Source organism: Salmo trutta, chromosome 8 (genome assembly GCF_901001165.1).
Source record: "Salmo trutta chromosome 8, fSalTru1.1, whole genome shotgun sequence".
Taxonomy (NCBI): Eukaryota; Metazoa; Chordata; class Actinopteri; order Salmoniformes; family Salmonidae; genus Salmo; species Salmo trutta.
The window spans coordinates 38,924,509-39,031,254 of NC_042964.1; the positions used below are offsets into that span (position 1 = coordinate 38,924,509).

General features: G+C 44.1%; 3 protein-coding genes across 32 annotated transcripts in view; 2 read left to right on the forward strand and 1 right to left on the reverse strand.

Moving 5' to 3' along the window:
* Positions 1 to 11,192, forward strand: part of celf2 (cugbp, Elav-like family member 2) — a 61,275-nt gene extending 50,083 nt beyond the window's left edge. For 4 of the 26 annotated variants that reach the window (XM_029761231.1, XM_029761232.1, XM_029761218.1 and 1 more), the window contains 6 exons: positions 568 to 699; positions 5,219 to 5,338; positions 8,415 to 8,612; positions 8,984 to 9,127; positions 9,289 to 9,460; positions 11,127 to 11,192. In XM_029761231.1, coding sequence (XP_029617091.1) covers positions 568 to 699; positions 5,219 to 5,338; positions 8,415 to 8,612; positions 8,984 to 9,127; positions 9,289 to 9,416 — 722 coding nt within the window. In that variant the 3' untranslated portion in view covers positions 9,417 to 9,460; positions 11,127 to 11,192. The remainder of the gene's footprint in view (positions 1 to 567; positions 700 to 5,218; positions 5,339 to 8,414; positions 8,613 to 8,983; positions 9,128 to 9,288; positions 9,461 to 11,126) is intronic. The other 22 variants (XM_029761233.1, XM_029761212.1, XM_029761219.1 and 19 more) reach the window with 12 other exon arrangements.
* Positions 11,193 to 34,870: 23,678 nt separating this feature from the next.
* Positions 34,871 to 100,812, forward strand: usp6nl (USP6 N-terminal like). Of its 4 annotated transcripts, XM_029761241.1 has the most exons (15): positions 34,871 to 35,080; positions 44,451 to 44,551; positions 78,977 to 79,050; positions 83,392 to 83,474; positions 85,094 to 85,133; positions 85,556 to 85,636; positions 90,335 to 90,442; positions 90,866 to 90,975; positions 92,055 to 92,103; positions 92,371 to 92,491; positions 93,018 to 93,112; positions 93,527 to 93,592; positions 94,945 to 95,044; positions 95,238 to 95,390; positions 97,786 to 100,812. In XM_029761241.1, exons 2-15 carry the CDS (start codon positions 44,548 to 44,550, stop codon positions 99,438 to 99,440), a joined length of 2,739 nt encoding a protein of 912 aa, XP_029617101.1. In that variant the 5' UTR covers positions 34,871 to 35,080; positions 44,451 to 44,547; the 3' UTR covers positions 99,441 to 100,812. The 4 variants fall into 4 exon arrangements, with proteins under 4 accessions (XP_029617101.1, XP_029617099.1, XP_029617100.1 ...); XM_029761239.1 differs by lacking the exons at positions 34,871 to 35,080; positions 44,451 to 44,551 and adding an exon at positions 61,371 to 63,106; XM_029761240.1 differs by lacking the exons at positions 34,871 to 35,080; positions 44,451 to 44,551 and adding an exon at positions 71,570 to 71,907.
* A 2,130-nt stretch (positions 100,813 to 102,942) lies between these two features.
* Positions 102,943 to 106,423, reverse strand: LOC115198862 (enoyl-CoA hydratase domain-containing protein 3, mitochondrial-like). 2 transcript variants are annotated; one of them, XM_029761245.1, is made up of 6 exons: positions 106,228 to 106,423; positions 105,743 to 105,864; positions 105,551 to 105,648; positions 105,217 to 105,417; positions 104,977 to 105,155; positions 102,943 to 103,735 (listed from the first exon to the last, which is right to left on the reverse strand). In XM_029761245.1, the coding sequence occupies exons 1-6, from the start codon at positions 106,362 to 106,364 to the stop codon at positions 103,702 to 103,704; spliced, it is 771 nt and encodes a 256-aa protein (XP_029617105.1). In that variant the 5' UTR covers positions 106,365 to 106,423; the 3' UTR covers positions 102,943 to 103,701. The 2 variants fall into 2 exon arrangements, with proteins under 2 accessions (XP_029617105.1, XP_029617104.1); XM_029761244.1 differs by having other exon boundaries at positions 102,943 to 103,739.
* Positions 106,424 to 106,746: the final 323 nt, after the last annotated feature.

Sequence of the window (106,746 nt, forward strand, 5' to 3'; positions counted from 1 at the left end):
TACATGATTTACTGCCTCCAGAAACCTCACGGCACAGAGAGAACAAAGCTCTATGTTAATGTACAGTCCAAATGTCTTGTTATACTACTCGTTGTTATCTGTAAAAGACAACAATAGAATCAAACAGGAAGCTAGACAAAGTAGGGGAGATGATGTCTAGAGATGTTCCACAGGTCTTTATGGAAGAGCTTGGACAGGTCTCTCTTCCCCCTTGCAGGAGTTTAAGTCCAGCCTGTCCGTGTCTGTTTGTGGTCCACAGTTGTGAGGATCACCTCTGTCTTGGATTGGTCATATCTTGAAATGCACCCTAAACCCCCCCCCCCCCCCCCCCCCCCCTTCACAAAAAGTGAACTAAGATTATCATTGATAAGTACGATAGTATTGTATTGTATTGTATTTATATAGCACTTTCCACCTCAACCACCATCCATGAGTAACACTCAGCTTGTCAACCAGAGTAGACACCTCTCATCTCCTTCGGCGTCCACACGGTTAGCACCCGGTTCCGATGCGGTCCAGACGTGGTCCCCAGGTTTGACAACACCCTCTCTGGCTCCTCTCCTCCAGGTATGAGTGCTCTGCAGTTGCAGAACCTGGCCACTTTAGCAGCGGCAGCAGCGGCGGCCCAAAACTCAGCCAGCCCCAACGCAAACCCCATGTCCTCCAACGCGGCCTCCCTCGGAGCGCTGGCCAGCCCAGGTAACGCCGCTTCAGAGGGGGGTCAAACGCGGGGGACACCTGCCCTCCTGTCCTACCACCACCATCATTCTCACTGTTCGTCAGCAATACCATCCTCTTCGTCATCATTGCTGATGATCAAACCATCATCATCATCATCACCGTCATTATCTTCGTCGTAGTCATTGCCGTCGACACCCACAAGATATCGCTCCATGGTGTGTGTCCGCCATCTCTTGTTCATGCGTCGTGCTGTTGTTACCATGGAGACCCCACGCCGTGTCCGTCCCGGCGCCTGCCTGCGTGTCTGTGTCTGACAGCACTTCACCTCCTCACCGTGTCATGTGACGTGTACGCCTCTACGGCCATATCATTCCGTGTCCCACGCGTTGTGTGTAAACAGTACTATAGCTCAATGTCGTCTGATCGATTTCCGCACTGAGAGTTGTCTGTGGGTGGGCGTGTGTGGTTGTTTGTGTGAGTTTGTTGTGCCTTTAAAGTGACTCTCGTCTCTTCACTTCACAAGCCCTCTGAGACACGGGAACTTTAAGTGCACTGGAGTTGTTTCCGGGGGAGGGATGGTTGTTGGCACCTCTATGTGTCGTGTGTGATCTGCCTCTGGACATGGCCAGGGTCTGGCGACCAGACAGACAGACAGACAGACAGACAGACAGACAGACAGACAGACAGACAGACAGACAGACAGACAGACAGACAGACAGACAGACAGACAGACAGACAGACAGACAGACAGACAGACAGCAGTCAGGAGTTCTCTGGAGGAGATGGGTTCATCTAGGGCACATTGAGACACTCTTCTCTCCTTCTATTCCTCTTCTTCACTCTTATTCTGCTCTCTCTCTCTCTGCTTGTCTCTTATTCTGCTCTCTCTCTCTGCTTGTCTCTTATTCTGCTCTCTCTCTCTGCTTTTCTCTTATTCTGCTCTCTCTCTCTCTGCTTTTCTCTTATTCTGCTCTCTCTCTCTCTGCTTGTCTCTTATTCTGCTCTCTCTGCTTGTCTCTTATTCTGCTCTCTTTCTCTTATTCTGCTCTCTCTCTGCTTTTCTCTTATTCTGCTGTCTCTCTGCTTTTCTCTTATTCTGCTCTCTCTCTGCTTGTCTCTTATTCTGCTCTCTCTCTCTCTGCTTGTCTCTTATTCTGCTCTCTCTCTGCTTTTCTCTTATTCTGCTCTCTCTCTGCTTTTCTCTTATTCTGCTGTCTCTCTGCTTTTCTCTTATTCTGCTCTCTCTCTGCTTGTCTCTTATTCTGCTCTCTCTCTGCTTTTCTCTTATTCTGCTCTCTCTCTGCTTTTCTCTTATTCTGCTCTCTCTCTGCTTGTCTCTTATTCTGCTCTCCTCTCTGCTTTTCTCTTCTGTTCTCTCTCTCTGCTTTTATCTTATTCTGCTCTCTCTCTCTCTGCTTGTCTCTTATTCTGCTCTCTCTCTCTCTGCTTTTCTCTTATTCTGCTCTCTCTCTCTGCTTTTATCTTATTCTGCTCTCTCTCTCCGCTTTTATCTTATTCTGCTCTCTCTCTCTCTGCTTTTCTCTTATTCTGCTCTCTCTCTCTGCTTTTATCTTATTCTGCTCTCTCTCTCTCTGCTTTTCTCTTATTCTGCTCTCTCTCTGCTTGTCTCTTATTCTGCTCTCTCTCTCTGCTTGTCTCTTATTCTGCTCTCTCTCTCTGCTTTTCTCTTATTCTGTTCTCTCTCTCTGCTTTTCTCTTATTCTGTTCTCTCTCTCTCTGCTTTTCTCTTATTCTGTTCTCTCTCTCTCTGTTTTTCTCTTATTCTGCTCTCTCTCTCTGCTTTTCTCTTATTCTGCTCTCTCCCTCTCCTTTTCTCTTAGTCTGCTCTCTCTCTCTCTGCTTTTCTCTTATTCTGCTCTCTCTCTCTGCTTGTCTCTTATTCTGCTCTCTCCCTCTCCTTTTCTCTTAGTCTGCTCTCTCTCTCTCTGCTTTTCTCTTATTCTGCTCTCTATCTCGGCTTTTCTCTTATTCTGCTCTCTCCCTCTCCTTTTCTCTTAGTCTGCTCTCTCTCTCTCTGCTTTTCTCTTATTCTGTTCTCTCTCTCTGCTTTTCTCTTATTCTGTTCTCTCTCTCTGCTTTTCTCTTATTCTGTTCTCTCTCGCTGCTTTTCTCTTATTCTGTTCTCTCTCTGCTTTTCTCTTATTCTGCTCTCTCCCTCTCCTTTTCTCTTAGTCTGCTCTCTCTCTCTGATTTTCTCTTATTCTGCTCTCTCTCTCTGCTTGTCTCTTATTCTGCTCTCTCTCTGCTTTTATCTTATTCTGCTCTCTCTGCTTTTATCTTATTCTGCTCTCTCTCTCTGCTTGTCTCTTATTCTGCTCTCTCTCTCTGCTTTTCTCTTATTCTGCTTTCTCTCTGCTTTTATCTTATTCTGCTCTCTCTCTCTCTGCTTTTCTCTTATTCTGTTCTCTCTCTCTGCTTTTCTCTTATTCTGCTCTCTCCCTCTCCTTTTCTCTTATTCTGCTCTCTCTCTGCTTTTATCTTATTCTGTTCTCTCTCTCTCTGCTTTTCTCTTATTCTGCTCTCTCTCTCTGCTTTTCTCTTATTCTGTTCTCTCTCTCTCTGCTTTTCTCTTATTCTGCTCTCTCCCTCTGCTTTTCTCTTATTCTGCTCTCTCTCTCTGCTTGTCTCTTATTCTGCTCTCTCTCTGCTTTTATCTTATTCTGCTCTCTCTCTCTGCTTGTCTCTTATTCTGCTCTCTCTCTCTGCTTTTCTCTTATTCTGCTCTCTCTCTGCTTTTATCTTATTCTGCTCTCTCTCTCTCTGCTTTTCTCTCTCTCTGTTTTTCTCTTATTCTGCTCTCTCCCTCTCCTTTTATCTTATTCTGCTCTCTCGCTCTCTGCTTGTCTCTTATTCTGCTCTCTCTCTCTGCTTGTCTCTTATTCTGCTCTCTCTCTCTGCTTTTCTCTTATTCTGCTCTCTCTCTCTGCTTTTCTCTTATTCTGCTCTCTCTCTCTGCTTTTCTCTTATTCTGCTCTCTCTCTCTGCTTTTCTCTTAGTCTGCTCTCTCTCTCTGCTTGTCTCTTATTCTGCTCTCTCTCTCTGCTTGTCTCTTATTCTGCTCTCTCTCTCTGCTTTTCTCTTAGTCTGCTCTCTCTCTCTGCTTTTCTCTTATTCTGCTCTCTCTCTCTGCTTGTCTCTTATTCTGCTCTCTCTCTCTGCTTGTCTCTTATTCTGCTCTCTCTCTCTGCTTTTCTCTTAGTCTGCTCTCTCTCTCTCTGCTTTTCTCTTATTCTGTTCTCTCTCTCTCCCTCTTCACCATCTCTCTTGTCCTCTCTGCCTTGCTCCTCCAGTTCCCTGGTTGCTGTCTTTTCTGGAGTAGCCAAGTAACAGAGCGTGAATAGGAGCTTTGTTTAGTGTTACCCATCACCCTTTGCCTGTCCTGCTCCCTGCTTTCACCCAGCTGCTTAGCATAGGTTTAAATGTGAATTCTGCTCTCTCGCTCGCTCTCTCTCTCTCTCTCTCGTGTGTTCTGTGGATACTAGAGCTACATTATTAGTGCATGCTCAGACTCTGCTCAGTGCCAATGAAAGGCGACACTCTCTGTCAATGACATAGTTTCAATTTGATAAAGACAGCCAATTTACCATTGAGAGACTGTCTTGCTTTTCATTTGTACTAAGTCTATTTTAAGATATCTACTCTTTCTGATGCAGTGTAAGCGTGACTTAGAGGGGTGTATGGACATTATGTCTACTGGAATATGGACCGTGTCTGGACAATCAAATAAACGACTGTCTGTAAAGGACAATTGTTCTTCACCCACATTGTACTTAGGGACCATTCAGCACTTAGGCATGTTCTTGTCACTCATCTGTTCTTTTGTATTTGTGTGTGTCACAATCGTGTCTGTGTGTGTGTGTCACGATCGTGTCTGTGTGTGTGTCACAATCGTGTGTGTGTGTCACGTTCGTGTCACAATCGTGTCTGTGTGTGTGTGTCACGATCGCGTCTGTGTGTGTGTGTGTCTCCGTTCTAGGGCTAAATGAACCTTGTAAAAAAAACATGTAAAATGTTTGCTGAGCTATATCTCTGTCATACCTAGGGATCCTAAACAGGAGTCTAGCGAAGGGTCTAGTTGCTTGCGCTCTTGCCTGCCTGTCTGCCTGCTTTAGGTTTGGTCGTTACATGACCGCCTCACGAAGAAACAACCGAGCCCCCTCACCTTTTCATAGCTACACACGCATCCACAACTACTGTGTTCATCGTGCTCTGCATTCACATGTGTGAGGGATCTTTATATGTACACTGTTACCTGGGAGCTACTCTCATTTCTCTAGGACACTCAGTGTTGAATGAGGGCAGAGAGATGTACTTCCTGCCTGTCACTCGCTCAGCTCCAGTTTGTCTGAGCAGGGAGGATGTTGTTGCTTATGTCACTAAAACGTCCAATTGGATGCCTCCGCTTCTCTAACGCGCGTGCTTGTTGTCTTGCTCTTCCTTTCTCTTTCTCTCCCTCCCTCTCTTGCCCACTCCTTCCTCTCCTCCTCCTCCCCCTGGTATCCTCTCTTCCCGACAGCGGGCAACACAGCCAACTCCTCGGGCATGAACTCTCTGACCTCTCTGGGCACTCTGCAGGGCCTGGCTGGCGCCACCATGGGTCTGAACAACATTAATGCACTAGCAGGTAGCGTCAACAGTGAGTATTCACCATTGGCCGCTCACCACTCATCTCACCACCACCACCACCGCCACCACTCAGACACAGGGATATGCTGCTGTTGCAGAGGAACATCATATCTAGAAAGCACCTCCAGTATGTGTTACGAACATTCATAATAATACTGGTAATGATCTGAAGACGGTACTCTAAACACTATCAAAGTCCACTAAAGTCCCGGGCCCAAACATCTGTCACTGTGACCCTCAAACTATGCCCATGGTTGCCATGTGGCATCTCTCTGTGTCCACTCCCTGGGAAATCACCTGTTCAGCCTGGCTTTATGCTCCAGGCTGAATCACCCCTAACCCACCACATCCTCACAAAGACCACAGCTACCAATACATCCATCCATTTATTCATCAATCCATCCGCTTCCTGGTTGTGTCACACGGGGTGGTGCCTGTTGTAAGAGTGCTGCTGTTTGTGTTGTCGCTTCACGTCTGTGCGGGGCCGTGTACATGTCACTAGTGAATCTGCACACTCGTGTATGACTAGAGGTTCATTTGTTCAACAACAACAAAAAAGGAAAAACCTTTTAGTAGAGGTGGAGAAGAAAATATTCTGCGACAGAATACGGAAGTGGCCTTAATCAGGTTTTAGTGAGTCTACATTTATGAGATGAGCTGTGTCCCAGTAGTCGTAGCAGGCCATGGCAGTGAGTTTCTCTGGCCACACTGAGTCTCTGTCCTGTCATGTCCTGCTACACCTCTGGGGGAAAGTCAAAGTGTGTGGCCTTAATCAGTGTTGTTATGACAGCAGAGATCCTGTAAAACCAGCCCATTCTCCACATTCTCCCCTGACCTTTTCCTGTGTCTTCTACAGTTGCCATATCCGCTTTCTAAATCACCCCACCGCTCAAACACGATGAGAATGCCAGTTTCACATTAATCTTCTTCCCCCTTTCCCCTCCTTCTTTCATTGAAGCACATCTAGGCTTTAATTGAATCGTAAAGGTCAACGGTGCAATTATTCCTGAATAAATGAGTGACCTATAATTTCCAGCGCCGTGGTCATCATTTACCTCTCTGTCAGATGGTGGCGGGCGAAGGGACATTTTGGAATATCGATCCCCTCAGACTGTTGCCCTGCTAGGCAGTACAGCCACACTAACAAGTATAGCTGTCCTTCCTTACCTTGCTGCTCGTCGTTACCTTCTAAATGGCCAAATAAGGACGGGGGCATGCCAGGGACGTGCTGTTTGATTGGTGTTTGACACTGTTGGTCTGGGGTCTGATTGGTCGAACAGTAGTGAGGTGATTTTCTCCTCTGTGTGGGTGGTGAAAACAGCAAAGAGCGATAGATTGAGCGACGCTATTAAGGAGATTGAGTTATTGGATCTTGAGTACACTAGCGGGTTCTGAAGTGTGGATGTTAAACTCGTACATTAGGCCTTGAGTGTCTTGTGTGTGTCGTGCAGTGTGTGTGTGTGTGGTGGGGGGGTGGGGGGGGCTAGGGATGTTGTCATGGTGATATTTCAGCTGCTTATTTCTGCTGTGGTGTTCCAGTTTGCATGGGTCAGGCCAGGCTCTCCATTCACCTCTGTGTTAGGTGTTTTAATGTCTATTACATGTAGGACATGTGTATTATGCATGTGTGTGAGTGTGTGTGTGTGTGAGAGATGAAATAAGTACATATTTTGTGCATATAGTTATATATCCTGTACAAAATGTTTTGAAATGTGTTTTACGTTGTGTATGTATGTTGAGTGAATGAGTGTGTGTATGTAGTATGTATTGTACACTACCGTTCAAAAGTTTGGGGACACATAGAAATGTCCTTGTTTTTGAAAGAAAGCACATTTTTTTGTCCATTCAAAAGGTCAACGGTGCAGTCTCAAACACCAGTCTCAACGTCAACAGTGAAGAGGTGACTCCGGGATGCTGGCCTTCTAGGCAGAGTTCCTCTGTCCAGTGTCTGTGTTCTTTTGCCCATCTTAATCTTTTATTTTTATTGGCCAGTCTGAGATATGGCTATTTCTTTGCAACTCTGCCTAGAAGGCCAGCATCCCGGAGTCGCCTCTTCACTGTTGACGTTGAGCTGGTGTTTTGCGGGTACTATTTAATTAAGCTGCTAGTTGAGGACTTGTGAGGCGTCTGTTTCTCAAACTAGACACTCTAATGTACTTGTCCTCTTGCTCAGTTGTGCACCGGGGCCTCCCACTCCTCTTTATATTCTGGTTAGAGCCAGTTTGCACTGTTCTGTGAAGGGAGTAGTACAAAGTGTTGTACGAGATCTACAGTTTCTTGGCAATTTCTCACACGGAATAGCCTTCATTTCTCAGAACAAGAATAGACTGACGAGTTTCAGAAGAAAGTCTTTGTTTCTGGCAATTTTGAGCCTGTAATCGAACCCACAAATACTGATGCTCCAGATACTCAACTAGTCTAAAGAAGGCCAGTTTTATTGCTTTTTAAATCAGCACCACAGTTTTTAGCTGTGCTAACATATTTGCAAAAGGGTTTTCTAATGATCAATTAGCCTTTTAAAATGATAAACTTGGATTAGCTAACACAACGTGCCATTGGAACACAGGAGTGATGGTTGCTGATAATGGGCCTCTGTACACCTATGTAGCCGTTTCTAGCTACAATAGTCATTTACAACATTAACAATGTCTACACTGTATTGCTGACCAATTTTATGTTATTTGAATGGACAAAAAAATTTGCTTTCTTTCAAGAACAAGGACCTTTCTAAGTGACCCCAAACTTTTGAACGGTAGTGAGTGAGTGTGTATGTTGAGTTTTTATGTATGTTGAGTGAGTGAGTGTGTATGTTGAGTTTTTATGTAGAGTGAGTGTGTGTGCGTGTGTGTGTGTGTGTGTGTGTGTGTGTGTGTGTGTGTGTGTGTGTGTGTGTGTGTGTTGAGGGAATGAGTGTATGTTGAGTGATTGAGTGTGTACTGTATGTATAATGAGTGTGTGTGTGTATGTTGAGTGAATGAGTGTGTACTGTATGTATAATGAGTATGTGTGTGATTAAACACAACCTGCAGTGGAGCTCTAATGAGTAAGTGCATTCTTCTTTTTGTACTGTTGGGTTTTATGTAAAGTTGCACAAATGCTCTCAGGTATGGCGGCCCTGAACGGAGGCCTGGGCGGCGCGGGGCTGACCAACGGCACGGCGGGCACCATGGACGCGCTCACACAGGCCTACTCAGGGATCCAGCAGTATGCAGCCGCAGCCCTGCCCACCCTCTACAGCCAGTCCCTGCTGCAGCAGCAAGGTGCCGCCGGCAGCCAGAAAGAGGGTCAGTGGGCGTGGGGTGGAGCCAGGGGGCGGAGGGAAGGGACAGGGGGAGGGAAGAGACAGCAGGGTGGAGGGGGTTCTGGAGAGTTGAGGGGGAAGTGAAGGAATCAAGCGGTGGAGTGTTGGGAGAGAGGTATGCACTCCCAATACAGCCAGACCCGACTGCAATAGTCTAACTGGCACAAGTAGCTTTCTAGTGAGATTACTAATGCAACAACAATACTAACCAGGGGAAGCCAGAAACAGGTTGGGCACTGAGGGTAGAGCATAGTGGGATAAAGACGTATGCATTAACTCTCTATAATCTCTTTACTCTGTATGTCTCTGGGTTTAACCCTTACCCGGTACTGTCCCGTGTCTCTCTCTTGTTAGGGCCTGAAGGTGCCAACCTGTTCATCTACCACCTGCCCCAGGAGTTTGGGGACCAGGACATCCTGCAGATGTTCATGCCTTTTGGAAATGTGGTCTCTGCCAAAGTCTTCATTGACAAACAGACAAACCTGAGCAAGTGCTTCGGTACGTCCGCCAGCACAAACGCACTGAAAACACACAACACCTGTGTATGAATTACATGTTGTATTCCTGTTAGTGCACCCTCTCTCTCTCTAACTCTCTCTCTAACTCGCTCTCCCTCTCTCTTCTCTTGTACCCTGTCCATTTCCTTCTCTGCCTCCCAGGCTTCGTCAGCTATGACAATCCTGTGTCGGCGCAGGCAGCCATCCAGGCCATGAATGGCTTCCAGATCGGCATGAAGAGGCTGAAGGTGCAGCTCAAGCGCTCCAAGAACGACAGCAAACCATACTGATCTTAGCACTAGGGCCTATCTGCTCCCATGTTACCACTGCTAGGGTAAGTCCCCATACGAGCCACGACCTCTACACAGGGACTGGGGGAGGGAAGTGGAGGGAGGGGGGGAGACCATATTTGACCACCAGAGGGAGACACTACTTTCTCCTTGAGTTTTTTTTTTTAGCTTTTTTGTTTAGCAGTATTATTTATTATTACTATTATGATTTTTTTGTATTATCTTTCACATGAATGCTTCCATTACCACCTTTATTTTGTACCACTTTAAAAAAAGTAGCTATCATCGGTAGCTTTTTCAGTTGTAAAACATATTTAATTTTCTACGTGATTATTTATATACTGTTATGAGAAGAATTTCATTACTCGAAAAACAGAGTAAGAAAAAAAAACAGAAGCTATATGATTTTGTTTTTTCTCTTTGTGAACCTGAGGCCTGATAAAATGTTGAGATAAAGGGTTCATTTCTGACACACCACGCACCGATATGCACATGACCCTTGACCTCCTGGTGTTGGTTTCCGGGCCAACTACCGCTGCTTCTCTGACCCCTGATGCCTGCTGACACACCATGGAACAAAGGGTTAAAAAACGAAACTTAGTGGCCTCTCACCTGTTAGTCAGTCAACGACAGCATCCCATACACTCCTCTATTTCATTACTATCAGGACTCCAGTCATTTTCATTTCTTAATGTGGAGAATGTTTATTTCACACTAAAACAATGTTAGCAAACTATGATTTTTCTGGGTCAGATCACATTGGTCTTTGTTGAAAGGGATATTGTGTAGAACATTTTCAAAGTAACATCCAGAATCCGATGAAGGCTATAAGAAAAAAAAAATGTATGGGTGGGAAGATAACTGAAAATACTTGATGTTTCTTGAGAGATAAAGAAAGAAATTCAAAGTACCGAAAGCCACAGGCCTGTACATTTTATTTGTAAAAAAAGCAGTTCTATTTTTATACCAAATTTTTACTGCCTCAGAAAAAAATGATTTTATTTATTGCCTATCGTTAAGTTATTGGACTCCTATAAAGAACAGAATCCATTAGAATAGAACCTTGTTGAGTAGTCTTCTGAAATTCGGAACTGTAGAATTCTCTAGAACAGAGCCAGGTTCACACCTCGCTCTACCTCTGCTCCCTTCACTTTCACACACACCTCTCTCTGTCTGTGCATCACATCTGTCCATCTGTGATCAGCGCTCTCTCTCTCTCTCTCTCTCTCTCTCTCCATCAGTATCGGTACTTCACCTGTCAAATTTCAACCTTTCCTTGCGTTTCGTTTTTTTGTTCACGTGTTTGTTTCGTTATGTTTCGTTCGTTTGTACTGTACAAAAACTTTTAAACAGTTTCTCCCAAATGACAATCCATCCTCCTTGCTCTGTAGGAGCATGTGGTACTGATGGATATAACTTTGGGTGCTCTGTGTGTGAGTGTGTGATAGTGTGTTTGTACTGTAAATGTGTGTGTCTGTTAGTATTAATCCAAATTGTATATCATTTTTGTACAAAAAAATGAAATAACGAGAGATAAAAAATTGCCAATTGTGTAGTGAGTGGTGTTGCCATTATGACCTGGTGGTTTGCATTGTTGTTTTGTTGTTTGTTGTTGTTGTTGTTCCCCTGATTTTAATGCTGTAGTAATGTGGTGCCCTGGCTCTCTGTTCTGTGTGTAACTCTCTCCTCTCCCCTGTTTTCTTCCTATAGAACCCATCTCCATGCCTGTTAGCTCATCGTTTGCCTAGCATGTCTCTGTGGCGTGGCGTCCAAAAACAAAAAATACAAAAAAGTCTCATCGTCCCGTCATTGTTTTCTGATGTCTTTTCTGAGCTCACCTGATCATAACCTGGTCTCCGCCTACTGACCTTTTGAACTTAGCTTGACCTTTTTGGACTTTTTTTGCATGTGACCTCATGTTGTTCTATTTTGGGGAGGTGGGGTGGATGGGGTACATTGTGGATGAAGGAGGGCGGGAGGGAGGGAGGGAGAAAGGGGGGAGCGAATCAATGTGAAAAAGTATAGCATCATTCATACAAAAAGACGGAACTCTTACAGACAAAAACAAAACGTTTCTTTTTAAAAACAGAAAAACCCTGTGGCAAAATGATTTCCATTAGATTTATTTAGTTATGTTTAGTTTCCTTATTTTATGTTGGGTTTCGTTTTTTGTTCCTTTTTTTCAGTTAAAGTAAACTTGAAAGTTCAGCACAGGGATTGGCATGCTGTCTTGTTTCTGGCTCCACTAGCAATATGAGGCCAGAAGCGGACACTGTTGGTGTCCATGAAAAATAGACTACTTCCAAACAGTTCTGAATAAAAACTGTCTGATCAATATTAGACTCTCTCAGAGCTCTGTAATTGTTTTTACATTTTTCAGGCAGTGTAAAGTTTTTTGATAAGGCCATTTTAAGTGGCTCTGTTTCTCATTAAAGTATATATAGAACCACTTTTTTCTAGAGTAGTTTAAGGTATTACAAAAATGTCAACAAAAAAAGACTTGCCCTGTTTGGGGGGAGAAATGCTACCTACGTGTCACCTTTTGCTGAACTGACTCACAGATAGACAATCCGTGGTTTAAATGCACATGATGAACAAATGACCTATATTTTCTACTGTTTAAATTATAGAGCGAAAAAAAAAAGAAGAAAATACCTGTAACCCGCGTTAACGTTGGTGCTTCTTGTGAGTTTAGTTTTGGTTTCATTACAAGTCTAACGGTCTTAAGTGTCTCATGTTTTTAAAGAGAAGACAAAAAAAAAATCTGTTTACTTGAACAATAGACAAAGCCTTTCATATGAATACTATTATAATTGTTCCTTTTGTCTTTTTTTTTTAAGCAGTCCCAATTTGCTAAATTTCTTGTTGGGTAATTAGCTATATAAAATTCCTAAAAAATATATATATGAATATATAAATATATAACATGTCGGCTTGTGAAGCATCAATGTTAATATAATTTTATTTCTATCGTGGGAAACAATATTTAGATGTGTTTTGTTGTTCATTATAATGTGATTTTCTTTACTTATAAAGAAAAAAAGACAAGATCGGTGGAGTTTAGTGCCAAATCCTGAAGGTACATCCTGTCTATAGCGCGTCAGTGTATTTCTTGTAAAATGATTTGATAACATGGGTATTTTATTCAGTGTTTTGTATGGATCCCTCATATGTAAAAATATAGATTTAAAAAAGAGTTTGTTAACTTGCTATTCTGTGGTCTTGTTGCCTGAAACTGTTCGTTTTGCTTTTTTTTGTAAAGATGTAAAAAGTGCCCATGTGTCATATATATATATATACACACACTCGCACGTGTACACACACACACACACACACACTCATGCAGACCTCACAGTTGACTTTACTTTGTTGTTGTGTATGAGAGCCCCTGAGTGTGAGAGCCTTTACAGTCCAGTTTCCATGTTCCTGCCCACCAGCCTTTACATTACTGTTCACACGCTCTCTCTCACATACGTCACTCACATACGTCACTCACACACACAGTTCTCACATGAGCCATTATACAGAGAATTCTGCAAAGCCTTATCACAGGCCCTCACATGAACACTCACATGAACACGCTCACATTCTCGCCGAACACTCTCGCTTCATCCTTTCGCTTTGACAAATGTAAAGCCTTATTTTAAGCTTCATCTCTCTCATTATAACCTAAATCAAGGACAAGTTTTTAGTTGAAGTTGCTACAGACTGGGATGGGGGCATCGTTATTTGCTGGTCATGTTTGCGTCACCTCAAACAACATGAATGCGTTGCTTTCATGAGGTAAGTGAAGGGCAAGACTTTCCCACACAAGCCTCAAACCCTCCCCAGATCCAGACAAAACAACGTTGATAGTACAGAATTATTTTCAGCTGTTTGGTTTTGTTGTTTCTTCCGTTGACAGTTTCTTATGGACATGTACCAGTATTGGTAATTACACCATTATTACAAAAATATGTTTGCCCTGTTGTAAATGTTGTGTAATGTAGTGTAACTGGCCAAAACAGTGTTGAGATGCCAAAGTATTATGTCAAGATTCTCATAGTCAATCCGTTTACATGACACAATGCTGTCTGTCCGTCAGTCTCAGTATTCTGTAAAACTGCCCCGATTCCCTTCCCTGGAAACCTAGTTTACGGTCTGCAAAACGCAGCACTATTTTATACAAAAACTCACCAGTCGCCTTAACCAGGGAGTGTTGTATCGAAAGACTTGTCTAATAGGATCTAAAATCTGTATGTAAGTAGGTGGTGTTAGCCAAGTCTAAGTGTACTACTGTATTGTACTGTACCTCCAGCTTCTCCAACTCTGGGTAAGCATGTCACCATTTTGTCCCACAAAACAGAGTAGAGAAGCAAAATGGCCACCTTCTTCTTTAGTGTGGCTCTCAAACTGAAAACCAAGGGAAAAGAAATAAGTTATTGTTATCCGTTTCATCGTCTTTTTACAGAATAACAAGGTTTATTTGAAATACCGAGCCAAATGGAGGAGGGTTCGTAAAGTGCAGACAGGGGAAATAAAATGAGATGAAAGGGTAGCTATCTTCAGTTCTTAGACAGCTAAACAACAGTCTCAGCCAAGAGGCAGGGCCTTTTCCATGTCAAATGACCAAGTCAATGCCAAACTTCAGTTGAGTCCATAGCATACCAAATTGACATTTCCTAAAGCAGTAAGCATGAGTAATGCCATAAAACAGCTCTAACTACCTGCACAAAAGTAATCAGGATTGCCAATATGTCATACTACACATATATCAGTGTTAGTAGATCATTTTCTCATTAACGCGCGCTGATCGTAGTCTCCTTATAAGACGTATTAGTCCTAAGACCCTTCAGGAATCCTCTCTGAGGAACATCTTTGCACTCTAAATACATTAGGTAACATAAACAGACAACAGAGTTACATCAACTCACGGTGCAGCATAATGTGTTGCAGGCGTAGAGGATTTGGTTTTTATGTTTGTTTTCGGTTCATCCCTTAGCCAACTACTTATACTTTGGGAGATGGTAATGTGTGGACATGTGTGTGTTTTTACAGAACTTAAGCATCCCCCAATTCCCAAATCTCTCACTCACTCACACACACACAGCGTGGGTTGGCACAGTGTAGTCTGATTGAAGTTGCAGTCTGTTAGATGTTTCTGAAAAAGCACAAGAGTGTCCTCCGCAGACAGACCGTTATACAGGAGTGTCTGTTGAGTGCCTCACATCTCAGGGGCTGTCATCACCGATGCTTGTTGTAATCTTTCAATCTTGTCACTGTTCCGTTCTCTGTTCTCTTTCTTTCTTAATTATCTAAAGTGCTATTTATCAAACAATTACATTTTAAAGGAAAAAAACAACTTGTAGTTTCTTTGCATTTTGGCTTATTATGTCAAGTTTTGGGGGGAAATGTTTGTTTTCTCTCTCTTTCTGTGCCGTAAAGAGCTTGTTGTCTGTAGATTAATATCATTTTGTTTGATTCTAAAGGATTTCAATAGTTTTAAGTATTGTCTTGAGAGAAGCCAAAGTCAGTGCATTTCAGTGGATTCTGTAAGCGTGATGTATGTTTGTTTGACAACACTTCGAAATCTGTCATTGGATGGGATTGAAAAAGTACAAAAAATGCAGGCTTTCCTATTTCTACAAATGATTGTACTTATGCATTTTGTACCAGTGAAACTTTTTATACTGGAGATTAAAGGAAACAAAAAAAAATGATTAGAAAACAAACCTGTCTGGCCTCGTGATGTGGCCTGACCTTTGTTGACTGGTTCCCGAGTATGATTTATAGCTGGCATCAAGAAAGTTGTCTTTTGATATACGATTTTCTAGAAGAACTTTGGCTTGGTTTCTTTAATTAATTAACTTCTTATTTTTCCTTACTTCAGTGTTGTTATTTTTGCAAAGAGGGGTTAGGTGAGTGTTGGTTTCTTTTTGGCTTATAAATAGTTATAGCCATTTGTCTATACAAAAAAAACGGTAAGTTTCATTTAACTTCTGTATTGTGACGTCTACATGATAAGACAATTAGGAATATAAATATTTAGTCACCTTCAGTGGATTAATGTATTAGTTTAATAAAAAGATAAACTAATTAGAGGTTTTTGTTTTTAACTGTTTAGATTTTTCTGGTTTCTCTGTCCTCTGTGAACTAACTGTGTAGCTGAAGCAGTCAGAATTATTTTTGTAAACGTATGTTCTTGTGTGATGCAGTTATTTGCTTCTGTCTCCGATATTAAACCATTTTTCCTAATACTCGTCTCTCTGTGTGTGTGTTGTTGTCGTGTTCCAGTGGCTGTCTGATGTCGTAACGTTTCACACAACCCCACGTTTCACGTCTCTACCTCTCCTTTTCTCTCTCGATCGCTCTTCTCCTCTCTGGTGTTTTGTTCCTTGTTTTACACATAGTACAGTTGATTTCATCCCCAAGTGACAACTCACTATGGTGTCCTCACTAAACATGGTAAATATACATTAAGGTGTGTCTATGTATATTACTGTGTAGCCCAAGATGATGTGACAGTTCATCACCTTTTGGAAAAAAAATTCAATTGTCAATCAAATTTGTAAAACAAAATTCTACTTTAGGCTGTGGTGCTTGGGGGCCATGATAATGAAATATATTTCAACAAGAAATAACCTGACAGGATTTTGTGAGTTGTAGGAACACACAACTGTTATCTTACGTAATCAATCTCACAACAATTGAATGATCATAAATCGAGCTCTGTGCCTACCGGCCTTGCATCATCCTCTAATGTGTCTCTGCCTGACTACCTAATTGGCCCGAAGGTTTCAAAAGAGGGCAGGTCTTTCTGCTGTCCCTGATTAGGAAACGGCTGCTATTGGCCAATGTGAGGGTTCCCTCATCAGGGATTGGCCTGTGCTGTACACTGTTCTGGGCATGGTCTGTCTACTATGTCTGTGTCCAACTCCACTTCTGTACCGTGTCAGTACTGCATCCCCTAATATGTAGAGAAATAGGAAAGAGTCAAAGCTACACCCTTTAAACATAGATTCCCTATCAATTTGATCAATGACAATGTATCCAATTCCAGAATGATGTGTGTACTTTATAGAAGGATCTCACAAGGTCTGGCTGGTGCTAGAGGCAAACAACTGCAACCATTCTTTTCTTTTTTTTTGCGTCAAGGGATATTTTTTTCTTTCATCAGTGCAATACTCAACCAAGCCTATTATGAAATATAGTTTGTTTTTAGGGAGGACATACAATAAAACTCATATAGCGTGTGGATCATAACCGTAGGTAGATTACTATTATCATAATCTTACCTAGAATTTCAGAAAGAGGATCATGTTTGTTTTCTCTCATGTGGTTATCCATTTTCCGTTCAACAATCCAATGCCAAAGGAGGTGGGGAAAATGTTTAAAAAGCACATTTAATGCTTTATCTCTGACAGAAAAAAAGGACGCAAAGAAAATTCCTCCAATTCTGTCATGTCAGGTTGGCATTATCATGAACGGACACAATTGTGGGGTTGTTATTTCCCAATTTACACACGCTCAACCTGGTAAATATCCAAACCTACACTGAGTATACAAAACATTAAGAACACCTGCTCTTTCCATGACATAGACTGACCAGGTGAATCCAGTTTTTCACGCTCAACAGTTTCATGTGTGTATCAAGAAGCATTGGAGTCAACATTGGCAAGCATCCTTGTGGAACGCTTTCGACACTTTGCAGAGTCCATTCCCCGACAAATTGGGGGAGACGGGTGAAACTCAATATTAGGAAGGTGTTTTCACCGGATTTTAGTTTCGCAACCAGGACTGCGAAAGCAACTCTACCATCGCATCACCTGCTATCAAAAAGGGCCAGTCAGGTAGGTGCACACTCACTATGACCTCTGACCTCACCTGGAGACTACAGCCACATGTCAGGTAAGATCCTCCAACACATAACGTCTAAGTAACATGGAAAAGTACTACGTCTAACCAGGTAATCCACATCAATCAAACATCAGACTATGCTCATTTCTTCATGACACATGCCATCAGGGTCACTTATTTAAAAAAATGTGTATTCAGGCAAGGTACTGTCAAGATAGTAGTAGACACTAGCAAGACTGTTTCAAGGGGTTTTCATAGACTAATAGTAATGAAATAGTAGGGCACTGACAGTAACAAATGATATACAAGTAATACACTGCACTATGTTTATACAATAGAAAAGTCTGAGAGAAAACTGTCAGACACAGCGATGTTTACGTCACAGCTACACAGAACTGCTCCATAATTCAAATGTTTAGACACCCTACAGGGATACCGGCACAGCACACACTTTCAAAACTACACTGCCACACTCTCCCTCTACCAGACTCCCTATGGGGACAGTAAAAACACTTCCTTCTGTAACTGGGAAGTGTACTTTCCAGACACTTCTACAGAGGAAAGGAAGAGAGAGAGAGAGGGAGAGAAAGAGAACAGGAGATGGGAAAGTGAGAGGGGTTGAGAACACAGGGGTATACTACAAAGCAGGATCAATGAGTTAGCCCATGGCGCTGGAAGTTTTGGGTGGGGGTGCTGATGGTGAGGGGGGGCTAAATATACACTGAACAAAAATATAAACGCAACATGTAACAATTTCAAAGATTTTACTGAGTTACAGTTCATAGGAAATCAGCCAGATGGAATAAATTCATTATGCCTAATATATGGATTTCACATGACTGGAATACAAATATGGACCATAAAAAAAAGTAGGGGTGTGGATCAGAAAATCAGTCTGTATCTGGTGTGACCACCATTTGCCTCATTCAGTGCAACATCTTCTTTGCATAGAGTTGATCAAGCTGTTGATTGTAGAATGTTGTCCCACTCCTCTTCAATGGCTGTGCGAAGTTACTGGATATTGGTGGGAACTGAAACACGCTGTCGTACACATTGATCCAGAGCATCCCAAACAGGCTCAATGGGTGACATGTCTGGTGAATAAATTGTCTCCGATAAAATTTAATTGTGTTCATTGTCCGTAGCTTATGCCTGCCCATACCATTACCCCATCACCACCATGGGGCACTCTTCACAACGTTGACATCAGCAAACCGCTCGCCCACACGAAGCCATACACGCTGTCAGCCATCTGGATTCTGACAGGTTGTGCAGAAATTCTTTGGTTGTGCAAAGCCACAGTTTCATCAGCTCTCTGGGTGGCTGGTCTCAGATGATCCACTGGGTGAAGAAGCCGGATGTTGAGGTCCTGAGCTGGCGTGGTTACACGTGGTCTGCGGTTGTGAGGCCGGTTGGACGTACTGCCAAATTCTCTAAAACGACGTTGGAGGTGGCTTATGGTAGAGAAATTAACATTCAAATATCTGGCAACAGCTCTGGTGGACACTATTGCAGTCAGCATGGCAATTGCATGCTACCTCAAAACTTGAGACATCTGTGGCATTGTGTTGTTTGACAAAACTGCACATTTTAGAGTGGCCTTTTATTGTCGCCAGCACAAGGTGCACCTGTGTAATGATCATTACGTTTAATCAGCTTCTTAAAATGCCACACCTGTCAGGTGGATGGATTATCTTGGCAAAAGAGAAATTCTCATTAAAAGGGATGTAAACAAATTTGTGCACAAATTGAAAGAAATAAGCTTTTTGTGCTAATGGCAACTATCTGGTATCTTATATTTTAGCTCATGGAATATGGGACCAACATGTTGCGTTTATATTTTTGTTCAGTGTAGCTATGTTAAATCGAATCAAATCAAATTGTATTTGTCACATGCGCAGAATACAACAGGTGTAGACCTTACCATGAAATGCTTACTTACAAGCCTTTAATTAACCAACAATGCAGTTCAAGAAATAGAGTTCAGAAAAGTTCAAAAAGTAACAAGAAAATGACATGACAATAACAAGGCTATATACTGGCATGCATAGATATACATACTATGCATGTCAGTCTTTCTTGGCTAAGAGTTGAGGAGAGACTGACTGCATCACTTCTTCTTTTTATAAGAAACATTAATGTGTTGAAAATCCCAGATTGTTTGCATAGTCAACTTACACACAGCTCTGACACACACACTTATCCCACCAGACATGCTACCAGGGGTCTTTTCATAGTCCCCAAATCCAGAACAAATTCAAGAAAGCATACAGTATTATATGGAACTTCCTTCCATCACATATTGCTCAAATAAACGGCAAACCTGGTTTCAAAAAACAGATAAAGCAACACCTCGCGGCACAACGCCTCTCCCCTATTTGACCTAGATAGTTTGTGTGTATGCATTGATATGTAGGCCGTGTGCCTTTTTAAAAATGTACTGTATGTAGTTTTGTCCTTGAGCTATTCTTGTATAATGATGTTCTGTATTATGTTTCATGTTTTGTGTGGACCCCAGGAAGAGTAGCTGCTGCTTTGTAACAGCTAATGGGGATCCTAATAAAATACCAAAAATACCAAAATATACAGGGATTGGTTAGGAGTCCGTAAAATGGCAGCCATCCAAAATGGCAGCCCATTTCAAGCTTATCTATTCTAAAAACAAACAACAAGAGAAAATTCCAGCATGTTAGCTGTCTAACTCCTTGATCTTGCGTTGTAGCAGGTTCGCAACTTTCACTGGGGACACACATTCTGAAAATGCATTTTTGTACCCCCCAGTTTTATCACTGGAATGTGACACAAAACAACTTAAAGGTGTGGTTTGGGACCATGCAGATGCCTCTGGGCGGTTGGGTAGGCTGTTAGGAGTGTTTATTCGACTTGATTTAGGACCATGCGGACACCACAGAGTGGGCTGGCAGGCTGTGTGAAGGCAAAGCTTCTGGAAGGCAAAGCTTCTGGAAGGCTGGCTGGGCCAGCATGGGATAGTTGAGCATAGTTCAGCGTACGCGTTACGGTCTTTCACCGAGTTGTAAAAAAAACAGAAACTAGCTCCTCTTGAGGTGACTGCTATAGCTGGCAAGGTAACTGATGTTTAACTTCACAGAAGAAAAAAACTAAACTAGTGTTTATTCGCTGTGCTGATCTAGAATTGTAACTGACATGTAATGTTAGCTAATGTTTCCTCCCCTCTCAACTGAGGTGAATGAATAAGCTACACTAGTGAGTAGCTTCCACAGCCAGGTCAGCTCTAGCTTCTAGTTATCTGTTAGTAATAATAGCCACCTCATATCGCTATCTATCTAACAGCAGTTGTTTGTATGGACATGTTTTATAGCCTTTGTTTTGTCACGTTTCAGAAGTAAATTAACTTGGCAAGCTTTCGCCAGTTGATGTCCCGTTAGAGAAAGAGCTGGCCAAAAGTTGGCTTACATTACAGTGGCGACCCGTCATTCAGGGCAGGTGGGGCACCATTCTAGCAAAACACATTATATATATATATATATATATATATATATATATATATATATATATATATATATATATATATATATATATATATAGTACCAGTCAAAGTTTGGACACACCTACTCATTCAAGGGTTTTTCTTTATTTTTACTATTTTACAAGGCTAAGGGTGGCTACTTTGAAGAATCTCAAATATAAAATATATTTTGATTTGTTTAACACTTTTTTGATTACTACATGATTCCATATGTGTTATTTCATAGTTGTGATTTCTTCACTATTATTCTACAATGTAGAAGATAGTAAAAATAAAGATAACCCTTTGAATGAGTAGGTGTGTCTAAAACCAAAGTTGCGCCCCTGCGTTGTAGTATACCCCTTAGGAGATGGGAAAGTAAGAGAGAACAGGCAATAGGAAAGTGAGGGAGAGTAAGTGCAGGAGATATTAAAGTGAGGGAGAGTGAGTACAGGAGACGGGACAGTGAGGGAAAGTGAGTACAGGAGACGGGAAAGTGAGGGAGTGAGTACAGGAGATAGGAAAGCAGTGGTGTCAAGTACTTAAGTAAAAACACTTTAAAGTACTACTTAAGTAGTTTTTTGGGGTATTTATGTTTGACTACTTTTACTTTACTACATTCCTTAAGAAAATGTTGTACTTTTTACTCCATACATTTTCCTTGTCACCCATAAGTACTCGTTACATTTTGAACACTTAGCAGGACAGAAAAGTTGTCCAATTCACGCACTTATCAACCGAACATCCCTGGTCATCCCTACTGCCTCTGATCTGGCGGACTCACTAAACAGAGAACATCCCTGGTCATCCCTACTGCCTCTGATCTGGCAGACTCACTAAACAGAGAACATCCTTGGTCATCCCTACTGCCTCTGATCTGGCAGACTCACTAAACAGAGAACATCCTTGGTCATCCCTACTGCCTCTGATCTGGCAGACTCACTAAACAGAGAACATCCCTGGTCATCCCTACTGCCTCTGATCTGGCAGACTCACTAAACAGAGAACATCCCTGGTCATCCCTACTGCCTCTGATCTGGCAGACTCACTAAACAGAGAACATCCCTGGTCATCCCTACTGCCTCTGATCTGGCAGACTCACTAAACAGAGAACATCCCTGGTCATCCCTACTGCCTCTGATCTGGCAGACTCACTAAACAAAGAACATCCCTGGTCATCCATACTGCCTCTGATCTGGCAGACTCACTAAACAGAGAACATCCCTGGTCATCTATACTGCCTCTGATCTGGCAGACTCACTAAACACACTAATGCTTCCTTTGTAAATTGTGTCTGAATGTTGGAGTGTGCCCATTGCTTTCTGCAAATAAAATAAAAACAAGAAAATGGTGTCATCTGGTTTGCTTAATATATGGAATTTGAAATGATTTATACTTTTACTTTTGATACTGAAGTATATTTTAAACAAAATACTTTTATACTTTTATTCAAGTAGAATTTTACTGGGTGACTTTTACTTTTACTTGAGTCATTTTCTATTAAGGTATCTTTACTTTTACTCAAGTATGATAGTTGGGTACTTTTTCCACCATTGTGGGAAAGTGAGAACAGGAGATGGGAAAGTGTGGGAGAGTGGGTGAGAACAGGAGATGGGAAAGTGTGAGAGAGCGGGTGAGAACAGGAGATGGGAAAGTGTGAGAGAGTGGGTGAGAACAGGAGATGGGAAAGTGTGAGAGAGCGGGTGAGAACAGGAGATGGGAAAGTGTGAGAGAGCGGGTGAGAACAGGAGATGGGAAAGTGTGAGAGAGTGGGTGAGAACAGGAGATGGGAAAGTGTGAGAGAGCGGGTGAGAACAGGAGATGGGAAAGTGTGAGAGAGCGGGTGAGAACAGGAGATGGGAAAGTGTGAGAGAGCGGGTGAGAACAGGAGATGGGAAAGTGTGAGAGAGCGAGTGAGAACAGGAGATGGGAAAGTGTGAGAGAGCGGGTGAGAACAGGAGATGGGAAAGTGTGAGAGAGCGGGTGAGAACAGGAGATGGGAAAGTGTGAGAGAGCGGGTGAGTACAGGAGATGGGAAAGTGTGATAGAGAGAGTACAGGAGATGGGAAAATGTGAGAGAGTACAGGAGATGGGAAAGTGTGAGAGAGTACAGAAGATGGGAAAGTGTGAGAGAGTACAGGAGATGGGAAAGTGTGAGAGAGAACAGGAGATGGGAAAGTGTAATAGAGAGAGTACAGGAGATGGGAAAGTGTGAGAGAGAACAGGAGATTTGAAAGTGTGAGAGAGTACAGGAGATGGGAAAGTGTGAGAGAGAACAGGAGATGGGAAAGTGTGAGAGAGTACAGGAGATTTGAAAGTGTGAGAGAGTACAGGAGATGGGAAAGTGTGAGAGAGAACAGGAGATTTGAAAGTGTGAGAGAGTACAGGAGATGGGAAAGTGTGAGAGAGTACAGGAGATGGGAAAGTGTGAGAGAGTACAGAAGATGGGAAAATGTGAGAGAGTACAGGAGATGGGAAAGTGTGAGAGAGTACAGGAGATGGGAAAGTGTGAGAGAGTACAGGAGATGGGAAAATGTGAGAGAGTACAGGAGATGGGAAAGTGTGAGAGAGTACAGGAGATTTGAAAGTGTGAGAGAGTACAGGAGATGGGAAAGTGTGAGAGAGAACAGGAGATGGGAAAGTGTGAGAGAGAACAGGAGATGGGAAAGTGTGAGAGAGTACAGGAGATGGGAAAATGTGAGAGAGTACAGGAGATGGGAAAGTGTGAGAGAGTACAGGAGATGGGAAAGTGTGAGAGAGTACAGGAGATGGGAAAGTGTGAGAGAGAACAGGAGATGGGAAAGTGTGAGAGAACAGGAGATGGGAAAGTGTGAGAGAGAGAGTACAGGAGATGGGAAAGTGTGAGAGAGTACAGGAGATGGGAAAGTGTAATAGAGAGAGTACAGGAGATGGGAAAGTGTAAGTGTAATAGAGAGAGTACAGGAGATGGGAAAGTGTAATAGAGAGAGTACAGGAGATGGGAAAGTGTAATAGAGAGAGTACAGGAGATGGGAAAGTGTGAGAGAACAGGAGATGGGAAAGTGTGAGAGAGAACAGGAGATGGGAAAGTGTGAGAGAACAGGAGATGGGAAAGTGTGAGAGAACAGGAGATGGGAAAGTGTGAGAGAGTACAGGAGATGGGAAAGTGTGAGAGAGTACAGGAGATGGGAAAGTGTGAGAGAGTACAGGAGATGGGAAAGTGTAATAGAGAGAGTACAGGAGATGGGAAAGTGTAATAGAGAGAGTACAGGAGATGGGAAAGTGTAATAGAGAGAGTACAGGAGATGGGAAAGTGTAATAGAGAGAGTACAGGAGATGGGAAAGTGTGAGAGAGAACAGGAGATGGGAAAGTGTGAGAGAGTACAGGAGATGGGAAAGTGTGAGAGAACAGGAGATGGGAAAGTGTGAGAGAGTACAGGAGATGGGAAAGTGTGAGAGAGAACAGGAGATGGGAAAGTGTGAGAGAGAACAGGAGATGGGAAAGTGTGAGAGAGAGAGTACAGGAGATGGGAAAGTGTGAGAGAGTACAGGAGATGGGAAAGTGTGAGAGAGAACAGGAGATGGGAAAGTGTGAGAGAGAACAGGAGATGGGAAAGTGTGAGAGAACAGGAGATGGGAAAGTGTGAGAGAGTACAGGAGATGGGAAAGTGTGAGAGAGTACAGGAGATGGGAAAGTGTGAGAGAGAACAGGAGATGGGAAAGTGTGAGAGAGAGAGAACAGGAGATGGGAAAGTGTGAGAGAGTACAGGAGATGGGAAAGTGTGAGAGAGAACAGGAGATGGGAAAGTGTGAGAGAGAGAGTACAGGAGATGGGAAAGTGTGAGAGAGAACAGGAGATGGGAAAGTGTGAGAGAGAACAGGAGATGGGAAAGTGTAATAGAGAGAGTACAGGAGATGGGAAAGTGTGAGAGAGTACAGGAGATGGGAAAGTGTGAGAGAGAACAGGAGATGGGAAAGTGTGAGAGAGAACAGGAGATGGGAAAGTGTGAGAGAGAGAGTACAGGAGATGGGAAAGTGTGAGAGAACAGGAGATGGGAAAGTGTGAGAGAGTACAGGAGATGGGAAAGTGTGAGAGAGAACAGGAGATGGGAAAGTGTAATAGAGAGAGTACAGGAGATGGGAAAGTGTAATAGAGAGAGTACAGGAGATGGGGAGAGGATTGTTTGATGAGCCTAATGAAGATTAATCACCCAGAGAGGAAGCTGTTGCCCCCCACCTCCTAGCAGAGATACAGGAAACTCATCTAATCTATCAAAGTGCTCATATTACGGCTGAGGTTTGTCGACAGGCGGTACGCAGACACTCCAAACAGATTGAGGTTGGTGCTGCAAACAGACAGAGACATCCCAGTCCCACTGACTGTAAAGGGAGGTGACACTTTAAAAGTGGCCAATATGCTGCTCTAATTATCATTATATAAATGATTGACACTAATGTCTATGGACATTGCAACAGACACGAGTGCATCTACATCATGGGAGCCAAAGGCTGTCACTGGCAGAGCCCAGAAGACCACAGTAAGGTCTACAAGGGATCTACTACTGGTAGGTTCATCTCCCCAACTCACAATGTCAGTGGCTCTGGGGTTGAGTCCTTGTCTTGCAACCTAGGGGTCATAGGTTCAAATCTTATATCTGGCACTTCTGTCTAAAATTCTGCATCTCTCAATGTCAAATATACAAAGAGAAGCGGCAAAAGTGTGATGAGTCAGTGGCTCTGGGGATAAATATCTACTTTGAAGCTAAGGGTTTGGGGTTCAAGTCTCACCACCTGTGCTTTTGATTACATTTCTGCACCTATCAATGCCACAGAGTAAGGATCTTTCCCCCTAAGCACAGGGTTGTAGGTTTGAACCTAGGTGCCAGCTCCTGGGCATGGTTGCCTACTGAGGACTCTGCTGGTCAGTGAGTCAGAGCCACTTTGGGAGCTGCTGCCACACAAAGTGGTGTTGGCTGTAAAGGCATGATAAGCAGAGGGGGGAAATTCCTGGGGTTCCCCCCTGCGTTTCCAGACAATAGGTAACTTTTTTCTCCATAACCACTGCACTTCGCTGGAGAGGGGACCCCAGGTATTCATCCTCATGAATTATGACAGCCTTCCAACTATCCCAGAGCGTCAACACAACCAGGTGATGAGCCAGGGATCAAACCTGCAACCCTGCGCTTCAGAGGAGAGAACCTTAACACAGAGCCACTGACTCTTTCACACTCTGAATGTGAAGAAATACACACAAGCTAAGGATTGAACCCACAGCCACAGATTCCTCCACATATCTGTGTATTTCAGATGGAAAGGCACCGCTGCAGAATTACGTAACAGAAACCATATTCCAGGGCTGCATAGTACATACAACTTCAATATAAGACAGTTACACACTAGCTGCCACTGCCATTACAGGAGACAAGTTGAGAAAGTAGTGAACTCATGACCTCTGGTGGACAAGGTGGGAGTCATTCCAGAGAGCTCTCCCCCTCTTCACCTTCCACAACACCTAAAGCCACGGAACAATAACGTAGGCCTCGATTCAATCAGATCGAGCATTAACCTGCACTGGCTGACATCCACATAGAGGATGTTTGGCGGTGTAACTGCGGTAGGAGATGACAAATCGATGAGCGGGTGCTCTTGTGCATCACCAACCAGTCCCTTCCTTATTATCCCAACTGCATTAGCAGTTCAAAACGGTGCTAGAAAGTGTAGGCTCTATCGATGCTAGAAATAATTACACGAAGTCAAGTGTTTCCCCTATACGTGTCTATGGGAACACCTATACCAGACTAATCGAGGTGTAGACAATAGAACATCACGCATTGACATGTTTGAACTTGTAACGCGGCTGCATGAACTTCTAACGCGGCTGCATGGGATTTGTCGGATATAAAGTTGGGTGTGGTTTCATTGCATCCAATGGCAGTGTCCGCGATAAAGTAACACAAGGAGCCACTTGTGGATCTCTAACGCGGTTCCACCTCCGGCACCGTCAAAATTACCGCTATGTGGATGTCGGCTAGCGCAGATCTGATAGAATCTAGCCCAAGGTTTGAATCGAGCCACGGCAGAAGTTTCAAATAAAATTGTTCCCTGATCATTGACTTAACCATCGTATGGTTGATTGAAATCCTATGCCCAACTCTAAAGCCAAACTTCAGAAACTCTCCTTCATCATTATAAGGAAGAGGGCAGGATGGCCACACAGAGAGGCTTTGAAGGAGGGGTGGCCTGGACCTGACACAGACCAGAAACAGCTTTGCCACCCTGGATCCAGAGGTTCCGGTGCCCTCTCCCTTGGGGGCTTCCCATTCAAGATCGAATCCGGAGGTACATGTGTCTTCGCCCTCTGTTCTGTCTCGCTCTCTGGTGGCTTCTATCTCGGGTTCAGATCCTCGGAGCTCCCACCTTCACCAGACCGTGAGGCTGCCTGAGAGAACGGCCCATTCAACATCACAAGCTGTCATCATAGACAGCTCTATGGTGAGAAACATCTCGGTCCCCAAGGCAAAAACCTTGTGCTACCCAGGAGTACGAGTACAGGACTTCACAAGGCTGCTTCCGACTGTTCTACGACAGATGCCGGGAGCTAACACTGTCGCAGTCCATGTGGGATCAAACAACATCAGGAGGGTTAGCTCGGAACATCTGAAAATGGATTGTAAAGAACTGATTTTAGCATTAAAAGACTCCAAAAAACGGCCAATAATTTCAAGTCCAGTACCATTGTTTGGCCGTGGGTGTGAAAGATTCAGCAGGCTACTGGTATTACACATCTGGCTAAAAGACTACTGTAGCTCTGCTGGAGTCCCTTTTATTGATAACTTTGACACCTTCTGGAAACAGAAGATACTCTGCAGGAATGACGAAGTCCATCCAAATCATCTTGGCTCCTGGACTCTGTCCACGGATTTCAAGGCTGCGTTGAAACAATGACTTATCAATGACCCAAGACCGGCTCAGTTAATCCCTACCATTGTGACAATGAGTCGTCATAATGCTGCATCAAATGTACATTATCCCAGGGGCGTTGGCAGATACAATGTAAGTAACTTAATTTATGTCCCCCTAACTGCCCTGAATACCTCTGTTGATCCTACAGCTATTGTATGCAGTGATCATGAGCCTATGAACCAGAGTTACACTGTTAGCACTGAGGCGGTGTGCCCTAGTAGGAAGACCTTTGTGCAGCTCACCCTGCACTATCAGCTTCAATATTTATATTATTATTTATAAATAACATGAGCAAGTCTACTTCTGATAAGCTTTGCAGTAAAGCAATAAAAACAATCAAGCAACCCAGAAAAGTGCTAAAAATAGCCCATATTAACATATGCATCCTGAGAAACAAGGTCCATGAAGTCAATAACTTGCTTGTAACAGATATAATTCATATTCTGACTATCTCTGAAACTCACTTAGATAATACTTTTGATGATACAGTGGTAGCAATACATGGTTATAACATCTACCGAAAAGACAGAAATGCCAACGGGGACGGTGTTGTGGTCTATATTCAGAACCACATTCCTGTAAAGCTTAGAGACGATCTAATGTTAAATACTGTGGAAGTAATATGGCTACAGGTTCATCTGCCTCACCTAAAGTCCATTCTTGTGGGAAGCTGCTATACACTACCAACTGCTAACAGTCAGTATCTGGATAATATGTGTGACATGCTTGATAATGTATGTGATATCAACAGAGAAGTACATTTTCTGGGTGATTTAAATATTGACTGGCTCTCATCAAGCTGCCCACTCAAGAAAAAGCTTGAAACTGTAACCAGTGCCTGCAGCCTGGTTCAGGTTATCAGTCAACCTACCAGTGTATTTACAAACAGCACAGGAATGAAATCATCCACATGTATTGATCACATCTTTACTAATGCTGCAGAAATTTGCTTTAAAGCAGTATCCAAATCCATAGGATGTAGTGATCACAATATACTAGCCATATCTAGGAAAACCAAAGTTCCAAAGGCTGGACCTAATATAGTGTATAAGAGGTCAAACAATACGTTTTGTAGTGATTCATATGTTGAGGATGTGGTGTGTAATGAGGAGTAAACAGACGCTGCACTTGACACATTTATGAAATTGCTTATTCCAGTTACTAATAAACATGCACCCATTAAGAAAATGACTGTAAAAACTGTTAAATCTCCTTGGATTGATGAGGAATTGAAAAAATGTGTGGTTGAGACGAATGAGGCAAAAGGAATGGCAATTAAGTCTGTCAGCCCAACTGATTGGCAAACGTACTGCAAATTAAGAAATCATGTGACTAAACAAAATAAAAATAAAAACAAACTATACTATGAAACAAAGATAAATGATATAAAGAATGATAGTAAAAAGCTTTGGAGCACCTTAAATTATATTTTGGGGAAAAAAACCAACTCGGCTCCATCGTTCATTGAATCAGATGGCTCATTCATCACAAAACCTGCTGATATTGCCAACTACTTTAATGACTTTTTCATTAGCAAGATAAGCAAACACATCCAAGTATATCTGGCCAAATTATGAAAGACAAGAATTGTACTTTTGAATTCCATTAAGTCAGTGTGGAAGACGTGAAATGTTTTATTGTTGTCTATCAACAATGACAAGCCACCGGGGTCTGACAATATGGATGGAAAATCACTGAGGATAATAGTGGACGATATTGCCACATCTTCAATTTAAGCCTACTAGAGAGAGTGTGCCCTCAGGCCTGGAGGGAAGCTAAAGTCATTCTGCTATCTAAGAATAGTAAAGCCCCCTTCACTGGCTCAAATAGCCGACCAATCAGACTGTTACCAACCCTTGGTAAACTTCTGGAAAAAATTGTGTTTGATACAATGCTATTTGACAGTAAACAAATTGACAACATACTTTCAGCACGCTTATAGGGAAGGACACTCAACAAGCACAGTACTTACACAAATGACTGATTATTGGCTGAGAGAAATTTATGATAAAATGATTGTGGGTGTCACGCTGATCTGTTTGACCTGTTCCTGTGATTGTCTCCACCCCCTCCAGGTGTCGCTTATTTTCCCCAGTGTATTTATCCCTGTGTTTCCTGTCTCTCTGTGCCAGTTTGTCTTGTATGTTAGTCAAGTCAACCAGCGTGTTTTTCTTGTACTCCTTTTGATAGTCCTCCCGGTTTTGACCCATGCATGACTCTGGACTACTTTCCTGCCTGCCTGATCATTCTGCCTGCCCTTCGGTACCTTTTGGACTCTGAACTGGTTTTGACCCTTTTGCCTGTTCACGACCATTCTCTTGCCTTTTCCTATTGGATTAATAAATATTGTAAGACTCCAACCATCTGCTTCCTGTCTCTGCATCTGGGTCTCGCCTTGTGTCATGATAGTGGGGGCTGTCTTGTTAGACTTCAGTGCAGCTTTTGACATTATTGATCATAGTCTGCTGCTGGAAAAATGTATGTGTTATGGCTTTACACCCCCTGCTATAATGGGGATAAAGAGTTGTCTAACAGAACACAGAGGGTGTTCTTTAATGGAAGCATCTCAAACAATCCAGGTAGAATCAGGAATTCCCCAGGGTAACTTTTTAGGCCCTTTGTTTTTTTCAATCTTTACTAATGATATGGAACTGGCTTTGAGTAAGTCCAGTGTGCTTACGTATGCGGATGACTCAACACTATACACGTCAGCTACTACAGCGACTGAAATGACTGCAACACTTAACAAAGTGCTGCTCTGCCTTAACAAGGCAGGTCCTATAGACCCTAGTTTTATCGCACCTAGACTACTGTTCAATAGTGTAGTCAGGTGCCACAAAGAGGGACTTGAAAATTGCAGTTGGCTCAGAACAGGGCAGCACGGCTGGCCCTTAAAGGTACATGGAGAGCTAACATTAATGACATGCATGTCAATCTCTCGTGGCTCAAAGTGGAAGAGAGATTGACTTCATCATTACTTGTTTTTGTAAGAGGAGTTGACAAACAAGCTGAATGCACCAAGCTGTCTGTTTAAAATACTAGCAGACAGCTCGGACACTCATGCATACCCCACAAGACATGCCACCAGACAGACAGACAGTCCCCAAGTCCAGAACAGACTATGGGAGGCGCACAGTACTACATAGAGCCATGACTACATGGAACTCTATTCCACATCAGGTAACTGATGCAAGCAGTATAATCAGATTTAAAAAGCGTAAAAATACACCTTATGGAACAACGGGGACTGTGAAGAGACACACACAAAGGTACAGACACATGCATACGCACACATTGTGATGTTGTATGGTGGTATTGAACATTTTGTGTTGTGGATATGTGGTGATGTAGTGATGTTATATGATGTACTGTTTGATCTTTAGCTCATTCAGTACAAACATAGTTCACTGTTTTATCTGTTTTATATGTAATGTGGGTGCTTTGGTGTGTTTGGACCCCAGGAAGAGTAGCTCCTGCTTTGGCAGCAGCTAATGTGGATCCCTAATAAATACAAATTCAAAATACAAAGGAAGGCCTACTTTTGTTTTCTCATAGTACTTTAAACAAACTTTGTAATAACCAAATAGACACTGGATGTTTTTGGGCAAAATATTTATTAAATGTATGTAGAGTTAATATCCAAAACTTGCATTTTCATAAATGCTCCCAAAATGACTTACCCCCTATTGGATTAATACAGTACTCTGCTGCCATCTTGTGACTATGAAGGAACATACAGCTGGAATATGTTTTTATTTCCATTCGTCTGATCTGAACAGTCTCATAAAAACATACGATGCTGTTAAACTTTATGCACCATTAAAGAAGTATTTTCCTTCAAATACCAAAAGGCCACAGTAAGCGCTACCTATCACTTGTGCATGAAGTGTAAAAGGTAAACCATTAAGGTTATGAGGTGATTAGAGCCCATAAATGTGATCTACTATTACATGATTCCTATTGAAGCGTGGGTGTGTTGTTCGTTTACCTCTCCTGCTTGTTCCTATGCAGACTCGCCAGTGTGGGAAGCATCCTGTGCTCCTCGTGGGTGTTTGATTCCTGGTCCACACCCAGAGAACCCCTGTGTATCTGTGGGTCCACAGTCACCAACATGAAGGAGGATCATTAGGATGGAGACTGCCTCCACTTCTCCCCTGCTGGGATAGACAGACTATTCTTGTTTTCTGACGGCTGTACTTAAATGTCCTCCAGGACTGTAATAAAATGATGAAATAATTTCTGCAAACAAAAACTGTACACAAAGTGAAAATAATCTACTGGTATCCCTCTGTGTATCAGTCAGGCAGCATACTGTGCTCTTTATTTGAGTAGTTACTCTTGTTGGGGCAGACTTGGTTTGCAGACAGCGCTGCCACAATCACAGGCCTAATAGGCCATGAAATCAACACACGCAGCGGGTGAACTGTGGGAGTGTGACACTCTCCCCAATGCCTTAACCTCGTTAGGTGTGACATTAATAGAACTGATGGGACATAAAGTGTGACACTAACAAGGTGAGCGAGACAGAGTTTCTAACTGGGAGAGATAGATAACAAGAGATTGCACTGCTGTCAACAGATTACCACCTGTGACTCAGACACCTAGACTAGCTAACTGTTCTGTAAAAGGTTATTGACCCCTGACGCTGGTGAAATAGTTTCATTTGTTTGTTTGTGACTTCTCTACAGCACTCCTAGTTTGATTTCTAATTGAATGGAGCGGTTCATTAATGGTGCGGTTCATTAATGTCTGCCATACTGTGTGTTCAACAACAAGTGACAAACACATAAATGCATACATTGCTTGACTAAATTGTTGTGACTGTTTCGGAATAGAATCTAGATGTTTGAAATGCATAAAGACGTAATAAACATCAAACCTTGCTACAGTATACCTTGTGTATTGTGTCTAGTCTCATTATATAGTAACCTCAAAACAAACACGTCAATGTGTAGACATTGCTAGTGACTTGTAGTGAAATCTAAGAACGATTTATTCTAATTTGAAGTCAGCCAAGGAGGCACAGGCCCCAGTTAGCATAACCTTTAAGCAGTCTCTATGTTCTTCCAATAACACTCTCAAAGGTAAATACTCTACCGCACTGCGCTGCACACATTATACACCATCTTTGTTTCTCAAAGCCTCTGTTAGAAGAGGGCCACATCACTAGGAAGCACAAGTAACAGAGTTAAGAACGTACCGTAAACTCCCTCCACAGCTAGCTAGAAATGTCGCCGATGGAGCTATCAAATTAGATATTTTTGGATAGCAGAAATGGTTGGTATGTTTTCAAGGAGGGCGGTCATGTGTGTTCGCGAGTGGAGGATCACTGGTTTAAGCCCGGTATGGAGACAGAGACAGTGGAGAAAGCCATACCTTTAGCAGCACACTGACGACTGTTTCACTGGTGCCGTGACCCAGATACGCAGTTGGGCTCAGCTCAACGGCCGGGGTCACTAGCTGTGTAGCGAGTTTAGAAGGGGTGAGTGTAACGGAGTTAAGAACGTACCGTAAACTCACGCCACAGCTAGGTTGAAAGGTCGCCGATGAAGCTATCGAATTAGATATTTTTTGATAGCAGAAATGGTTGGTACGTTGTCAAAGAGGGCAGTCATGTGTGTTTGCAAGCAGAGAATCACTGGTTCAAGCCTGGTATGGGGACAGGGACAGTGGAGGAAAGCAAAAAATGTTAGCAGCGCACTGACGTCCATTTCATACACACACAACAGAGCCAAACAGAATTTTATACTAAGACTACGACCCATACTGGGGCTGGTATAATATTAGACAGCCAGTCCAGTATCTAGATGTGTCATAGAAAGAGAGTATCTGATATCATGCCTGTTTTAAAAAGTGGGTACTGTACATAATGTACCTGGAAACTGGCAGGCATAAAATGACTTTCAGGATTAACGGGTTCTGTAGAATACAATATGTGCCCATCCCCACTATCTGTGTACAAAAGCTTATCACTGTCCTGCAAACACAACTACTTTGTTTGTTCTCAAGGGCCTTAGTCATGGGCTATTGGTACTGTGCAGTTTTGCAAAACCTTCAGATCATATGGATAGGTTCAGGTCATGTTATAACATTGTTTTAACATTCTATTTGTACATTGTTATAAATTGTTATAAGTTGATAATGTATTGATCAGATAATAAGTGCCCAATCTGGCTGACTTGGTTGTGCATACAAGCAGTTTCCTCTCCCTCAGTGGGATCCCTGGTATGTAAACACTATACAGTATAGATAAGAGGATATCCTACCTCAGTGGACTGACTGAGTTTTGTGTGAAACAGTCCAGCCAAGCATAGTACAGTGGATACTTCACACTAAGAATAAATAGAGGTTGGTTTGTTTTGTTGATGGCCCGCTAAGATAAGAAGAGCAGTATCACTTTGCACAATATACACTGTAGTAGTGATCAGTAATCACAGTGATCTTCAGCATTCAATAACAAATACACTTTAAACAATGTCGGCCACTTTAAACAATGCCACTTCATATAATGTTTTCATACCCTGCATTGCTCATCTCACATGTATATACTGTACTCTATACCATCTTGCCTATGCCGTTCGGCCATCACTCATTTATATATTTTTATGTACATATTCGTATTCATTCCTTTACACTTGTGTGTATAAGGTAGTTGTTGTGAAATTGTTAGGTTATATTACTTGTTAGATATTACTGCATGGTCAGAACTAGAAGCACAAGCATTTCGCTACACTTGCATTAACACCTGCTAACCATGTGTATGTGACAAATACATTTGATTTGATTTGAAGAGTTAAGGCTATGAGTTGCTGGTTACAAATAATAACAGAATAGCAGAATTCATTTTGTGTAATTTTTTATATTTTTAAGTAGCCTATTCTAAATAACCTATAAAATACTTTCAGGCCACCTGATGTTTTCACTTGAAATGTATGATATGAGAACGCGGAGCAATAGTTTTTTCCTTTAATATCAATATCATGAATTTATAGGCTACCGGGTTTACTAACAGGCTATTAGCAAGACTTGTGCGCAGTACTTTTCATTATGCATACGAAGACTATGAGACTACTTTTCCTTTGTTGGTAAGTGTTTTTCTATCAATTAAAAAGGTGCTTATGACAACTAGTGATAATTTAGTATTCGCCACCTATGTGCCGCAACCTCGTTTCGGATCCAACATGGCGGGTGAGATAAGCCTGTCGTGCGGCGCATTGCTACCTGGAGTGGGATTGATTACACAGCGCCCTGCAGGGGTTCCATAGTGAGTTTGAGAAGTGTTCTGTTCTGGGAGAGCGCTGACTTCCTGGTACGGGACAATGGACATGTTTTACTCTAGTTTGGCTGGGAAAACACACGCAGCGATGTGATCAAGACGGACACGTCGAGTTAGAACAAGGTAAACCTGTCCTTTCGATTTTCAAAATGTTCTGGGAAATATAACTTATCAACTTCCCCGATATGGATGTCAGTGTACTACTGTTGGCTAAACGCTAGCAAGCGGACTGCGGCTTTGAAAGTGGCATACGTGATGGGAACCAGGGGCACGCGTTTGTGTAGTGTTGTCCGCATTGAACGACTCGGTATGCGGGATTATTCCAGTGTTTTGTTTACAATCGGGAATATGGTTTAATAGCTCCAAACTTTGTTCTTATTTATATTCATCGAGGCCTACCTAGCCAAACCCCCGGACGGCCTCCTGCAGCAGAGTCGATGTTGGTAGACTGCAGAAACACTAATCAAGCTCTCCCATTGGTCACAGACCTGCATTCCGCGGCTCTGGTTGGCTTGGTTTTCCTTTCACTCATTTGACGTTTGTGGCGCTTTCATCGTTTCTCCTGTAGCCTAATTGATTTAAGGGGATCAATTGTAGAATTAAACGATTTGAATACGAGTTATTGAATGGTATTTTGCACGTGTGGCTGTGTTCTGAGTAAATAAGGCGATCCATGTTTCTTTACCAGGTCTGGGACTATTGGCTACTGTAGTAGCGCTGAGCTACATGGGAGAATGGGTATAGTAACGTAGTTGGTTACCTTTTGTAGCAGTGCCTCAATCCTATCCCGTTTCGGGATAATGCGGCTTAACACATTCTTGGCTTTTCGGCTCGACCGAAAAAAAACTGCGTTGGAGATAGTTTGTAGTTATGCCACAAAGAGCGAAATTGCGAACATGGAACTCGCAAACCGATACATTGTATTACAAATGCCACTCACGAATGAAAGTTTCCTGCCTGGCTTCCACCCAGAAGCATGAGAGCAGATCACACAAACAAATCATGTTTACAGTATCATACAGCAAGCCAATAAGCTATAGCCTACTGGCCTGTTTATGACAGGTAGTGGACGTTATGATACCAGGGAGAGAATATATTCGCGTTATCAGCTATTGTGTTCCATTGTATCACTGTGCGGTACTGTCAGCGTTGTTGCTGAGTATCGCATTTCTCGTGCAGTGGCTCACGAGCCCTCCCCATCGTGTCTCTTGCCGCCGAATGGCCTGAGCGATGAGGAATGGATGTTTACCCGTCACAGCCTCCTGCATCAAAGAAAGATACGCCATTTGCTGACAGATGCATCGTTTAAAGCCTATTCATTTTTTTTATTAGCAATGAGTTATGTCGTGGTGCGGTTTCACATGCCATCCATAGGTAGGCTATGCCAACCACCCTAGTGAGGATACAAATTCTACGCGTTGGAATTAGCCTGGAATTATCTGCATTAACAAACGCAACCTGGACTCGGGGGTAGACGTAACATAGTTAATGTGAATCTCCCTCCATTTAGTATATGTTATGTTTCGTTTGGTATTAGATGTGACAAATGGGAAAACAATTAATGTTTAAACTGCTGTTTTCTTTCTCGGTTTTCCATTCAAACAATACGAAATTCATTAAAGTCCACGTGAATTCACATTGCAGATGGTCTACATCGGGCTTCCTGCGGTGAGAGAAAATTGTATCATTTATGCTGCTGGTGCCCTTGCTTTTTTCATGATTGCCGCATGTAGCTTGTCGTCATCCAATCACAAGTCATCAAACTGGTACTAGGCTACAGTCACAGAGCTAGACCCTCCCTACGGCAAGTTATTAGGAGATACTTTTAGCCATGTAGTGTATGTGGACACCTGCTTGTTGAACATCTCATTCCAAAATCATGGGCATTAATATGGAGTTCCAATTCATCCCAAAGGTGTTCGATGGGGTTGAGGTCAGGGCTCTGTGCAGGCCAGTCAAGTTCTTCCACACCGATCTCGATGAACCACTTCTGTATGGACCTTGCTTTGTGCACGGGGGCATTGCCATGCTGAAAGAGGAAAGGGCCTTACCCAAACTGTTGCCACAAAGTTGAAAGCACAGAATTGTCTAGAATGTCATAGTATGCTTTAGCGTTAAGATTTCCCTTCACTGGAACTAAGGGGCCTAGTCCAAACCATGAAAAACAGCCCCAGACCATTATTCCTCCTCCACCAAACTTGACAGTTTGCACTATGCATTGGGGCAGGTAGCGTTCTCCTGGCATCCCCCAAACCCAGATTAGTCCGTCTGTCTGCCAGAATGTGAAGTGTCATTCATCACTCTAGAGAATGCGTTTCCACTGCTCCGGAGTCCTATGGTGGCAAGCTTTACACCACTCCAGCCAACGCTTGGCATTGCGCATGGTGATCTTAGGCTTGTGTGCGGCTGCTCAGCCATGGAAACCCATTTCAGGAAGCTCCCGATGAACAGTTATTGTGCTGACGTTGCTTCGAGAGGCAGTTTGGAACTCTGTAGTGAGTGTTGCAACCGAGGAAAGACGATTTTTACGTGTTTCAGCACTCGGCTGTCCCGTTCTAAGCTTGTGTGGCCTACCACTTACAGTTGACTGGGGCAGCTCTAGTAGGGCAGAAATCTAATGAACTGACTTGTTGGAAAGGTGCCAATGTTTGGCTATGGAGATTGCATGGATTTGTGCTCGATCTTATACACCTGTCGGCAACAGGTGTGACTGAAATAGCCGAATCCACTAAGTTGAAGGGTGTCCACATACTTTTGCCCACGTAGTGGATCTATAGGCTCATCAATGGAAGATGGAATTAGTTAAATGATAAGGCCCAGCTACACCAAGAGCCAACAGGTAAACTATAATGAATCATCTGAATGGAGTTGTTATTTACTGTCGGTTTTACAAATCTCAATTCGTTGTGGCTAACGTTGTCTAGATTTGCTAACGCTATCTCTAGCTAGGTTACTAACGGTAGCTAGGCTAGGGTTAGGGAAACTGTTAGCCAACCTGTTAAGTAGTTGTAAAATAACAAAAATAGTAAGTATTTCCTAAAATGCTGAATTTGTCGATGAGATTCAAACACCAAAACTTTTGATTGCTTGACGTTCACATTATATGCCCACCCACCCAACCACACTCCTTTCATTTTAGCCTTAAGTAATCTTCTGTCATATGTAACCATACCAAATGTAAAATATCATACTCATTTGAGTTTCCCGGATGTACTTTTTATTTATTATGTTACGTCTCGTCTGAGACCAGGCCGCTGCTTACCTTTTACTGCCCTTCATAAAGTTAAGACCCAAGTGTCCACACAGATAGTTGTGCTAGGCATGCTGATGAAGTGCATTAAATGTTAAACAGTGGGAGTTGGAGCAATGGTAAGTATTGTTTGTTGACACAGACAATTCCAGGCATTGATGAGGACGTTGTGGCTCAGGGTGAGTTGTTTATTATCGATACAACTCTGTGCTGGAGTCCATTTAATATTGATGGGCAAAGCATCCAGATGTAGCCATTTAGCGAGCTTAATTATCCTAGCTACCTGTAAAGCAAATGCACATTTTTAGTCCCAATTTATTTCCCCCTATTTATAGCAACATTTCTCAACTTCCAAATGAATCTAGGTAGTAGCCACTTCACACACAGTTAGACCTATAGACAGAATATGAAGTATTCTGCACCACCTGTAGAGCTCGGTGATTTGGACTGGATAGGAAAGCAGGCCTATACGGCTACAACTTTTCTATCTCAACCGCTTTAATTGGTTGAATTATCAAGAGTTATGTTGCCAAAACACAATGTTATAGCTGTACATTCACGTTTGCACAATGAATGTGGTAAGTTTATGTTGAATCGACAAAGAGAAGTCACCCCCCCCCTTTCCAATATTAGAATCGTCCTGATAAAAAAAAAAGTCAGTGAATGAATCATCACCAGTGTTGTATCCTATTTATGTCCATTCATTCATTTGGTACTACTAAGCCTATTACCTACTACTACATAGAATACCATGGCTTACAGAATAAAAAACTCTTCATTATTTATATTTTTTATCAAGTTCAATTTAAAATACCCCTAGTGCCATTTCAAACATGTTTCCTTATTTCATAGTTCTTGGACAATGCTAAGGATCTGTCTTTCTGCCCTGATACCCTGACAGTGAGGAAACAGAGCAGCCTGCAGTAGTCAGGCAAGGGTCAGCAGCCACAAATAATCTCATCTGCCCCTCTCTGTTTCACACACACACACACACACACACACACACACACACACACACACACACACACACACACACACACACACACTTTTCCACATGGGCTCTGTACACAGTTGGCACAAAGAGCAGTCGTGCCTCTTGTAATGCCTCTCCACAGAGAGAGAACTAGTGTTTAGATGTGTGTTTGTAATGAAAGAGCAGTCTGTTTGTCCGTCTGGGCAGTGTCTTGTGTGAGTTGGAGGGGTTTCTTTGACTGCCTCAAAAGCTGGTCCCGGCTGAGCTTCCGTAGCATAGCAACCAGGCCTTTGCTATGGGTTCTCTGTAATAAAACACACAGACATACACACAGTCTGAAAAATGGTGCTGTGGGCACTGAGTGGGTGGAGGATTCGGTTTCTCCACTTCCCCACACAGAAAACGCTGCCAGAGACAAAATGCCCTTTATATGTGACCTTAACTGTGAGTGTGTGTGATCAAACAGGTCAGCCCACACTGATAATAGTTAAATAGATTACAATACAATTTACACACACACACACACACACACACACACACATCCTGCCTCTCAAACACACATACCACATGTTTGAGAGGGTATAGTGTTATTACATTCCCCTTCTCCTCTCCAGGCGCTGGCAGAGCTCCGGGTGCCAGTCTCTGGTGGGTGCTTATGCCCGCTGGCACATTGGTCTGCTTTCTTTCTGCCTGGCCTTGGAGTGGCCGGCCCACACACAGCACACCAGATGTTGGTGCAACCTCAGCCAAGCTCTGTGCGTGTGCGCGAGTGCGAGCGTGCGTGAGTGTGTACGGGTGCGTGCGCAAGTGCGTGTGCAAGTGCGTGCGTGTGCGAGTGTTTGGCAGCCTCTGTTGCACGTACGCATGGATGCTGCTTTGGCAGTACCTGATGCTCTCATTTCTGCCAGGGTACCTCTCAGTCCTTGGAGAAGGAAGAGAGGTCCATCCACTGATCACCCCACCCCACCCCTAGCCCATCTCTCTCACTCTGCCTTGGGCCAATGTTCCTTTATGCCTGACCTTCTCAGCTTTGGAGAGAGATACTACCAACCCCATAATAATACAGAGTTGGGCCTATTTTTAATAGGGCTTTGAGTTCCCTCTGTCTCCTCAATCTTCCTGTAACATTACTGTTGATTGGCTGTTCAGTAATGCTGCGGTTGATTGGCTGGCTGTAGACCTGGGTCAGGGCAGAGGTGAGCATATTGTCTGGTTTCCCTTATCCCAGTTCACCGCCTTAAAGCTAAGACTCTCAGCCCACACACTCAGGCCCGAGTCCAATCTATTAACCCATTGTTTTCCTGAGCTAGATCTTTGCTGACTGAACCACAGCAGGTGTACGCAACATGTCTGGCTGACTAGAGGTTGAACGATTATGATTTTTCAACGCCGATACCGATAAATTGGTCAATTGTTTTACATGTTTTATTTTATATATGTGTGTAATAATGACAATTATAACAATATTGAATGAACACTTATTTTAACTTAATATAATACAGAAATAAAATCAATTTAGTCTCAAATAAATAATGAAACATGTTCAATTTGGTTTAAATAATGCAAAAACACAGTGTTGGAGAAGAAAGTATGTGCCATGTAAAAAAACTAACGTTTAAGTTCCTTGCTCAGAACATAAGAACACATAAAAGCTGGTGGGTCCTTTTAACATGAGTCTTCAATATTCCCAGTTAAGTTTTAGGTTGTAGTTATTATAGGACTATTTCTCTCTATACCATTTGTATTTCATATACCTTTGACTATTGGATGTTCTTATAGGCACTATAATATTGCCAGCCTAATCTCGGGAGTTGATAGGCTTGAAGTCATAAACAGCGCTGTGCTTCAAGCATTGCGAAGAGCTGCTGGCAAACGCAGGAAAGTGCTGTTTGAATGAATGCTTACGAGCCTGCTGCTGACTGAGCGGTGGTAGGCAGACTGCTCTATCAAATCATAGACTTAATTATCATATAATAAACACACAAATATGATCCGTAGGTCATTAATATGGTCAAATCCGGAAACTATCATTTCGAAAACAAAACGTTTTATTCTTTCAGTGAAATACGAAACCGTTCCGTATTTTATCGAACATGTAGCAACCCTAAGTCTAAATATTGTTGTTGCATTGCACAACCTGCAATGTTATGTCATAATTATGTAAAATTCTGTCAAATTAATTACGGTCTTTGTTAGGAAGAAATGGTCTTCACACAGTTCGCAACGAGCCAGACGGCCCAAACTGTTGCATATACCCTGACTCTGCTTGCACTGAACGCAAGAGAAGTGACACAATTTCCCTAGTTAATATTGCTTACATGAATTTTAACTAAATATGCAGGTTTTAAAAAAATATACATGTGTATTGATTTTAAGAAAGGCATTGATGTTTATGGTTAGGTACATTGGTGCAACGATTGTCCTTTTTTTCACGAATGCGCTTTTGTTAAATCATCCCCGTTTGGCGAAGTAGGCTGTGATTGATGATAAATTAACAGGCACCGCATTGATTATATGCAACGCAGCACAAGCTAGATAAACTAGTAATATCATCAACTATGTGTAGTTAACTAGTGATTGATTGTTTTTTTTTATAAGATAAGTTTAATGCTAGCTAGCGCCTTACCTTGGCTCCTTGCTGCACTCGCTTAACAGGTGGTCAGCCTGCCACGCAATTTCCTAGTGGAATGCAATATAATCGGCATCGAAAAATGCAGATTACCGATTGTTATGAAAAGTTGAAAATCAGCCATGCCGATTAGTCGGTCGACCTCTAGACTAGATATAGCTACAGTAGGTGGGGCTATTTAGATGCGAGGCAACCAGGGTAGAGGATTGGAATCCACCTGTAGTCTCATGTACAGCACTACTGTAGGAATGTCTTTGTCTCTCATTGCTTAACCCCCCCCCCCCCCATTCAAGGGTTTTCTTTATTTTTTTACATTGTAGAATAATAGTGAAGACATCACAACTATGAAATAACACATATGGAATCCTGTAGTAACCAAAAAAGTGTTAAACAAATCAAAATATATTTTATATTTGAGGTTCTTCAAAGTAGCCACCCTTTGTCTTGATGACAGCTTTGCACCGTCTTGGCATTCTCTCAACCAGCTTCACCTGGAATGCTTTTCCAACAGTCTTGAAGGAGTTCCCACATATGCTGAGCACTGCTTTTCCTTCACTCTGCGGTCCAACTCATCCCAAGCCATCTCAATTGGGTTGAGGTCGGGTGATTGTGGAGGCTAGGTCATCTTGCAGCTCTCCGTCACTCTCATTGGTCAAATAGCCCTTACACAGCCTGGAGGTGTGTTGGGTCATTGTCCTGTTGAAAAACAAATGATAGTCCCACTGTGCAAACCAGATGTGATGGCGTATCGCTGCAGAATGCTGTGGTAGCCTTGCTGATTAAGTGTGCCTTGAATTCTAAATAAATCATTGACTGTCACCAGCAAAGCACATCCATGCTTCACTGTGGAACCACACATGCGGAGATCATCTGTTCACCTACTCTGTGTCTCACAAAGACACAGAGGTTAGAACCAAAAATCGCTTATTTGGACTCGTCAAACCAAAGGACAGATTTCCACTGGTCTAATGTCCATTGCTCATGTTTCTTGGCCAAAGCAAGTCTCTTCTTCTTATTGGTGTCCTTTTAGTGTGGTTTCTTTGCAGCAATTTGACCATAAAGGCCTGAAGATCTTTGAAGAAACTTTCAAACTTCTTGAAAGTTTCCACATTGACTGACCTTCATGTCTTAAAGTAAAAATGGACTGTCATTTCTCTTTGTTTATTTGAGCTGTTCTTGCCATAATATGAACTTGGTCTTTTACTAAATAGGGCTATCTTCTGTATACCCCCCCTACCTTGCCACAATACAATTGTCTCAAACACATTAAGAAGGAAAGAAATTGCACAAATGAACCTTTTAACAAGGCACACCTGTTCATTGAAATGCATTCCATGTGACTACCTCATGAAACTGGTTTAGAGAATGCAAAGAGTGTGCAAAGCTGTCATCAGTACATTATCACTGTTATCACAATTATATGCACAAAGCAAAATGTCATTGTATAATTAGATGCGCAAAGCAAATCTTTCATATACAGTGTGTACAAAACATTATGAACACCTGCTCTTTCCATGACATAGACCAGGGATGGGCAACTTTGATGAGACCGGTTCTACTCATTTTGACAACTTTCGAGTCCATATTAGGAAGGTGATCTTATTTTTTTGTACCCCTAATATTTACAACTTGGATTCTTGAACACAGTTGTAAGTATTGGCATTTTTGGATTGACACATGAAACTATGTCAGTGCTTGTTTGTCTTCTGTTAATTAAAGCTGGAATCCTTAATTGGTGAAACTGCCACGTCTGTTTGGGGAAATTACAACAATGGGGAAATTACTGCAAACAACAAACAGTTTTTTCCCCCCTCTGACAGCATTGCACACACATTAGGACAGCACAATATGCACTGCAATTTATTTTACCACGCTGCCGAATTCTCCTCTACTCCGTTTTCATCAACAAAACGATAACAAAGGCGCTGGGGGCGAACAGTGGAGTTGTTCCCCCTAATTGTGATTCCATCTTTAAGTGTTTTTCTGGCCTGTGCTCGACCAATAGCAGAGGTCTCTAGGAAGAATTGGATCCTCTGTGGCTTCTGCCCTGTTGTGTCATGGCAACATGAACCAGTTAATTTACCAGTCCCTCCCACTGCATGGCTTGCATCTGCAGCGCTATCCAATGACCTGTTATTACCCCACCGCAGAGGAACACCACCGTCATCAGATTATGGTTATTTAGATTGGTGGGCCGGTGGCTGGACCTTATGGGTACACACACACACACACACACACACACAGGCCTGATCACTCTCACCGCACCCTGCCATACTAGCTCAATGATGACACTAATGACCATGCCAACAGTCATCTCTAATCCTCTTCATCGGTGTGTGTGTGTGTACCCTGCACGTACTGTGTTTGTGTCATGGAGCACGTCACTCCAGGGGTGTATGGCAGTGAGGTGGACAGGACATGGGACAGATTGTACCCATCATGGAGTCAGTGACGCCTAATGTGATTCCTCATATGAAAGACCTCATGATATTTCTGAACGTTATAAAGATTTGTCTTCTTGACAGTGTGTCGCCACTTAAAAAAAAGTGACCCATTTTTGTCTCTGAAATATCAAATGTGTTTGAGCACCTATTTAGTTTTGTTTTAGTCTCCGCTCATTTGAATGACTCCTTCTCTGCAGGTCATGAGTGCCTCTAGGAGGGCACCTGTGGAGAACGACCGCACCTGTCCAAAACCCCGCCTGGGTCCTGCCCTGTTCCCCACCCCCGGCCTCCACTATGAGTAAGTACCTATAACCCTTCACCATACCCCTCAACAGCCAGGGCTATCATAGGTCACTACCCTTTTCACACCATCTTACCGGCCTGAACCGTACTGTGCTGGTTAGCACGGTTTATCAGTGTTCGGTTCAGCTCACTAGTGGGAAAAGTCATTTTTATCATTGGTAGCTATTTGATGTACCCATCTGGATAGAAGCTGGAGAAAAGAGAATAGCTCTGAGCTATGCTTCTGTGATCCACAGCACTCCACTACATGTGGCCTATGGATGCATCATGTGGAGAGGTGTTAAATGGGCTCAGTCTGTCTGCACCGCCTCCTTCCTGCTCCCTGTGGCTGAACCATATGGCAGAGAGGAGAGAGCCGCGTCCTTGCCTCGCCACGGCAATGACCCATCAATCAGCCCCGCAATGCATGATGGGAAGGGGCATGGGGTGTAGCGGGATGCACACTCCATCGTGTGTGTGTGTGTACAGCTGTGCCTGGGCCATCTTTGTCCATGGTGTTGAATCTGACCGTGTCTGATGGGACATGCTGCATTCTATGGAAAAGTGAGCTGTGAATCACACTGTGTCTGAGCTTCGGCTCAGTTCTGTGTTAAGTTATTGCACTTGGAGTGTGTCTTGGCTCAGAATACATGGGCAATAATTAAGAGCTTCGGGTGTGTCTGTGTTTTGCTGAGTGTGAATTAAGTTAGCGGTATCAAAGGAATGAAAAGGTGTGTCCACTCGGGACTAAAACTTTGGACAAACAAAGTTATCTGGTTATCTGGATATCGTCTTTCAAAGGGGACTTTCCCCATGGCTCTTTATCAAGTCGAATTCCAGATTCAGCAAAGCAAAAATATTTAAGAGCATTTCAGATAGAATGTATTGCATAGAGCTGGCCTGATTGTCCAGTATGTCCACGTCTATTATAGTAGAACATGTCCGTTTCCTTACAGTGCATTTCTATCTGCAGTGCTCTGAGTAGGCTAGGTCTCTGGCTGGTGCTGAAGGGTTGCTAGTAGGTTACCGGGGCAACCCTGTGCATGTGAGGTGTTCACTGTAAGGTGATTGGATTAGCCAGATGCTGTGGAGGGAAGTGCTGAGAGAGTGAACTCGACTACTGCCTTTTCCTCTGCACGCTCCAACGCTCATAAACATGCAGGTGAAGCATGGGACCGTGTGCTTGTGTTTATGATCTGTGCTTATGGTCCACAAGGTGTCTGATTTTGAGTGATGGATGAAAATGTAATTGATAGTAACAGACTAGAGACACCTGCCAGGAACTTGGTGCTGAGCAGGTATTTATAGCTTACGTCCGCTGCTCTGTGCTCTCACACTGCAGAACTGGGCTATTAGGGTTAGAAGAGAATTGGGCGGGAAACCACTCTTGGACCACACTTGGTGATTTCTTACTAAAGTAGCCCCCCCCAAAAAAAGACCATGATTGATTTTTATGAAATTTAAACCATTGAAGCGTCTTTTGGAGGAAGGATTGTTGACATATATTTGACATTAGTATATTAAAGCATAATAGATGAATAATGAATTAAAGTTGGACATTTTGCCCTAAACACGGCCTCCTTTTAAGACTCCATAGTGTTTCATCTGTAGATGCTACAATGTAAAAGTTGGTGTCATATGAAGCTTTACCGCTTGCTCTGTGATATGAGTAGTATATTGATTTCAATAACAAATGTCTTACATATGTTTATGAATATTGAAAAATATAAACATGATTATAGGAAATCTAAATGTTTTGATTAGCCAAATGTTTCTTTATATTGTTTTACAAAATGTACTCTACAGGCATTTCAATGTTCCTGTGTGTGTATGTCAATAGTGTGTGTATGTCAATAGTGTGTGTATGTCAATAGTGTGTGTGTGTCTATGTTCTGTGCTCCGGCCCTGTGTAGCCTATCACCAAGTCTCCAACTTTTCCTGCTCTGATAAATGCTGAAAGGCCTTTCCATGTTTGATCCCTTACTTCAGTCAGAACACAAATAGCACAGCTACAGAGTCAGTCAGGCTGCACCAAAACAACAACCACTAACAACCCAAACCCTGTTGTAACCCCACGGGAGAAGCTGATAGTACGGTCACGTATTGTACCCCAATGTGCTTTCTCGGCTCACAATGTGCTTTGGGATAAAATGGCTTTGGTAATTTCACTCACTGTTTGTGCCCTCTCGCTGTTGTTGATATCCCTAGTTAATTACCCTAATTAGCCTCCGCCCGCCCGTTAGCCTGTAGGATGGGGAGATGAGGGGGGTTTGCTCTCCCTAACGAGTCTGTTAATGAGCGACGGTCGATGGATGATGACTCATTCTGGATGGTCATTTCCTGTGCATTTGGAAAGGTGGTAGAGGACAGGAGTCGTCTCTGCAGAACACAACGTTTTTACAGATACAAGATGTGTTGGCTTTTGTAAAGTGCTTGGAGCAGTAGGTAAAAAAAATAAACACTACATAAAATAGTAATAATTCAATTAATTTAACATTAGAACCAGTGTCCAATTTGTTTTCTGAGGTAAACGGAAAAAAAGCAGAGTTCCCATTCAGTGTTTTAATGTGAAACATGCGTTCTCACAGTGAAGAGTAGTTCTGTCTTAGCCTTGAAATGGCTGGACTGTGACTGCTTCTACACAGGCCCTTAGGTTAGTGCAGAGGTCTTTCAGTAGTGTAGATATCAAAGTAACCAGAGTACTCTCTCCATCCCCCCTCTCCCTACTGACCAGCCGTGTTTGATAAACAATCTAGACCTCACATGTCTGTGCTATGGAGGTAGAGATGAAAGGGGGAGTGATGTATGTTACCAGATGTCTAGCTATCACCTGTCTCCCCGCCCCTCTCTCTCTCTCTGCCCCCACTCTCTCTTTCACACAGCCCTTCCTCTTTCTCTCCTTGTCAGAGGAGAACTGATCTGATGTCATTCGGTAGCTAGCGTGCTGTTGGGTCCACAGTGGCTAGGCGTGGCGCAGACCAGGGTCATTATCTCCTCTAAAGCCTCATCTGGTCTCCATCTGCTGGGCACCGAGACAGCACCGCTAGCCTCGTACGCTGGCTACCACTGCTCTCTGACAGCCTGCTGATAGCCTGATAACACTAGCCCTGTTGTCATGGGGAACATGCTAACAGACTACTGGAAGACACCAATATAGGATTTGACTTTGACAGAATAATAATGTCCCGAATGCAAATCCAAGGCCCCAAAACACTAACCGGCTAATCCTTGGACCTTTTCATGCTGAGCAGGGCAGAGTGGCTATCTGCTAAAATGCTAACACTTGGCCCTGGTTAAAAGCAGTTGGCCTCCAATCCATTAACATGCTAACTTGGCCCAGTCTAGGGCTATACAATCTCTAAACCGCTAACATGGGAAATGTCAGCACTGATAAAGCAGAAGTGTCCAACCCCTGGTTGTCTGTCTCTTGGTGTAGGGCCAGGCCTGCTAACATCCCTCTGTCTCTGGACAGGACAGCTCTGCTTAGCACAGCAAGACTCCAGCGTTCCCTCAGACTGACACACTGTCACAGGGATAATTACTAGAGAGAGGTATTTGTTTGAGGGACAAATCCCATTTTGTGTGGTACAGGTTGGACTAGTTAATTTATCACACTTGGGCTGCGTCCTGAACAAGTTGAGAAGTTTAAGTATGGGAGAGTGCACATAGGTGTTAGTACAGTAGGTAGATGTTTTTTGTTGTTGTACAACATGTAAATAATTGATCTTACATTGAAGGTGTCACCTCTGACAGGCAGGACAGTTTGTTGTTGTAGCTATAGATGGGTTAGCTGACAACGTCATGACAACGATGTGCATGCATCAATGGGGCAGAAGTCAGTGTGTTGTTGTGATTCTGGATGGCCAGATGGCTAGCAACAATAAGAAGCTCCTTTTATCCTGTTCGTGATACAAAGCTTTGTTTTTGAGGTGTTTTGACTGATGTCAGTGCTAATATGGCAAAGTTTTGCATGCTAGCTTACCAACGACTGTAACGATGTATTCGAGAGACAAGTAATCATTGTGCAAATGTATTTGTTTTCAATAAACATTTGAGACAAAATATAGTTTGCATGTTGTCAACGTTCTAAGCCAATCCCGTCTGTTTTGAGTTGGTTTTGTTGCTAAACAATCAACCCGTCTATAACTGGCTGCAATGGGTTGTAGCTGCTACTGTATAGAGGTAGCAGCATTGCTGCATTGCAGTGTTGAACTAGTGTTATGTTTTGGGCTTTAGTACGGTAGTGTTTATGTCCTCTCCCATATCCTCTGATCTCAGTTCCTCCTGTGGAGCCGTAGTCTCAGTTCTGTGTTCACAATGGAACCAAGTCTCCCACTCCACTGACCTGGCTTCCTGTTACTCTCTCACTTTCTCTCTCTCTCTCTGCCTTTCTCTGTGGACCACAGCATGTAGCTGATGACGTGTTGTGATGGCTATTGTGATGGGGGGGGGGGGGGGGGGGGGGGGGGGGCGGCGTGTGTGTGTCGTGATTAGGGGTGCAAAGGGTTGGAAACTTTCCGGTACATTTTCCATGGGAAGTTAAGCCTGGGAATTTTGCTTAAATCCATCTAAATATAACAGTGAACCTTTTTTGTGGGATACATAAGGCAATTCTAGGTCTTGTGGCATATTTTGGTTAAACTATTCCCAATTCAATGGAATTGCAACCCTCTGAATGCACAGTGCATTCTTCCATCACATGTACAGCTGATTCTCAAGATCTTGCACACTAATGAGATGCTATTGAGCCCACACTACTATACTGTCTGAGCCAAGGAATACATGCTTCTGGTAGGTTTTGATTACCATACTGGGTGGGGTGAATATATTTTATGACATGCATGATTTTTTTGTTAACTAGTAAATAGTAGCTTACAGCAAAGTGTGTTTTTAAATAATTTAGAACTTGTTAACAATTTCTGCTAGTTAGTTTTTGCTACCATGTGGGTTTTAGCTCGATTGAGCCTCCTAACTGAGGAGTGTTAATTCACCTGTTTCCATAAATGTTTTAAAATGAAACATGTATCTTACAAAGGAGTTGTTTAATCTAACTGCCTAACTATTTATCTGTACATGGAACTGTATTTTTTTTTTTTTTAGACATTTATTTTCTTCTAATCTTTACAGGAAAATGCCACAGGCACTATCTGATGTGTGGAGACATTTCACTGCAGCTAATATAGAAGGAAAAGCTGTGTACATTTGCAAATACTGTGCCAAATCATATGTGAAGAATGCAACAAAGACACAGAATCATCTGGCCTAGTGCATAAAGTTCCCTCAGCGCTCACAACAAGTAACCTCTGACAAAAGTCCCTCTACTTCTATTTGAGGTGAAAATGATGAATCAGACAGCTTATCGATAGCAACAGCTCATGATCCTCCTGCTGATGAATGTCTTGCTCGAGCTGTGTATGCAACTGGTTCACCTCTGATGCTCCGAGGCAATGTGTATTGGAAGAGATTTCTGAATGTTCTTCGCCCAGCATACACCCCTCCAACCAGACATGCTTTATCTACTCATTTGCTGGATGCAGAGTTCAACAGAGTTCAAGTGAAGGTCAGGTAAATCATAGAGAAAGCAGTCTGTATTGCAATCATCTCTGATGGGTGGTCGAATGTTCATGGGCAAGGAATAATTAACTACATCTCCAGCCCTCAACCAGTATTCTACAAGAGCACAGACACAAGGAGACAACGGACACACTGGTCTCTACATTGCAGATGAGCTTGAAGGCAGTCATGAAGTTATAGCAGCAATCTACCTCACCAAGCAAAGTGAGAAGAATAAGAGCACCACATTGAAGCTGGCCAGCAACACCTGTTGGGGTGGTGTTGTCATTATGTTTGACAGTCTCCTGGAGGGGATGGAGTCTCTCCAAGAAATGGCCGTATCAGTCTGCCAATATGGACCGCCACATTAAGAGAAGCCTCCTGGATCATGTGTTTTGGGAGAGTGGTAGAAGCCTGAAACCTATAGCAGTAGCCATTGCACAGATTGAGGGAGACAATGCCATCCTGTCTGATGTTCAGACTCTGCTTGCAGATGTAAGAGAAGAAATCTGTACTGCCCTGCCCACTTCACTGTTGCTCCAAGCAGAGGAAAAAAGAAAATATCAAAAAGCATGAAGACTTCTGCCTGAAGCCCATACACGCTGCAGTGTACATGTTGGACCCCAAGTATGCTGGCAAGAGCATCCTGTCTGGTGCAGAGATCAACAAGGCCTATGGTGTCATCACTACTGTGTCTCGCCACCTTGGCAGTCTGGCGAAGTTCACATCTAAGCAAGGGCTTTGGGATGGAGATGCAATATGGCAGTCGTGCCAACATATCTCATCAGCCACCTGGTGGAAGGGACTTTGTGGATCTGAGGCTCTTTCCCCTGTTGCCTCCATCATCCTCCAAATCCCACCAACATCAGCCGCCTCAGAGCGCAACTGGTCCTTGTTTGGGAAGACACACACCAAAGCACGCAACAGGCTGACCAATCAAGGGTTAAAAAATTGGTGGCCATCCGGGCAAATTTGAGGCTTTTTGAGCCTGACAACGAGCCATCCTCAACAAGGTTGGAAAGTGACAGTGAAGATGAGGCCTCAGAGTCTGATGTTCAAGAGGTGGACATTGAGGAGGTCCAGGGAGAAGATATGGAAGCCTGAGAGGAAGACAACCAAAGTTTTAGATGTATGTTGAAAATGTTTTTGGGAAATGCGATGGATCATTGGGGTTCATTCAATTTTCTTTTGTTGTTCAGTGAAATCATCCCATGTGAAGAGTCAACTCATTTAATTCAAGTTCAATTCGTAACTAAGTCGTTTTTTATTTCTATTGGAAGGATTTAATCATTTGCAATTATGTGTACTTATAAGGTAAAAGGTTTATGTTTGTCTCCATATGATATGATAAATATATCCAATTCAAAAACCATCTATATTTAAATGGTATTAATATTAATTAGCATTTATTTCTGTTAATTCCCATATGTTCCCACGGAAGATTCCACCGCTGAATATTCCCCAAAATGTGCAACACTAGTCGGGATGTGTGTCGTTCGGGGGAACAGGAAGGAAGCCTCACAGGAATATGATTCCATCTAGCAGTAAACACAGCAGTAGGAGGAAATGGATCCACTGAGCTATCCTCAGGGCATCTCACCAGTGGAGGAGGGACAGGGGAAACATACTGGGCTAGACGCACACTCACCCTCACTCGGTCACATACATACAGTACACACTTACTGACCGACACACGGGATCCCGATCTCTCACGCTAACGTACTTGCACGTGCATACACTCAGCTATACGTGTGAGGACTTTTTGTGAACCAACAATTCATTCCCATTCAAAATCCTATTTTCCCTAAACCTAACCCCTAAGCCTAAAATAGCCTTTTTACAAGTGAAGACCGGCAAAACGTCCTTCTTTGAATTTTATTTGGTTTACTATTCTTGTGAGAACTTCTGGTTCGCACAAGTATAGTAAAACATTTACACACACATACTCATTCACTTACTGACACACAAAAAAAAATATATATATATACACAGTAATTATGGTGACTTTTCTACTGCCATAAGGCTTGTTGTTGGCCTGTCATGGGCTGTCTAGTCTGCATGTTGCCATGGTGATCTCTACTCCCAGCTCTACCCTGGCACCCCGCTGCTCCTCACAAAGTTGAACCTATCAATACTTAATGTGTGGCGTTGAGTTCAGACGGATTGGGTCCAGACGGACTGGGTCATGCACTATGTATAGAACCCTGATTAAGGATTTAAGGAGCTGTGCTTGTCTTTGGGGACAGGCTGAGCCTTTATTTCACATCATGTTTACTCACTCCGTTATTCCACCCTCTCAGGACGCGTCCCAAAGGGCACCATATTCCCTATATAGTACACTACCTTTGACCAGAAGCCCATGTGTTCAAACTGACGGTTTTCTTGCCTCGTGTTTGCTTTATGTTTTGCTATGAAAGCCTCATATAAACAACATGGCTGTTGAAATGAAAGCGGTGCGTTGGTATCTTGATTGAATTGCTTCTATATACCCGCTGTTTATGAATAGGACTCGTAAATCTATACTGCAGGACGTGCAGCCACACACACACACACACACACGCATTTGTGGTGTACATTTGTGTAATTGTGATGAGGTGAATGCATATGAGAGACAGGCAAGCTGTAAAACCCACATTGCCTACACTGCAGAATACGCAGGCATTCTCAGAAATAGCTGGTGCTGAGACAGTCGTTCCTGTTTCTAGTGGCGAGGACACGACACACCTTAACCAATGACAAACCATGTAAACCCTGCTACACTCTGACAAATGGCCAAACCTTATGAGCAATACCACCCCCCATCTCCACTGACCAATGGCAATGACCTCACCCCTATGACCAATAACAAACACACCCACCCTACTGAGCATTGAGTTACCGCACACACCCTCTGACAACTGACAAATGGCGTGCAACCCGTCAAACCAATGACGAACGACATGCATTGAATGGACCGATGTCAAACGGGATAGACCCTGTCGACCAGAAGACGCATGAACGGCTGGCTGACCGCGGGCGTGCCTGAGCAGGGTATCATGGGTATCGTTTATAAACTCCCACGCTCGTGGTGCTGCAGTTGGGGGGGGGGGGGGTTGTCGTTCATCTTCTTGCCCCTACAGCAGGACTGCACATCATGGTCACCTCCACCTCTAGTGCTCCACTGTTTTAGCAGCTGCTGATTTTACTGTTGGCTTGTAAACAACTCCACCCCTCCTAACACACGCTCTCTCACACACACACACACCACTCTCTCTCTCACACACACACACAGTCTCATACACATCTGTTTGCTCAGCTCTCCCCATAGAGAGCCTTTATGGCTCTCTGAATCTCTCACCATCCTGTAAAAGGCTACAGCAGAAGATCTGTGCATGCCGTGGGTAGGGGGAAGGACAGACTGGGCTTGCAGGAGGCCGGAGGGGAAGGATGGGGGTGGGGGAGGGACAGATATAGGCAGGAGGGTTGAGGCCAGGTTTGGGATGATGAGTAGACTTTGGTGAGGCAGAGGCCTGATTTGGGTGAGGGGAGGTCTGGCTTGGATGTGGGAGTGGCCTTATGAGAGTGTGTAAAAGTGAGGTGTGAGACATTCAAAGTGTCCAGAACTGGTTTGGGTGAAGACTGAGACTGAAAGTGTTGGACCGAGTTCAGAGAGAAGGAAGGGTCAGATGTCATTGTAGAGTTTTGAGACTCAAAGTAAAGTGGGCATGCAGAAGGACAGTACAGTCAGTGTAGTACTAGCAGTCTTTTGATTGGTTGAAAAGTTAAACCCAGAGAGCAGTAAGTGACACGGGGCAAACAGGAAGTGTGAGGGAGCCCAGTGATGTTTTTCCAGTCTGTGTCCCCCCCCCCCGTGTTCCATTCCCTCGCTCCCTTTGGCACCGAGCCAGAACAGAGGAAGGAAAGGGAGAGAGGAGGGATGGGACAGGGGACAGGGACAGACCCAAGAGGAGTCAGAAAAGTCAAACTGTTTTGAAAAACATTTAAACTCAGATTATGCTGACTCAACAACTCCCTGTAAAACATCCATGAAAACAGTAGTGGAACAGCTGCATGCTGACACCCATAGTTTGTGTCTCTATACTCTAACATTGGTTCCTTTTCCTTGTGGCCTTTCCATCATAGCCACTGATATGTGAATGGGGTGGATATGATTTATCATGTTGCTTTGACCTGTCATACCCTGTCAGATCAGTGTTCATGGAAGAAAGGAGATGAGTAATGGAAGCTGGTTCAGATCAGAATACAACAAACTGTTAGTGTAAAGTTCCTGTACTTCTTATTGGCCTTCCACATTGTGTTCCTACCAGTCCAAGCTATTAGCAAGCAGCCTTTGTCAGCTAGCTTGACCTGGAGCGAACCTGCTGGAGAGAGATGCATGTAGGGAGAGAGAGCGAGGGGCAGAGAGGGAGTGTTTGGGGAACTTTGAGTTACTGCTGTAGCAGCATAGACAGCAATCAAAGCGCTCTATTCATGTCAAATTAGACTGCTCTTGGCTGACTTCAGTGAGTGAAAATGAGGCTGTGTAAATCTCTACCTTTTACTCTATTTTTCTCTCTTTCTCAGTCTATTGCCATTTTCTTATCTCATTTTCTCTTATCTTGCTTTCTTCTATCTTTCTCCCCATTTTCTCATCCTCAATTTTCTCCCTCTCATCCCTCCCTCGTCTCTGGAGACACTTTCTGGTATTTTGACCTCTGGAGTGTTCCATCTCGAGGGTCCTCAATCTAATACCCACATTGACAGCTCCTTCTAGCCTTTGCTGATTCACAGATTGAAGACTGTTGACAGGCTTAGATTGGAGAGGTGATGTTCCCTGAGCTAAGAAGGACTTATCTGTCATTTTCCAATCAGGCAGACGTTAATAGAGCACTGTGGCGGGGCCATTGATTTGATGTGTGTCTGACTGGCCCTCTTATGACCAGGGTTGAGGGGCCGTCGGAGAGAGGGGACACTGTCCATATACGCCTTTGTATGTCTCCCACATCGACAGGAGATCAATCCATCCTCCGCCGGGTCTTCTTCTCTTTACCTCTCTTGCTTTGCACGCCTTTAGTCAGTACAGATGTGTACACACACACACACACCTTTTATCTCCCTTGATTTTCTTCCTTCATGTCAGAAAGGTTCATGTTGATCATATTAAGACAGCAATATGGCACAGGAACTGTAGAAGATGGGGACCAGCAAGACTAGATAATAAACGCTGAAGTCCACTACACTGTGTGTGTGTGTGTGTGTGTGTCCAGGGGACTTAGAGGTGGTGTACTATCCCTATGATGGGCCCCACACCCCTAGTATGTCAGGGTCACAGCCAGCTAGCAACAGCAGCATAGTGTTGGGGCGTAGCAACAGGGCAGCATGGCGTTGGGGCGTAGCAACAGGGCAGCACGGCGTTGGGGCGTGGCAGCACGGCGTTGGGGCGTAGCAACAGGGCAGCAAGGCGTTGGGGCGTAGCAACAGGGCAGCAAGGCGTTGGGGCGTAGCAACAGGGCAGCACGGCGTTGGGGCGTAGCAACAGGGCAGCACGGCGTTGGGGCGTAGCAACAGGGCAGCACGGCGTTGGGGCGTGGCAGCACGGCGTTGGGGCGTAGCAACAGGGCAGCAAGGCGTTGGGGCGTAGCAACAGGGCAGCAAGGCATTGGGGCGCAGCAACAGGGCAGCAAGGCGTTGGGGCGCAGCAACAGGGCAGCACGGCGTTGGGGCGTAGCAACAGGGCAGCACGGCGTTGGGGCGTAGCAAATCAAATTTATTTGTCACATACACATGGTTAGCAGGTGTTAATGCAAGTGTAGCGAAATGCTTGTGCTTCTAGTTCTGACCCTGCAGTAATATCTAACAAGTAATATAACCTAACAATTTCACAACAACTACCTTATGCACACAAGTGTAAAGGAATGAATAAGAATATGTACATAAAAATATATAAATGAGTGATGGCCGAACGGCATAGGCAAGATGGTATAGAGTGCAGTATATACATGTGAGATGAGCAATGTAGGGTATGAAAACATTATATGAAGTGGCATTGTTTAAAGTGGCTAGTGATCCATTACATCAAGATGGCAAGATGCAGTAGATGGTATAGAGTACAGTATATACATATGAGATGAGTAATGTAGGGTATGTAAACATTATATAAAGTGGCTAGTGATAAATTACATACATTTTTCCATTCAAGTGGCTGGAATTGTCAGTATGTTGGCAGCAGCCACTCAATGTTAGTGATGGCTGTTTAACAGTCTGATGGCCTTGAGAGAGAAGCTGTTTTTCGATCTCTCGGTCCCCGATTTGATGTACTGACCTCGCCTTCTGGATGTTAGCGGGGTGAACAGGCAGTGGCTCGGGTGGTTGTTGTCCTTGATGATCTTTTTGGTCTTCCTGTGACATCGGGTGGTGTAGGTGTCCTGGAGGGCAGGTAGTTTGCACCCGGTGATGCATTGTGCAGACCTCACTACCCTCTGGAGAGCCTTCCGGTTGTGGGCGGAGCAGCTGCCGTACCAGGCGGTGATACAGCCCGACAGGATGCTCTCGATTGTGCATCTGTAAAAGTCTGAGGGTTTTTGGTGACAAACCGAATTTCTTCAGCCTCCAGAGGTTGAAGAGGCGCTGCTGCGCCTTCTTCACCACGCTGTCTGTGTGGGTGGACCATTTCAGTTTGGCCGTGATGTGCACGCCGAGGAACTTAAAACTCTCCACTACTGTCCTGTCAATGTAGATAGGGGGCTGCTCCCTCTGCTGTTTCCTGAAGTCCACGATCATCTCTTTTTGTTTTGTTGACATTGAGTGTGAGGTTATTTTCCTGACACCGCACTCCGAGGGCCCTCACCTCCTCCCTGTAGGCCGTCTCGTTGTTGTTGGTAATGAAGCCTACCACTGTTGTGTCGTCTGCAAACTTGATGATTGAGTTGGAGGCGTGCATGGCCATGCAGTCATGGGTGAGCAGGGAGTACAGGAGAGGGCTGAGAACACACCCTTGTGGGGACCCAGTGTTGAGGATCTGCGGGGTGGAGATGTTGTTTCCTACCCTCACCACCTGGGGGCGGCCCGTCAGGAAGTCCAGGACCCAGTTGCACAGGGCGGGGTCGAGACCCAGGGTCTCGAGCTTAATGACAAGTTTGGAGGGTACTATGGTATTAAATGCTGAGCTGTAATCAATTAACAGCATTCTTACAGGTATTCTTCTTGTCCAGATGAGATAGAGCAGTGTGATGGCGATTGCGTTGTCTGGGGACCTATTGGGGCGGTAAGCAAAATGGAGTGTGTGTAGGGTGTCAGGTAGGGTGGAGGTGATATGGTCCTTGACTAGTCTCTCAAAGCACTTCATGATGATGGAAGTGAGTGCTACAGGGCGGTAGTCGTTTAGCTCAGTTACCTTAGCTTTCTTGGAAACAGGAACAATGGTGTCCCTCTTGAAGCATGTGGGGACAGCAGACTGGGATAAGGATTGATTGAATATGTCTGTAAACACACCAGCCAGCTTGTCTGTGCATGCTCTGAGGACGCAGCTGGGGATGCCGTCTGGGCCTGCAGCCTTGCGAGGGTTAACACGTTTAAATGTTTTACTCACGTTGGCTGCAGTGAAGGAGAGCCCGCAGGTTTTGGTAGCGGGCTGTGTCAGTGGCACTGTATTGTCCTCAAGCAAACAAAAAAGTTGTTCAGTCTGTCTGGGAGCAAGACATCCTGGTCCGCGACAGGGCTGGTTTTTATTTTGTAGTCCGTGATTGACTGTAGACCCTGCCACATACCTCTCGTGTCTGAGCCGTTGAATTGCGACTCCACTTTGTCTCTGTACTGATGCTTAGCTTGTTTGATTGCCTTGCGGAGGGAATAGCTACACTGTTTGTATTCGGTCATGTTTCCGGTCGCTTTGCCCTGATTTAAAAGCAGTGGTTCGCGCGTTCAGTTTTGCGCGAATGCTGCCATCAATCCACGGTTTCTGGTTGGGGAATGTTTTAATAGACGCTGTGGGTACAACATCACTGATGCACTTGTTAATAAACTCACACACCAAATCAGCATATTCATCAATGTTGTTGTTCGCCGCAATGCGGAACATATCCCAGTCCACGTGAACGAAGCAATCTTGAAGCGTGGAATCTGATTGGTCGGACCAGCGTTGAACAGACCTGAGCGCGGGTGCTTCCTGTTTTAGTTTCTGTCTATAGGCAACAGGGCAGCATAGCGTTAGGGCCTAGCAACAGGGCAGCATAGCGTTGGGGCCTAGCAACAGGGCAGCCAGTGTATCATGGCATTCTGTAATTGGGCCCTATAACTCAATGCCTTAGGAGGGCTGCACACACACACTTTCATTGTCTCAAGCGGCGCAGACACACACACTCTTGCAAAGTGTGTGTGTGTGTGTGTGTGTGTGTGTGTGTGTGTGTGTGTGTGTGTCTTCCTCTCTGGGGAAATGTCATTAGGATAAAGAATGAAACGGTGGCTGCCCCATTACAGCTTGCAATGCAGACTGCACCCTGTCCTTGGGTTGAAACACAGGGGGGGACTGCAGGGTGTGTGTGCCAGCGGGCCTGCCACCCTGCAGGTTCCCACCTTTGTGCATGAATGAGTCATCTCTTCGCCAGGTCAATGAAATGAAAAAGTGTATGATCTTCTGTAACTGAATGGCATCACGTTATATTGCCATGGTTTTCTCATGCAGAGGGTGAAAAGCATTCACACTTGAGATAATAACTTATGGAGAATACATAACAGGAAGGAAAAGAGGGAGGAAAGAGGTAAAGTTCGCTATCCCTGATGCAGTGAAAATAATTTAAAAACATTGATTAATGAAGTAAGCCTTATGCGACATCATTACATTTTTGTTTGTCTGAATTGGCAGGTTTTATGCACCAGCCAAGCTTCTGGGAGAGCACCATGGTTCTGTTTTGATGAACAATTATAAACAGATAGATGAGTGCAGGGAATTAGTGGAGGTAGAAGGAGGGGAAGATATGGAGAGAGGGAGCCAAAGGAAAGGCAGAGGGAGAGAGAGATGGTAATACACAGAGGGAGAGAGAGATGGTAATACACAGAGGGAGAGAGAGATGGTAATACACAGAGGGAGAGAGAGATGGTAATACACAGAGGGAGAGAGAGATGGTAATACACAGAGGGAGAGAGAGATGGTAATACACAGAGGGAGAGAGAGATGGTAATACACAGAGGGAGGGAGAGAGAGAGAGAGATGGTAATACACGGAGGGAGAGAGAGAGAGAGAGAGAGATGGTAATACACAGAGGGAGAGAGAGCGATGGTAATACACAGAGGGAGAGAGAGCGATGGTAATACACAGAGGGAGAGAGAGAGATGGTAATACACAGAGGGAGACTGATTGAAAATGTAAAAAGGCATAAGATGCTAGTGGGCACAAATGATCACTGTCTACGACACAAACATACAGTTGAAGTCAGAAGTTTACATACACTTAGGTTGGAGTCATTAAAACTTGTTCAACCACTCCACAAATTTCTTGTTAACAAACTATAGTTTTGGCAAGTCGGTTAGGACATCTACTTTGTGCATGAGACAAGTCATTTTTCCAACAATTGGTTACAGACAGATTATTTCACTTATAATTCACTGTATCACAATTCCAGTGGGTCAGAAGTTTACATACACTAAGTTGACTGTGCCTTTAAACAGCTTGGAAAATTCCAGAAAATGATGTCATGGCTTTAGAAGCTTCTGATAGGCTAATTGACATCATTTCAGTCAATTGGAGGTGTACCTGTGGATGTATTTCAAGGCCTACCTTCAAACTCAGTGCCTCTTTGCTTGACATCATGGGAAAATCAAAAGAAATCATCCAAGACCTCAGAAAGAAATTGTAGACCTCCACAAGTCTGGTTTATCCTTGGGAGCAATTTCCAAACGCCTGAAGGTACCACGTTCATCTGTACAAACAATAGTACGCAAGTATAAACACCATGGCACCACACAGCCGTCATACCGCTCCGGAAGGAGATGAGTTCTGTCTCCTAGAGATGAACGTACTTTGGTGTGAAAAGTGCAAATCAATCCCAGAACAACCGCAAAGGACCTTGTGAAGATGCTGGAGGAAACAGGTACAAAAGTATCTATATTCACAGTAAAACGAGTCCAATATCAACATAACCTGAAAGGCCGCTCAGCAAGGAAGACGCCACTGCTCCAAAACTGCCATAAAAAAAGCCAGACTACGGTTTGCAACTGCACATGGGGACAAAGATTGTACTTTTTGGAGAAATGTCCCCTGGTCTGATGAAACAAAAATAGAACTGTTTGGCCATAATGCCCATCGTTATGTTTGGAGGAAAAGGGGGGACGCTTGCAAGCTGAAGAACACCATCCCAACCGTGAAGCACGGTGGTGGCAGCATCATGTTGGGGGGGTGCTTTGCTCCAGGAGGAACTGGTGCACTTCACAAAATAGATGGCATCATGAGGCAGGAAAATTATGTGGATATATTGAAGCAACATCTCAAGACATCAGTCAGGAAGTTAAAGCTTGGTCACAAATGGGTCTTCCAAATGGATAATGACCTCAAGCATACTTCCAAAGTTGTGGCAAAATGGCTTAAGGACAACAAAGTCAAGGTATTGGAGTGGCCATCACAAAGCCCTGTCCTCAATCCTATAGAACATTTGTGGGCAGAACTGAAAAAGCGTGTGTGAGCAAGAAGGCCTACAACTGAGTCAGGTTTACACTAGCTATGTCAGGAGGAATGGGCCAAAATTCACCCAACTTATTGTGCGAAGCTTGTGGAAGACTACCTGAAACGTTTGACCCAAGTTAAACAATTTAAAGGCAATGCTACAAAGTGCTAATTGAGTGTATGTAAACTTCTGACCCACTGGGAATGTGATGAAAGAAATAAAAGCATTCTCTCTACTATTATTCTGACATTGCATTCTTAAAATAAAGTGGTGATCATAACTGACCTAAGACAGGGAATTTTTACTAGGATTTAAATGTTAGGAATTGTGAAACACTTTAGCCAAATACATTTAAACTCAGTTTATGTAAACTTCCAACTTCAACTGTATATACTGACTCAGACACACACAGAGACAAATCCTGATTATCACACATCGCAGTTAATTTTTTTTACTCCCCCTGTATTTCCCCGTTCTGTTCATGTACCAGGCTTCAGAATGATGGTGGAGCAGGGGGTCCTCACTAAGCGGGGACGACAAAGAGAGGGGGGGGGGGAAACTGAAAGAGCGGGAGGGACGTGAATTTGGAAGGAGAGTTCGAGGGGGGGAACGAGAGAGGAGCAGAGCACGGGGAGAGAGCAGAGCACGGGGAGAGAGCAGAGCACAAGGAGAGAGCAGAGCACAGTGAGAGAGGATTAAAATGGGCAAGAGACCGATGAGTTGGGTGGACTGACTGCCTTACCCCAGTGAGTTAGCCAGCTGTGGATGTGAGCAGAGGGGCGTGTCTTTGGAGCAGGGATACTGCTGCTATTGATCCAAACCACCTTCATCTGTTCTGCCTGCCAGGTGTGCTGCTACAGCACAGTTCTCTGAACAGAGAGGGAGAGCAACAGAGAGAGATCTGCCAGTCTCCTCCCTGTGTTCCTCAGAGCTGGGTGCGTGTGTTCACCTCTACTGCATCTGCCGAACAAGATAAGTGTGTGTGTGTGTGTGTGTGTGTGTGGGAGCACCAACTGGAAAATAAACACAAACACTCTCTCCGCTGAGCCTGAGAGTCTCAGAAGAGCAGCTAACGGCAGCTAACAAACCAACGACCTCCAGCTTCTAGCCGTCGGGTTGAGATGACATTGTGTGTGATTTGAGCGTCACTTGAGCATGATCTGCTTCACCTGGACATGTGAGAGCGGTGGTCTGGTATTCATGGACATGTGAGAGTGGTGGTCTGGTATTCATGGATATGTGAGAGCGGTGGTCTGGTATTCATGGACATGTGAGAGCGGTGGTCTGGTATTCATGGACATGTGAGAGCGGTGGTCTGGTATTCATGGACATGTGAGAGCGGTGGTCTGGTATTCATGGATATGTGAGAGCGGTGGTCTGGTATTCATGGATATGTGAGAGCGGTGGTCGGGTATTCATGGACATGTGAGAGTGGTGGTCTGGTATTAATGGATATGTGAGAGCGGTGGTCTGGTATTCATGGACATGTGAGAGCGGTGGTCTGGTATTCATGGACATGTGAGAGCGGTGGTCTGGGTATTAATGGATATGTGAGAGCGGTGGTCTGGGTATTAATGGATATGTGAGAGCGGTGGTCTGGTATTTCTGGACCTGTGAGAGCGGTGGTCTGGTATTTCTGGACCTGTGAGAGCGGTGGTCTGGTATTGCCGGACCTGTGAGAGCGGTGGTCTGGTATTGCCGGACCTGTGAGTGCGGTGGTCTGGTATTGCTGGACCTGTGAGAGCCTTAGGAGGACGGGAGGAAATCATCTACCTGGACAGAACAACCGCTGACCCCTGGAGAGAAAGAGCATAGAACAGACTGCCTGTCTAGGTCGACCTAAATGTTACTGCCTTAGATATTCACATGTAGCAGGGTAGGAGAGAAAGTGTGTGTGAGTGCTAGCGACGTGCATGTGTGATCGCGTAAGGGAGTGTTGAGGACTTGCAGCTGGTGCTGAGAGCGACTGAGGAGAGAGGGAGGTTGGATCGGAGCAGAGAGGAAAAAGGCTTAGGGATGACTGGGTGGAACTGGAGGCTATAGCTAACCTTGGAATCATCCTTGGAACCTCGAGGGGCTGCCGCCACTACTCCACCCCAAAAAGAGGAACTAGGACTGGGGAAAGATCCGGGCTCTGTGGACCCTAAACCTGGTGCCTGGGGATAAGATGGGATCCAAGATTTGAGATCTGGACTTTTTAAGGCATTGGGATGATTTCAGAGGACCCTGTGAGGGATGAGGTTGTCGGGGCTGTGAGGGCGAGAGCGGGCTCCCCGCGCCCAGTGTGTACTGTTGCCCCCTCCCCACTATGAGCATGCAGGTACTTCATATGGTCAGGGAGCTGGTGTCTCCCTCCCGACGCAGAGCAGCCGCCAGATACGGAGGTGTGTGTTTTTCAACTTTTATTGTCTCGTGGACAAGTACAGTGCAATGCCTTTTCTTTCTTTTGTGTGTGTCTGTCACTGTGTGTGTCTGTCACTGTGTGTGTCTGTCACTGTGTGTGTCTGTCACTGTGTGTGTCTGTCACTGTGTGTGTCTGTCACTGTGTGTGTCTGTCACTGTGTGTGTCTGTCACTGTGTGTGTCTGTCACTGTGCTGTGCATTAGCTCTACTGTGTCCCTGGAAATGAATGCCATTGACTTCTTACAGATCCCTTGTGTGTCTGTGTTTGAGAGAGTTGGCTAGAGAGAAAGAGATTCCCTTGGTACTGCTGTAATGGTTCTGTTGCTATGGGACGTGTGTGTGTGTGTGTGTGTGTGTGTGTGTGTGTGTGTGTGTGTGTGTGTGTGTGTGTGTGTGTGTGTGTGTGTGTGTGTGTGTGTGTGTGTGTGTGTCCGTTGAGTGCTAAAGAATGACGGAAGGTGTCCTGGGGTAATGGGACACTTGGTGAACCCCGAACTCTAGTCCTATCTGCTGATTGGACCAGCTCTGAGGGGTCAGTGATGGGCTGTGGGGCACTAATGATTGGCTAAAGCTTTTCACTGCCAAAGGCTCAGTCTACACTCTGAGGAGAATCACCTGGGCTCTGAGAGGAGCTGTAACACTCTGCATCCCCATTCAGGCTACTGGCTAGTGATTATATGGGTTGTGATGTGGGTTATTTTTAAACATCAACAGCCTATTTAAAGACATCTAGGCCTCAAGCATCTCCTTAACAAAGGCTGCCTCTATTCTCTTAGCCCAGTGTATCTAAGCTTTTTTTACATGCCAGAGGGATGAAAACCGATTACACACTTCACACCTCACTGCTTGTTAATGATGAATTCTGTGTGTGCGTGCACACGCATGTACGTTTGTGACGTGTATGAAAAAAGAAATAAAATGTTAACCTTTATTTGACTAGGCAAGTCAGTTAAGAACAAATTCTTATTTACAATGACGGTCTACCCCGGCCACACTGGGACGACGCTGCGCCGGCCTATGAGACTCCTAATCACGGCCGGTTGTGATACAGCCTGGAATCGAACCAGGGTCTGTAGTGACTCTTCTAGCACTGAGATGCAGTGCCTTAGACCGCTGCGCCACTCAGGATTTCACAAGGATTTTTTGTTGTTGATATTTGCAGGCAAAAATGCTTGATTTTTCTGTGGCAATTCTGACATTTTGGATGGCGACAATTTTGTCCAATTTGTTGTGAAATTGCCCTGACTAGCCATAAAGTTGAAGTGTGGCTTGATTTAACCGTATTTATGTGCTGATTTGTTGAAATTGTGAGCCCTCTTTTTGTACTGCGGTGATGGGTCAGTGTTATGCGATTTAATATTGCGATGATTTGACTGTTTTATGCGGAAATGGCAAAGAAAATTGCGATCAGGATCACGGAATCCTGAAAGAAACTGGTTTGTGTGTTTCTGAACATATTGAGCCTGATAATAACTCAAAAATGTCCCATTCCCTGTGTAGCAGCATGTCATCACTGTGCTGGAGGCAGGAGCAGGGGAACAGAGCTGGTGTTGTGGAGAGTTGAGCTTCTCATCAATCTGTGATACCCACTACAAAGGGAACATTGAGTTTAGGGCCCTCCGCCTTCCATCTCACTGCCATTTTAATCTCTGGCCATAGACCCTGCAGAGAAATTCTCAACACACACAAACATACACAGGTGCACACTTTGCTTTACACACACACACACACACACACACACACACACACACACACACACACACACACACACACCACAGAGCTGCTGAGACAATCAGGTGCTGTCTGTCAGTGGGTTATCTCATCCCCCAGACAGTAGCAGAAGCCTTGGTTGCTACTGTAGGTAGTGTTCTGTGGTACAGGTGCTGTCTGTCAGTGGGTTATCTGCTGAGGTGTGGGGTTGGTGAGAGAGAGAGAGAGAGAGAGGGATGGAGAGCGAGGGGATGTGGTGAGATGATGACATTTCAGACTGCCACTTCAGTCTGCTTGAACACAGTATGTGTAATGCACTGTGCCCTTTGATGTATCAGCAGGGTCTTAATCAGTGGTGTAAAAATACTTTAAAGTACACTTAAGTAGGTTGTCTTTACTTTACTATTTATATTTTTGACAACTTTTACTTCACTACATTCCTCAAGAAAATAATGTACTTTTTACTCCATACATTTTCTCTGACACCCAAAAGTACTTGTTATATTTTCAATTCACACACTTATCAAGAGAACATCCCTGGTCATCCATACTGCCTCTGATCTGGCGGACTCACTAACCGTGTGGTTCATTTGTAAATTAATATCACAGTCTTGTAGTGTACCCCTGGCTATCTGTAAATGAATATCACAGTGTTGTAGTGTACCCCTGGCTATCTGCTGTCTGGTTTGCATAATATAAGGAATTTGAAATTATTAATACTTTTGATACTGAAGTGTATTTAAAACCAAATACTTTCTTTTACTCAAGTAGTATTTTACTGTTCACTTTTACTTGAGTAATTTTCTATTAACGCTTCTTTACTTATACTCAAGTTTAATGAGTATCACCACTGGTCTTTATCCTTCTGGGTGTAGAATGTACATGTCTGTATATGTAAAGTATCAGCAGGGTCTTTATCTCTCTGGATGTAGAATGTACATGTCTGTGTATGTATGTATGTATGTATGTGTATATGTATGTATGTATGTATGTATGTATGTATGTATGTATGTATGTATGTATGTATGTATGTATGTATGTATGTATGTATGTATGTATGTATGTATGTATGTATGTTATGTATGTATGTATGTATGTATGTATGTATGTATGTATGTATGTATGTATGTATGTATGTATGTATGTATGTATGTATGTATGTATGTATGTATGTATGTATGTATACGTAAAATATCAGCAGGGTCTTTTATCTCTCAGGATGTAGAATGTACATGTCTGTATATGTAAAGTATCAGTTTATCTCTCTGTATGTAGAATGTACATGTCTGTATATGTATGTGCAGAATCAGTAAGGACTTGTGAGCGTTTGTGAAAGCAAATGTCCCTATATTTGAACTGACGTCTTGGGTAGTACTAAACTCCCTCCTTTTGTTGGGCCTGGCATTCTGCTGGCCAGGCAGGTGGCAGGAGGAGCTAGGAGCAGTACTACAGTCCAGCATTCTGCTGGCCAGGCAGGAGGAGCTAGGAGCAGTACTACAGTCCAGCATTCTGCTGGCCAGGCAGGAGGAGCTAGGAGCAGTACTACAGTCCAGCATTCTGCTGGCCAGGCAGGAGGAGCTAGGAGCAGTACTACAGTCCAGCATTCTGCTGGCCAGGCAGGAGGAGCTAGGAGCAGTACTACAGTCCAGCATTCTGCTGGCCAGGCAGGAGGCAGGAGGAGCTAAGAGCAGTACTACAGTCCAGCATTCTGCAGGTGGCAGGAGGAGCTAGGAGCAGTACTACAGTCCAGCATTCTGCTGGCCAGGCAGGAGGCAGGAGGAGCTAGGAGCAGTACTACAGTCCAGCATTCTGCTGGCCAGGCAGGAGGAGCTAGGAGCAGTACTACAGGTCAGCATTCTGCTGGCCAGGCAGGTGGCAGGAGGAGCTAGACGCAAGCCCATGCTCACTAGGGTCGTGTTCAGTAGTGAGCAAGTTACGTTCTGAACTTGTCCGATAAGAACACCGATATTTGGTTTTCCGTTGCAAAACGCCTCGGCAGGTAGCCTGGCAGGTAGGAGCGTTGGGCCAGTAACCGAAAGGTTGCTGGATCGAATCCCTGAGCTGACAAGGCAAAAGTCTGTCATTCTGCCCCTGAGCAAGGCAGTTAACCCACTGTTCCCCGGGCGCCGAAGACATGGATGTTGATTAAGGAAGCCCCCTGCACCTCTCTGATTCAGAAGGGTTGGGTTAAATGCAGAAGACATATTTCAGTTGAATGCATTGTTGTACAACTGTCTAGGTTTCCCCCCCTTTCCCATACTGCTGTACTGTCCTGGAGCTGAGATGGCTCCATAGGGATTTGTAACCAGTTTAATGCAGCCTGCTCCAGTGCCAAGCTGCAGTCTTCTTCCCTCTCAGCCACTCTGCTCTGGTCAGCAGCACTGGCATCTTACTATCTCTGTAATGAATTCTGCATGAAGGACGTTTCTCTCCTCACTCTCGATCTCCCATCTTAAAACACTCATATTTCTAACTGCTAGGAGAGAGAGGCTCTCTCAATTATTCAAGTTATGTGCCAGCAGCTTAAAAAAAGGGAGATTTGTTTTTTCTGTAGTGTAACACATCAAGTTGTCAACGTGTGTGTGTGTGTGTGTGTGTGTGTGTGTGTGTGTGTGTGTGTGTGTGTGTGTGTGTGTGTGAGCGTGGCTTCAAACATTACATGCTGGGTTGTCAGAGGGATAGAGGTAGAGTTCAGACCCCCCTCGTGTTGAACAGCAGGTAGCCAGTTAGCATCTACCCACTGATATCAAAGCCATTTTAGCATCTAGTCTAATTGTTTGCCGTATAAGCACCTAGAGGGAAACGCTAGGCTTCATATTGTTCTGTAACTTTGGCCTCCCAGGAGAATGTATGCTCGTGGTGGACGGAGCTGTATCAGTAAGAGCAACATATAAGATAGCAAATGGCACTCGGCACTGCTTCTGCTTCTGTTTCTCTCTCTGTCTCGGGGCTCCTTTAAAAAACAAATCTGAACCAGTATTCAATAATTTTTCTGGGGTAAATGAAAACGGCACAGAGGTCCCATCCAGTTACTTTTCACACCCGAAACAACCTGCTTTCTGTTTTAATGTGAAACATGCGTTCTCACAGTGAAGAGTAGTTCTGTCTTAGCCTTGAAATGGCTGGACTGTGACTGCTTCTACACAGGCCCTTAGGTTAGTGCAGAGGTCTTTCAGTAGTGTAGATATCAAAGGAACCAGAGTACTCTCTCCATCCCCCCTCTCCCTACTGACCAGCCGTGTTTGATAAACAATCTAGACCTCACATGTCTGTGCTATGGAGGTAGAGATGAAAGGGGGAGTGATGTATGTTACCAGATCTCTCTTTCTCTCTTTCTCTTTCTCTCTTTCTCTCTTTTTCTTTCTCTCTTTTTCTCTTTTTCTCTTCTCTCTTCTAGAGTTCAGACCCCCCTCGTGTTGAACAGCAGGTAGCCAGTTAGCATCTACCCACTGATATCAAAGCCATTTTAGCATCTAGTCTAATTGTTGCCGTATAAGCACCTAGAGGGAAACGCTAGGCTTCATTGTTCTGTAACTTTGGCCTCCCAGGAGAATGTATGCTCGTGGTGGACGGAGCTGTATCAGTAAGAGCAACATATAAGATAGCAATGGCACTCGGCACTGCTTCTGCTTCTGTTTCTCTCTCTGTCTCGGGGCTCCTTTAAAAAACAAATCTGAACCAGTATTCAATAATTTTTCTGGGGTAAATGAAAACGGCCACAGAGGTCCCATCCAGTACTTTTCACACCCGAAACAACCTGCTTTCTGTTTTAATGTGAAACATGCGTTCTCACAGTGAAGAGTAGTTCTGTCTTAGCCTTGAAATGGCTGGACTGTGACTGCTTCTACACAGGCCCTTAGGTTAGTGCAGAGGTCTTTCAGTAGTGTAGATATCATTTTCTCTCTTTCTCTCTTTTTCTTCTCTCTCTTTCTCTCTTTTTCTCTTTCTCTCTTTCTCTTTCTCTCTTTCTCTTTTTCTTTCTCTTTCTCTCTTTCTCTCTTTCTCTTTCTCTCTTTCTCTTCTCTCTTTCTCTTCTCTTTTTCTCTTTCTTTTTCTCTTTCTCTCTTTCTCTCCTCTTTCTCTTCTCTTTTTCTCTTTCTTTTTCTCTCTATTTCTCTTTCTCTCTTTCTCTTTCTTTCTCTTTCTTTCTCTTTCTTTCTCTTTCTCTCTTTCTTTCTCTTTCTCTCTTTCTCTTTCTCTCTTTCGCTCTTTCTCTTTCTCTCTTTCTCTTTCTCTCTCTTTCTTTCTCTCTTTCGCTCTTTCTCTCTTTCTCTTTTTCTCTTTCTCTCTTTCTTTCTCTCTTTCTCTTATATATTTTGGGTGTGTATACCTGTTATTTTATTGTTGGTTCTCTGACTCTTATGACATCTCCCACCTGTCCTGTGTTGCCTGGCTGGTAACCGTGGGACTGTAAGAATCACAGCTGTGTGTCTCAGTAGTGGTGCCACACAGTCTGTTTACTACTGCTGAATCTAGGCACGTTCTTTCTCAATCCTGTCATGCAGTGTACTAATATTGTTGCATTCCTTGTTTGATACGATAGACGATAACACTATAGATCCCAAACATACAGGGTGTGTGTGTGTGCACTGTACTAGTCACACACTGCACTTGTCAAACTGTCATTACTCATAGCAGATGATGTCATCGTCCGTAGTGTGGTGTGGGGACACAAGTGGCTTGTGTGACAGAGATGGACAGAGCGAGAGATGGCGTCCGACTCCGCCCAAGGGAACAATGAGACTGTGCGTGTCACTCATCGTGTGTTTCTGTCTCTCTCTCTGTGTGTGTCCCCGTCTTTACTGCTGCCAACCCACACCAAGGCTTTCATCCAGAGTCTCTCTCTAAGTGATAATCAGAATAGGTGGGTGGATGAAGACTGGATGGGCTCTTTAATTGCTCATAAAGTTGTTCTGCTTGAATCAAATTTATTTATAAAGCCCTTCTTAGATCAGCTGATATCTCAAAGTGCTGTACAGAAACCCAGCCTAAAACCCCAGACAGCAAGCAATGCAGGTGTAGAAGCACGGTGGCTAGGAAAAACTCCCTAGAAAGGCCAGAACCTAGTAAGAAACCTAGAGAGGATGTATTTAGGTGAACAGTGTGATTATGCACTACCCTGCTGCTGATTGATTGCTGATGTGAATATTGATTGATCGTCAGTCCTTGGGGGAGGGAGTAGCGAGCCTAGCTGTGAAGTGATGCTTTAGTCCCTCTACACCTGGTGTCAGATTGATCATCAGTCCTTGGGGGAGGGAGTAGCGAGCCTAGCTGTGAAGTGACACTTTAGTCCCTCTACACCTGGTGTCAGATTGATCATCAGTCCTTGGGGGAGGGAGTAGCGAGCCTAGCTGTGAAGTGACACTTTAGTCCCTCTACACCTGGTGTCAGATTTCAGGTGCAAAGCTTAGACGACAGTTTTACAGTAGCATACGGAAAGCACCAGTAGGTCAGGGAAAGTATGAGTTTTATAAACGTTTTTAATTAAACACACACACACACACCTAACAGAACAAACACAGCTCGGATCCCCTTGTCACTGGAGTGCAGAACAGATTTAAATCACTTGTTTTATATTCACATTAAAGTTCAGTACGGGGGAGTTTGACACTCCTCTCTGTTTTCATCTTGCTATGTGGTGCCAGAGATCGCCCACACAAGCAGTTGCCAAAGTGCTTGGCAGATTTTTATATACAATTCTGAAGACTGGAAAGGGAGAGGGGGAGAGAGAGAGGGGGGGATAGAGAGAGAGAGAGAGAGCGAGCGGAGAAGAGAGAACTATACACAAGTCAAGAGTGAGGCGAAGGGTCAACTTCTCACTCAAGATGCCAATATCCTGCTGCTCTTGTCAAATACAGAGAGCGGGGGAGAGAGACAGAGAGCGGGGGAGAGAGAGAGAGGGGGGGAGAGAGAGAGAGGGGGGGAGAGGGCAAGAGTGAAGGCGAGATGCATTTCATAACATTCATTTCAAATTCATTTACTATGTCCCTTTTTTTTTTAAAGAGGATTCACTGGTATGTGCTCAATAGCTCTCGAGTCCATGTTAGTAACAGTGTGGTGGCAGTGTATGTGTCCCTTCTCAGAAAGTATCCAGTGTGTGAGAACATTCCCAGAAAGGACACCAGAACCCTCCAAGCCTGCCTGCCTGCCCTGCAGGATGACCTCGATGCTTTAGCAGTGATAACAGCATTTCAGCCACATCAGCCATTCCCTTACTGGGCCTGGGCGTAAGTCGTTTTGTGTGCGCCAGGGTAGATATGTACTGTAGCGATGGCGGGAGATAGAAACCATTATCTTTCTTCCCCTCTTTTTCTCCCTCCCTCCCTTCCTCTTCTCTCCCGGCTGTCCTGCGATATGCCTGCTCTACATGATCGTTCTGGGTGTACGACTCGCCACAGGAGTTGAACATGAGTCTCCTTAATGAAAGCTGTTTTATCAAAACGCTGTCAACTCTTCTCTGGCTCCTGTCTTGGCTGTCCCTTGATTTCTGATCTCCCTCTCCCTGGGCCTCACCCACTGTCTTCCTCATCTCTCTCTCTCTCCTGTCCCTCTTTCTCTCCCTCCCTCTTATTTGCTCCTTCTCTCTCCCTCCCTCTCTTCTCTGATGTATTGAATAGGGGCTGTTGTGTGTTTGGAATGTTGTGAGTGGGATAGTGGTGACTTGATGCTGAAGTCAGTGTCCCTCTTTCTCTCTCTCTCTCTCTCTCTCTCGCTCGCTTTCTCATTCTCTTTCTTATTCTCTCTGTCTCTCTTGTTCCCTCTCTCGTTCTCTAATCTCTTTGTAAAGTAAACAAACTGCTGCATTGTGACAGTAACCCTCAAACTCAACCACTCTGATCTCCCTTCTGCTTCTCAGAGGAGTCTGTCAATACAAGCCACCATTTGTCTGTCTCTCTGGTTCCTCTCATTGGTACGTGGACTGTTGTGGTGCGACGTAGTTGCCGTGGCAGAGTGGTGGTTCTGGGATGGGTTAGAGGTTTTTTGTGAGTAGTGTTTGTCTAGCCCGGGCTGTCACTAATGCGGACTAAATCTCTCCGTAGACTGGAGGATCCCACCGAGAGCGTGAAGAGAGGTAAGACATGATGTCACTGAGGCGACTGACTTTAAAAAATACTGCCTTGGTTTTTGCCACCTTACTAGGACAAACTGCTGGTGTTGAAGCTATTGCTTCTGTCGGATTAGAATTTTGTTGAAAAATGTAACTTATAAAGGTGTTGCACAGTTTACAATTGAGATTCAGTTACTTGGAGACATGAAAGTTGACATGGTATTTATAGCATGTCTGTGAGTGTAGTTTGCGGGTAAACTACTGTGGGTAGACGCCTTCATTGTATTGAGTGATGTCATTTTGACTGTTGAGGTCAACTACGTGTGATGTGGTTGGGTATAGGTAGAAACATGTTTGTTTTTACATCTAGTTTGTGGAAATGAGTATAGTTTTGAAGCAATGCTAATAGCATGCCCAGTGTTATGCTGCGTGTGGTTACCATACAGTTTTTTTGTTTTTGCTGTTACGCTGACAATTGGGTGACATCAGTTTGTTTTTGTTTTTCGTGTTTGTATATTTGGACATAAAATGGCGCGTCTATGACAGCCCACACAGGCTCCATTTAGAACTCGCAAATGGTTTATTTCACTTTCTGACCTTGTTCAGTAGGTTATTTATTTTAGTTCACTTTTTACATTCTATTCATTTCAAGGCTTAAATTGACATGGCCTTGGTGCACTTTGCGATTGCCTTCTAGATCCTTTTTTCCCCCAATCATAACTATGTATGTAATGCAGTAAGGTGACTAGAGGCCGCACTCTCAGCCTGGTCGTCTCCAGGTTTGGCCTTGGGACGTGTTGATTGGCTGTACACAGGCAGGCTGAGAGGCGGATGAATAAAGTGAAGTGTGAGGCTCTGTGAGTTCAAGAACAAAGGACAGGAAATGACTTCTCCTCCAACCAGGCTTTCCATTAGAACCATGCAGCTTCAGTACCTTTGCAGATACAGTGCCTTGCAAAAGTATTCGTCCTCCTTGCCTTTTTTCCTATTGTGTTGCATTAAAACCTGTAATTTTAAATGGATTTTATATGGATTTCATGAAATGGACATGCACAAAATAATCCAAATTGGTGAAGTGAAATGAAATAAATTATTTATTGAAAAAAACTAAATTTGAAAAGTGGTGCGTGTGTATGTATTCACCCCCTTTGCTATGAAGCCCCTAAATAAGATCTGGTGCAACCAATTACCTTCAGAAGTCACATAATTAGTTAGATTGCACACAGGTGGACTTTAAGTGTCACATGATCTCAGTGTGTCTATATACACCTGTTCTGAAAGGCCCCAGAGTCTGCAACACCACTAAGCAAGGGGCACCACCAAGCAAGCGGCACCCTGAAGACCAAGGAGCTCTCCAAACAGGTCAGGGACAAAGTTGTGGAGAAGTACAGATCAGGGTTGGGTTATAAAAAAATATCCAAAACTTTAACATCCCATGGAGCACCATTTTAAATCCATTATAAAAAAAAATAATTGAAAGAATATGGCACCACAAGAAAGCTGCCAAGAGAGGGCCGCCCACCAAAACTCATGGACCAGGCGAGGAGGGCATTTAATCAGAGAGGCGACAAAGAGACCAAAGGTAACCCTGAAGGATCTGCAAAACTCCACAGCCGAGATTGGAGTATCTGTCCATAGGACCACTTTAAGCCATACACTCCACAGAGCTGGGCTTTACGGAAGAGTGGCCAGAAAAAAGCCATTGCTTAAAGAAAAAAAATAATAAACAAACACATTTGGTGTTTGCCAAAAGGCATGTGGGAGACTCCCCAAACATATGGAAGAAGGTACTCTGGTCAGATGAGACTAAAATTGAGCTTTTTGGTAGAGGTCGACCGACTAATTAGGGCTGATTTTCAAGTTTTCATAACAATTGGTAATCAGCATTTTTGGATGCCGATTATGGCCGATTTACATTGCATTCCACTAGGAAATTGCGTGGCAGGCTGACCACCTGTTACGCGAGTGCAGCAAGGAGCCAAGGTAAGTTGCTAGCTAGCATTAAACTTAACTTATAAAAAAACAATCAATCTTCACATAATCACTAGTTAACTACACATAGTTCATGATATTACTAGTTTATCTAGCCTGTCCTGCGTTGCATATAATCAATGCGGTGCCTGTTAGTTTATCATCGAATCACAGCCTACTTCGCCAAACGGGTGATGATTTAACAAAGGCACATTAATGAAAAAGCACAATTGTTGCACGAATGTACCTAACCATAAACATATTTTGCCTTTCTTAAAATCAATGCACAGAAGTATATATTTTTAAACCTGCATATTTAGTTAAGAAATGTATGCTGGCAGGAAATATTAACTAGGGAAATTGTGTCACTTCTCTTTCGTTCATTGCACGCAGAGTAAGTGTATATGCAACAGTTTGACCGCCTGGCTCGTTGCGAACTAATTTGCCAGAATTTTACATAATTATGACAACATTGAAGGTTGTGCAATGTAACAGCAATATTTAGACTTAGGGTTGCCACCCGTTTTGATAAAATACGGAACGGTTCCATATTTCACTGAAACAATAAACGTTTTGTTTTCGAAATGATAGTTTCCGGATTTGACCATATTAATGAACAAAGGCTCGTATTTCTGTGTTTATTATAATTAAGTCTATGATTTGATATTTGATAGAGCAGTCTGACTGAGCGGTGGTAGGCAGCAGCAGGCTCGTAAGCATTCATTCAAACTTTACTGCGTTTGCCAGCAGCTCTTAGCAATGCTTGATCACAGTGCTGTTTATGACTTCAAGCCTATCAACTCCTGAGATTAGCCTGGCGATACTAAAGTGCCTATTAGAACATCCAATAGTCAAAGTTATATGAAATACAAATGGTATAGAGAGAAATAGTCGACGCGTCATAATTCCTTTAATAACTGCAATCTAGTATTTCCTTACTGGGAATATTGAAGAACTAGGAATATTGAACCACCAGATTTCATATTGTCTGAGCAAGGAACTTAAACGTTAGCTTTTTTACATGGCACATATTGCACTTTTACTTTCTCTCCAACACTGTATTTTCATTATTTAAACCAAATTGAGCATGTTTCATTATTTATTTGAGACTAAATATATTTTATTTATGTATTATATTAAGTTAAAATAAGTGTTCATTGTTCATTCAGTATTGTTGTAATTGTCATTATTTCAAATATATAAAAATTGTCCGATTTAATCGGTATCGGCTTTTTTGGTCCTCTAATAATCGGCCTCGGCGTTGAAAAATCATAATCGGTCGACCTCTACTTTTTGGCCATCAAGGAAAACGCCATGTCTTTGCGCAAACCCAATACCTCTCATCACCCCGAGAAAACCATCCCCACAGTGAAACATGGTGGGGACAACATCATGCTGTGGGGATGTTTTTCATCAGCAGGGACTGGGAAACTAGTCAGAATTGAAGGAATGATGGATGGCGCTAAATACAGGGAAATTCTTGTCTTCCAGAGATTTGAGACTGGGACGAAGGTTCACCTTCCAGCAGGACAATGACCCTAAGCATACTGCAAAAGCAACACTCGAGTGGTTTAAGGGGAAACATTTTAAATGTATTGGAATGGCCTAGTCAAAGCCCAGACCTCAATCCAATTGAGAATCTGTGGTATGACTTAAAGATTGCGGAACCCATCCAACTTGGAGCTGGAGCAGTTTTGCCTTGAAGAATGGGCAAAAATCCCAGTGGCTAGATATGCCAAACTTATAGAGACATACCCCAAGAGAATTGCAGCTGTCTTATTTCTTGTTTGTTTCACAATAATAAATATTTAGCATCTTCAAAGTGGTAGGCATGTTGTGTAAATCAAATGATACAAACCCCCCAAAAAATCTATTTTAATTCCAGGTTGTAAGGCAACAAAATAGGAAAAATGCCAAGGGGGTGAGAACTTTCGCAAGCCACTGTAGGAACCAGGAATGAATGTTAACTTGGAGGGAGAGAGGAGCAGAGAGAGTAAGCAAAATAACACTACTTGTTATAAAGACAAGTCTTGGACTAGAAACCACTAGACCCTAAAAGAGAGAATCATAGTATTTATAAAGTCTATTGTCATGCGGTTGTTTAGTCATCCAGACTCATTCTTTGACAGGAGTTGTGATGAATACAGACAAATACTTTACAGATAGACGACACAGGAAGACGCAGAGTTATTATGTGAACTGCCGGGGCGGCAGGTAGCCTCGTGGTTAGAGTGTTGGACTTGTAACCGAAAGGTTGCAAGATCGAATCCCCGAGCTGACAAGGTAAAAATGTGTCGTTCTGCCCCTGAACGAGGCAGTTCCTAGGCCGTCATTGTAAATAAAAATGTGTTCTTAACTGACTTGCCTAGTTAAATAAAGGTAAAATTTAAAAAACTAAGAGAGAGGGATGTGATCATAAAGTCTGTTGTTTTTGATGATGCTGTTGTCCAGAAGACAGGCTCTGAGTCTGATTGGATGAAAGCATGATCCTTGGTTCATTCTTTTATAGACTTGATCAACACTTGAATCATCATGGACAGATGGGTTATATACAGATTGACAACATGTTGTCCCTAACCTGTGAGTGAGCGAGACCAGTTGTTCTTTCAGTGACATTTTCCTGTGTTTTTCAGAAGCCTACTGTGTGATTTAATATGTTTTCAGCATGGAAAATTACATCTTTCTATTCTGACACTCTGTTATGACCTCTGTGAGGGATGGATGGAGAGAGAGGGACACAGCAGTTTGATGGGTAGTAGAGAGCAGGAGTGAAGGGAAAGTGGAGAACCGGGTAATTTCCACTCAGGGCAAAGCGCTAGACCGACGGGGACATTTTAATCGCAGCGGGAGAGAGAAATGACCTGCCGCTCTACGCAGCCGTCGCCACAGGGCACTGCCATGTGAAGAGGAAGCGGTTAAGACTGGCAGAGGAGGATGAGGGAGGGGTGAAAGTTCAGGGAGGTAGGGGGTCTAATCAGGAAAAAGAGGAGTAGGAGTGGACAGGGGGGGGAGGATGGGGTGACTCGCTGGAAGTGCAAAGGTTCAGGGATGTATGTTTTCCTCAAGCAGCCCTGTAGCCTCAAGGAAGGGGCTTGTCCAGGAGTATTCTGTAAGCACGAGGAGTCGCAGCAGTCCAAGCAACACAACAAACACAATAATTCTGAACGAGCCTCCAACCCCTTACAAACACGGAGTCACGGATGCCAGTGCCATTCCCTGAGCATGAAAGAGTCTAATTGTGTTTAGCTTAAGCGCTGCCCCTGTTGAATACTAATATGGCTGCTGGGGGGTTCAGTGTGTGTTACTGCTGCCAACACTGGGTTTTACTATGGGAATACTCAATCCCATTTACCCAGAATTCCATTCCACTGAACCATGGAAAAATTCAGTGGGGGAAAAGTGTTATTTGTTTCCAGACAGAAAACTGCTGTCCCTTCTCCCACTCTGGTTGCCATTGTCAGCCCATGGCGACATGCCTTTCACTGTGACAGACAGTTACACATCACCCTGTCATAAGAATTCCGGCCGGCTCGATAAGAGCGATGTTTGTTCGGGACATATTGGAATTCCGGATGAGCCCAGGGAGGAAGGGGGGAAGAATCAAAGTGGAATACTGACTGAAAAAGTGAAAGAAAAGAGAAAGGGAAAAATAAAACGATTAAAACTTTAAAACCACCCTTCTCTTGGGACCTTGTACTTCTTGAGTGGAGGCAAAGCAGCACATCTCATTGGTGGAGAGGGTTGAAAAGCTGTATGGTGGTTGCTGCTCTGCCATTCTGGTGAATGGAGAGAATTACTTCATGTCTCACACCAGCTCAGTAAACACAGTAGCACAGTAGCACACAGAGTGTATCTACAATAGCCTCTCACTAACAACACAGTATTGTGTTCTTTCTTTGTGCTGTGTGTGTGTGTGTGGAGCAATGTATTTATTCTCACATTAACTTGGTCGGCAAGCTGCCTCAATCTGTGTACAAATAGGTTTACAGAACACGTTCAGTGTTTTGTTTATTCTCAATCTCAGTGTGAGTCCAATGTGTCTGAGGAACACACACACACACACACACACACACACACACAACTTGTATTTCTAATGTGCATTTGGCTGGTGGCTCAGTGCAGGTACATCAAAGCAGATGAAATGCCAATTTGTCCGTTGCCTGGAAAGATTCATTATCTTTTTCCATCAGGACTTGACTGGATCCAAGTGTATTTTCACATCAGGAAGGATGCTTTAGTACCAGCCTTTTGCTATTAGAAAACACAGATACACAGTATATTCTGGCTGACCACATTCCATCTCAAGAACTACCCGTTCTTGGTTAACTCCTAGAACCAATAGGACTCTTCCAATAAATCTGACCTAGACCTTTTAGTTTTCAACTATTACCACAGTGCTTCAAACCAAGAACACACACACACACACACACACGTATATTCTGTGCCAGCTTTGTTAACGTGTTTTCCTGTATTTTGAGCTTCCCATTGGCTGCTGAATCAGGAAGTGGCAGTGTGTGTGTGGACCGGTCAGATCATACTGTAATAATCTGATGAGGAAACCAATGATTGTAAATGGAGGAAACTCACTTGGTTGAGTGGTACAGTTGAGGTAAAGGAGGTGGGTGGGGCGCTCTCAGCATCCTGGTCACGCGTGACAGTTTCTCGTTAATCGTCCATCTGGGGCATAATAGCTGACGTGCGCACGCACCGCTTCTGTCACATAGAGACGTCCCACTGACACTGGTCTCCATTTTGAGCTTAAAGTGGCCCAACTCAACGGCACACACACACAGCCTCTTAGTTGTGTATGATACACTCCACCCCTGCTGAGTCCTGCTGGTTCCACCAGTGTGACTCTGACATGGCCCCCAGTGTGGGCTACAGTAGGCCAGGCTTTAACCTTTGACCCCTGGCTCAGTGTGGGGCCAGAGAACTGAACCACTTAGTGTTTGATAGTAGTGAAACGGTACAGCGCAACCATTTCCAGTCTGTATTGGCCTTCACTGAGCCTACTGGGACCACAATACAAAGGTTGACATTTTGAACACTTGTCCTTTTTCTTCCTTCGATCTTCTTCTACCTACCTTCCTCTCTCTCATCCCCCCTCTGTTTTCTCTGGCAGCGTCTGGTACAGAGCAGGATGCTGTGCTGAGGCTTGAGCAGGAGAGGGCTGAGATCGTCTCCAAATATGACAAGGTAAGAACCCCTCCACTAATGAAGGACAGTAAATCACCTGCAGCATTGAATGTTTGTCTGTCAGTACCAGACAGAAGCTGGGCTAACAATATTTCTAGGAGGTTTCCAGAGATGTGTGCTTTGTTTTCTTGTAATTTGTCAGTCTGGTGGTGAAAAGTGTGTGTGTGTGTGTGTGTGTGTCCATCCACACCTGTGTGTGTGTGTGTGTGTGTGTGTGTGTGTGTGTGTGTGTGTGTGTGTGTGTGTGGCACCTCTTTCCATTGCCCGTGGCATCATCACTATAGCCAGCTGTTGGGACTGGTTTATAAATTAGCCTTTTTAATTTAGTCCAGCGGGCAGTATAATCAAGCCCGCTCGTTAAGAGAGGAGGAGAGAGGCGGCCACTCTGACACAGAGTTTAATTATGTTTTGATGTTTGACCCTGATCACAAGAGGAGTCCATTTTCTCTCGTTGGCGAGGCGGAACGAGTCCAATCAAAACCAATTCAGTTTCATCATGACAGTGCCGGGGGGGGGGGACTGTTATCAAGACAAAGATGGAGTTCATGGTCTCACTACAGACCTCAACGTTTTCTATCAATGGGGTTTCATTCAAGGGTGTGATGTACGTCCTCTCCCTCCTGTTTCCTTTGACTACAGGAGAATACTGGAAGAAACATTCTATACCCTGGAACTGTGACGGAGTCAATCATAGACACCAGAAACATGGAAAGCTTGACAAAGTGAAACACTGAACAGAATCATGGTCCAATTCTGCTATGACATTGATTTTACACAGCTGTCTTGTGCGTGTGTGTGTGTGTGCGGCCCTGTGTCTATACGCAGATACCACATGACATGGGCTTTAGACACAGTCTGTGTCTCCACTGACATCTCTTCCAGGCTCTGTGCGTGTTCGGCCTGACGTCGGATGTAAGAACAATCTATTCATCCCAGATGTCTTTTTGGTGTATTTATATTCATTTTACCCTGTTTCTGCAGTGTGAGGGAGCTGGGTTAAGTTAGGACAGGATTTCCAGTAAAAAGAGGGAGTGCAGGAGGGAGAGATGTTTTTAGACATCCAGCTGGTCGTCTGTCTAGCCTTGTAGACCTCAGCCAAAGCTGGACATTGTTTGGCTCTCTTTTTTTCCCCTCTTCCCTCACTCTTCATCACCTCTTTTGCCCTCTTTTTTTTTTTAAAGTTTTAATTTAACCTTTTATTTTACTAGGCAAGTCAGTTAAAACCTGTTGGGGCTACGGGGTAGCAATGAACCCTGAGATGGGATTGCTAGCAAGGCTGGAAATTCAAAACATCAAAAATCTAATAATTTCAATTTCTCAAACAATCAACTATTTTACACCATTTAAAAGATAAACATCTCCTTAATCTAACCACATTGTTCGATTTTCAAAGAGGCTTTACGGCAAAAGCATAAAGTTAGATTATGTTAGGACAGTACATAGCCACAAAAGTACAAACATCCATTTTGATTTCAAGGTCAGGCGTCACCAAAAGCAGAAACCAGCTAAAATTATGCACTAACCTTTGACAATCTCCATCAGATGACACTCCTAGGACATTATGTTATACAATACATGCATTTTTTGTTCCATCAAGTTCATATTTATATCCAAAAACAGCATTTTACAGTAGCGGTGAAATTCAGATTTTTTTCTTCTCTGAAATGCTTCCGGTGAACAACGTTACAATTTACAAAATTACTATTCGAAAACATTGGTAAATTATAATATTGTCATTCAAATAATTATAGTTTAACATTTCGTAAATGCTACTGTATTGCCAGATTTCAAAATAACTTTACTGGGAAATCACAAGTTGCAATAAACCGGGTGCTGTGCTAAGAACAATAGGCTAGGCTATATAGGTTAGCATCATCTTGTAACCATGTAATATCAATAATACTATTGTCAATAATCCCTTACCTTTGATTATCTTCATCCATTGGCACTTCCAGGAATCCCAGGTCCACAACAAATATGGTTTCTTTTGACAAAGTTCATAATTGATGTCCAAATAACTCCAAGTTGTTAGGCTTCGGTGGCTACTAAAAAGTAGCGCGGGGGGGGGGGTGGGAAGTCACAGCGAAAAGTTAAAAAAGTTTAAAAAATAATCTATTTACGCTCACTGTGGTATCTATTAAACAATGACTCAAAAAAAATAGTACAGCCACACATTTTTTTTTCTCTCAGGTTTTCTCAGGTTTTTGCCTGCCATATGAGTTTTGTTATACTTACAGACACCATTCAAACAGTTTTAGAAAATTCAGAGTGTTTTCTATCCAAATCTGGTAATAATATGCATATCCTAGCTTCTGAGTTGGTGTAGGTGGCAGTTAAAAATGGGCACATATTTTTTTCAAAATTCTCAATACTGCCCCCTAGTCCCAACAGGTTTTAAGAACAAATTCTTATTTACAATGATGGCCTCCCGGGGAACAGTGGGTTAACTGCCTTGTTCAGGGGCAGAATGACAGATTTTTACCTTGTCAGCTCGGGGATTTGATCTTGCAACCTTTCGGTTATTGGCCCAACACTCTAACCACTAGGCTACCTGCCGCCCCTCCATTTCAGTCTCCCACCTTTCCTCTTTCTTTTCCTTGTATTTGTTTCTCTATACAATCCTTCCATCTTCCCCTCCGTCTTCACAATTTATTTTCATTTTCTCATTATTTTCCCTTTTGCTCTCATGCATTCTCCACTCCCATTTTCTCATTTTTAATGTTGACTTTCTATTGTCTGAATTCAACAGCCTCTCCTCTGCCTTGAGTCAGGCTGTGACTCAGGGTGCGTCTGCCTAGCACTTCATTTCACACCTGTTAGCAGCAGGGCTAGGCTCTCTAGCACAGCCAAGCATAGCATGTACACACACACACACACACACACACACACTCACTCTGTAGGGGAGTGTGGAGGACTGGAGTTGCCCATCCCGGCTCCAGACTGTCTGAGGGTAAATGTACTGAACAAAAATATGAACACAACATGCAACAATTTCAAAGATTACAGTTCATATAAGGAAATCAGTCTATTGAAGTAAATTAGGCTCTAATCTATGGATTTCACATGCCTGGGAATACAGATATGCATCTGTTGGTCACAGATCCCTTTAAAAAAAAGAGTAGGGGCGTGGATCAGAAAACCAGTCAGTATCTGGTGTGACCAACATTTGCCTCATGCAGCGCGACACAGCTCCTTCGCATAGATCAGGCTGTTGATTGTGGCCTGTGGAATGTTGTCCCACTTCTCTTCAATGGCTGTGCGAAGTTGCTGGATATTGGGGAGAACTGGAACACGCTGTCGTACACTTCGATCCAGAGCATCCCGAACATGCTCAATGGGTGACATGTCAGAGTATGCATGCCATGGAAGAACTGGGACAATTTCAGCCTCCAGGAATTATGTACAAATCCTTGCGACATGGGGCCGTGCATTATCATACTGAAACATGAGGTGATGGCGGTGGATAGCTCTGTGAATTAAAATTGCCATCGATAAAAGGTAATTGGGTTGGTTGTCCATAGCTTATACCTACCTGTCCACACCATAACCCCACCTCCACCATGGGACACTCTGTTCACAACATTGACATCAGCAAACCGCTCGTCCACACAATGCCATAAACATGGTCTGCGGTTGTGAGTCCGGATGGACGTCCTGCCAAATTCTCAAACTACTGTAGAGGCGGCTTATGGTAGAAAAATGAATATTCAATTCTCTGGCAACAGCTCTGGTGGACATTCTTGCAGTCAGCATGCCATTTGCACAACTTGAGAAATCTGTGGCATTTTGTTGTGTGATAAAACTGTACATTTATAGTGGGCTTTTATTGTCCCCAGCACAACGTGAACCTGTGTAATGTTAATGCTGTTTAGTCAACTTCTTGATATGCCACACCTGTCAGGTGGATGGATTATCTTGGCAAAAGGAGAAATGCTCACCAACAGGGATGTAAACACATTTGTGCACAAAATTTGAGACAAATAAGCTTTCTGTGCGTATGGAAAATGTATTTATTTCAGCTCATGAAACATGGGACCAACACTTTACATGTTGCGTTTATATTTAGTTCAGTGTAGAATAACACTGATGTTCATGTTTCTATCTCAATTATAATAGTGTCGATGTTTACAAAGTATGTAGCCATCCAGTTCTTTATAGGCATCAAGTTACTTTGAATGTTAAGTAATGTATCTCATGTGTATTCATTCTCATTTGTGCTGCAAGTAAAAAAATAAATTAAAAAAAGATGTTCCCAAGGATGTTTTTTAATTTTTTATAGCACAAATACATTTCAAACTACTTGTTATTCATTGCTTTACCCATGAGGCGCTTTGGTTGCAGGGAAAAGAGGGTGCCACTGTGGAACCCTGGGAGGATGCAAGCTTCCACCTGTACAAAGTTATTGACCGCTTCGGCTTCGTACAGTAAGAGCACACACGCGCGCGCACACACACACACCCTTAAGTGATCAATTCATTACACATGGCAAATAAACTTTGAAATGTGAATCAGTCACACGCACACCACAATCTTCCCCCTTGTTTGTGTTCTGATCTTTCACTTCAGTAAGCTTCAAAGAACACTAGTTTAAAACAGTACCATTGTCTTGAAGTAGGAGAAAGTGACTCTCTATAACCTGGTGTGTTGTGGCTTTGGCATGGCCAGCAGTGGGGTTGCATGGCTCTTAAACAACACTGTTCTTAGGCAGTTATAACAGTTATATATAGGCTGGCACATGTGGGCTGGTTTAGGCAGGAAGCTGCAGGGTTAGCCACAATCACAGGGCATCAGTGTGGGAGCTCAGGCCCAGGGCGAGAGTATAGGGGAGAGAGGGATGACGTGCCGGGGCCCAGGGCCAGTCACGGTCTGGAGAGAAGGTTACAGTCTGGAGAGAGGGAAGGATGGAGAGGTTGAGGCCCTGGGTGAAGGCTATGGTCTGGGAGAGAGGGATGGAAAGAGAGCAGATGGGGGCTTGGCTGAAGGTTATGGTTGTGGCCTAATGCCAGGACTTTGGACTGGCTGGTTAGGACACAGCTGGGGCCCATGGTTAAGAAAGTAGAGATGAGGCCTCCAGCTCCATGAAATAGCCTATGAAGGAGAGCCCTTTCTAGGTCATACTGACTAGGTGTGACGACGACAATGAGGGACAAAAGAAGGGAATGCCCCATTTACAGGCAGACACCGACAAACTGACTGCAAACTCTCTGTGCTTCCTGTATGAGTTAAAGGTCAGGTTCAGGGGTCAGGGCAGTCCCAGGACAGAGACACAGGAAGTGGGGGATGGGACCCAGGCTCTGTTCCCTTCCTTCCATGAAGTCATCATAGATCTGACCAATGTTGGATTGGTTAAAGCAATGGAGAGGAAACCTTACTTTCACTTGCCCAGTCATGGACAGATTAGTTAATATTACTAAAAGAAGGAAGGATGCGTTTTGAGAGTTTTGGAACAGGCCCCCACCTTGGGGAAATCCCTATTTTTTTATTTATTTGTATGATCTAAGCCAGTGGGCTGAGTGGTACAGAGAGCTGTGCTGCTCTGCACTGTTAGTTTCATAGTGTAACTCATGGATAGACATAGAGGCATTGAAACTGGGACAGGACAGTAGCCAGAATGGAGGAATGTTTTAATGTGTTATTTCCTGTTTGCTTGGCTGCTGACGTGTAATGTTCCCTCCCTTTGATGAGTGTTAGGGAAGGTTAAACGAGCTCTGGCAGCTACGGCATTTATTTCTTTAATGACTCCACTTCCTCTGGAATGAATCTTTGAGTGGCCCGTATTGACTTTGAGACACCTCATCTTGGGGCTCCATCTTGTCCATCTCCACTACGTATGAGGGAGTTGAGTTGGACAGAGAGACGGCCTACTAACATTCCACCCATCTACCGAATGTGTAATGTTCTGAAAGGCCCAGACCAGCAAAGCCTTAGCTAAGCCCATGGACAAACGATGATCGATACCTTGTATATTTTCAAAGCAAGAATGTGTCTAAAAAAGAAACCAAAGCTGTGTAATACTAAAGCTTGTTTGTTTTCTCCTCTCCAGTGAGAATGACCTTCCGTCCTACGACTCGGTGGAAGAGAAGGTGAGCGACCATGTTTCAGACCCTCAGGGCTAACTACATCGCTCCCATCCCACATGTCTATGCTGCTGTAAAATGACCTTCACAGATGAGAAAGAACAAAGTGTCTTTCACACGCATAACGATTACTGTCACTGCTATGAATAGAACTCTGGTTGCTGAGAATTGATTAGTTCTTCCCTTTTCAGAATCCTAACATTTTGTAGTCTTCTACTGTAGCTCACAATGAGTTTCATAATGTTCTGAGCTGATTTTAAGATTGCATTCTAATGTCACTGTAACCTTTGCCTCATCCTACGTCATAAAATGTATTATTTATTTTATGAAGCAAAATGTATGACACTGCATATTTGTCTGCATATACAGTTCCTCCAGAGTTTTGGTAATGAGGAAGTGTTAACATGCCACTTCCTGTGTCCCCTCAGCAAAAACACTTAGAGGTAGAAAGGACCTCAAAATGGCTGAAGATGATGAAGAGCTGGGACAAGTATAAGAACAGTGAGAAGGTACGATCTCGCTCTCGTCCTCTCTCACCATCTCTCCCCCTTCTTGCAGTCTCTTAAAATATCTCATTCCCACATTCCTGTTGTCAAATATTACATTCCACATTCTTCTCCTCGTGCCTCACTCACATCTCTCCTTCTCTTTGGTGAACAAATATCAGTGAGTCTCTCCCTGAAGAGAATTTATAGGGGTCCGGTCTCTGTAATAACCATCTTTGTTAGTGCCTGAGTTTGGGGTCTTTTATGATAGGTGTTGGGCCCTCGGGCATTCAGTTCTGTTGTCCTTCAGTTGTACTCTGTGGTTCCAGCGGGAATTGGAGATTGTCTTTAAATTAACCTTGGCTAGGGGAATGTTTTAGCTTTGTTCTCTCTCTTTCTCCAGTTTCAAGAATTGCGTGACAAGCAACAACCAAGGACTTGTTGTTCCCCCTCTGTCAGTCAGTGCTTCGCTCGTTTCTCTCGGCTGGTTAAACAGGTTACGGTTGATGGCTCTTTTTGTTTCCTGTGCTGCTGAAAACAATAGCATACTAATGCAGTCATAAGGTTCTAGGTTCTAGCATCTGTAAGGCAGGTTCTAGCATCTGTAAGGCAGGTGTAATCTGTAGATCTACTAAAAATCTGCTGTAGGGCAGAGCCTGGGTCCTGGCACAGGTGTTGATGTGACAGTGAATTTATGGTAGAAATAGAGGACTGCGGAGTGCAGCGAGCAGGAGAGACCTCTACACTGAAGAGCCATTTAGATCACACACACACACACACACAATAAACTCGCCAAAAGGAAACCGCACGCACAAATGCACACACACACACCAATGGATGATTAGTGGAACAGGTGCACTCATTGACTTCCTCATTAGAGCCCTAATTACTGGGCTGTCGCTGTTGACGTCAAGCCCCGAGTGGGTCTATCTGGCACACACACACACACACACACAGTATAAGCACACACCTCCACACTCACACAGAACACGTATACTACACACACAGACTAACATGCACTATGAGCATACAACCTAAACTGATTCGTTAACCTTTAATTATCACCCATCACTGGCCATCCGATGCCTAAACACATCTCCTTCCAAATCAATGTTTCTCTCTCTCCTCCCACCTCTCTCTGTGTTCCGCCTGCTGAGTAATGAAGATTGTGTGTATATAATATATATGTGTGTATGTAATATATATATGTGTGTATGTATGTATATGACACGCTACAAAAGTATGTGGTAACCGCTTAAAATTAGGCTATTTCAGCCACCGTTGCTTGACAGGTGTATTAAATTGAGCACACAGCCATGCAATCTCCATAGACAAACATTGGCAGTAGAATGGCCTGACTGAAGAACTCAGTGACTTTCAACGTGGCACCATCATAGGATGACACCTTTCCAACAAGTCAGTTAGTTAAATGTCTGCCCTGCTAGAGCTGCCCCGGTCCATTGTAAGTGCTGTTATTGTGAAGTGGAAACGTCTAGGAGCAACAACGGTTCAGCCACGAAGTGGTAGGTCGAAAAGCGTACAGAACGGGACCGCAGAGTAAAAATCATCTGTCCTTGGTTGCAGACAATGTTTCCTCTATGACGTGCGCTGCTCCCCGGGACTACCGTGCAGAATTATCAGCCCACCGAGAGAAGCATGAGATTGATCTTCACTTAACTTTCTAGAGCAGTGTTCACCGACTGGTTGATCTCCAAGGCATTCCTAGTTGATCGCCAAAGATTTCTGTAAAAAAAACAACAACGATAAAGCCTTGTGTTCCTAATTTTATAAATGTTTCGTCTCGGGGCTGTTTGGCAGTAGGTGCACCTGATTCAGCTGCCTTGCGCGCCGGGTAGGTGAACTGTTGCCATTTTGAACCAATTCATCTGTCTGGCGGGCGCAGAGAGCAAATCAAGTGCACTATATGCCTACTGCTGGCCAATCGGATTGCTCAGATTACCGTGTCTGCAGTAACGTAGCAGGCATAAAAGAAAGCTACAGCAAAATTGATACTGTGATATTTCAAAAACATGACAAGAGAGACTCAACGAATACAGCAAAGAGCTGCTGTTTTTATGAGTGAGTTGATGTTTAAGTTCTTACTCAGCACTGTCAACACTTTGTATTCAACACTTTTATAAGCCATAAAATGTGCGTTCTTCCTATTGCTACTCAGCGCTAGAACAATCCCTGTAGCAGTAATGAATGAGTTGGAAAGTGTATCTATAGGTTTGCATTGTTATTATTAGCGGCTTGGGTCTTTTTTAATATCCAGGAATATTTAACTTCCTCTGTTCATAGGAGTAACAACATGAATTTGTGCATGTGGCAGACATAATGCAGTGCGACCCGAGTTTCCCCACCATTTTGGGTCAGAGTCGGAAAGGGAGAGCAGAGAGTTGTTGAGGCGGACCCTCAGTCTGCTGCTCCTTCTCTGCTGAGACTGACCATCAAATGCAGGCACCATCTGCCCAGTACAATAAAAAGAAAGCCAATTATTTAAATGCTCAGATGTGCCTCACAAGAAATACATCAACAGATCTATTACCAGTGTGATCGTATAGCCCACCTCAAATTTCAAAATATAATTCAAAAAACTTACCTGAACAGCAATTCATTGGCAGGGCAATTCAAGCAAAGCCAATATGCGTTGATAGTGTATTGGGCCTATATTGCTACAGTACTTTTTTTACCTCATGGCTATAGTACTGTTTTTAATTGGTTAATGTTGCATAGGCTTGTGTTTAAGTCATGTTAAAAAAAAAAAATTGGCTTGCATTTTCATTCAGAAATCAATCTAAACTCAGAAAAGGTTGGTGGCCAATGTTCTAGTCTTCCCTGTTAACACCGTTTCCCTTTACTGTGGTAAATGTGATAGAATCAACACAATATTAACCACTTTCAATGTAACATACCGAGACAAAACAAATTATGCAAGAGATTGTTGTAGGCAGAACGCATTGGAGTAGGATTCTATTGCATTGACACACACTTCTCAACCCGCACTCAACACAGACTGGTGCGGCATGAACAATCAGAGCTGCGCTAGACCTATATGCAATTAGGCCGTTGCCATATATGTATCTGTACCATTTACTTTGAACTGGACTGTGTTTACAGCATGAGCGGTCATGAGTAGATGCGCTTGTTTTGAGATCAAAGTGAAAGCTGCATGTAGCCACGTGTGCACATTTTGTTCATATCCTTTCCTCGTTAGTGAGTTATTAGCCCAGTTATAGATCATTTGTAGCCAGCAATAGGGGAGTGATTGCTTCCTACAAGAGCACAAAATGTGTGCATTTCGGCTACTAGTCCAATGCTATAACCACTAGGCTACCTGCCGCCCCGTGCACAGAATGCCCCCAAGCACAAAGCGAGGTCCATACAGAAATGCTTTGTTGAGATCGGTGTGGAAGAACTTGACTGGCCTGCACAGATCCCTGACCTCAACCCCATCAACTGCGAGCCAGGCCTAATCGTCCAACATCAGTGCCCGACCTCACTAATGCTCATGGCTGAATGGAAGCAAGTCCCTGCAGCAATGTTCCAACATCTAGTGGAAAGCCTTCCCAGAAGAGTGGAGGCTGTTATAGCAGAAAAGGGGGGACCAACTCTATATTAATGGCCATGATTTTGGAATGAGATGTTCGAAGAACAGGTGTCCACATACTTTTGGTCATGTAGTTTCAGTTTCAGTTACTGGCCCAACGCGATTTTAATAGCTGTCAAAGGAGATTTCACTACAACGATAAAGTTTGTCTTTTAAGACTTGATCTTTTCCACTCCTGGAGTCCTGGAGATGTTTCCTCTCCTTCTGTCTATGGAATGACTTTACCCCTTTACACACACACACACACACACACACACACACACACACACACACACACACGGAGCATGACCAGATTCCTTGGTCAGATGGGTAGGTCTCCCCTTCTAAATCTCCTCTCCATCTACCCAGAGGTCCAGACACACATCACCTATAGCGTCTTTTCCAATCACCCAGAATCAGCTGATGTAAGAAGGGCTTTCTAAATACATTTAGATTTTGATTTGAATAATAGTTGTATATACTTTCCTTCACACGCATACCTGTGTTTCACACGCATACCTGTGTTTCACACGCATACCTGTGTTTCACACGCATACCTGTGTTTCACACGCATACCTGTACTTCACACGCATACCTGTACTTCACACGCATACCTGTACTTCACACGCATACCTGTCCTTCACACGCATACCTGTCCTTCACACGCATACCTGTCTTTCACACGCATACCTGTCTTTCACACGCATACCTGTCTTTCACACGCATACCTGTCTTTCACACGCCTACCTGTCTTTCACACGCCTACCTGTCTTTCACACGCCTACCTGTCTTTCACACGCCTACCTGTCTTTCACACGCCTACCTGTCTTTCACACGCATACCTGTCTTTCACACGCCTACCTGTCCTCTCATACTATCCACTTGAGTAACATTTGATTGATGTTTTCTTGATGATTGATTGTACCCCCTTAATGCTGAATGTGAGTCCGATTTATTCATTACTATCAATTCATCATGAAAACTGTTCAGTTGTGTAGCTCAAATTTGATTAGGCAAAAAGGCATTTTGAATCTTGAGCGTTAGGGCTAAGGGGTGTGGTTGAAAGGTGAAGCATGGTCTCTTTGATGTTGCACTAAGAATGTCCTTTTCCCCGTATCCATGTCTCCCTCCAGCTGGTGAGGCGGATCTATAAGGGAATTCCCCTACAGCTCCGAGGAGAGGTGTGGTGTCTGCTCCTCGACGTTCCCAAAATAAAGGAGGAGAAGAAAGACTTCTACGAGGTACGTTATGGAAACACGAGCCAGAAGCTCACAGCAGAGAATTATAGTACTCTGTAGGACTAACATCCTTCCTCCCTGGGCAAAGTCATGTAGGAACTATACACATTCACACTGACTCTCCTACTGTCCCTCTCCACTCAGCCAGCTTCATTATAGCCCAGGCCTCATTAACATTCATAACCAGGGCGGCAAACCCTGGACTTATTAGATTTCAGAGCTTCATCCATTATTACGGGGGAGGTGTGTGTGTGTGTGTGTGTGTGTCAGCACTGGAATACTGAGTTTCTAGTCACAACTGAGCTTTATTATAACTCAATAAACATTTGCGGGATGGATGAGTAGTTTTATTCCTTTGTATTTCACTCTCACAAACTCTCACACACACTCCCTCAGTGACTGTGTTGTTGTGCTTCCTGTGTGTAGAAGCTGAAGCTCAGGGCTCGAGGTCTGTCTCCTGACGTCCGTCAGATTGACCTGGATGTGAACCGAACCTACAGGGACCACGTCATGTTCATGACCCGCTACGACGTCAAGTCAGTATCTCCCTCCAACTGTATACACACACACACACACACACACACACACACACACACACACACACACACACACACACACACACACACACACACACACAGGGACCACGTCATGTTCATGACCCGCTACGATGTCAAGTCAGTATCTCCCTCCAACTGTATACACACACACACACACACACACACACACACACGCACAGGGACCACGTCATGTTCATGACCCGCTACGATGTCAAGTCAGTATCTCCCTCCAACTGTATACACACACACACACACACACACACACACACACACGCACAGGGACCATGTCATGTTCATGCACCGCTATGACATCAAGTCAGTTTCTCATACTCCAGGTGATGAGAAGTACAACATCTACACTTAGTCACTACAGAATAGTACCTTTAATTAGGGCCTGGAGTTTTTCTTGACCGTGTGCCCTGACTAGAAGAAAACCCTGGTCGTAGCCTGGGCCATGATGCACATCTATCTGGCCATACCTCTTTCTGTCATAATGGTGGCTGACATTGACATTTCCCTATAAGGAAGTGAGAGGACACACGTCCCTTTTCTGTGTTTTTACTTCTGCTTGACGACGTCATGGAGAGAGCCAGAACCAGGAGCCCCTGGGAAATAAACTCTGTGGCCTGCAGAGTCAGAGAGCAGCACGGACCTGGCAGGCACAGCCTCACAGGAACTAAACACATTGCCTCGATACTGACCAGGGCACAATACAACTACCAACTACCTCAAACACAGCTATACCATGAAAGCATAAAACTTCCAACTACCTCAAACACAAAGGTTGCCAAATATAGGAAGTAAAAATGATTAATGCATCATTAATGCATTTAGAAGACAATACGACTATTAGAGCATTTGAATGATGAGAGAAAACCAGATCTCTCTTGAAAAATATAATTTATCTCAAGGAGACTAACCTGGTTAAATAAAAAAGCAACCTGAATTCAACACCTTTCTGGGATCAGTTGGGAAGCTCCTGTTCCTGTTAGTTAACCTGCACTTCCATCAGATGATGTCTAGTCGTTAGTAGGTTGACTGTTTGTTGTTGTTTTCAGGCAGCAGGCTCTGTTCCACGTCCTAACAGCCTACTCCGTGTACAACACGGTGAGTCACACTACACACATTCCAGAACGAATCCCCCGACACCTCAACGCTTTCTCTTTTCTTTACCCTACCTCTCCTTTCCCCAATCAACTGTTTTCTACAGCCTCGTCCTTCTTTTACCCCCTCATCCAGCTCCTCCTGATCACCCTCCCCTGTTCTCTCCATCCACCGACCTCTTCTGTTCCTGTGTAGATATAGAGAAGTGAGTTTGTGTGCAGTTTTGCATGCGTGTTTGTCTATACATTATAAAACTGTGTGTGTGTGTAGGAGGTGGGGTACTGCCAGGGCATGAGTCAGATCACTGCTCTGTTGCTCATCTATATGAATGAAGAGGATGCCTTCTGGGCTCTGGTCAAACTGCTGTCTGGACAGAAACACGCCATGCATGGTAAACACACACACTACACACTGTGTAACATCCTATAGAAGCTTTAGACCGTCATGCAATAGCCCACGCCTAAGCCATGTCATATATGTGCACCATATAGGATACAAGTCAATTCAGGGGTAGCATACTAGACCAGACACTAAGTAGGCATGAACAGCCACGCCCTAGACCACATAGGATAGTTAGCTCTGGTCTTTTACTCCAAACATTCCTTAAGGCCAACATGACCCCACTGACACAGGAACGTGCCAAATGGATAGAATATAAACACACACTCACACACTGTATACACACACACACTCTCACATACCTTTCAAGGACTTAGGCTGTCTCTTCTGGGCCCCATAAAAATGTGAGGAAACATATTTCTAGAGAACCCTCCCTTACAACTTCTTACCAGATATCTATAGAGCTCACCCAATCTCACGTCCCTTCCATTCAGACCCACACACACAACGAGAACCACCAGACTCATTTCCTCCATTTGATGAAATGCTCTGTGATCTCCGTCCCTCCTCCCCTCTAGGGTTTTTTATCCCCGGCTTCCCCAAGCTGATGCGCTTCCAGGAGCACCATGACCGCATCCTCAAGAAGATGATGCCCAAACTGAAGTCACACCTGGTGAGGCCCGCGGAGCGCACACACACACACACACACACACACACACACACACACAGCCTGGGGGAGGGGGTAGTGGTATATAAATGACAGCCCTAAGCCTGCTGGTATGGGGGACTGAGTTGAGTGCCACAGCAGCAGCCTTTGATGTGTTGAGATTAAAGGGTGGCGGAATGAGAGAGAGATGCCATGTCTACACACACCACCATGCACACACAGGAATGGCTTTTATTCTGCTTTTAATATGGGGCCTTGGGCACATTGGCGGATTCACCACTGCTGTTAAACCAAGGCCACTGTTTAAATACGCACACGCACACGCACACACACACACACACACACACACACACACACACACACACACACACACACACACACACACACGGAGTGGTAATGGCTCATTGACCTTTGTTTCAGGACACACAGGAGGTGTTCACCAGCCTGTACACTATGAAGTGGTTCTTCCAGTGTTTCCTGGACCGGGTGAGTGGCTGAATCACATCCCCTTCCCTCTGTATCAGAATGTTAGACAGGGTGAGTGGCTGAATCACATCCCCTTCCCTCTGTATCAGAATGTTAGACAGGGTGAGTGGCTGAATCACATCCCCTTCCCTCTGTATCAGAATGTTAGACAGGGTGAGTGGCTGAATCACATCCCCTTCCCTCTGTATCAGAATGTTAGACAGGGTGAGTGGCTGAATCACATCCCCTTCCTTCTGTATCAGAATGTTAGACAGGGTGAGTGGCTGAATCACATCCCCTTCCCTCTGTATCAGAATGTTAGACAGGGCGAGTGGCTGAATCACATCCCCTTCCCTCTGTATCAGAATGTTAGACAGGGCGAGTGGCTGGATCACATCCCCTTCCCTCTGTATCAGAATGTTAGACAGGGTGAGTGGCTGAATCACATCCCATTCCCTCTGTATCAGAATGTTAGACAGGGTGAGTGACTGAATCACATCCCATTCCCTCTGTATCAGAATGTTAGACAGGGTGAGTGACTGAATCACATCCCCTTCCCTCTGTATCAGAATGTTAGACAGGGTGAGTGGCTGAATCACATCCTATTCCCTCTGTATCAGAATGTTAGACAGGGTGAGTGGCTGAATCACATCCCCTTCCCTCTGTATCAGAATGTTAGACAGGGTGAGTGGCTGAATCACATCCCCTTCCCTCTGTATCAGAATGTTAGACAGGGTGAGTGACTGAATCACATCCCCTTCCCTCTGTATCAGAATGTTAGACAGGGTGAGTGGCTGAATCACATCCCCTTCCCTCTGTATCAGAATGTTAGACAGGGTGAGTGGCTGAATCACATCCCCTTCCCTCTATCAGAATGTTAGACAGGGTGAGTGGCTGAATCACATACCCTTCCCTCTGTATCAGAATGTTAGACAGGGTGAGTGGCTGAATCACATCCCCTTCCCTCTGTATCAGAATGTTAGACAGGGTGAGTGACTGAATCACATCCCCTTCCCTCTGTATCAGAATGTTAGACAGGGTGAGTGGCTGAATCACATCCCCTTCCCTCTGTATCAGAATGTTAGACAGGGTGAGTGGCTGAATCACATCCCATTCCCTCTGTATCAGAATGTTAGATAGGGTGAGTGGCTGAATCACATCCCATTCCCTCTATCCTTTAGGCCTGCAGCTTTTCTAAATATGTCTTTGTAAAGCATCAGTCATTATCACACCATGCCTACTGCGGGTGTTGGGCTTTAGAAAGTGTTTAATTATATTCTGAAAATAAATATATTTTCTCCTTTCTGGCTCTCCCTTTCTCTCTCCTTCATTATCTTTCTTCCTCTCTGTCTCTCTCCCTCTCTCTCCCTCAGACCCCCTTCACTCTGACCCTGCGGATCTGGGACATCTATATCCTGGAGGGAGAGAGAGTTCTGACCGCCATGTCCTACACGGTCCTCAAACTGCACAAGAGTAAGACCAGAACAGTAGGACTGTGCTATTGTGACCACTGTTTTAGCCCGCTGAACTAAAGCCCCAGCTTCAGGTCTCAGGCAAAGTTGCTCATCATGTTCACTGAACCACCTCCGCTAATCTCTTAAGATCTGTGACTGTCCTCAAACTGCACAGGAGAAAGTGTTCTCACACTGTGTGTGTTGGTTTGCAGAGCACCTGTTGAAGCTGTCTATGGAGGACCTGGTTGAGTTTCTGCAGGTGACTCTGGCCAAGGACTTCTTCTTTGAGGATGACTTTGTGATTGAGCAGCTGCAGAACAACATGGTGGAGCTAAGGAGGTCCAAACTGGAGCTGGCCGCACCAGGTAGCCTTCTGCCCACCAACACATCTTATACACACACAGATTACAGTAGGCTACAATTTGTCCCACACACACAGATCATACAACTGCCGCACACAAGCTCAAAATATCAACACACACACACACGGATGTATCACCCTGCATATGTTACTTCACTTACATTCACCCTCAACATACACTCATTCACTCAACACACACACACACACACACACACACACACACACACACAGCTCTCCTGCTGGCTACTGTGTAGTAGTATTACCAGTGGTAGTTGTAATTAGTGATAGCAGTCTGTCTCATCTTGCTTTCTGTCTCTTGCTTAATCTGCCTCTTCTCCCTCTTCTCCCAATGGTTCGGCCCAGCCTACAAAAGTGTGGGTGGGAGTGGGGGCCACATCCCCTCCTACGACAGTAACCGGTGGGCTATCCTGACTGGTGTTCCCCTGTTTCATCATCTGTCCATCCGTCCCTCCCTCCGTTTTCCGTCTGTCTGTCTGTCGCCTGTCTGTCCAGCAGCCCTGGGCTTCTCTTACAGAACATTCTCCCAATGTTACCGCAACCTTGTGCAGTAGCTACTGCAACTCAGGCCAGGCTACTATTGGTAAAGCTACCTTGGAGTCTTGTAGTGGAGGGATTGTCCTTCTCTATTACTACCACCCTCTTTGTCACTGACTGCTTTTAGCGAGGTACTGCAGATAGTCATTATCAGTACAGGAGTAACCATTTAAGCTCCCACTTTAGATAATAACATACTTTTGAGTCAATACTTTCAGTTAGTAAGATACATCTCGCCTGAAGCTTTGACTGGTCACCGCTCAACATTGAAGGCTACATAATGGCTTAACCTCCGAATGTCCTAATGTAGTGTGGCATCCTACCACCCTGGGTGTGTGTACACACACACAGTGAGAGAGCTATTTTCTCTTCCTGGTGACAGGATAATAAGTATCATCCAACAGCGGAGGCTTTTTGTTCGACTGCAGCACTCGGAGCTCATCTTCAACCCATCTGCTACTAGTGAACCAACCACACGTCATGTTGAGAAATGAAGATTCAGAAGCCAAAACTCTTCCCACTTTGACAGTTAAATTGTTGGATGAGGTTTTTAATGAGAAGCTAAACAAAGGCTTGAATAGGTTATTTTCTGTGTTTTACGTTTGAATGTGGGGTGGAGACTGCATCCTACCATTAACTTGGAAACCCTAAAGCACCTGTGTCAGTGAACATATTTCCTGGGTGAATCCTCAATACTCTCAAGTGGCTTCCTCTCCTGAGTCCAAACTGAGAAGACTGGATGGGTGAGAGCAATAAAGCACTGATCTCGGCTGTATCCCAATACATTTGAATGGCTTCCGCTTCTTGTCTCCTTTCCTTTATCCCTAACCAAAGCGCCATTTTTTCCCTCGTCCAGGCTTTTCAGATCAGTGGTTCTAAGTGATAGTAGAGAAGGACAGGAAGCTGTGTAGGAGTGATGGATGCTGTGACTTACAGGCAGAGTTTCTCCATATTGTTTTCACCCATTCAGTCTACGGACAGGGAAATGGGACACTTTCTTACACAATGGAGAGCCACTTTAGTTTGTGGATTCAATATCGGTCAGTGACAGCACTTCCTGGTTCAAACTCACCACACTTCCCGGTCCGGTCACATCACTTCCTCTTCTCTAGCTCGTGTCTCCTGGTTTCTATGGTGATTGTGGACACACTGTTCCTACCAGAGCCCAACACATCCAGTGTCACACCTTCACTGTCTGTTTCTCTGTATATCTGTGTCACCTGTACTGTACTTTCTTTTCATGACACTGGTAGATACGATTATGTAGTAGTAGTAGTAGTAGTAGTAGTAGTAGTAGTAGTAGTAGTAATAATAATAATATACTCATCAAGTAATAGAGTTTAAAACTGCATGGAGTTGATATATTTATGGTTTTGTCCTTAAGTGCTAACTCAGCCATGTTTCCTACCTTACCCCCTTACAAGTGCCTCTAAAGTCTTTAAGGACAGACCGTTAGCTCATTTCACTCTGACCTTTTGAAGTCGGCCTGCTGCTGCAGCTAAGTACATTTTAATGGAACTGAGTGAAAACATCTTATTTCAGTCTACACTTTTGAATGGCACTTCCTAATTGGACGCCTCTGGCTCGCACTGTGGGTAATTGAATATCAGATATATATTTCAGATGTTGTGTTTTGTCCTTGGTTGGCTTCTCGCCTGTGGAGACGTGATTATTCAGTGTTGTGGTGAATGTAATTCTCTCTTTATTTTCACCCCCCGTCGGCAGTGATGTTGCATGAATCCATATTGCCCTTTTTTTAATATTCATCGTTTGAAAACATGCCTTTTCCATTTTGTGTTCTCCCTCCAGGTGCTTTAACCCGTCTGTCTGTTGTATCTGTGCAGGTAAAGAGGACGAGTATCCCAAGAAGCTTCTTGGGCAGCTTCCCCCAGAGCCGGCGGTGAACCAGAACCACGTGGCGAATGGTCAGAGCCACGCCCAGCCGGCCGAGCCCCCAAAAGCGCCCAGCCCCTCCCCCGAGCGCCAGCGGGACAGCCGACCCCCCAGCCGGGCGCGCAGGGACTCCCTGGAGAAGCTGGTCCGGCAGCACAAGGCTGAGAAGAGGGAGGCCAGATCACGGGGGTCTGGAGAGAACTCCGTCCACATCGACCCCCACTGCAAACAGCCCTCCGTCCCCACCCTCGCTACCCCAGAGAGAGGGTTCACACCTACACCGTCCCCGGCGCCCTCTCCCTCGCCACACCCCAACCCTCCTCCTACAAAAGTGGTGGATGGAGGGAAGCCTCAGAACCACGCCACGGCCAACCACAACTCCAATGCCGCTTCCAGCAGCTCCCGTAAAGACATCGCCCCACGCTGGGTCAAGCCCTCAGAGACTAAGCTGGAGGCGGCCAAGGCAGCGGCGGCTAGGGAGATCCAGCTGAGCTGCGGTGGTTCCCCGGCCCCCTCCAGCCCTGACGACACCCTGCTGCTCAACCGCCGGCCCCGCTCCAGGGGCTTGATCCCAGGCTCCAACCGCGGCTCCAACGCCTCTCAGTACGACAACGTGCCCGGGGGGGCAGAGCAGGACTTTGTGGAGGTCCTGGAGCTGGAGAGGCCACCATCGCAGATGAGGCGCAGCGAGACACCGTCCCTACCCCCCACTCACACCCCCAGCCTGCAAGGGAGCATGGTCTCCATAGGACCAGTGGCTAGGCAGGCCAAACACCTCACCCCCGCTGCCCTGTCCCTCAACAGCCCTGCGGGGGGTAAACCCTATGTCCACCCCAACGGCCAGAGCCAGTACCACACGCCCCCCCAGCAGTACTCCCCCGGCCGGCCTGCTATGGTGCCACTCCACTACCCTCCGTACAGTGTGAGCCTTGAGCAGAGGGGACTGGGAGAGGACAGGCACTACGGCCCCCCGCCCTCCCGAGGCACCCCACCTATGGGTCTGATGTATGGTGAGAGGGCGTACGGCACCACCCAGCGGCCCAGCCACTCTCCGGAGAAGGCCCTCATGAACAACTCCTATGCCACCACCCACAGGCAGCCTCCCAGCTCAGCCCAGCCCCCCCGGACCATTGTAGGCCCGCTGGCCCCCCGCAGCGTACAGCAGCTGGACAGCTCTGGTAGTAACGCCTCCACATACTTGCGTCAGCCCACACGGCTCACCTCCGCTGCAGCTGCCTATCCGGTGTACCCTCCTGTTGACTACAACAGGTACGAGGGACGCAGGAGAGGGGAGCAGACCCCGCCCTACCTGCCTGAGGGGCCAGGCCGGGGAGGGGCAGCGGAGGTGCAGCCGTGGGGGCAGCAGGAAGGTGGTGACATGGCACGTGCCCCTGGAGGTGTACCCCGCTCCCCCAGCTTCCAGAGGGCCCAGATGTCCCCCGTGCAGGAGTTCACCTTCCCTGACGGCCTGGCTCACTACAGGACACAGTTCCACGAGCAGCAGCAACAGCCCACCATGAGGCAGCAGCTCCCCCCGCTGTTCGGAGGACCACACTACAGGCACGCACCAGAGGCGTTCACCATGCAGGAGTCTATGTTGCTGTGAGAGGAGAGAGAGAGGAATAGAAAGACACTGAGGTGTAGTCACTGACACTGTGGCTGCAGAGACAAGCGGTAGTCCTACTAGAGTTAAGGAGTTTTAGTTTGGTTTGTTTGTTTATATGTGATGTACTGACCTTTTTAAAAGTCATACTGCATCGTGAATGCTGCAGTATACCAGCTTCTGATGTTTTTATGGATCCCTTTTAAAAACCCACTGAAGATTGATTCTTTTATTTTTTGGATGTTAAATCATTAATGACAGGAGTTAAAAGTATATATGTATATCTATCTTTTAGAGTTGAAAATGTACAGTAAATGATGTTTTGTTTATATACTGGGTTATTGAACCGTTATGAGTAGCAGGGGACAATTCTCCTGGCGAGACAAACTCAGTGATTCGATTTTTCTTTTCCATCTTCATTTTTTTTTCGAGTTACTTCCAAAATATCTACTTTAGAGGTCAATTTACTCTATATGCTTGTGAATATCTTATTTTTCAGAGAGAAGAAACAAAGCTATGTCAAATAATAGAATTACGGAACAGTGACAATTAAAATCATTGTTGAAAATATATCATTTCAATTTTGAAGCACCTCTACTGTATAACGACGGTTTTTAAAACTTTATTTTTTCATTGAGATTATTCTGTTGTCGCTCAGTTTAGCGACCACTGTAATTTGTAGTCATTGCAAAGCATTTCTGTAACCCAAATAGTGTGTACAGTATGTTTGGATATCGAGGCCAGTGTCTGCTTTATACCCCATATTGAGACTGTAAACTCTATCAACAGTGAACTGTTTTGTCGTCCGTAGAGAAAACACCCCTTTTCTCCCCTGAAGTAATGTACGATTTACTTCCCTCTGAAAAGTTTACATGAACATTAATTGCATATTAACAGTACAGTATTTTCATCACCACAGAGTAGGTGTCAGCTAGCTGCAAGAGGTTTCTATAGAGGGTGAATGTGTACTGGTATTGAAGTACTTACTAAGCCGCAATATGCTTTAATTGCCAACTCATGTCTTGTATTTTCAGCAGTCATATTCACTGCTGTTCAGTTACCAGCACTTACATATTAAATCATTCCATATACACACATCAATACTTACTGACGTATACATACTACTTTGTAGTGTGACGTCACACATTTGAATTCATACTCAAACACCTACCCTTTTATTGCTGATTCTCAACTATGTACTTTTTGATACAATGCTTATCGTTCTCAAACGGTTATAATTATACTGTTATTATTTGAACATGCAAATAAGTCATTCCTTTTTTTGCTAAATAATTAATTGCAAACATGGCTTATCAGGTCATTCTTCAGAGACTTTTCTTTACTTAATAAAACAAATTGGGGTGTGCATTTCTGATCATGTGTCTGTATATTTGTGTGTGGATTTATTTCTGTAAGAATGTTATTGCTATTCCCTTCATACATCAGTGAAGTGTCTTCATACATATTCTACATGCATGGGCCACAAAGCTCACGCAGGATACTGCCTAGTGATTTATGTCCCTGGAAAAGAGGATAACAAAGTGCCAACATTTCATCTGCTGATATGAGGAAATACTACCCTCTAGTGGAGAAACTAATTGCACCCTCTTCCAACCCTATGCAGCTGCCAACACCCTCAGCTTAATTTTGCAGACCTTTTTTTCTTGAAGGATTATACAGACCATTTTTCTAGGACCCCCCCACGTGCTTTAAAGGAGTGTTGCATGATATGTGTCACTTAGCACATTGTGTCTTGTCTATTTATTTATTGAGAGCAAAATATTTTTATGTGGGCCAAACTAGGAATTTGGTCATGCAATAGGATCATTTAAAAAGTTCAATTCTGAACTCCACTCAATTGGCCTTTCATCAGACCTTTGCTGCTCAAGGGATACAATGGTGCCATCATGTGGTGGTACAGTGCTAATGCATAGAACATGGAACATTGCTGTACTATAGTAGCGCTGTCTTTCTTTGGTGGTAGTACAGCCACTGTTAAACATTTAATGGACGCCTCAATCCCACAGCCACCAGGTAACCTCTCACATACCTGTTGTCTTTCATTATCCAGTGCAGGCTCAACTAAACACAGGATCTATTATACAATACCTCCTGTTTCCAATTCAATGCGTCTAAATATAAATAATCAGCAGATTGGCCTCATCAGGTCTTTAGTAAATGTATTTTATTTTTGTTTAACACAGGTAATTTGAATGCTACATTTTTTTAACTTAAATTCAGAAATATACAGTACATTCAAAGTATTCAGACCCCTTCACTTTTTCCACTTTGTTACGTTACAGCCTTATTCTAAAAATGATTCAAATCAATCCACACACAATACCCCATAATGATGTAAAAAAAGGTTCAGAAATGTTTGCAAACATATACATGTTTTAAATACCTTATTTACACAGGTATTCAGACCCTTTGCTATGAGACTTGAAATTGAGCTCAGGTACATCCTGTTTCCATTGATCATCCTTGAGATGTTTCTACTGTACAACTTGATTGGACTCCCCCTGTGGTAAATTCAATTGATTTGACATTTGGAAAGGCACACACCTGTCTATAAGATCACACAGCGTATGTCAGAACAAAAACCAAGCCATGAGGTCGAAGGACTTGTCTGTAGAGCTCTGAGACAGGATTGTGTCGAGGCACAGATCTGGGGAAGGGTACCAAAAGAATGTCTGCAGCGTTGAAGGTCCCCGAGAACACAGTGGGCTCCCGAATGATGAACTACCAAGATTCTTCCTAGGAAGCTAAACTGAGAAATCGGGGGAGAAGGGCCTTGGTCAGGGAGGTGGCCAAGAACTCGATGGTCACTCTAACAGAGCTCCAGATTTCTTCTGTGGAGATGGGAGAACCCTCCAGAAGGACAACCATCTCTGCAGCACTCCACCAATCAGGCCTTTATGGTAGTGGCCAGACGGAAGCCACTCCTCAGTAAAAGGCACATGACAGTCTGCTTGGAGTTTACCAAAAGGCACCTAAAGGACTCTGACCATGAGAAACAAGTTTCTCTGGTCTGATGAAACCAAGATTGAACTCTTTGGCCTGAAGTCCAAGTGTCACATCTGGAGGAAACCTGGCACCATCCCTACGGCAGCATCAATGTGTGGGGATGTTTTTCAGTGGCATGGACTGGGAGACTAGTCAGGATCGTGGGAAAGCTGAACGGAGCAAAGTAGTGAGATCCTTGATGAAAGCCTGCTCCAGAGAAACTCCCCAAATACAAGTGTGCTAAGCTTGTAGCGTCATACCCAAGAAGACTTGAGACTGTAATCGCTGCTAATGGTGCTTCAATAAAGTTCTGAGTAAAGGGTCTGAATACTTATGTAAATGTCATGTTTTTTTTTTACATTTGCAAAATATTATAACCTGTTTCTTTGTCATTATGTGGTATTGTGTGTAGATTGATGAGGGGTAAGGCTTTTTTTTAAATCCATTTTAGAATAAGGCTGTAACATAACAAAATTTGGAAAAAGTCAAGGAGTCTGACTACTTTCTGAATGCACTTTATATACCCATTGATTTTTGAAGAATAAAACTTAATACATTCCTCATGAGCTTAGTTCTAATGACTTATTACCCCCATCAGAAACACAAATATAAGCTTGTTTTACACCTTTGTAAACAATGTATAGCCTCAAAACATATCATTTCTATCTCATGGATGGTCAGTCCTTGCATCCATAGCTCTGTCTATGAATTTTAGAGTAGTTACATTTCTCCAGTCCCATCCATCAGCTTTTTACCAAATCAGTGGCCACTTTGTAATTGTTTCAACTGCAGATTGCCCCTTTAAACATTTACATTCTGTCTCACAAGAAGTGCCATATCTATGTCCTGTGTGAGTCCCTTGAATATGGGTGCATCTAAAGTATCTACCTTTCCTAAAACCTTCACCTCACCCCCTCCTAAGGGCATACATGAAGACAGCCCTGCAGTATCCCTTCATCAGATCACAACAATAATCAACAGGGATTTAATTTCAAAATGTCCTCCTCGAGCACTTGTGTGTTGTGATGGGTTCAGGTCCAACTGGGGGCAAGTTTAACACCTCAACCATCCACAGGCTCCCTCTCCAGTCCATAGGCTGCTGCCCCCTCACAGGCCACAGTAGGCCAGCCCAGCAGACATCACTCATCATGGGCCTTCTCTGCTTTGTTTGTCCATACGGGCTTCCGTTTCTCTATGAAGGCCCGTATCCCCTCCTGTCCGTCTCTGAGAGCCAGGTTATCCACCATGACACGAGAGGCTATAGCGTAGGCCGCATCCCGCCCCTGGGCCATCTGTCTGGGAGAGGAATTCAATTAAATGATTCAATTATGTATAAAACTACACATGTACACAACCGTTCAAAAGTTTGGGGTCACTTAGAAATGTCCTTGTTTTTGGAAGAAAAGCAATTTTTTTTGTCCATTTTAAAATAACATCAAACTGATTAGAAATACAGTGTAGACATTGTTAATGTTGTAAATTACTTTTGTAGCTGGAAACAGATTTTTTTTTTATGGAATATATCTACATAGGCGTACAGAGGCCCATTATCAGCAACCATCACTCCTGTGTTCCAATGGCACGTTGTCACGTCCTGACCAGTAAAGGGGTCATTTGTCATTGTAGTATATAGTCAGGGAGTGGCAGGGGGTGTTGTTTTTGTGTGTTTTGGGGTTGGTTTATTTAGGGGATTTGTTCTAGTTTTCATTTTCTAGGTTAGTTTTCTATGTGTGGCAGAGTATGGTTTCCAATCAGAGGCAGGTGTCTTTCGTTGTCTCTGATTGGAAGCCATACTTAGGCAGCCCTTTTTTCCTTTGGGTTTGTGGGTAGTTGTTTTCTGTATAGCCTGTGTGCCTTACGGGAACTGTTTCGTCGTTTGTTTATTTTGTTTGAGTGTTCTCTCTAAATAAAGAAGGAAGATGAGCACTATACCCGCTGCGCCTTGGTCTGTCCCTTACGACGCTTATGACACACGTTGTGTTAGCTAATTCAAGTTTATCATTTTAAAAGGCTAACTGATCATTAGAAAACCCTTTTGCAATTATGTTAGCACAGCTGAAAAATTAAAGAAGCAATAAAACTGTCCTTCTTTAGACTAGTTGAATATCTGGAGCATCAGTATTTGTGGGTTCGATTACAGGCTCAAAATGGACAGAAACAAAGAACATTCTTCCAAAACTCGTCAGTCTATTCTTGTTCTGAGAAACTAAGGCTATTCCATGCGAGAAATTGCCAAGAAACTGAAGATCTCGTACAACACTGTGCACTACTCCCTTCACAGAACAGCGCAAACTGGCTCTAACCAGAATAGAAAGAGGAGTGGGAGGCCCCGGTGCACAACTGAGCAAGAGGACAAGTACATTAGAATGTCTAGTTTGAGAAACACACACCTCACATGCAAGTATATCAGTGGATATCCACTCAAATCAACAAAAACATTGAAACATAGCAAACAGGGAATGAATACATGGTAGGCAGAAGGGTTGAGTGCTACAGTGTGGTAAAACATCTGTGGAGTGAGAGACACACACACCTGTGGAAGGTGGCCTTGCCAAGGGCTACAACGGGCCGGCTGGCCTGACAGACCCGCCGTGCGATGGCTAACGTCTCATGCTCTAGACGTTCCTCAGGAACCACCTTACTGACCAGCCCGTGCAGCAAAGCATCCTGAGCCGAGATCGGGCTTCCTGTGAACAGCATCTCCATGGCAACCTGTAAAATATCAGAATATATCAGTGTTACACAGAGTGTGTTTGTGTGTGTGTGTGTTTACCTTCTTGGGGACAGCTCTTCCTATTGCCACGGCTGGTGTTGAGCAGAACAGACCCACGTTGACCCCTGGCGTGGCGAAGGTGGACTTCTCCGTCACCACGGCAATGTCACAACTGGCAACAAGCTGGCATCCTGCTGCTGTGGCAACCCCATTCACCATGGCAATCACAGGCACAGGAATGTCTTGTATCAGGGTCATAACCTTCAATAACAACAAGATGAATGATACACAGCCAGACTCTACAGAGGACAATCATATTTGACTCATTGCCAATAATGATGATGATGATGTGTGTGTACAGTATATTTGTATACAGTACAATAGTGAACCACACCTCTGAGCAGGCCTGAAACACCTTGAAGTGGTAATCTCTGCCCTGCGCTGATGTCAGCTCCTTCAGGTCATGCCCAGAGGAGAACACTGGTCCCTTAGCTGAAACACACATAACACAATACAACAGTGTTTATGAAGGGGGGACCAAGGGGGGCACATCTGATCATGGATCAGCACTCTGGTGGTTTCTTACCTGATATGACGATGACTCTGAGGTCGTCGCTGTCGATGTCTGCCAGGATGTTGCCTCTCAGTGATTCCAGCATGGACAGAGACAGGGCATTCCTCTTCTTCGGGTTGTTTAGGGTTATACTCCTGCACATGGAATTACACTGTTACAGTAGCAAGAATAACTTGAAGGGGAACAAAAATCAATGCACAGTACCGATCAATGCACTGTGTACCTGAAGCGTAATAGTGCAATTTTTATAGGACTAACTGCTTACTAACGTTAGTTAGCGAGATACACCAATTAATGTATCAGGTGATCAGTTTTGCATTAAAGAGATGGAAGCGCGTGCCCAAACTGGACAGCTTCTATACAATTCGCGCGACATGGGCACACATTTTGAGAAGAGGCGCCTGACAAATGCAGAAGTTCTTTGACCACAGGAATCAAACACCGACAGTGGTCAAGCTAGCTAACTAGCTTTGTTTGTTTGCTGACAACTTGCATACCTTATTCCATTGTTTTGCTGTCTGACAGTCAGTGGCTCCGCTGGAATTTGCGTGCAAAGTGACTTTGACCCAACTAGAAGTGTAAACCTGCTGAGTTGGACAATATTAGCAGCACGGTAAAACAAATTTCGAGCCATGTTTTGACTGTCCTTGCGTCAACATTTGGGTCCATAGGATGAACACCAACATTGGTGTATAGCGCCTTCTACTGTTTCGGGGTGACAAAACTCAAAACGGAAACATTGTCATACTTCCCTCTGGGATAATGGATAATGAATTGATTAACTGTATATTGACTGCAACTTCTGCGTGTATTATGTCATAACACAATACAATTTCAGAATAGCTGTTTTGTAAAAAGCGCATCAATGCAAAATCACAAACTATCAAAATTTGTGAATTCATATTTCACATTTCTTGGTCCTAACCATAGGATTCAGCGCCTATTTGATGTCCTAGACGTAAATGTTATACATTTATTATGTAAGGATACAACTAATGGCCCCTGCTCAAGAAATT

Excerpts from the sequence above, each read along its gene's own strand:
- usp6nl (XM_029761239.1), top strand. The coding sequence starts at position 63,031 with ATGAGCATGCAGGTACTTCATATGGTCAGGGAGCTGGTGTCTCCCTCC. Across the intron at positions 63,107-78,976 it reads AGCAGCCGCCAGATACGGAG|CGTCTGGTACAGAGCAGGAT; the intron begins GTGTGTGTTTTT and ends TTTCTCTGGCAG. Across the intron at positions 85,134-85,555 it reads ACGACTCGGTGGAAGAGAAG|CAAAAACACTTAGAGGTAGA; the intron begins GTGAGCGACCAT and ends GTGTCCCCTCAG.
- LOC115198862 (XM_029761244.1), bottom strand. The coding sequence starts at position 106,364 with ATGGCTCGAAATTTGTTTTACCGTGCTGCTAATATTGTCCAACTCAGC. Across the intron at positions 105,418-105,550 it reads TGTTTCAGGCCTGCTCAGAG|GTTATGACCCTGATACAAGA; the intron begins GTGTGGTTCACT and ends TTGTTATTGAAG. Across the intron at positions 103,740-104,976 it reads GGCAAGGCCACCTTCCACAG|ACAGATGGCCCAGGGGCGGG; the intron begins GTGTGTGTGTCT and ends TTCCTCTCCCAG.